Genomic DNA, 144179 nt, shown 5'->3' on the forward strand with positions numbered 1-144179 from the left:
AAAAAAGTTTTCTTGTGTAAACAAAAACAGAAAATGTTTGCTTTCTATAGTGAAAATTAGAAAATGCAGACAGCAAAAGTTGTACTTGGAAGCTTTGGCTCTAACATGAAAAGTTAACAAAGATCAAACGTCTCTATTTTATTTTAAATGTTCGAGAATGTCCAACAAATTATGATTAAATGATATTAGAGCGGTGGCTAAAATTATAGACAGTCCATAATTATCAACACCTTTTCAGATTTCCCATCTCATCTCATTATCTCTAGCCGCTTTATCCTGTTCTACAGGGTCGCAGGCAAGCTGGAGCCTATCCCAGCTGACTACAGGCGAAAGGCGGGGTACACCCTGGACAAGTCGCCAGGTCATCACAGGGCTGACACATAGACAACCATTCACACTCACGGTCAATTTCGAGTCACCAGTTAACCTAACCTACATGTCTTTGGACTGTGGGGGAAACCGGAGCACACCCACGCGGACACAGGGAGAACATGCAAACTCCGCACAGAAAGGCCCTCGCCAGCGACAGGGCTCGAACCCGGACCTTCTTGCTGTGAGGCGACAGCGCTAACCACTACACCACCGTGCCGCCCCTTTTCAGATTTACCAGTAAAAAACAATTTTACAAAGGTGAGTTTCAGTTACAGCAGTTATTATTCATTAATTAATCAACCGGAAGACCCCTCTCGCCCTTTGATCTTGTCGTCTGATGACACAGCTCTTTACCTGAGATGGAATTTTTTAGCACGATCAGCAATTTGAGGAAAACCCGGACATTCTCATCACAGGTAAACATGATGGAAAGATAATAGACATGTTTTTACTTCTCAAATTCACCAATATTTCATGATATCCTTGTCAAAACCTACTTTGTTTCTTACTCTTTCATTTGACAATCACCATTTTATATCTAAACGCGCGTTTGAGAGGTCACATGAGGTGTCGATAATAGTGATCACTTTCAACCGGTGTCCACCATTATCGATACCCTGTGGAATTAAGTGACATTTACAACTGTTACGTATCGATCTTTGTGTAACATTGTTGAAGTAGATGAAGTACTTTAAAAGCATAAAAGTGCTGTGATTTATATATATTTTTTTCTGATTCATAACAGAATGGAATGCTTATACAGTATTTGGAATCCTATTGCAATAAATAGAATTAGAGCAGAATTAAATTGCTAGCATATAAAAAATTACATGCTTGAAATATTCAGATTTTTCTATTCCATTCAGAATTTTTTTTTCAGCTTGTTGTAAATAAACTTGTATACTTGGTGTACACAACTCACAAAAGAGCTTACAAGGCCTCCCCCACCTGGGTCTCTCTGATCACATCACCATCATGCTGAGACCACCTGCATATAGACCCAGAGTGAGAGCCATCAGACCAACACAAAATGTGCGGCTAGAGGGGGCCTCTTATGCTTTGAAAGACTGTTTTAGCACTACACACTGGGACATTTTCTTTTTAAAGATTTTTTTGGGCTTTTTTCACCTTTATTGGATAGGACAGTGGGACAGGAGAGACAGGGAGGGATCGGTAAATGACCTCAGGTCGGAATCGAACCCGGGTCCCCGGATTTATGGTATGGTGCCTTATCCAACTGAGCCACAACACCCCCATACACTGGGACATTTACAATGTCCACATAGACTTAGAGGAACACACCAAGGCCGTCACAGCATACATCGCTAAATGCACTGATGATGTCACTCACTGCAAAACAACCACTGTTTGTGCTAAACAGAAGCCTTGGCTGACAGGAGAGGTTCACAGACTCCTGCAGGCTCAAGATGCAGCCTTTAGAGCTGGTGACACCGCAGGTCTAACAACAGCCAGAGCCAACCTGTCCCGTGGCATCAGGGAGGCAAAACATCAGTACGGCAATAAAATATCTGGACACTTCAGCAACACCGGAGATGCACAGTCTCTCTGGCATGACATTCAAACCCGCACAAACTACAAACCCCCACCACAGACCTGAGAGTGACATCACATTGCTAAACTGCCTAAATGACTTCTTTGGACACTTTGAAACACAAAACAACACACCAGCACAGAAGGCCACTCCTCCCCCGGATGAGCAGGCCGTATGTCTGGCTCCAGCCAGCGTGGAGAGGACCCTGTCCAGGATCAACCCATGTAAGGCAGCTGGACCAGAAAACATACCTGGTCGTGTTTTGAAGGACTATGCCATGGAGCTCAAGGATGTCCTCGCTGACATCTTTAACATCTCCCTGAACCAAGCTGTTGTCCCCACGTGTTTCAAAGCTACAACCATAATACTAGTGCCAAAGAAGCCCCTCCCATCCAGCTATAACAATTATCGGCCCATAGCACTGACTTCCATCATCATGAAGTGCTTTGAGCGATTGGTCATGCAGAACATCAAGTCCATTCTCCCTCCCTCTCATGACCTGTTCCAGTTTGCATATAGGTCAAACAGGTCCATAGAGGACACTATCTCTGCTGCTTTCCACCCAGCCCTCACTCACCTGGACTCAAAAAACACCTATGTGCAAATGCTGTTCTTGGATTACAGTTCGGCATTCAACACAATCATTCCCCAGCAGCTAATACAAAAACTCAGAAATTTGGGACTCAACACCTCTCTTTGTAACTGGGTGCTGGATTTTCTTATAGGGAGGCCACAGAACGTTCGGGTTGGCAGTAACACCTCCAGGACCATCATGCTGAGCACAGGGGCCCCACAAGGGTGTGTGCTCAGCCCGCTGCTCTTCACCCTGCTGACCCATGACTGTGTACCAATCTACAGCACCAACCACATCATCAAGTTTGTGGATGACACGACTGTGGTGGGCCTCATCACTAACAATGATGAAGCCAACTACAGGAATGAGGTGAGCCAACTGGTCCAGTGGAGTAAAGACAACAATTTCTTCCTGAACATGGAGAAGACCAAAGAGATTGTAGTTGACTTCAGAAGAGGTCACTCACAGCATCTCCCTCTGATCATCGATGGTGCTGCAGTGGAGAGGGTGAGCAGCACCAAATTCCTAGGGTTGCACATTGCTGAGGACCTCTCCTGGTCCAACAACACCACATTGCTAGCCAAGAAGGCTTAAACTCACCTCTACTTCCTCCGCAAACTGAGGAGTGCACAAGTCCCACCCCCATCATGTGCTCATTCTACAGGGGCACCATTGAGAGTGTCCTCACTGGCTGCATCACTGCATGGTATGGAGGCTGCAGTGCCTTCTGCCGGAAGATTCTGCAACGTATAGTGAACATGGCCAGCAAGATCATTGGTACCCCTCAGCCCTCCCTTACAGACATGTATCACTCCCGTCTCACCCGCAGAGCCATCAGCATCGCTGGTGACACCTCCCACCCTTCACACTCACTCTTCAACCTCCTGCCCTCAGGGAAAAGGTACCGGAGCCTCTGGGCCCACTCCACAAGACTGCTGAACAGCTTCATCCACCAGGCTGTCAGGATGCTGAACTCTGTCCACTACCTACCCCTGGTCTGTAACACATTCATTCACACAAGAAACTCTATCTCATCCGTTTGCACATCACACTACAACCATTTGCATTATTGCTGTATCTGCTGCTATTGCTCATTTGCACTACTGTTCATATACACCTCATAAGCTACTCTTCTAGCACCTTCTCTGTTACAGATATATCTCCCATATATTACAATGTCAGTCGACATTTTATATTTTCTGGATCAAGGAATGACATGAGACTTTTGACCTGTATTTGCACTACTGCTATTTTGTACATTGTTTGATTTGAGTGTATTTTTTATCTATATTATCTATATTTATTAATATTTATATAAAGATTGTTTGTTCTTAATATAATTTTTTTGTAATCTTTTTATCTTTTTTTACAAGTAAGGTGAGAGAGAAACGGCATTTCGATTCTCCTGTATGTCCTGGATATATAGTGAATTGACAATAAAAAAAATCTTTGAATCTTTGAATATCTGCCATATATTACAATATCAGTCAACATTTTATATTTTGGGTTGAGGAATGACATGAGACTTTTGACCTGGATTTTCATGTGGTTACAATGTCAATTGCCTGTTAACATTTATTGGTAAACTACAAAACTAGAAATTAATACAAACAACAAAGAATGATTAACAAAATGTGATCGATGAAAATATTTAGAAAGTGGGTAGAAAGTGGAACAAAAAGATTTTCTGATACAGGTTAAACATTTTCAGTTCATCTGTTTTTAAACATTAGAATTACTTCCTCATTTACATAAGCACTGACATCTATATATTTATATAAAAATATTTTGTACTAAATATAAGTCTATGTAGGGCAGCACGGTGGTGTAGTGGTTAGCGCTGTCGCCTCACAGCAAGAAGGTCCTGGGTTCGAGCCCCGGGGCCGGCGAGGGCCTTTCTGTGTGGAGTTTGCATGTTCTCCCCGTGTCCGCGTGGGTTTCCTCCGGGTGCTCCGGTTTCCCCCACAGTCCAAAGACATGCAGGTTAGGTTGACTGGTGACTCTAAAGTGAGTGTGAATGGTTGTCTGTGTCTATGTGTCAGCCCTGTGATGACCTCGTGACTTGTCCAGGGTGTACCCCGCCTTTCGCCCGTAGTCAGCTGGGATAGGATCCAGCTTGCCTGTGACCCTGTAGAAGGATAAAGCGGCTAGAGATAATGAGATGAGATAAGTCTATGTAAAACACCTTTAAATAAAAACTGTTTTTGTTAACTGATTACACATACTGATTATTATTTTTTTTAAATAAATAATCATCTGGATGTCGATAATTGTGGAATGGTGTCGATAACTGTAGACAAAGGTATCAATAATTGTGGAATGGTGTCATGTGATCTGATACGCTAAGTAAACAGGAATCAACAATTTTTTTTCCAGTGGAAGTTTGAGTAATTATTCATGCACAATTTATGTATTGAAAGTCTTTTCTACTTTTGCAATGGCCCAAAGATGGTTAAGGTGTCGATAATTGTAGCTCTAGTATAAATATGCAGGTGATTATAGAAAATCATGCACGCTGTTTGGTTGAGAAATTCAAACTATTTCTTGTTAATCACCTCGAGTGACTCGGCAAAATGGTGGCCAATCGCTTTGTCACCATAAGTGAGGAAGACGTACAAATTATGAAAGAAAATGCTGTTCTTAAAAGCACTAAAGATGCTACAAAGTTTGGTCTAAAACTATTCAAAGATAAGGTGGAATTGTGATTTATTTTATCTATTTCAAAACAAAGTATTTTATGTGACTTGCATAGATAAGTGACACAAGTCTGCACATATTACATTTGCATGTTGCTTTTGAACTTTGAAATAAATGATTTTTAATATGATTTGGTTTTTAAACAAGTGTTGCCAGGCAAAACAAACCATGCCTGGCAGCACTTATTTTATACCTATATGCTGATAATGGTAATATTTCTCAATCATCAGCTGTCAGGTTATAGTCCTATGAAAATCCATGACCTTGAGTTTGACATTTCAAAGTCATTCAAGGTCAGAGGTCATGGTGCCAAATGAAAGCCCATATGGCACTTCCTATAAGTTGATAAGGGTAAATATCGGTCTACCAGCAACCGTTTTAAAGTTACAGCCCTCTGAAAATCTGTGACCTTGAGTTTGACCTTTCAGGGTCACTCAAGGTCACAGATCATGGTGCCAAATGAAAGGCCATATGGGAGTTCCTATATGCTCATAATAGTAAACATTTGTCTATCGGCAACCATTTTTGAGTTATAATGGAAAATATGTTATTTTGACTGAAAGGTTTACCTTTCCAGTGACCTTGACCTTCACCTTGACTCGATTACCCCCAAAATTTAATCAGGTAATCTATGGACCATTGCCCACCTACCCTGAAAATTTGAAGTCAATCGGTGCAACTGTCTAGACGCTAGATTGTTAACAGACAGACACACACAAACAAACAAACTGCACTGATTACAATATCTCACCCCACTTACTCCATCGTGGGTGAGGTAATAATCACCTGTGTATTTATACTAAAACAATTATCTGCCTCAGACTCAATAAATATCGGTGAATAATAATATTGACTTCATCTCATTATTATTCACCGATATTCACTTTGCCCTCGGCAAATAATTGTTTAATAATAATAATAATAATAATAATAAGCTTCTTTTGCAGCAGATCATCCTTCCCAATTTATGATCCACATATTTGATTTGGCACAGGGGAAGGTAAACCCTGATTTCAAACCTCCACTGCCTTGCAGCTATACCCTATCTCAGGAAAGGCTTCGGGAGTAAACCTCAAGGAGAAATCTGGAGCCCAAAAGGCAGTCTGTTGTTGCTTTCAACATCATTCTGGCAACTCCTGCAATGGCACTGGTGCCAAGCTACATGGACTCTTTGCTCTTCCCTTGGACTACATCAGTGATGTGGAGAAGGGAGACCTGCTGCATGGGCAACAGCTTTTCTCCCATATCACCTTGCCCAGGCCTGCACCCTGGAGAAGACACTCCAGCACCACTACGAAGTGGCGACATAGCACGAGAAGTGACAGTTACCAGTTATAAGTCTCAACACTCCATTGGCAAAGAGTGATGTGCCAGGGGTAATTTCTGACAGTGGGAGGCCATTGTGCCTCATTGGATAGCTACCACCCGCTTTAAACTGGGCAGCCCCTAGTCAGTAAGGTGTTATCCCGCCACAGTTCGCCAGCCTTACTGGGTGCATGGGGCTTAGGGCTGTAAAAAGCCTGATAAGTGGACTGTCAAACCCAAGCACCAGGGACAGAAGGGAGGGACAGAGAGGATTCTCACCCTACGTCTCTATACAACAGACAGGCCTGTCAACCTCATCAGCATCTATGCCCCCACTCTCACCTCCACCCAGGAGACAAAAGATGAATTCTATGACTAGCTACAGGCAGTTGTCTGGAAAATCCCAACCACTGAAAGCCTGCTTCTATTCAATGATTTCAATGCACAAGTCGGTGCTGATCATGTCTCCTGTCCGCATTACCTGGCACGTTTTGGAATCGGTAGCATGAATGAGAATGGGCAACGGATACACGAGCTGTGCATTACCAACAACTTCTCTATGAGCTATGCATCACCAACACCTTCTTTGAAACAAAACCGCAGCACAAAGTATCGTGGCAACATCCCCGTTCCAAATGCTTGCATCAGCTGGACCTGATTCTCACGCAGCACTGCCAGCTGAGAAATATCCTCATAACTCATTCCTACCTCAGTACTGATTGTGACACAGACCACTCACTGGTCTGCTGCAAGATCAGGATTCAGCCCAAGAAGCTTCATCATGCCAAACCACTAGGGAAGTCATGTATCAACATCAGTAAGGCAAAAAACCAAGTGAAGGTGAAAACACTTACTAGGAGCCTGGAAGATGCCCTGCAAGCGAAGCCCCCTGAGAGAGATGCAAAGCAGAGTTGGGATCATCTCAGGGACATGATCCATGACACAGCATTCTCTGTTTTTGTCAGGAAGCAGGGGTAGACACAGGACTGGTTCGAGGCAAATGCCACTGAACTCAACCCTGTGATCGAGGAAAAGCATGCCACACTGCTGGAATACAAGCAACAGCCAACACAGTCAACACTGCAAGCTCTCAGAGCAGCTAGGAGTAAAGTGCAGTGCATAGCCAAAAGATGTGCCGACAACTATTGATTACAACTCTGTGAAAGTATTGAGTTGGCAGATTACACAGGAAACATCAGGGATGTGATGGACTCAAGAAAGCTGTTGGACCAATACACACCAAGATAGCTCCACTCAAATTGGCTACCAGCAAAGCCATCACAGACAAGAGTAAACAAATGGAGAGGTGGGTGGAGCATTACTCAGAACTGTACGGCAATGAGAGCACCATCAGATGCCACACTGGAAACTGTGGAGTGCTTGCCTGTGATGGAGGAGCTCAACAAGACGCCTAGCCTGGTGGAGCTCAGCAAAGCCATTGAAGCCTGCCTACAGGAAAAGCACCAGGGCTGGATGGAATCCCAGCAGAAATCACCAAAAGCACAAAAGGACCACTCCTCAAACACCTCAATGAACTTCTCTGTAAGTGCTGGGAGGAGAGGGAAGTTCCTCAGGACATGAGAGACTGTAACATTGTCACCCTGTATAAGAATAAAGGTGATCACAGTCATTGTAATAACTGCCAGGGGATCTTCAGGAGAAATGTAGAGTACAGAGAAGAAGCAACCATTCTATATAGCTTTCATAGACCTGACAAAGGCCTTTGACCTTGTGAGCCATGACGGCCTCTTCAATGTCTTTGCAAAGACTGGATGTCCATCAAAGTTTCTGAGCATGATCCAGTCATTCCACACAGGTATGAAGGGAGTCGTCCAGTTCAACAGGTCATCATTAAAGGTCCCATGGCATGAACTTTTCACTTTCTGAGGTTTTTTAACGTTAAAATGAGTTCCTCTGACCTTCTTAAGTCACCCCAGTGGCTAGAAATTTCATAATGTGTAAACCAAACTATGCCCAACATTTGAGAATGGCGCGTCAAAACGGCGCGTTGATAAGCTCTTCCCTTTACTACGTCAGCAAGGGAGATGATCCCCACGCCCCCCCCCCCCGGATTCCCACCCACTGTATGGATTGCCCCGCCCAGTTGTAGTGAGGAGACCATAGAGGACACAACAACATGGCATCACCTAAGCGAGCGAAACATGGAAATTGCGCTGTACATGGATGTGACAACACAGAAAAGAGTCTGTTTTTACTGCCGACGGGAGAGCCCCTGAAGACGCAGTGGCTTAATTTTATTTACTTCAATAATACGCCGTCGAGTCTACCTAAGACGGTGTATGTTTGTTGGAAGCATTTTCCTGAGGAATGTTTCCACAACTTGGGACAGTACAGGGCAGGTTTTGCACATCAACTGTCACTGAAGCCTGGGTCTGTACCAAGCATCCCTGCCGCATCAGCAACAAACACCGAACAAGTAAGTGTATAACTGGTCATTTTGCCGTGTTTTAAAATCAGTGCGTTAGCCTAGCAATGGCTACATTAGCTGTGCAGCTAACCGCTTCCTGCAGTTAGCCAGGTAATCTGCGCTACAAAACTAGAGCATGCAGCATGCTCTGTTAAACTGAGTTTAGTCTGGAAATTGACTGTAACTTATGAGCTTATGTTTGACTATTGCTCCGCAATGCATGTCTTCTGTTGGATAAGCGATATGTTGCTGTAGTTGCTGCTTCTATCCTCTTTGGTTATGGAGTGCGTGTTCAAGCCTAGGGTATTATACGTTCGTAAACTACCACTCCGAACACTCTCACTCTCTGTTCTCTGTGTCACATTGAGTTTACGAAAGGAGTCCGAGTGAGAACGGGGTTTTGTCTTAGCAGCATGGATATAGGCGCTGATAGCAGCGAGTATGTGTGTGCGCAGCTTGGTCAAGCCCCTCCCCCTCCCCCCATGGCCCGCCCCCACCCTCTACCCTTCCCCGCCTCCTGCTTCTCATTAGCAAAACAACGCACTGGGAAAAGCGCTGAAATGGGGCTTTCTCCCAGGAGGCTATATTTACGTGCCGAGGGTTCATTTCGAGAAAGGCTGCGGATATAACATCCAGAAGCCTCCACGAGCCCGTTTAAAGCATCAACAAACCACCATGCCATGGGACTTTTAACTCCACTTGACGTGAAGAATGGAGTCAAGTAGCACTGTAAAAAAATATTTGTTGGTATAACTTAAAAGTGTGTAACCTTGTTGCTTTGAAATTTTGAGTGAGTTGAAAATAATATAATAAGCTGGCACAATGAACTCATTGTACCAGCTTATTATATTATTTTCAACTAACTCAAAATTTCAAAGCAGCCAGGTTACACACTTTTTTAAGTTATACAAACAAATAATTTTTTACAGTGAGGGGTGTGTGCTTGCCCCCACCTTCTTTTGGCATTTACTTTGCAGTCATGCTTAAGCAGGCATTTAGAACATCAACTGATGAAATCTATCTCCATACCAGGTCAGATGGAAAACTTTACAGCTTATCTAGACTGAGGGCAAAGACAAAGATCCAGAAGGTTCTTATCAGAGACATGCTATTCGCAGATGATGCAGCCTTGACAGTTCACAAGGAGGAACATCTTCAGAATCTTCTGGACTGTTTCTCCCAAGCCTGTGAAGACTTCAGACTGACAATTAGCCTTAAGAAAATAAATATCTTGGGCCAGAACACCGAAAGCTTGCTGAAAAACTATCAGCTGGATGTGGTGAAGGAGTTTACATATCTCGGTTCAACAGTAATTGACGACCTCTCCATGGACTCCAAAGTCATGAAACGGCCAAGCTTCATCAACACTTGCCAGGCAATCAAAGTGAGTCTGGGACAATGCCAAATTGACCCTAAAGACCAAGATGGCTGACTACAGAGCCTGTATCCTCAGTACCCTCTTATATGGCAGCAAGTCATGGACTCTGTACTGGAGGCAAGAAAGAAGGCTCAATATCTTCCACATGCGCAACCCGAGGCGGATTCTGGGTATCAAATGGTCGGACAAGATAACAAACAATGAGGTCCTTGAGTGTGCTGCCACACCCAGCATCTTCACTCTGCTATGTCAATGTCGCCTCCAATGGTTAGGACACATCTGCAGGATGCAGGAAGGCAGGATTCCCAAGGACCTGTTGTATGGTGAGCTTGCAACAGGCAAGAGAGCTCAGGGCCACCCCCAACTCCAGTTTAAAGATGTCTGCAAAAGAGACAGAAGGTCCTCAACATGGACATTGATGGATGGGAGGACCTTGCCCAAGATCGCTCCTACTGGAGACAGGAACTGAATCGCAATCTACACATGGGGAAAAGAAGTTACAGTTTGCGGCAGATGAATGAAAAACGTGACGCAAGAACAGCAAACAAGCTCTACCCACAGACACCACCTTCAAGTGCTGTGGCAGGGACTGCCATTCCCGCATCGGCCTGCACAACCAGAACAGGCGCTGCTCCAGTGTCAACTGATCATGACTCTCAAGGTGCAGAACCATGGCCGCTCATGACTGACAGATGCCAAAGAATGATGCCTTCCCAGATGTACAAGCTACCTATGTCATGTGCACTAACGCACCCTCATACCATCATATGCTGGCTTTTGAACTGTGCACTGATAACAAGCTGGATGGTCCCTCTCCTCTTTAGCCTGGAGGATGTGGTGTCCATGATTTCTAAAAAGAATTTTTACTTTTGATTTCTCAGACCTCGGGACAATTTTCCTCTTTGCCTCAGTTTAAAACAGCTTGGGTCCAGAGAAGGTGGTGTTTATGGATATTGTTTATATATGGTTTTAAATTGCATTTATGGATGCAGTAATGAACTGTTTTCACATATGATTGTTTTCTGAAGTGTTCCTGAGTCCATACTCCACTACAGACACGTCTGCTTTTAATGCAGTGTCACCTGAGGGCCTGAAGATCACAGGCACCCAATGTCAGTTTTCAGCCTTGTCTCTTGCATACTGAAAACTCCAGATTCTCTGAATCTTTTAATGATATTATGTACCATAGATGATGTGATTCCCAAATTCTTTGCAATTTTTCCATTGAGGAACATTATTCTTAAATTGTAGCACTGTTTGCCCATGCAGTCTTTCACAGACCGGTGAACCCTTCCCCAGCTCTACTTTTGAGAGACTCAGCCTCTCTGAGATGCTCTTTTTATACCCAGTCATATTACTGACCTGTTGCCAATTAACCAAATTAAGTTTTTTAGCATTACACAACTTTTTCAGTCTTTTGTTGCCCCGTCCCAACTTTTCTGAAATGTACTACTGACATCAAATTCAAAATGAGCATATATTTTTCAAAAAACAATAAAGTTTATCAGTTTCAACATTTGATATGTTGTCTTTTTATTATTTTCAATGAAATATAGGGTTTCCATGATTTGCAAATCTTCATATTCTGTTTTTATTTATGTTTTAATTGGGATTGTAGATAGTTATACTTTGTTTTGTAATCTATAAATGCACCATGGGGAGCCTGAGGGAAACAATATTTCTGCATGGTATTAATGCACTGTATACTTGTATATGGACATATTGACACTAAAGCTCTCCTGAATCTTGACTCTAATATTTATTTATTACTATATTATTCCAACCCCAATTCCACAGAAGTTGGGACAATGTGTAAATAAAAACAGAATGCAATCATTTACAAAACTTTTTGACTTATATTCAACTGAATACAATACAAAGACAAGATATTTAATGTTCAAACTAATAAACTTTACTGTTTTTTTTTTGTAAATACGCACCCATTCTGAATTTGATGTCTGCAACACATTCCAAAAAAGTTGGGACAGGGGCATGTTAACAATGTGTTACATCACCTTTTCTTTTAACACTCAGTAAGCATTTGGGACTGAGGACACTAATTGTTGAAGTTTTGAAAGTTAAATTCTTTCCTATTCTTGCTTGATATACAACTTAATTTGTTCAAAATTCTGGGGTCTCTGTTGTCGTATTTCGTGTTTCATAATACACCACACATTTTCAATGGGAGCAGGCAGGCCAGTTTAGCACCCACACTCTTTTACTACGAAGCTATGTTATTGTAACACAAGTAGAATGTGACTAGGCATTGTCTTGCTGGAGCAAGCAAGGACATCCCTGAAAAAGACATCATCTGGATGGCAGCATTTTTGCTCCAAAACCTGTATGTACCTTTCAGCATTAATGGTGCCTTCACAGATGTGCAAGTTACCCATGCCATGGGCACACCCACATACCATCACAGATACTGGCTTTTGAACTTTATGCTGGTACCAATCTGGATGGTCCTTTCCCTCTTCAGCTTGGAGGACACAACATCCATGATTTCCAAAAACAGTGGAAATGTGGACTTGACAGACCACAGCACACTTTTCCACTTTGTGTCAGTCCATCCAAGTTGAGTTCAGGCCCAGAGAATCCCATGGCATTTCTAGATGCTGTTGATCTGGTTTTTGCTTTGTTTGGTAGACGCAGCAATGAATAATGTTTACTGACAACAGTTTTCTGAAGTGATCCCAAGCCCATGTAGTAATATCCTTTGTACAATCATGGTGTTTAATTTAATGTTGCCTGAGGAATCAAAGGTCACAGGTTTTCAATGTTGGTTTTCCCTTCCGTGCAGAGATTCCTCTGCATTCTCTGAATCTTCTGATGATACTATGGATTGTCAGTGGTAAAATCTCTAAATTCCTTGCAATTGAATGTTAAGAAATGTTGTTCTAAAACTGTTGGACTATTTGCCCATGCAGTTTTTCACAAAGTGCTGAACCTTGCCCTATCCTTGATTCAGGCAATTCAGAACGAGTGTATGTTTACAAAAAATAATAAAGTTTATCAATATGAACAATACATTATCTTGGCTTTGTATAGTATTCAATTGAATATACTGTAGGTCAAAAAGGATTTACAAGTCATTACATTCTATTTTTATTTACATTTTACAGAGTGTCCCAACTTTTTTGGAATTGGGGTTATATTATTATAAAATTTATTCAGATTGGTATCCTTTTCAGGAGGAATGATTTGCATAAAGAGGTTCTAGAATGTTCAACAACAATGCTTCTTTTCCTTTGTGTGATTGTGCAACTGACTAACTGGCAGAATCTGTTTCTCTGCATGCCTTGCTACTGCCTTTCTATAAGTTATGTTCTATCCTAAACACCAATTTAAAAAATGAATAAAATGAAATTAATAAAATCACTATTTGAAGACAGTAACTCATTGATTTTTTTTTTAATATCAGGATTAACTCTCAAAACCGAACCATCAGGATTGGAAGTACTGATATTTTAGTATCCATCTACCCATCCTTATTACTGATGCTGGTTGCTTTGCATTGTTTCCATACAGACAGTCTATAACCATTTCTTTCCACAGTAACAAACGGACTGAATATAGTAAACATACAGTGGTGCTTGAAAGTTTGTGAACCCTTTAGAATTTTCTATATTTCTGCATAAATATGACCTAAAACATCATCAGATTTTCACCCAAGTCCTAAAAGTAGATAAAGAGAACCCAGTTAAACAAATGAGACAAAAATATTATACTTGGTCATTTATTTATTGAGGAAAATGATCCAATATTACATATCTGTGAGTGGCAAAAGTATGTAAACCTTTGCTTTCAGTATCTGGTGTGACCCCCTTGTGCAGCAATAACTGCAGCTAAACGTTTGCGGTAACTGTTGATCAGTCCTGCACACTGGCTTGGAGGAATTTTAGCCCGTTCCTCCGTACAGAACAGCTTCAACTATGGGATGTTGGTGGGTTTCCTCACATGAACTGCTCGCTTCAGGTCCTTTCACAACATTTCGATTGGAATTAAGGTCAGGACTTTGACTTGGCCATTCCAAAACATTAACTTTATTCTTCTTTAACCATTCTTTGGTAGAATGACTTGTGTGCTTAGGGTCGTTGTCTTGCTGCATGACCCACCTTCTCTTGAGAGTCAGTTCATGGACAGATGTCCTGACATTTTCCTTTAGAATTCGCTGGTATAATTCAGAATTCATTGTTCTATCAATGATGGCAAGCCATCCTGGCCCAGATGCAGCAAAACAGGACCAAACCATGATACTACCACCACCATGTTTCACGGATGGGATAAGGTTCTTATGCTGGAATGCAGAGTTTTCCTTTCTCCAAACATAATGCTTCTCATTTAAACCAAAAAGTTCTATTTTGGTCTCATCTGTCCACAAAACATTTTTCCAATAGCCTTCTGGCTTGTCCACGTGATCTTTAGCAAACTTCAGACAAGCAGCAATGTTCTTTTTGGAGAGCAGTGGCTTTCTCCTTGCAACCCTGCCATGCACACCATTGCTGTTCAGTGTTCTCCTGATGGTGGACTCATGAACATTAGCCAATGTGAGAGAGGCCTTCAGTTGCTTAGAAGTTACCCTGGGGTCCTTTATGACCTTGCCGACTATTACACACCTTGCTCTTGGAGTGATCTTTGTTGGTCGACCACTCCTGGGTAGGGTAACGATGGTCTTGAATTTCTTCCATTTGTACACAATCTGTCTGACTGTGGATTGGTGGAGTCCAAACTCTTTAGAGATGGTTTTCTAACCTTTTCCAGCCTGATAAGCATCAACAGCGCTTTTTCTGAGGTCCTCAGAAATCTCCTTTGTTCGTGCCATGATACACTTCCACAAACATGTGTTGTGAAGATCAGACTTTGATAGATCCCTGTTCTTTCAATAAAACAGGGTGCCCACTCACACCTGATTGTCACCCCATTGATTGAAAACACCTGACTCTAATTTCACCTTCAAATTAACTGCTAATCCTAGAGGTTCACATACTTTTGCCACTCACAGATATGTAATACTGGATCATTTTCCTCAATAAATAAATGACCAAGTATAATATTTTTGTCTCATTTGTTTAACTGGGTTCTCTTTATCTACTTTTAGGACTTGTGTGAAAATCTGATGATGTTTTAGGTCATATTTATGCAGAAATATAGAAAATTCTAAAGGGTTCACAAACTTTCAAGCACCACTGTAAATAAGTTTAAGGTTACAAAAAAGGTTCCTCACTGTTTATTTTGAAATGATAAAGATTATAGGTTTTATTATGTGAATGCAAAATCCTACCAGAGACAAGGTGATGAACCTTTTAGGGTCATAGAGTTGTCTTTTTTTTTTTTTTTAATAAGAATGCATCATGTATTTAACAGTAACAACATTCACAACATACTCTAATCATGTTTCAACAAACAAGACATCTTCCATATATTAAAATATACAAAACTCATAGCAAACTCAGTGGCCAAGTGCTTGAGACTATGGGTTATGTAACTAAGAAAAACAATGAGGAAAATGAAAACCTGACAGACCTGGTAAAGCTCCTTCCCTATTCATTGTTTAACAATAATTCCCATATGGGTTTGGTTGCGAGCTCCAGACAAGTGACAAATTGTAGAAAACAAACAAACAAACAAACAAACAAACAAACAAACAAACAAACAAACAAACTTGAATAAATCAGTGGAGAAACAAAGATGCATCCAGACTGGTGTCCTGCATGATACAATCAAGCAATTATCAATACTATGCACTGTGACATGTATCAAAATAGTGACCAGACCAAGCAGAGCTTCAGAACAAGATGACGAGAAGAAAACCTCTGAGAATATATGGATGTGATCAGACTGTCAAGAAAAACAGTCAACAACCTTATATTAATTTTTCTTCTAATTTGTCTGTTGTAATTTAACATCCTTTTGGTTACGTGAAAAGACACTTTTATTTGCAGGGGCTTGCTTTACCAACATGACAATGCCAAACCACATACTGCATCAATTACAGCATCATGGCTGTGTAGAAGAAGGGTCCGGGTACGGAACTGGCCAGCCTGCAGTCCAGATCTTTCACCCATAGAAAACATTTGGCGCATCATAAAACGGAAGATACAACAAAAAAGACCTAAGACAGTTGAGCAACTAGAATCCTACATTAGACAAGAATGGGTTAACATTCCTATCCCTAAACTTGAGCAACTTGTCTCCTCAGTCCCCAGACGTTTACAGACTGTTATAAGAGAAAAGGGGATGTCTCACAATGGTAAACATGGCCTTGTCCCAACTTTTTTGAGATGTGTTGTTGTCATGAAATTTAAAATCACCTAATCTTTCTCTTTAAATGATAGTTTCTCAGTTTAAACATTTGATATGTCATCTATGTTCTATTCTGAATAAAATATGGAATTTTGAAACTTCCACATCATTGCATTCCGTTTTTATTTACAATTTGTACTTTGTCCCAACTTTTTTGGAATCAGGGTTGTAGGTGGCTCAATTAAAATTCTCTGTCAAATGAGAACATATGCATTTAGCTCCCAAGAAACCATAGCCAAGACGGTCAAACTGGTAGACCTTTTGTGCCACCTAGTAATTGCTACTAATGCTACATTGTGGACAAGTTTTTTTTTTTTTTTAAAAAGAAAATAACACAACAGCAAGGCAGGGAAATCTCAAACATTCATTTATCAATTTAGACAAGCAATAAGAAAAGTGAAAAATACAACATTGTAACTTAATAGCTTACAAGATGGATCAGCTTGTCTGTGTTTTGGTAGCTGGTAAGACCAAACTTGATTTTTCAGCTGGGTAACTAAAGTATGACTGACTGTTCTTTCCAAAATCTGGAATTGTTTTTTTTTTTGTCCATGATCTGTTGCAATTTCTCCTAGTAGACTAGGAGAAAGTAGGTGTAGTAATCTTACACTCGCCAAACTTACACTCATTTGAATTGTAAGGATGTGTGACATGCTATATTATGTTCATAAAACAAGGCTAGCGGCAGAACACAGTCATAGCCCTCTGATCTCTTTGATGACCTAGGCTGTGTTGTGTTCTCAGAGATAAGACAAGGTCCTTGAGATGTATATGACTTCAGAGTAAATAAAAAGACCATCAAAATAATATAAAACCTACATTTTTTTTTTACAAAAATAACAACCATCTTATTAAGGATAGAAGGAAAGGATCTATTCAGGATGTTCAGTCTGTGATGTTCCTACTTATGTCTGAGAACTAGGCAATGATGGTCACTTCACAGACTGAAAAAAAAAGTGTAAAATGAATTGAAAGAACGAACTGTAATGTGACGTATGAGGACAAATCCGTTTCCTTTCTCTCTCTCTCTCTCTCTTTATTTTTAACTTTATAGGCCCAATCCTGGCTATCCTAGTTTGTCAGCCCCTATTGTTTACTCCTCTGTCAAGGGTATGAATAAACTCAAATTACAAAGGTGTTTCTCATGGGACAAATCGTTATTTTTCAGGACAAAAAACTCTTAAAGTGAAATAAAATAATTCACAAATTCCCTCTGAAAGAGTTTGTCCTCAACCTGAGTGAGAATCAAATTTTAAAATACTCTGAAGGGACACGACTAACATAATACACCATACAGCATTGCACAGTGATGAAAAAGATGAGAGTTCTCAGACAAGCAGCCAGAATGCGTTATGTGAGATGTTCTCCACATAACCCCTCTATCTGCAGCTGGCATTTTCGGTGAGGATAGGTAGACAACCACATAGCAGCATGAGGGCCCTTGCTGACTGAGCAACTCATCATTTTTGCAGTGTTATCTGAGCAGTATGTCTTCATGCGGTACATGTTGGCTTTGCTCTCACAGCAGCCCATAGAGCTTAACAGAATGCAGGTGTCTTTCCTGAAGGCCTTGGTGAATATGGCATAGAGGAAAGGGTTGGCACAGGAGTTAATAGGATAGAAGAGCACCAGCAGGATCTTGGAGTTGGTGACTGTGATGAGAGGCATCTTAAAGGCAGCTGAGATGGCAAAGAAAGAGATTGGTGCCATGCAAAGAAAGTCGGTGAAGATAAGTACAGCCATGCGCTTGGCGATTTTGGCATCAGCAGCCCGGCCAGGCACTTCAGGGTGGCGCACAACCACGTAGATCCGCACATAACAACCACAAATCACCAGAAAAGCCCCCACATTGAAAAGCAGCAGAAGAATGACATAAGCCTGGGCCAGAGGTGTTTCAATGTCCATGGGCAGGCACATGCTGACTTTGCTGTAACTACTTATGCCCACTAGTGGAAGTAATGCCATGCCCAGGCAGAGCAGCCAGCCAGCAGCCATTATTGCAACAGCTTGGGGCAGAGCAAGTCGATGCTCCAGCTGCATGGCATGGGTGATGGTGTACCAACGTTCTATGGTGATTGTGGACAGCGTGTAGATAGACAGTTCTCCACCAAAGACGGACAGAAAGCCTGCAATGTTGCAGCCCACTCCTGTCTGCCATTCAATAGCATGCTGGCTATAGTAGCCCTGTGTCCTCAGGTCCACAATGGCAATCATGAGGAGGTAGACACCAATGCAGAAGTCAGCGAAGGCCAGGTGACACATGAGGAAGCGTGGCACAGTAAGTTTGCAACGGCTGGCAAATAATACAAGAAGCACGGTCAGGTTGCCAGCAATAGCCAGGATGTTGATGAACCAGATGGCCACACGGAGGAACCCAAACCCAGCAATATCCTCACAGGGGTTGAAGGCATCTGCCTCTGGGCTGCATTGGAGGGCTGGTCTGAGTTGACAGAAGTCTGGGTACTCAAAGTCCACAGTCCTAAAGCTGGCTTCTGATAGTGGATCCAGCATGTCAGAATAGAAAACCTCTTTTTCGGAGCCTCTAAATGTATAAAGAGAAATAATGGTCAGAGTTGCATAATTTATGCTCAGTTTGGAATAATGCCTATACAAACAAGTACAGTATTACTATCTATTTTTATCTTTGACACAGTAACACTGAGTATAGTATAAATAAGGTCAGGTTGCTAAAGGAACATGGCTAATGACATGTATCAAATACACAATTATGCATGCTGTTAATTATACAAGTTGTCCAAAAAATCAGAAAGGAATATGTTCAGCAAATATGTCAGTCTGAATATGTTCAGCAAAATCCACAGAACATTATACAGCAACTAAGAAAATGTGTAATGGTGAGCATGTAGCGCATATGTTGTAAATCATAAATACAAAATTAAGCATATTTAGTTTTACTCTCATTGGTTCCTGAATTTTTTTTTTTGCCACCCTGCAGAATATAGCATAGAATATCTTTATTTTCATCATACAAGTATAATGATATTTGGCTTGTACTTCCTATCGTGAAAATTCTTAAAGTACACAAAACTAGTGATAAACACAGTATCGGCATATATAGATGAAAATGAGAGATTTCTAGAGACAACTATCAATTTATCCCTGTCTACATGTAAAATTAAATTTCAGTAGTTGTAAATGTTTTTAATTTTTTTGTTTGTCTGACAGAAATGTAATGCTACAACTATATAGTCTTATAAACCTTACTTATTTAATGGACTCTGGTGTTCACAATATGAAGATCCATTTCTCTGTGCTGAAGATGGAGACTCCCTGTTGAAGAAGACACATAATAAGAATGTCTGCTAAAGAAAGATTTTCTACCAAGATGCATCAAGCAAGATGCTTTAGTAATATTTTGTTAAGTAATCTATAATCAAGATACATTTTTCACCCATTTCACTATAAGTAAATGTTTAACTTTAACTATCATGTAGAGAGGGTTTCTTGCACTTCTGACATGAATGAGCGAGGGCTTGAAAATAAGCTTACAACACTGTGTGATTAATTTATTATAGAGTAAAACAGTTTAAAATAACAAGACCATGATTCATTAATAGATAACTGTGTACTCATTGACAAGGATAGCTAAGAAAATGTGTAAATGTTTTAACTATTTCCTAAAGTAAAAAAAAAAAATGTTATGCATGTTGGTCAGGAGACCCAAGGATGAGTACAAGAAACAGCAGGGACCTGTGAGTGTCCCAGCTGAGTAGAGCGCAGCAGTGGCTTGGGTAGGTGAGATGAGCCTCTCTTAAGCTCTCTAAACTGTTTAGAGGAGGCAATCTCTTTAGCAAAAATGCTGAGCGCGCCACCAGTATCAGCACAGACTGTAGGCCATGAGATGGCAACGTCTCCAGAGCAGTGGAGGACACGTCTCTAAAATAAAATAGCAAATCAACCTTAGAATAAATACAGCATACAAAAGAAAGGGCAGAGCATAATTAAACATTATATCTTACATTCAGTAGAATTTTTTTGAGTTGGTGTCAGAATGTGATCCGTTTTTTTGCTTTTTAATTCCTACCTAGTAAACATAAATACTAATGCAGGGGAAACTAGTATTTACTATATCTGGGTAACTTAGGACATTTAAAGGCATCTCTCGATCAAGTCCCTAAAGTTCTGCAGGATACAACTTACAATACAGCTGGGCCAAAAGCTCCTGTAAAAGCGTCTCTGTGGATTAGTTTCAGCTTTCGGTTGTTCTTTAAGGTTCTGTGAAACAAACAATAAAAGATTTTAAGTGTCCATGCAAATTTGCTAGGTTCACAGGCATAGCGAATGTAAGTGTTAACAATGGCCCAGTACTTACAATTTATCTATTTTTGTCCCATTGAAAGCATGTTTGTGTATTTCCCTGAAGCCATTGTTATACAGGTTCCTATGAAAGTGAAACAATTGAAATATTATCAGAGGAATATGATTAGGGAATATACTTTATATATTTTTATCAAACCTGATTTGAATTTCTATGATGTTTAAATGTAGCCAGCATATAATATAGTTTGTGTGTGTGTGTGTGTGTGTGTGTGTGTGTGTGTGTGTGTGTGTGTGTGTGTGTGTGAGTGATATACACGCCATCCCAATGCGGCGTGGTGATGTAGCTTAGAGCAGGTTATGGTTGCTGAACTGCTGGTTGTCCAGGTGGTGTTCTGAAAACAGTGTGGGCTTTATAGATAATTGGGCTAATTTTGAGGGCACTGCTGGCCTGTTCAGGCGGGACGGTATCCATCCCACTTGGGAAGGTGCTGCTCTCATTTCCTGCAGCATAGGTCATGGTCTCAGGACAGGCCTAGTTAATTCCTGACAATCCAGAGCCAAGGCCAGGGAGCAGACGAACAGGCTAAACCAACTGTCTGCTAGCTGCACAGAGTCGTCACTCAGGGTCCACTACATCGAGACTGTGTCTGTTCCCCGAGCTAAACAAAAAGGTAGAAATTTTCAGAGAGTTTGCTCCAGTAACCTAATCAATATAAAATTAGATCATACTGACTGTACAGCTGCTGCTAGCACCTTTGATCTAAAGGTGGGGCTATTAAATATTAGATCTCTTACATCTAAAGTGCTAATGGTTAATGAACTCATTACTGATCAGGAGTTTAATGTACTTTAACTGAAACATGGATTAAGCCAAATGAATATATAGCATTAAATGAAGCGAGTCCTCCTGGATACAGTTATATACACCAGCCTCGTCAAACTGGCAGAGGAGGAGGCGTTACGGTTATTTATAATGATTATCTAGGTGTAACACAAAAACCTGGTCATAAATTTAATACATCTGAAGTTCTTCATACTCATATAATGTATGTAGCCTCGAAAAATAAGTCTACCCAGTTAATTCCATTGCTTATTATTTACAGGCCCCCGGGGCCATATTCTGAGTTTCTTTCTGAACTTGCAGATTTTATCTCAGATCTGGTTATTTCCTTAGACAAAGCTTTAGTTGTCGGAGATTTTAATATTCACTTCAATAACCCAGAAGACCCTTTAAAAACAGCGTTTGTGTCCATTTTAGATTCAGTAGGGATTAATTAGAATGTCATAGGACCGACCCATAATGGTGGTCACACCCTCCATCTTATACTAACATTCAGGTTAAATGTAGACAATATAGTCATACTTCCACAGTCTGAAGTTACCTCAGATCATTATCTCATCTCATTCAAACTATGTCTGAGTAATAATATATGCACCTCACTACGCTACTGTATTAAATGTACTTTCACGTCAACTACTGCACAGAGCTTTATAAATGATCTCCCAGAGTTATCAACTTTGATTGGGTCACTGTCAGCCCTTGCAGAACTTGACCAGGCAACTGAATGCTTAGAGTCAACATTCCGCCATACCTTAGATAATGTAGCTCCTCTAAAAAGGAAAATGGTCAGAGACAAAAAAATTAGCACCCTGGTATAATTATGACACACATTAAAACAGACCACTCGAAAATTGGAACGTAAATGGCGTCAAACAAAGTTGGTAGTGTTCAAATTAGCATGGAAGGAGAGCTTCCTGAAGTATAGAAAAGCTCTTAGTGCTGCTAGATCAACATATCTCTCCTCCCTAATAGAAGATAACAAAAATAATCCTAGATTCCTATTTAATACTGTAGCAAAATTAACCAGGAATAAGTGCACTATAGACACATGCACACCTGCAGTATATAATAGTAACGATTTCATGAATTTTTTTAATGACAAAATTGAGAATATCCGACAAAAAATTCAAGCTACTAATTTAAGGTCAGACAATGAAAGTGACCTTGTAGTTAACAATATAACTGTATCAGATCATCAATTAGAATGTTTTACTCCCCTTAGAGAAACTGAATTACTTTCATTAATCTCGGCATCAAAAGCCTCAACTTGCATACTAGATCCCTTACCTACACGTCTATTCAAACAGATAATACCTGAAGTAATTGAACCGCTTCTAAAAATAATAAATTCTTCTCTTACGATTGGCTATGTACCCAAATCCTTTAAACTAGCAGTTATCAAACCCCTGATTAAAAAACCTGACCTTGATCCCTGTCAGCTGTCCAATTATAGGCCAATATCAAACCTCCCCTTTATCTCCAAGATCCTTGAAAAAGCTGTGGCACAGCAGTTATGCTCCTATTTACATAGGAATAACATCCATGAAATGTATCAGTCAGGATTTAGACCTCATCATAGCACAGAGACAGCACTGGTTAAAGTAGTAAACGACCTACTGTTGGCGTCTGATCTGGGCTGTGTCTCGCTGCTTGTGTTGCTTGACCAGAGTGCAGCATTTAATACCATTGATCATTCCATTCTTCTGGATAGACTAGAAAATGTTGTGGGAATTAAGGGATCAGCCCTCTCCTGGCTCAGCTCTTATTTAACTGATCGTTATCAGTATGTCAGTATAAATGGTGATTATTTCTAGACATACTGAGGTAAAGTTTGGTGTTCCACAAGGTTCTGTCTTGGGTCCACTGCTTTTTTCTCTATATATGTTACCTCTGGGTGATATTATTCGTAAACATTGTATTAGTTTCCACTGTTATGCTGATGACACACAGTTGTATGTTTCTGCAAAACCTGATGAGAGACACCAGCTTTATAGAATTGAGGAATGTGTAAAGGACATTAGACACTGGATGCTTATTAATTTCCTTCTGCTTAACTCTGACAAGACTGAAGTACTTGTACTAGGACCACATACGGCTAGAAGTAAGTTTTCTGATTACACAGTGACTCTGGATGGCCTTTCTGTTTCTTCACGTGCAGCAGTAAAAGACCTCGGAGTGATTATTGACCCCAGTCTTTCATTCAAAACTCACATTGATAACATTACCTGGATAGCTTTCTTTCATCTCAGAAATATTGCTAAGATAAGAAATTTAATGTCACTACATGATGCAGAAAAACTAGTTCATGCTTTCGTTACCTCCAGGTTGGATTATTGTAATGCCTTACTGTCTGGATGTTCCAATAAGTGCATAAACAAGCTCCAGTTAATTCAAAATGCCGCAGCAAGAGTCCTTACTAGAACTAGAAAATATGACCACATCACGCCTGTCTTATCCACACTGCATTGGCTCCCAATCAAATTTCGTATTGATTATAAAATACTACTATTGACCTTTAAAGCACTAAATGGTCTCGCACCACAGTACCTGAGTGAACTTCTGGTCCTCTATGACCCGCCACGCCTACTTGGATCAAAAGGTGCAGTCTATCTGCTGGTACCTCGTATAGTGAAGGTTACATCGGGGGCAGAGCCTTTTCTTACAAAGCTCCACAGTTATGGAACAGCCTTCCAAGTAGTGTTCAGGAATCAGACACAGTCTCAGTGTTTAAGTCTAGGCTGAAAACATATCTGTTTAGTCAAGCCTTTTGTTAATGGTGTTTATGAGGTAAAGGTGTAGATCTGGGTCTCCAGACATAGTGTTTTGGTAAACTGGGATGTATGGATGCTGTCAGTCCCCACTCGCTTGCTCATTTGAGTTTGTTGACGGTGTAGTGGCTGGCTGCTTTATGTCCCGGGGCTCCCTCATGCCTGTGTTACCTTCTGGCTCTCTCCTTTTAGTTATGCTGTCATAGTTAGTTGCCGGAGTCCCTGCTTGTACTCGGTGCAATATGTATACTGTTCCGACTTATTCAGGTGACATTGGGCATACCTAACAACCTGTGTTTTCTTTCCCTCCCCCCAAATCTGTCCCTCTGAGTTACATGGAGTCAACAGGAAATCTTTTGGTGGAGAGGGTGGAGATCTCGACTGGCTATCGTAGCCTGCAGGGAATCGGCCATCAGACATTCTGTCGCATGTCCCAGACCCGGTGAAATGTAACTGAATTGTCTTGGCCAGCCCTAAGGGTCCCATCTGCATTCCATCATTGCTGAGGAGTGTGCTCCCATCACCCAATCAAGCATCCAGCCAGAGCAGGTCATGATATTTTTAACCATATTAACATGCCATTGTTGTGTATTATGCCTGATGTCAAGACTCTCGTCTCTGCGAGCCGACCACACAGACTTAATACTTGTGTCATTTTTAGGGCATACCTAACAACCTGTGTTTCCCCCCCGAATCTGTCCCTCTGAGTTACATGTCGGTCCTGGGATCGAGATGCTGACCTCTTCTGCCCCTCGGACCTGCTTGATCCATCCTGGTGCCCTGTGTCTGGTTGGAGTTTTATCGCATCGCTCCTGTGGAGGATGGCCCCATGAGGACAGTTGAAAGTTACACCTGGAGGATGCTCTGGACTCTTACAGTAATGCTTTTATGGCTGAGGACTACAGTTGACTTGCTAACTTTAGGACTGCAGTTGTCATGAACAGTTTTGCACTCAAATTTCCATCAATGAAGAGTTACAACATCAACGAAACTGTCTTCATGTTAAAACTGTTAATGTTATAGTCATGCCGTCTGTTGTTGCCCAAATGAGGATGGGTTCCCTTTTGAGTCTGGTTCCTCTCGAGGTTTCTTTCTCATGTCGTCTGAGGGAGTTTTTCCTTGCCACCGTTGCCGCAGGTTTGCTCATTGGGGATAGATTAGGGATAAAATTAGCTCATGTTTTAAGTTGTTCAAATACTGTAAAGCTGCTTTGCAACAATGTTTATTGTTAAAAGCGCTATACAAATAAACTTGACTCATATATAAATAAAAAACAGTCAATGTTTTGGACACACCTACTCGCATTTTAGTTATTTTCTAAATTTCTAGACCATTTTCTCTACATTTTTCTCTTGGTATACTGTACACATCAAGACAGTTACAGTGGTGCTTGAAAGTTTGTGAACCCTTTAGAATTTTCTATATTTCTGCATAAATATGACCTAAAACATCATCAGATTTTCACACAAGTCCTAAAAGTAGATAAAGAGAACCCAGTTAAACAAATGAGACAAAAATATTATACTTGGTCATTTATTTATTGAGGAAAATGATCCAATATTACAGATCTGTGAGTGGCAAAAGTATGTGAACCTTTGCTTTCAGTATCTGGTGTGACCCCCTTGTGCAGCAATAACTGCAACTAAACATTTGCGGTAACTGCTGATCAGTCCTGCACACCGGCTTGGAGGAATTTTAGCCCATTCCTCCATACAGAACAGCTTCAACTCTGGGGTGTTGTTGGGTTTCCTCACATTAACTGCTCGCTTCAGGTCCTTCCACAACATTTCGATTGGAATTAAGGTCAGGACTTTGACTTGGCCATTCCAAAACATTAACTTTATTCTTCTTTAACCATTCTTTGGTAGAACGACTTGTGTGCTTAGGGTCGTTGTCTTGCTGCATGACCCACCTTCTCTTGAGATTCAGTTCATGGACAGCTGTCCTGACATTTTCCTTTAGAATTTGTTGGTATAATTCAGAATTCATTATTCCATCAATGATGGCAAGCTGTCCTGGCCCAGATGCAGCAAAACAGGCCCAAACCATGATACTACCACCACCATGTTTCACAGATGGGATAAGGTTCTTACACTGGAATGCAGTGTTTTCCTTTCTCTAAACATAACGTTTCTCATTTAAACCAAAGAGTTCTATTTTGGTCTCATCCATCCACAAAACATTTTTCCAATAGCCTTCTGGCTTGTCCACGTGATCTTTAGCAAACTGCAGACGAGCAGCAATGTTCTTTTTGGAGAGCAGTGGCTTTCTCCTTGCAACCCTGCCATGCACACCATTGTTGTTCAGTGTTCTCCTGATGGTGGACTCATGAACATTAACATTAGCCAATGTGAGAGAGGCCTTCAGTTGCTTAGAAGTTACCCTGGGGTCCTTTATGACCTTGCCGACTATTACACACCTTGCTCTTGGAGTGATCTTTGTTGGTCGACCACTCCTGGGTAGGGTAACGATGGTCTTGAATTTCTTCCATTTGTACACAATCTGTCTGACTGTGGATTGGTGGAGTCCAAACTCTTTAGAGATGGTTTTGTAACCTTTTCCAGCCTGATGAGCATCAACAATGCTTTTTCTGAGGTCCTCAGAAATCCATGATGCACTTCCACACACGTGTTGTGAAGATCAGACTTTGATAGATCCCTGCTCTTTAAATAAAACAGGGTGCCCACTCACACCTGATTGTCATCCCATTGATTGAAAACACCTGACTCTAATTTCACCTTCCAATTAACTGCTAATTCTAGAGGTTCACATACTTTTGCCACTCACAGATATGTAATATTGGATAATTTTCCTCAATAAATAAATGACCAAGTATAATATTTTTGTCTCATTTGTTTAACTGTGTTCTCTTTATCTACTTTTAGGACTTGTGTGAAAATCTGATGTTGTTTTAGGTCATATTTCTGCAGAAATATAGAAAATTCTAAAGGGTTCACAAACTTTCAAGCACCACTATATATACATGGATTATTTTGTTGAGTGACTGACAGAAAGCATAAGATCTTACATTGTTGTGTCTTCAGTTGTCATTCCAGTGAAGGCATTTGGTGGGATTGACTGCAAGTGGAGGTTGTCACAGATATCACTAAAAAGAAAACAGTAGAGACAGTAATCTCATTTAAAACTGTAATCTAACTGTCCTGAGTGTTTGTATTTGTGTTTTTGATCATCCATAACATTGTGAAACAGCAAACTATACAATATTGTACTGAATAATCTTCTCTCTCTCTCTCTCTCTCTCTCTCTCCATGAGCCTCTCTTGTTTAGCCCATACATTCTTTTGACACCTGTCGAACTTACAGTATGAAATCAACTTCAAGAGATGCAATGGAGGTTAAGTCAGGAAACACAACTATCCCAGTGTTGGAGATGCTCCTGTGGAAATGAAAAGCAATCAGCATTGTGTCGCCAAAAACAATTGCTATCAAACCCCAGATAACAGGCTTAACCTCAACACACTTCTCTTTGGCCTTCATAATAACAGCTTGCTCAATTCAGACCTTTTTGAATTTTAAAGGAACTGTAAACAGTGTTGTTGATCTTGCTCACTTGCACCAGACCTAGCTATTCAAAGAATTTGCTTTGTACAATACCCACACCCAACATTCCTGTCAGTACAGTATGGCATATTTATAAATTATATTGTCAGCTTTTTTTTTTTACTGCAACTACCTCAGCTCAATGTTGCACAGCATTGTATTGCACATACAGTACCAGTCAAAAGTTTGGACATAATTACTCATTACTATGGGAAGCTATGGCCTACTGGTTAGAGAAGCAGCTTTGGGACTAAAAGGTTGCCGGTTTGATTCCCTGGACCAGCAGGAATGGCTGAATTGCCCTTGAGCAAGGCACCTAACCTCCAACTGCTCCCCAGGCTGCTCTGGGGACACCGTATGTTGCTCTGGATAAGAGCGTCTGCTAAATGCCTGTAATGCACGGGCGATTGCTCTAAGACAACGAGGGAGGCTCAGCCTCCTCTAAAAATGCCCTTATAACTTTAATGTGTGAGTTTCTCCCCCTCGTGACAGCACGATGCAGCGCAGCCTCAGTGGGCTTCAATGGCATTGGGAGCTCTGCGCTTTCAATCTCAAAATGCAAGACGATTATTGGACAAATACTGCGAAAATGCCCGCCTACGGACTCCCACGGACTCCCAGCCTCAGTGGACTTCAGTGGCATTTGGGAGCTATGCGCTTTTCAATCTCAAAATGCAAGACGGTTATTGGACAAATACTGCGAAAATGCCCGCCCACGGACTCCGAGCCTCACATGGGAGGGACATGGCAGTTTCCGCGAGGAGACTGGTGATTGGTGAAAGCGGCCGGATATTTTCTTTGATTGACAGCTTGTTTCAACTATAGACAGGCAGCGGTACAGTGTTGCCAGACTGGGGGTTTCCCGCTCAATTGAGCGGTTTTAAGTGCATATTGGCGGGTTTTGAACATATTTTGGGCTGGATAACGTCAGCAGTATCTGGCAACATCAGTTCAGTCCCATGCGGATTCGCAAGTGCTGTATTGTAAGAGATCAGCTTACATTTCGATTTCATTCATTACATACGGTTTCTACCAGCTTTTTTAGTTTGTATATATTTTCATTGTAAATAAAGTGTAAATATAGTGTTGTCAAGTTTGCTATCTTAGTTCCAGAAATTTCATTTATTTGAGTGACTGAACTTGAACTTGAGGGGGCTAGTCAGCTAGCAAGAAAGCTGCGCACGGATGCCAAGCATTGCTGATTTAATTTTGGCGAAGCCATTTTCCAGTCTTCCTTTCGAGGAAAAAATTAAAATTAAAGAGCAGGATAGACCAACACCTCAAACTGACTTGGTGAAAAAGGTAGGGAATAATACTCGTTCCTTTCAGCTCTCCTGGTATGAGAAAGTGAATTGGCTAACAGCAAGTGACCCACATCAACAACAGTAAATAGGCTACTTTAGTAATATGTCATGGATGGACCAAAAATATAGAATCTATTTAAAATGTTTATGCTGAGTATATTATATTGGAATATATATTTTTCTGGATATGAATTAAACACAGCTACAATTTGGAAAACATTTTTAAACAAAAACACAGCCGAGAACATTTCACACTACAGACCTGGATTAAAAGTGAAGGGTTATCAAAATTGTCAATAAAACATTTCTCAGTCAAAATAAGTAAAATATAGGGAAAGTGTCATTGAATGAAATGTGTGGCACCCAGCTCTACTGCTGAGGTTCCTGACAAAGAGCTGCTTTCAATAATGATCAATTTTTAAACAACATGCCACAATTTTAAAATATAAAATGTGAAAATATACCCCCCTCCCCCCAACGCCACCATCATGTATATTGGACAGTAGGCTAATGGGCCAAAAGAACCTGTTATTTCACAGTTTGTGACGCTGCCAACAATCAGCCAGATCAGAGGCAAGAGTCTGGGCAAAATTGATGTGTTTTTTCTTTTAAAATCTGGAAATATCGTAACTGACCAGCCTCCCCTGTTTGAAAGACTACCAGCCGCCACTGCTGTAATGTAATGTCGTCGTTAGCTGTCCATTGCTAGTGATGATGACTGCTTCATTAGGATGTGCAGAAACACAGATTGGCCGCGAGGCCCACACCAGAGTGACAGGGTCATCCGCAGTGGTGGCATGAATGGCGTGGCTGAGCTGTCATAGAGCATCTGGCTTTGTGAGCCCTCGTATACTCCCTTTGATGCTTGTCTTCAATTGCGGACACTGAGCTTTTCACTATGCTTCACCATGTTACTCTATCTGAGGCATCCCTTTTCCACGTCTGATCGATAATTCCGGCATTCTTCATGTTCCTCTTCAAGACATTTTTGTACCTCAGTTTCTGTCATCCTTGTCTCCTCTTTCCTCGGCTCAGTTCTCCACAGAAAACGGCTAATGGAATGTAATGCAACTATGAATGAGTGTGTCCAAATTTTTGACTGGTACTGTATGTACACCTGCACATATCCGCACTATATACACCACATACAATTCATACATTTGTTTTGTCTAGCTTTTGTTTTAAATATATCTTTTATATTTATATATTTATATTTTTAACCATGTAAATTCCTTTTTCTGTCACTGGACAGTTGTAAAAAGCATTTCACTGCACATCATACTGTGTGTGTGTGTGTGTGTGTGTGTGTGTTTTCAATAAATTTGAGTCCACACCCTCCACTCAGTCCCAGGCCCTCCATTCAAACCTCTATCCAAAGTTTGAGTACAGGTGTTTGCTCCACATAAGCAGATGCACACTTGGGTCCCGACCATAAAGCCGTTTGAGTGTTATTTTTTGTCAAGCAAGCTACATTGTGCTTGTTATGGAGTTTCTTACAGTGTGGGTGGATAAAGTTTTAAAAGACCCTATCAAACAAAATAATGACCTCTCAAGAAGCAAAGCATGGTGGCATTCGTTATTTGGTCAAATGTCAGCCTTGTTTGTCATTTGATCTCAGGCTTATGACCTAGCCTACTCCATCAAGCTACCTCTTTGCTTCCTGTTTATTTAAATCCTACACTTGTATGGCCTACCTATTCACATGCAAAATAACTGACAGGCTAGGAGGAGCAATTCTCTCCTCATTATCTCTGGCCGCTTTATCCTGTTCTACAGGGTCGCAGGCAAGCTGGAGCCTATCCCAGCTGACTACAGGCGAAAGGCGGGGTACACCCTGGATAAGTCGCCAGGTCATCACAGGGCTGACACATAGACACAGACAACCATTCACACTCACACCTACGGTCAATTTAGAGTCACCAGTTAACCTAACCTGCATGTCTTTGGACTGTGGAGGAAACCCGGAGGAAACCCACGCAGACACGGGGAGAACATGCAAACTCCGCACAGAAAGGCCCTCGCTGGCCGCTGGGCTCAAACCCAGACCTTCTTGCTGTGAGGCGACAGTGCTAACCACTACATCACCGTGCCGCCTGGAGCAATTCTTTAATATCAAATAAAGTGATTAAAGAACATAGGACAATCACATATTTTAAAAAAAATCATACCATCTATTTCAGCAATGCTAGCAGAAACTACAATTTACCCAAGTTTTAATGGGGACAGTCTTCAAGTTAACTATAATGAAATCAGAGAGAGAGAGAGAGAGAGAGAGAGAGAGAGAAAGAAAGAAAGACTTTATTGCCACGTATAGATGCTTTTTTTAAATGTAATTTTAATTTAATTTTGTTTTTACATATATCTTAGTTTGTTAGGGACTTAGGGTCAGAGTGCAGGGTCAGGCATTGTACAGTTCCCCTGAAGCAGAGTGACTTATGGATCTCGTTCAGGGGCCCTGCAGTGGCAGCTTGACAGTGCTAGGGCTTGAACTCACTAATAGACACGAAATAGACTAGATTTTTAGTGATAGATACTAAAAATGTAACTGCAGTATGCCAATAGTGTCATCAGAAATATAAACTGAAGTGTGCCTATAGAGATGTACAGTGTGCCACAAGTGAAGCTTGTCTATTTTCAGTGAATCAGATTACAGTAATTGGCTCAGCTCATCAATAAGAGTCAACTATTTTGCCTCTTAAATGGCTTCTTGGCAGTTCTATCCCCAAAAACAGCTGGAAGTTGTTGACCTTTGTCTAGGTATCAGCATTATTATTAAAAAAGTATACTTTCTGATTAAAACAATTTGCATCGTGTGCTTTTTAATCTAGTTTAAAAGTCCTCAGGACAGGCAGCATGGTGATATAGCAGGTAGCATTCCCACTTCACAGCATCTGGGCTAGTTCATTCTGAGCTTGGGCTACTGTCTTTGTGGATTTCCTCCGGTTTCCTCCCACCTCCCAAAAACATGCAGTTGTGACTGTAAATGTCGACTGGACTCTAGGTGTAAATGAGTGTGTGAGGTGCCCTGTGATGGACTAGAATCCCAGCAGGGAGTATTCCTGCCTCGCTCCCAGTCTTCCATGGCTAGACTCTTGCTCCAGTGCAATCCTAACCAGGACAAAGCAGTTACTGAAGATGAATGAATTAATGAAACCAGGAAGGCACTGCTACATTGACAAATACAACAAGTCAACAAGCACTGGCATTAATATAATTGTATGCTGTGTGGAGACCACACTGGGTTCTACTCCTGTCAGCCAAGGGCATGAATCTGAGGCTATCATGGGCACAGGCTCACAACTAGACAGCTGGATATTAGAAAAAAAACATGGTGCTCACAGGTATCTCAGCTTGGGTAGATTATTGAAGGCACGCTTGTTGATATGGACCAGGCTTCGTGTGTTCTGGATTGATCTGTGAATCAATATTAGATTGATCCAGCAATAAATTTCATGAAGAAAGATGAAAAACAGAGTTGTACCTGTCAAACAATGACACTATTGGTATAATCAAAATACAATAATCTTTAAAGACTACTGTTTTAAAAAAACAAAGTAAAAAAAAACATATGCACACAGCAATAGTGTACCTTTATACACATGGAATGGAACTGAATGGAATGGAAACTAAACAGCATCAACAAAATATTATTTTATATTTGATACATGTGATATTGCTAACAATTACCAAAAGTGTAAGCATTTTAGCAATATACAAATCATGATACTGTTTCCCCTTGTTATCCATGTATTATAGTATTACAGGATTTTTTTCTGATAATGTGAAGATGTATCATCACTGGTCCTTAACAATACTTACATCTCTGAGAGGTTGAAGAGGTTGTTGAAGGCCTGGGTCTCAATGGTTTCCAGTGTCACACTTTGAGCAATTTCTCTGAAATCACATAACAGACGCTAAACATAAAAATGGTGCATATTACATAATTTGACTGATGCTTCAGCTCCCATGTCCTCTGTTGACCCTGTTCCAGATTCTGATCATCTTATGGCCCCACAGTGTTTAAAGCCTGCCACTAAATTTGATGCATTGCAATGTTCTTACCTTAATGAATCTCAGTCTTAATTCCCAGGTTTGGATTTTAGAACTATTTTTGAAAGTTCTGCCTGTTGTGGCTTCTTGGTAAAGCCAATTGTTAAATTAAGTTGACATATAATTTAAATATAAATTCAATAAAATGATATTACTCAGGTCTCAATTTTCTAATAACAGATTGATCCTGTGCAGAATTATATTTTGTCCTCCTGTCAAGATCAGTAGTTCACAGCTTTCTGTTTGTGCAGCAGCAAAGAGTTAGCAACATACTATTTATTCAGGAATATATTGGCAATATAGTACATGATAACCCCATATCAGAAAATGCTTGGATGGAAAATGCAAATAAAAATAAGAAAGCAGTGATTCCTAAATTTACTTTGACTTGTTACCTCGCCCGGGATGGAGTCCACCAGGAGGCAAGGTATTGTTTTCAGTGGGGTTTCTTTGCTTGTTTGTTTGTTCGTTTTTGTTAATGATATTATGGGAAAATGGCTAGATCAATCTTCATGAAACTTTCAGGATAGATGAGCATTGGTCCCAAATAGAACCTACAAAATTTTGGGGGTCATCCAGTCAAGGTCAACAAAAAGGTCAAAATCGTTTTTTCACAATCTTCCTTCATATTCATTCAGATGTGTTCTGATTGGCTGAGAGCAGTACGGTGTGTCCAGATTGGCTGAGAGCAGTATGGTGTGTGAATGAGAATCAGAATCAGAACCATGTTTATTGGCCAAGTATGTTCACACACAAGGTCAAAATCAAGGTCAAGGTCACCAAAAAGGTCAAACTCATTTTGTTGCGATATATTCCTTCATATTCATGAAGAATATGAATATGAAGGAAGATATCGCAACAAAATGAGTTTGACCTTCTTGGTGACCTTGACTTTGACCATATTCATAATCCAGCCACTGGGGGTGCATAAGCGTACTCTTGGTGCCGGTCCCAAGCCCGGATAAATTGGAGAGGGTTGTGTCAGGAAGGGCATCCGACGTAAAACTGTGCCAAATCTAAAATGCGGAATGAAAAGAGAAATACCATACCGGATCGGTCGAGGCCCAGGTTAACAACGACCGCCTCCGGTACTGTTGGTCAACAGGGTGCTGGTGGAAAGTGTGCTACTGTTGTGCCAAAATGGAGAAGGAAAAAGAGAGGGGGAGGCGTGTTAGGAGAGAGTATGAAAGATGGAAGGGAAGGAGCTTAGAATTGAGGGTAGGAACACTGAATGTAGGAACACTGACTGGCAGAGCGAGAGAGTTAGCAGGTATGATGGAAAGAAGGAAGTTGGACATTTTGTGTGTACAGGAGATGAGGTGAAAAGGAAGCAAGGCCAAGAACATTGGAGATGGATGCAAGTTGTTTTATTATGGAGTCGATGGAAAGAGAAATGGTGTTGGTATTGTTTTGAGGGGAGAGTTGGTCAACAGTGTGATTGATGTGAAGAGAGTGTCAGACAGAGTGATAGGCATGAAGGTGGAGATTCAAGGAGTGGTAATCAATGTTGTGTGTGCGTATGCCCCACAGGTTGGATGTGAGAATGAAGAAACGATGGATGAAGTGGTAGAAAGTACAACCCCGATTCCAAAAAAGTTGGGACAAAGTACAAATTGTAAATAAAAACGGAATGCAATGATGTGGAAGTTTCAAAATTCCATATTTTATTCAGAATAGAACATAGATGACATATCAAATGTTTAAAGGAACAGTCCACCGTACTTCCATAATGAAATATGCTCTTATCTGAACTGAGACGAGCTGCTCTGTACCTCTGTACCTCTGAGCACCGTATCAATGCGCTGCCGAAGCGCGCAGAAGGTGTTAGTACGCCTGTCATTATAGTGCGGACTTTCCATAGCATAGAAAATCGCTACGTTTCAATTTGTGTAACTGAACTTGTTTCATATCACTGGTCATATAAACCTATGTAAACAGGAAAAACGCGGAAGAGTTTGGTCGCATCTAACTACAGCCCCAAAAAATACCATTGGCCATACTGAGCCTAGCTACATTGCTAACAGGAGTGACAGCGCGTCTGACTGCGTCTGACTGACTGGGAGGTCGCGCAAAGCTCGGAGAGGTACGGAGCAGCTCGTCTCAATTCAGATAAGAGCATATTTCATTATGGAAGTACGGTGGACTGTTCCTTTAAACTGAGAAAATGTATCATCTCATCTCATTATTTCTAGCCGCTTTATCCTGTTCTACAGGGTCACAGGCAAGCTGGAGCCTATCCCAGCTGACTACGGGCGAGAGGCGGGGTACACCCTGGACAAGTCGCCAGGTCATCACAGGGCTGACACATAGACACAGACAACCATTCACACTCACATTCACACCTACGGTCAATTTAGAGTCACCAGTTAACCTAACCTGCATGTCTTTGGACGTGGGGGAAACTGGAGCACCCAGAGGAAACCCACACAGACACGGGGAGAACATGCAAACTCCGCACAGAAAGGCCCTCGCCGGCCACGGGGCTCGAACCCGGACCTTCTTGCTGTGAGGCGACAGTGCTAACCACTACACCACCGTGCCGCCAAAATGTATCATTCAAAGAGAAAAATTAGGTGATTTTAAATTTCATGACAACAACACATCTCAAAAAAGTTGGGTCAAGGCCATGTTTACCACTGTGAGACATCCCCTTTTCTCTTTACAACAGTCTGTAAACGTCTGGGGACTGAGGAGACAAGTTGCTCAAGTTTAGGGATAGGAATGTTAACCCATTCTTGTCTAATGTAGGATTCTAGTTGCTCAACTGTCTCAGGTCTTTTTTGTCATATCTTCCGTTTTATGATGCGCCAAATGTTTTCTATGGGTGAAAGATCTGGACTGCAGGCTGGCCAGTTCAGTACCCGGACCCTTTTTCTGTGCAGCCATGATGCTGTAATTGATGCAGTATGTGGTTTGGCATTGTCATGTTGGAAAATGCAAGGTCTTCCCTGAAAGAGACGTTGTCTGGATGGGAGCATATGTTGCTCTAGAACCTGGATATACCTTTCAGCACTGATGATGTCTTTCCAGATGTGTAAGCTGCCCATGCCACACGCACTAATGCAACCCCATACCATCAGAGATGCAGGCTTCTGAACTGAGCGCTGATAACAACTTGGGTCATCCTTCTCCTCTTTAGTCCGAATGACACGGCGTCCCTGATTTCCATAAAGAACTTCAAATTTTGATTCGTCTGACCACAGAACAGTTTTCTTCTTTGCCACAGTCCATTTTAAATGAGCCTTGGCCCAGAGAAGACGTCTGCGCTTCTGGATCATGTTTAGATATGGCTTCTTCTTTGAACTATAGAGTTTTAGCTGGCAACGGCAGATGGCACGGTGAATTGTGTTCACAGATAATGTTCTCTGGAAATATTCCTGAGCCCATTTTGTAATTTCTAATACAGAAGCATGCCTGTATGTGATGCAGTGCCGTCTAAGGGCCCGAAGATCACGGGCACCCAGTATGGTTTTCCGGCCTTGACCCTTGCACACAGAGATTCTTCCAGATTCTCTGAATCTTTTGATGATATTATGCACTGTAGATGATGATATGTTCAAACTCTTTGCAATTTTACACTGTTGAACTCCTTTCTGATATTGCTGCACTATTTGTCAGCACAGAATTAGGGGGATTGGTGATCCTCTTCCCATCTTTACTTCTGAGAGCCGCTGCCACTCCAAGATGCTCTTTTTATACCCAGTCATGTTAATGACCTATTGACAATTGACCTAGTGAGTTGCAATTTGGTCCTCCAGCTGTTCCTTTTTTGTACCTTTAACTTTTCCAGCCTCTTATTGCCCCTGTCCCAACTTTTTTGAGAGGTGTTGCTGTCATGAAATTTCAAATGAGCCAATATTTGGCATGAAATTTCAAAGTGTCTCACTTTCAACATTTGATATGTTGTCTATGTTCTATTGTGAATACAATATCAGTTTTTGAGATTTGTAAATTATTGCATTCCGTTTTTATTTACAATTTGTACTTTGTCCCAACTTTTTTGGAATCGGGGTTGTATACCAAGGGAGGAGCGCATGCTGATAGGAGCGGATTTCAGTGGACATGTTGGCGAGGGAAACAGAGGAGATGAGGACATGATGGGCAGATATGGTGTAAGAGAGAGAAATGTGGATGGGCAAATGGTAGTTGATTTTTCAAAGAGGATGAATTTGGCAATAGTCAATACATACTTCAAGAAGAAAGAAAAGCACAGGGTGACGTTTAAGAGTGGAGGAAGATCTATACAGGTGGACTACATACTCTGCAGAAGGGGTAACCTGAAGGAGACTGGAGACTGTAAAGTGATGGCAGGGGAGAGTGTAGCTCGACAACATCAAGTGGTCGTGTGTAGGATGAGCTTGAAAGTGAAAAAGAGGAAGCGTGAAATAGTGGAGCCGAAGTGGTGAAAACTAAAAGAGGTTGAACATCAGAAGGAGTTTAGGGAAGAAATGAGACAAGCATTGAGTGGTCATGGAAGTCTGCCAGAAGATTGGAATACTACTGCTGTACTAGTAAGAGAGGCAGCAAGGAAGGTGCTAGGGTGGTCATCAGGAAGGAGGAAGGAAGACAAGGAGACGTGGTGGAACAAAGAAGTGCAGGAAATTATAAAAAAGAAGAGGCTAGCAAAGAAGAATTGGGATGATCAGAGAGACAAGGAAAGCAGGCAGTTATACACAGAGACGAGACAGAAGGGAAAAAGAGTGGTAGCGAAGGCGAAAGCAGATGCATACCAGGAGTTGTACGAAAGACTGGAGACCAAAGAAGGAGAGAAAGACCTGTACAGACTAGCTAGGCAGAGAAACAGGGAAGCGAGGGATGTACAGCAGGTAAGAGTGATGAAAAGATGGAAATGGAAATGTGCTGACAAAGAGAGTGTATTAAGAAGGTGGAAAGAGTACTTCGAGGATTTATTCAATGAGGAGAATCCAAGAGAGAAAAGGTCAGATTCATTGGAGACAGCAAATCAGGAAGCAGAGTTGGTTAGTAAGGATGAGGTGAGGGCAGCCATGAAAAGAATGAAGACTGGGAAAGCAGCCGGATCAGATGGTATCCCCATTGAGGCTTGGAGATGTTTGGGTGAGATGGCTGTGGAGTTTCTAACAAGATTGTTTAATAAGATCCTAGAGAATGAGAAAATGCCAAATGAATGGAGAAAGAGTATGCCAGTCCCAATATACAAGAATAAGGGAGATGTACAGAGCTGCAGTAATTACAGAGGAATAAAATTGATGAACCACACCATGAAGCTATGGGAAAGGGTATTGGAGGCGAGATTGAGAAGAGAGGTAGCAATCTGTGAACAGCAGTATGGGTTTATGCCAAGGAAGAGCACATTGGATGCAATTTTTGCTTTAAGAATGTTAATGGAGAAGTACAGAGAAGGCCAGAGAAAGCTACATTGTGTGTTTGTAGACCTGGAGAAGGCATACGATAGAGTGCCGAGAGATGAGTTATGGTATTGTATAAGAAAAAGTGGAGTGAATGAGAAGTATATCAGAGTGGTGCAAGACATGTACAAGAACAGTGAAACAGCAGTGAGGTGTGCAGTTGGAACAACTGAATGGTTCAACGTGAAAGTGAGACTCCATCAAGGATCTGCTTTGAGTCCTTTCTTGTTTGCCATAGTGATGGATAGCTTGACGGACTAAGTGAGGCAAGAGTCACCATGGAACATGATGTTTGCGGATGATACTGTGATATGTGGTGAAAGTAGAAAGGAGGTTGAGTTGGGTTTGGAGAGATGGAGGTATGCATTGGAATGAAGAGGAATGAAGGTGAGCAGTAGCAAAACAGAATACATGTGCATCAATGAGAATGGGGATGAGAGTGTAGTGAAGATGCAAGGAGTAGACATAAAGAAAGTTGGTGAATTCAAGTACCTGGGGTCAACTGTGCAGGAAAATGGGGGCTGCAATAGTGAGGTGAGAAAGAGAGTGCAGGCAGGATGGAGCAGTTGGAGAAGGATATCGGGAGGCATTTGTGATAGGAAAGTCCCAGCAAAAGTGAAAGGTAAGATGGATAAGACAGTAGTGAGACCAGCTGTGATGTATGGATTGGAGACCGTACCCTTAACGAAGAGACAGGAGGCAAAGTTGGAGGTGGCGGAGGTGAGGATGTTAAGGTTTGCGATGGGAGTGACAAGGTTGGACAGGATAAGGAACGAGCACATCAGAGGGACAGCACATGTGGAGAGCTTGGGAATTAAACTAAGAGAGATGAGACTGAGATGGTATGGACACATCCTGAGAAGAGATGCAGAGCATGTGGGAAGGAGAATGTTGAGGATGGAGCTGCCAGGCAAATGAAAACGAGGAAGGCCAAAGAGGAGATACATGGATGTAGTGAGAGAGGACATGAAAGTGGCAGGTGTGGTAGAGAAGGATGCGGAAGACAGGGAGCAATGGAGACGAAAGATCCGCTGTGGCGACCCCTAATCAGGAGCAGCCAAAAGAAGAAGATCTTCCTTCATATTCATCATGAGTGCTACCGGGCGAGTTTTGTTTTGCCTGGTAACATTTGTATTTCATTGCAGACAGTATAGACCAAAGATACTGTATTTCATGTTTTCTCAAGTCAACTTCCTTTCATTTGTTAATATACATCCCTTCCTACATTTCAGGCCTACAACACATTCCAAAAAAAGTTGGGATAAGGGCAATTTAGGGCGAGCAATGAGGTAACAAAATAATAATGATGTGATTTGAAACAGGTGACGTCAACAGGTAATTGTAATCATGATTTTGTACAAAATCAGTGTCCAGGAACAGCCTAGGCTTTGAGTAGCAAAGATGGGCCGAGGATCTCCAGGTTGTCAACAAATGCACGAGAAAGTTATCGAAATGTTTAAAAACAATGTTACTCAAAGAAATACGGGAAGAATTTGGCTATTTCACCCTCGATGGTTTATAATACTGCATCAATAAACAATTCAAGGAAGGAGCTTTGTATTTAGCTTTGTAAAGCCTAAGCTGAACAGCCATGATCTCCGATCCCTCAGATGACACTGCATCAAGAACCATCATTCATCTATAGCTGATATAACCACATGGGCTCGGGATTACTTTGGCAAATCTTTGCCAAGCACTACAATACAGAGTTACATTCACAAATGCCAGTTAAAACTTTACTGTGTCTAGAAGCGCCATCGACTTCTCTGGGCTCAGAGACATCTGGGATGGACCATCACACACTGGAACCGTGTATTGTGGACAGACGAATCAGTATTCTAGGGCTTTTTTGGAAGAAATGGATCCCGTGTGTTCTGGACCAAGGACGAAAAGGATAATCCAGACTGTTACCAGCAAAAAGTCCAAAAGCCAGGGTCTGTCATGGTATGGGGTTGTGCCAATGCTTTTGCCAAGTAGCTTACACTTCTGTGATGGCAACATTAATGCTGAAAAGCACACTGAGATTTTGGAGCAACATATGCTGCATTCAAGATGACATTTTTTCCAGGGATATTTCAACAAGATAATGTAAAACCACATTCTACACACATTACAAAGGCGTGGCTGTGGAAGAAGAGGGTGCCTACAGTCTGTCTCCAATAGAGAACATGTGGAGAATTTTGAAATGAACAAAGTATGGCAATGACAACCCTGTACTGTCCTGCTTGCAGGAAGAATGGGACAAAATAAAACATGAACTGCTTCATCACTTTGTGTTTTCAGTCCCAAAACATCTTTTAAGTGTTGTGAGAAGGAATGACAACATTGCAAAGTGGTAACCTACCTGTACCTGAATAATTCTCTGTCAATGATCCTTGTCATCACAGAGACGAGATAGCACACTTCTGTACTAGCTCGGCAAACTCATTCCTTGATTGTATAAGTCTTTTAGCTTGTTCAATTGATATTCTAAGCAGTTTTGATATTTTGATCCATGGATCTCGATAATGGCTCCCAGTCGGTTTGGCAAACATCATTTACTTTGTAAGAGATGTATTCTCAGCTCTACTGTGCATACATGAGCAGTATATTTAAGGTATTGGTGCATCAGTGAAGCTGCTCACAGTTTGAGTACCAACAATCTTCCTGATTTGCTCATTGTTGTATGCGTAGCTACAATCTGCATCAGTACCTTCGTTTTTCTAAAGTATATTATTTCGCTTCCAACTGCCTTTCACCATGCTTCTTAAAACACTGGGTCCAACATACTTAGGACTTTGGTCTAAAGGCAGTGGTCTAGACACTAGTACTGAAACACCATATCCTGGACACATCTACTCAAACATCTGGCAACCTCAGCAGAATGAGCTACACAAAGTTAATTTGCATACTTTGTTATATTGGCACCAAGAAAATCTACTTAATCAGGTATGTAACCCTGATGTAATGAAGATAAATAAATAAGTAAAGGTCGACAGAACTTTTAAGTAGCTGACATTCTGAGAACAACAGAACAGCTATATTTAGAGACTGAGGCTGTCAGATTCAATACCAAATGCAAACTTCCAAAAAAATGTGGAAATAGAAATGTTTAGTAGACATTCACTCTGGTTTGAGTGGACGATCAAATGGTAAAGGATACTCACATTCTTTTGACACCTTGCAGTCCATCGAAGCTGAAACTGGGAATCGTCTTTAAGTGGATATAGTTTAGAACACTGAAAGAAAATGATATTCATTGTTAATAATTGTTTACTTAGAAGAGATGCCACATAAAAATGAGGCAAAAGGCAATGAAGCATTACAGGCCTGATAGAGCTACACTAGTAAAGATATCCAGTGACTGGACTGAGGCAGTAGTCAACTAAAAAGGGTTTGCAGTCAAATAGAAAACATTTTATTTAAGGTTTAGTTCATTTTTTCTGTTACTTATGCAGATGTGAGACTCTATAGTTCTGTATTGATCTTAGAGCATCAGTTGCATAACCAAGTGGCTAATAGTTCATTTAAGCTTTACTAAAACAACATACCCATCATACTGACATTACTAATTTCTTTTTCACATCCTTTCCTTGCCTACAGTAAGCCTTCTGTCTGTGTACTCAATGATTTTATGATGGTACTTCAACAACTTCAACAAAACCTTGTACATGATGCATAATATGAGCTGTTTAACAATTAAAGCCTTGCATGACTAATTATTTGGAACCTAACCTGCCAGTTGTGTCTATTCTGTGCTTCAACAACTCAGATGCCACCAACCATTAATTTTTTTCTCCATCACCTTTATGTGATTGCTTGTACAGCACTGTAAAAGCAACTAAACAGGGGTGGGATTCCTGAAAGCATCTTAAGGCAAGAGCATCTTTTACTATCTCATAAGATCCATCTTTAAGCTAATGTGATTTTCCCAAACAACATCATAGCCAAAGTAGTAGTTAGTTCACGCTTAACTTAGGCCCTGTCCACACGGCAACGGATTCAGGTGAATCCGATAAAATTATCGTTTCGGCCTGGCGTCCACATGGCACCGGCGTTTTGGGTGCCCCAAAACTAAATCTTTTGAGAACGGGTTCCAGAGTGGAAAGATCTGGCAACGGCGCCGTTGCGAAGTCGTCTGGATGAGTAGAATGGATTTGTTTACGATGACGTCACAACCACATGTGCTTCACGCCGGGTAGAAGTGTAACGAACTCGATGCGAGTTGTCAACAAATCCTATAACTTGGTTCATGAAATGCGCTTACAAAATATTTTCACTGTGAATATTTATTGTGTAATGGTGCAAAGTGAGAGAGAGAGAGTCAATCCCACCAGCAAAAATAGGGGAAAAAAGGAGCGATCTCACCTCTTCAGATGTTGGTTTAAGTCCTACAATACATTGCTCAAAAAGGGCGTAGAAGAACAAATTAATCCATCAACGTGTAGCATTCAATTTATTCTGGACCATTAAAGACGCCGCCTTCCGCGTAGAATCATACGTCATCCTCGCCGCCATATTGGATGGGGCAAAGCGGAGAATAAAGATGCCTCATTCATGTGCTGCATTTAACTGTACCAACAGGTTTGCCGTCCAAACGAGATCACATGGGATTACCTTTCACAGGTGAGACTGGAAAAATACTTTTCATTGTATTTGGTCATTATAATGTAATTTTATGAACAGATTTTTCTGACTTTGTGGCTAATATGAAGTCTCGCGCATAATAGTTTATGCGCATGCGTCCTTACTTCTTCTATTGTTCTGGTGTCTCCGAAGGGACCGTCTTACAGCGCCCCTAGAGGTGTGGCATGTGTATTGCATCGTTTTCAGCAAGCGTTGCGTTGCGTACCTGATATTTTACTGATCCGTTGCCCATGTGGACGCGATATTTTTTTTAATAACATCTCGTTGCTGTTGTCGTGTGGATGTAGCCTTACAATGGACCTAGTCACTCTTTCACAGCAAAGAGCGTCTCATTTGCAGTTGAATACACAGAATGCGCATGCACCTCCGAGGGACTCTCACAATCAATGGGTGGAAACTGGTGTTGAATATGCTGCCGGAGTTCAATTATTTTTCTTGTATATTACAAGTACATTGAGGTAATTAATAAATAAATATAAGCAAAAGATTATGAATATATTTCAATATGTTATGGATATCGTAATGTCACATTGATATCGCCACATTTTAATCAAATTTAACTCCATTGGGCAAGTGATTATCTAATTTAGGGTCATAAATGAGACAAATTTCTACACCTCTAACATTGTGTGTGTGTTTAAAAAAAACTTCCTCCCATGCAAAGACCACAAGAGGAGGCCATCTACATCGGATCTGCCTTAATATCAACAGATCTTCGATTAAGGTGCGTCAATCCATTCATCATGGCACACCTTCAGCTCCTTCAGTGTGCTGAGTGCAGGATGTTTAGTCATTCTTCCTCTGTCATGAGTGATAGCTTTATTTGTGATGAGTGCAGATTAGCTAGTTCTCTGATGGAGAAGATTGCAGCTTTAGAGGTGCGCATCCAGACTCTGGAAAGGGATGGTGAGAATGAAACCAATCACCCAACTCCGGCATTAGAGCCCTCACAGAGGTGCAAATGGGGGTGACTTGGTGGCATAATCATAAAGCCAAAGCTACCACTGAGGCTTGCCCATGGGAGCACCACTCTTCTCAGCTTCACGTGTCAAACAGGTTCGATCTCCTTAGTGATGCACCTGCTGAGAAACCTGAAAGAGCTCTAGTTATAGGAGTCTCTATTATATGGCATGTGAGATTAGCTAGGCCTTTAGGGGCACCCGCAGGCTTTAGTCAGATGTATATCGGGAGCCAGGGTGCCAGACATAGCAGGTAATCTTAGGGGCCTACACACACACACACACACGTTAGATACTCGCCCATGTGACCCAGGCAGGGGGTAATCAGTCCCTGTTCTCTCTCTCTCTCTCTCTCAGTTTCTTTGTGAGTGTGTGTATATGAGAGAGATCTCAATTCTATACAGAATATATGCATCTTATAATATTCTATGCTTTCTATTCTATCATAATGCATTCCATTCTACTTTATTCTGTCAAATTCCCTTATTTTCCGACATGTTCCCTTCTTTTTTCTCTTGTGACGTATTCGATTGTATTGTCATAGCTGCCTATTCTGTGGATAATATGTGGAGTGTTTTGTCGTGTTCTGTGTCTTCGTGATGCTTCTATTCTGTCATATTCCCTTCTTCTTTCTTTTAACTTATTCTGTTGTCGTCAGTAAACCTGCTGAGAAAGAATGAACTACAAACATGGACACTCTGGACTACAGCTCCCAAAACACACAGCGCCCCCTGTCTCCAGCCTACTGAATCTCAGCTGGCTCTCATTCCCTTAATCACCTGTTCCTCTATTTAAGCTCTCCAAACAAGCACACCATTGCAAAGTATTGTCCTGCTAGATCAGTTCATACCAAGTCTTGTATCTTTTCTGACTGCCTCTTATATTTCTGACCCTTTGCTATTTCGCTCTTTGTCTTCCCTACGTTATGCTGTTCGCCGATCGCCTGACCCTCACTAGCTTACCAACACCGATTCCAGTCCCTCGGCTTGGCTTTGTTGACATTCTGCACTCTGTTCTCCTCCGCGCATACATCTGTACTAAAAAAAGAATGTGTAGCATTTTGTCATATTATTTTCTATGTTTTCAAAATGCTTTCTATCATATTCCCTTCTGTTCTCTTATAATATACTCTATTACATTGTCTTAATGTCTATCCTATTCTATATTATATTATTTTTCTCTCTCTCATGTTCTTTTCTGTTCTGTGCACATGCATTCTATTCTCTATGTTCTATCTTAATATATACAAATTTATTATATTCTATTTTCTCCTAAGTTATCCTACTCTATCCTATTCTATTCTCCATTTCTATCCATAATGCATTATACTGTCATTCTTAGTCCGGGGTATGACTTTAAACTGCAACTGGTGGTGATTTTCAGGTCCAGGAGGACTTGAGTATTGGGGAAAGTGGTCAAGTCAAAGTTCCTCTCACACCAGGATCCGGTCTGCCCAGGCAGTCTCCTGTCCCAGTACTAGAAGAAAAAAATACAGGAGTTGCTTTTGCCATTTTGAATAAGATAGCTAGCAAACTGCCATCACTACCAGTGGGAATATCTAAGTGAATCATAAGTTTACATGTATCCACAGGGAATGATCATTACTTAAACCTGATCAATGTGTATGCACCTACCATGACCTATCCCGATGAAGAAAAAGAAGCCTTCTATCACGAATTAGCTGATGTGGTAGACAGGGTACCTCAAGTAGAGAAGCTTCTGCTACTGGGAGATTTCAATGCAAGAGTAGGGAATGATCACGTAACATACAAAAGTACTACTGGGAAATTTGGCAAGGGAAATAGGAATGCAAACTCAACTTTTACACTCAACGTGAACTATGCATCACAAATACCTACTTTGACGAACCAGACAAAAATTACTTCACCTGGTGCCACCCAAGATCTAAACACTTACATCTCCTTGATTATGTCATGACTAGCAGATCCAACATGAAAGATTCTGTCAACAAAGGTAATGCAAGGAGCTGAATGCTCAACAGACCACTATATGGTCCAATCAAAGCTGAGACTCAGACTTGTATTTCCTAGACGCAAGAGAGCAGCCTCCACAACAAATAAGAAACTAGACATAGACAAATTGAAGAATGATGAGACACAGTGCAAACTCAAAATAGCTATTACAGCTGCTCTACAGGAAAACGCCCCGATCAAGAAGACACAGCAAATGTTGAGGACATGTGGCAGCGGCTGAAAGATATTGTCTACACAACTGCAAGTGATAGACAGCAGAAGAAAAGTACACTAGACTGGTTTCAAGAACAGGCCAATTCTATCCAAGCTTTGTTAGAAGAAAAACGCAAAATTTAAAACATGCATTTAAAAGAGAACTGAGATAAAAGCATGAAAGCTTCAAAGATATTAAAGTGAAAGTGCAATGAGAAATCAGAGCCATGGAAGACAGATGGTGGTGCAGGAAAGCTGAGAAACTACAGGAACTGGCAGACAGGAAGGACTACCATGGATTATTTGACAGACAGAAGACTCTGTATGGACCAAGAAGCAATGTAGTGGCACCAGTGAAAAGTATACTGCACACAAATCTGGAAGATATAAAAAGAAGGTGGAAGGAGCATTTCTCCAATCTCGTAAACCAGCAAGGGTCAGCCGATCCTGAGGCATGTCACTGACTTGAGAGGAGACCAACAAGAGATGATCTGTGTATACCCATCACATCAGATGAGCTTCAGAAAGCACTCAAGGATACTAGATGTGGCAAAGCACCCAGCCAAGAAGGCTGACGTGCTGAAGCGAGGCGGCCCTAGCCTAACAGCTGCACTCTTAAAACTGTACAACGCATGTTGGGAGAACATATGTCTTCCCCAAGACTTCAAAAGATAAACTAATTGTGACATCTATAAAAAGAAAGGAGAAAGGAGTGAATGTGGAAACCACTGTGGCATATCTCTGCTTTCCATTGCAGGCAAGATTCTAGCCAAGATAGTTCTAAACTGAATTAAAAATATCTGAGAAGATGTATTTCCAGAAAGTCAGTGCGGTTTCAGGGCTGGCAGATCTACCTCAGATATGATCTTTACTCTGAGACAACTCCAAGAGAAAGCCATCAAGCAACGTCAACCTCTGTATGTGTGTGGCAGCGGGGGCGTGGTCAAGCGTCGGTCTGTGACCGGAGGACGGAGTCAGGGAAGGTAAGTCGCAGAATCACTACACCTGATGTCAGTTAACGTGTGTTTGTGTGTCTTCCCCAGTGACCGCGCCCTATATAAGGAAAGAGAGAGCAGAGGAAGGGAGCTGTCTCCCCAACCAGACAGCCTGTGTGTGTGCGTGCGTGCGTGTGTGGCTGGGAGAGTGTAAAAATTGCTGAAAAGTGACAATGAGGTTTTTTTTGAACTCAGTTCTGGCCTGCCGTCCTTCTGTGCTCCACCCACCCGTCTGAATTTCTACAGTGGTGCCGAAACCCGGGAGTCGGAGCACGGAGAAGAACAGCCCCATGGAGTCCTCCCCCTTCGCGGACCTGGTCCACGCCCTCGCCATGGCCCAGCAGAGCCAGCACCAGGAGCTAGTCGCCCTCCGGAAGGAGCAGGAGCAAAGGTTTGAGGCCCTGGTGCTGGTGCAGCAGGAAGATCGTCAGGCGTTCCGGCACCTCCTCGCATCGGCGGGGTCCACCACCTCCACCACCGCAGGCTCTCCCCACCTCACCCTAATGAAGATGGGCCCGCACGACGACCCCGAGGCCTTCCTCGTGCTCTTTGAACAAGCAGCAGAGGCCTCGGGCTGGCCAGTGGAACAGCACGTGGTGCGCCTCCTCCCCCTGCTAACGGGTGAGGAGCAGCTGGCCACGCTACAGCTCCCCGCTGACAGCCGGCTGGTCTACGCAGACCTCCGTCGGGCCATACTCCAGCGTGTGGGGCGCACCCCAGAACAACATCGACAGTGCTTCCGCGCTCTGCGCCTGGAGGTGGTCAGCCGGCCGTTCGCGTTTGGCCAGCAACTCCGGGATGCCTGCCGGCGGTGGCTGAGGGCTGACAACCGCGATGCCAAGGGAATCGCCGATCTGGTGGTACTGGAACAGTTCATTGCCCGACTACCCGAAGGGACTGCGGAGTGGGTCCAGTGTCATCACCCGGCGTCGTTGGATCAGGCCATCGAGCTGGCAGAGGATCATTTGGTGGCTGTTCCGACGGCAGGACAGCAGATCTCCTCTTCTACCCTCTCTCTCTCTCCCCCTCCCCTTCTGTGTCTCGTCCTCGCCCCATTCCCCCACCATGGAGGCAGGGGCCGGCTCCACCCCAGCCGGCCCCTCCCATGTCCCACTTCTATGTCTGTCTCTTCCCCCCTCATGTGAGTGAGCCCCAGAGTGCCGGTGCAGAGAGAAAGCCCGGGCCAGTTTGCTGGCACTGCGGGGAGCCAGGCCACCTTCAGCAGCAGTGCTCGGCAATGGAGGTGGGTGCGGTGGTCCGTATCCCTGATGCGCCAGGAACCGCCCTCGATCGGGCTGGAGCATATCGCATACCGGTGAGTGTCCAAGGGGATACGTATCAGGCTCTGGTGGACTCTGGCTGTAATCAGACCTCAATCCACCAAAGCCTGGTGCTAGACGAGGCATTGGGGGGAGCACAATTGGTGAAGGTGTTGTGTGTGCATGGGGATATTCACAACTACCCTTTAGTGTCGGTCCACATTCTTTTTCGAGGGGAAAAATTTAGTGTAAAAGCGGTGGCTAATCCTTGCCTTACCCACTCGCTAATTTTGGGGACTGATTGTCCGGGATTTCAGGAATTAATGACTCATTTAGTGAAGAGTGGGTCCAGCCGTAGTTCAGCAGGGGGAGGTCCCAGTGTGGCATTGGCGGGAGCAGCTGTCACAGAGCCGTCTACGTCATCACCGCATCAGAGCAAGGAGCCGCAGGCTCCTCCTCCCTCTCTTGGGGAATCCCTCACGGATTTCCCATTAGAGCAGTCGCGGGACGAGACTCTGCGGCATGCGTTTGACCAAGTGAGAGTAATCGATGGTCAAACGCTCCAGCCAAACGCCACCCCGTCCTTCCCCTATTTCTCCATTACGAGGGATAGGTTATACCGAGTGACGCAGGACACTCAGACTAAGGAGCCGATTACACAACTTTTGATTCCAAAGAGCCGCCAGGAATTGGTATTCCAGGCGGCTCACTTTAATCCCATGGCTGGACACTTGGGGCAGGATAAGACACTAGCCCGATTAATGGCCCAGTTCTATTGGCCAGGGATTCACGGCGATGTCCGCAGGTGGTGTACAGCATGCCGCGAATGCCAGTTAGTAAATCCAAAGGTCATTCCAAAAGCGCCTTTGTGCCCTCTACCATTAATCGAGACCCTGTTCGAAAGAATTGGGATGGATCTCATCAGGCCATTAGATCGGTCAACACGAGGGCATCGCTTTATTTTAGTTCTGGTGGACTATGCAACGCGATATCCGGAAGCAGTGCCTCTTCGCAATATCTCAGCACGCAGTATTGCGGAAGCGCTCTTCCGCGTCATCTCCTGAGTCAGAATCCCCAAAGAGATTCTGACTGATCAAGGCACCTCGTTTATGTCACGCACACTGAGCGAACTATATGGGTTATTGGGAATTAAGCTGATCCACACCAGCGTTTATCACCCACAAACGGACGGTTTAGTCGAACGATTCAATCGCACACTCAAGAATATAATTAAAAAGTTTGTTCACGAGGACGCACGCAATTGGGATAAATGGCTCGAACCCCTGTTATTTGCAGTGTGAGAGGTCCCACATGTCTCCACGGGGTTCTCCCCGTTCGAATTATTATATGGGCGTAAGCCGCGCAGCATCCTAGATGTACTGAGGGAAAATTGGGAGGAGGGACCTTCACCGAGTAAAAATGAAATCCAATAGGTTATTGACCTGCGTGCAAAACTCCACACACTCACACACCTAACCCAGGAGAATTTGTGGCAGGCTCAAGAACGGCAAACCCGCCTGTACGACAGGGGTATGCGCCTTCGGGAGTTTGCACTGGGAGATAAAGTACTCGTACTGTTGCCCACATCGAGCTCCAAATTGGTCGCCAAGTGGCAAGGACCCTTTGAAGTCACACAGCGAGTCGGGGACGTTGACTATGAGGTGAGGCGAACGGACAGGGGTGGGGCGCTACAGATTTACCACCTCAATCTGCTCAAACTCTGGAACGAGGAGGTCCCTGTGGCGTTTGTGTCGGTGGTTCCGGAGAAGGCGGAGCTGGGGCCAGAGGTTCAAAAAGGGACACTGACATCGCTTACCTCTCCGGTCCCCTGTGGAGACCACCTCTCCCTGACCCAACTCATGGAGGTTGACCAGTTGCAGACCGAATTTTCGGACGTGTTCTCGCCCCTGCCTGGCTGCACCCGCCTCATAGAACACCACATTGAGATGCCCCCGGGGGTGGTAGTGCACAGCTGCCCTTACAGGCTACCCGAACACAAGAAAAAAGTGGTTCGGGAAGAACTCGAGGCCATGCTCGAAATGGGCATTGTCGAGGAGTCCCACAGTGACTGGAGCAGCCTGGTGGTCTTGGTTCCCAAGGCCAACTTGTCGGTCCGGTTCTGTGTGGACTATAGAAAAGTCAACGCGGTGTCTAAATTCGATGCACACCCAATGCCTCATATTGACGAGTTGCTGGATCGACTAGGCATGGCTCGCTTTTATTCGACACTGGATTTAACAAAGGGATATTGGCAGATCCCCTTGACTCCACTATCCTGGGAAAAAACGGCCTTCTCCACACTGTTTGGCTTACACCAATTTGTCACACTTCCTTTTGGGCTGTTTGGGGCGCCCACTACATTCCAGCGGCTTATGGACAGGGTCCTCTGCCCCCACACCACTTATGCACCCGCATACTTAGACGATATTATAATCTATAGTAACGACTGGCCGCGGCATCTACAACACCTGAGGGCCATCCTTGGGTTGCTGAGGCGAGTGGGTCTCACAGCCAACCCGAAGAAGTGTGCGATTGGGCGGGTGGAAGTACGGTATCTGGGCTTCCACTTGGGCAATGGGCAGGTGCGTCCCCAAATTAACAAGACAGCAGCGATTGCGGCCTGCCTGAGGCCCAAGACCAAAAAGGGGGTGAGACAGTTCCTGGGGCTGGCTGGCTACTATCGTAGGTTCCTACCTAATTATTCAGACATCACCAGCCTGCTGACTGATCTCACTAAAAAGGGGGCACCAGATCCGGTCCAGTGGACGGAGTAATGCCAGTGGGCTTTCTCTGAGGTGAAGGCTGCACTGTGTGGGGGGCCACTGTTACACTCCCCTGACTTTTCTCTCCCCTTTACGTTGCAGACGGACGCGTCGGACAGAGGGCTGGAGGCCATTCTGTCCCAGGAGGTGGAGGGGGAGGACCGCCCTGTGCTGTACATCAGCAGAAAACTGTCGGTGCATGAGGGGTGCTACAGCACAATCGAGAAAGAGTGCTTGGCCATCAAGTGGGCGGTCCTCGCCCTCCACTACTACCTCCTGGGATGCCCTTTCACCCTCTGTTCAGACCACGTGCCCCTCCAGTGGCTCCACCGCATGAAGGATGCCAACGCGCGGATCACCCGTTGGTATCTGGCACTCCAGCCCTTTAACTTCAAGGTGATCCACAGGCCGGGGGCGCAGATGGTCGTGGCGGTCTTCCTCTCCCGTCAAGGGGGGGGGGGGGGGGGAGTCAGCTGCAGGCCGGACTGCTGCCCGGCCTGAGTTGGGCGGTGGGGGTATGTGGCAGCGGGGCCGTGGTCAAGCGTCGGTCTGTGACCGGAGGGCGGAGTCAGGGAAAGTAAGTGGCAGAATCACTACACCTGATGTCAGTTAACGTGTGTTTGTATGTCTTCCCCAGTGGCCGCGGCCTATATAAGGAGAGAGAGAGCAGAGGAAGGGAGCTCTCTCCCCAACCAGACGACTTGTGTGTGTGTGCGTGCGTGTGTGGCTGGGAGAGTATAAAAATCTCTGAAAAGTGACAATAAAGAAGCTTTTTTGAACTCAGTTCTGGCCTGCCGTCCTTCTGTGCTCCACCCACCCATCCAAATTTCTACAATGTGGTTTTTGTAGACTTCTCAAAGGCCTTTGACACCGTTGACCAAGAGATGCTTTGGAAGATACTAGAAGTGTATGGATGCCTGGAAAGACTGATATGACTCATTAAAGTGCATATCCTGGACCAATTTCGTTTTTTTAATATGAAAGTATGTCCCTTTACACACTCATCCAGAAGGGTAATTTTGCACAAGGCCATCTGTCTACAGCAGAAAAAAATAAAATAACAAAAAACATATCTGGAAAAATCCCAAGGGAGTCTGGAGCCAGATTCGTGACTTCACCTGCGGATCCATCAGCAGGCCGCGAGAGCTTGCACAGTTTCAGTGCACAGCCTGTGTAGACCAAGTTTAGCAGCTAGCGATTTTGCATTGAAATATGGAATTGTCACTTGAGCGCAATGTTACTTCACCTTTGGATGAAGAATATAATGAGATGTCAGAATTGGGGCTTCATCTGTTTGTATTTGATGATGATTCAAGTAGTGAAGATGATGGAGACAACACCGGGGATGTTTACTTTTGTGTGTGTCAATAAATAACATTATCCATGTACCACACAAACACAGGAACACCTAATTTAGAGTATAGTCTCTCTTATTTCTTACCCTGGCAACAGTCAACTTGTGAATTGCCGATTTTCTTGGTCTTTTTCCTGGCTCTGCTTGGTCCTCAGCTTCGAGGGCCTCAGTGGATGCAGCACTTTGCCTTCTGTCAGGGGAGACGAACACGGCTGGCTCCTTTGGTGACGCTGACGCAGATGGAGACGGGGTTGCTTTGGGCATTCTGACAGATGGAACTGCGTCTTTTTTCAGATCAAGTTGCCTCGTGAAGCCCATTTCCCACTGCAAATAGTTCTCAAAATCGCCGGGCCTTGTGAAGTGAGCACCGCAAATAATGCTGTAGTCTGTAGCATGTAGCCAATTTTTCCGGGTGCCTTGCACGAAGCGCTCCCATTTCTCTCATATTGTCCGGTCTTTTGGAAAATGATGAGTACTAATCCCATCAAGACTGGTATTGCTACACCCTCCTATGATACATCTATTAACCATTTTAATAATTACATGATAAAGTTGAAGAAAATTGCAGAAAACCACCAGGTCGTTTTCTCATAAACAAACCAGCGCTTACATGGGATTCAGAAGGAGGCGTCCCGCACATGGCGTCATGAAAATCAATGTTTGCTGGGAAATCCAAATGCCAAGTTTTTTCAGAGGCAGACGAATTCGCCTCAAATGGCTTGATTTCAACTGAATTTTTCTGGTACTGTGCAAGGTAAACAAATTACACAAAATGCAAAATGTGACAGATATTTGACCAAAGTTTAATATAAAATAGGAGGATTACATTCATCTTGCTCCTGAATTTACCCGTGATATGCACTTTAAGCTCTTCCATGAGAACATGTCTGGGAAGGTTTCGATTGGAGAAGACATTAGTGAAGCTTTTCCAGTCAATCATAGTGTCAAACATTGCTAATGCGTTCTTGCCCTGACATTGTTTATACTCTACCTTACTATGGGTAACCTTGATAAAGGAGTCTACATCAGAACTCGATCGAAAGGCAAACTCTTCAATCTTGCCAGACTCAAGTCCTCAACCAAAACTCAGCAAATTTGCATGCAAGAACTACTGTATGCAGATGACTCTGCATTTGTAGCAACAGATTTGGATGACATGCAGGAAATCATTGATCGCTTTGCCACAGCTACTCTCTTTGGATTGAAAATCAATACCATGAAAACAGAACTCCTGTACCAACCCTCACCTGAGCCACAGGCAAGGCAATGTTGTTTTGGTCAATGGAACACCTCTTAGGAGTTCTGAGAGTTTCATCTACTTAGGCACTGCAGTTACCAACACAAACTCATCAGACTTGGAGGTAGACTGCTGGATTCAAGCTGTCACCAAAGCCTTCGGCGCATTACAAAAGCAACTATGGTCTCACCATGACATCAAGAGAACCACCAAGTTGAAAGTATACACCACAGTCTTACCATCTCTGCTTTACACCACCAAATGCATGACCCTCTACTGTAAACATTTAAAGAAACTGACCAGGCTACAACTCTGACACCTGCATCAAATCCTCAAAATAAGATAGCAGGACAAGGTCCCTGATGTAGAACTCCTCAGGTGAGCCAATACAGTGAGCGTGGAAGCCCTGATCACAGCCTCCCAACTTTGTTGGGCTGGACACATCTGGCGCACGTGACTACCCAAAGCCGTTTTCTATGGAGAACTGAGCCTTGAAAAGAGATGAGGAGGACAGAAACTGAGGTACAAAGACATCTTGAAGAAGAACATGAAGAATGCCAGAATTATCGATCAGACGTGGGAAAGGGATGCCTTGGATAGAGCAACATGGCAAAGCATAGTTAAAAGCTCAGTGTGTGCAATTGAAGACAAGTGTCAAAGGGAGTATATGAGGACTCACAAAGCCAGATATTCCATGGCAGCTCAGCAGTGCCGTTCATGCCACCACTGCGGACGGCTTTGTCACTGTGGTGCTGGCCTCACAGCCCATCTGCGTTTCTGTGGATCCTAATGAAGCAGTCATCATCGCTAGCAATGGACAGCCAACAACAACATTACAGTGGTGCTTGAAAGTTTGTGAACCCTTTAGAATTTTCTATATTTCTGCATAAATATGACCTAAAACATCATCAGATTTTCACACAAGTCCTAAAAGTAGATAAAGAGAACCCAGTTAAACAAATGAGACAAAAATATTATACTTGGTCATTTATTTATTGAGGAAAATGATCCAATATTACTTATCTGTGAGTGGCAAAAGTATGTAAACCTTTGCTTTCAGTATCTGGTGTGACCCCCTTGTGCAGCAATAACCGCAACTAAACATTTCCGGTAACTGTTGATCAGTTCTGCACACCGGCTTGGAGGAATTTTAGTCCACTCCTCTGTACAGAACAACTTCAACTCTGGGATGTTGGTGGGTTTCCTCACATGAACTGCTCACTTCAGGTCCTTCCACAACATTTCGATTGGATTAAGGTCAGGACTTTGACTTGGCCATTCCAAAACATTAACTTTATTCTTCTTTAACCATTCTTTGGTAGAATGACTTGTGTGCTTAGGGTTGTTATCTTGCTGCATGACCCACCTTCTCTTGAGATTCAGTTCATGGACAGATGTCCTGACATTTTCCTTTAGAATCCGCCGGTATAATTCAGAATTCATTGTTCCATCAATGATGGCAAGCTGTCCTGGCCCAGATGCAGCAAAACAGGCCCGAACCATGATACTACCACCACGTTTCACAGATGGGATAAGGTTCTTATGCTGGAATGCAGTGTTTTCCTTTCTCCAAACATAACTGTGGCAGCGGGGGCATGGTCAAGCGTCAGTCTGGGAGGTGGAGTCAGGGAAGGTAAGTGGCAGAATCACTGCACCTGATGTTGGTTAATCTGTGTTTGTGTGTCTTACCCAATGTGACCACGCCCTATATAAGGAGAGTGTTAGGGTTTTGCTGGGGATCAAACCTGGGTCGCTGGTGTAGTGATCCAGCAAACCCCCACTAGGCCACCAGGGGAATGACTCAAGTGCAGAGGAGTGAGGCGAAAGTAGAGTAGAAAAAACAGTTTATTTACAATATACAAAATCCCAGGCAAAAACAAAAGTATAATCCAAACGCTCAGAAGATATACGAGAAAAATAAAAATCTAAAAGTTCAAAGTCAAAACAAAAGGCCAAAGATAAGAAAAGAAAAGGCAAAAATCCAAACGCTCAGAAGATCCCAAAATGGTAAACACAAAGTCCAAAATGTCCACAAGAAAATAAAGTACAAAAGATCACAAAGGCAAGGAACTTGGAACAGAGATCTTAGGTGATAACAGCACAAAGACTCCATGACTAGGGACCAAACTGAGGAAGTATTTATACACAAACTAAAATAGAACACAGGTGGCAATAATGAGGACTAGGCGGGGCACAAGGCACATGGAAAAACAAAACACAACACACAGAAACAATAGCGCCCTCTAGCAGTCAAAACAAACATGACAATAACAGAAATAATAGTGGCCTCTAGAGGCCAAGATAGTCCAAGTCCTAACAGAGAGAGAGAGCAGAGGAAGGAGGCTCTCTCCCTGACCTGAGGGCTCATGTGTGTGTCTGAGAGAGTGACTTTACTGAAAAGTACTCAATAAAAAGAGTTTTCTTGGGGAACTTAGTTCTGGCCTGCCATCTTTTCTGTGCTCCACCCCTACGAACTGCTACAGTGGTGCCGAAACCCGGGAATCGAGCACGGGAAAAAGAACAGCCCCATGGAGTCCTCCCCCTTCGCGGACCTGGTCCACGCCCTCGCCATGGCCCAGCAGAGCCAGCACCAGGCGCTAGTCACCCTCCGAAAGGAGCAGGAGCACCGGTTCGAGGCCCTGGTGCTGGCGCAGCAAGAAGATCGACAGGCGTTCCGGCACCTCCTCACGTCGGCGGGGTCCACCACCTCCACCGCCGCGGGCCCTTCTCCCCTCACCCTCACTAAGATGGGCCTGCATGATGACCCCGAGGCCTTCATCACGCTCTTCGAGCAGGCAGCAGAGGCCTCGGGCTGGCCGGTGGAACAGCGCGCGGCGCGCCTCCTCCTCCTGCTTACGGGTGAGGAGCAGCTGGCCGCGCTACAGCTCCCCGCTGACCACCAGCTGGTCTACGCGGACCTTCGCCGGGCCGTCCTCCAGTGGGTGGGGCGCACCCCTGAACAACAGCATCAGCGCTTCCGCGCTCTGCGTCTGGAGGAGGTCGGCCGGCCGTTCGCGTTTGGCCAGCAGCTCCGGGACGCCTGCTGGCAGTGGTTGAGGGCTGACAACCGTGACGCTGAGGGGATCATCGATCAGGTGGTACTGGAGCAGTTCATCGCCCGCCTACCAGAGGGAACCGCGGAGTGGGTCCAGTGACACCGCCCGGAGTCGCTGGATCAGGCCATCGAGTTGGCAGAGGACCATCTGGCGGCTGTTCCAACGGCAGGACAGCGGACATCCTCTTCTTCCCTCTTCTCTCCCTCTCTCTCCCCCTCTCCTCCTGTGTCTCGTCCTCGCCCCGTTCCCCCACTGCGTAGGCGGGGGCCGGCCCTACCCCAGCCGGCCCGTCACACCCGCGGTGCCCTCCTGTTTTTCCCTTCTGTGTCTGTCTCTCCCCCCCTCAGGTGAGTGAGCCCCAGAGCACCAGTGCAGACAGGAAGCCTGGGCCGGTTTGCTGGCACTGTGGGGAGCGGGGCCACCTCCAACAGCAGTGTTTGGCGATGGAAGTGGGCGCAGTGGTTCGGATCCCCAACGCGCCAGGAGCCGCCCTCGATCGGGCCGGAGCGTATCGCATACCAGTGAGTATCCAAGGGGATACACATCAGGCTTTGGTGGACTCTGGCTGTAATCAGACCTCAATTCACCAAAGCCTGGTGCAAGACGAGGCATTGGGGGGAGCACAGGGGGTTAAGGTTAGACCCTGAAGCCGCCGCCAGGCGCTGCCATTTGCGCCATTTAGAGTTTCAGCCAAAGCCAGCCAACAATTTTTACGCCAAATTGAGCTGCCATATATTAAAATTTGGCTCAGCCAGCTAGAATAACATGCATCAAACAATAGTTTTATCTATCACATAGAGACATACATGAAAAAAGAAAGGTCAAACGTAATCAATTTTGCACACTGGAACAACAGACATCATTGCAACAGATTGACTGGTATTGCGAGACCCTAGTCGCTCGGTTGCTATGATACAGGGGAGACTTGGTTGGCCCCAAGGTGATGAGAAGGTGCTAAAGCGGCTGTGGTGCACTGCTGACCACTCGACATGACCTTGAACAAATGTTGAAGAAATGAAATGGCGGAGGGAAACATGTATGTAATAAAAGGTAATTTTGTTCTTTTGTCATACTTAGCTAATTCTAAGCTACTCATATTTTTGCATCATCTTCTAATGTTTGAAGTAAGAATGCTGGGCGTGCGTTTCTCAAACAACTTCGTAGGTTAGCAAATTTAGCATTGAAGTACTTTGTACACAGGTTAGCCTTTGCAGGCTTACTTGTTATTTTGCCTAAATAGCACTTTGGATTCGCACGGGATAAGTAAAACCTGTGATCTTTTAATTTGCAAATTACTACCTCAGCTCTGCGTTACTTGCAACCCATCCGCACGGGATAAACACCGTCCACAAATTACTTTATTTTACTGACATGATATTATGACTGGATAAGTCTGAGAAAGAGACAGAAAAGGCACGTGCAATGACAACAATAGATGCAGATATGCACGCGACTAGTATTATCACCGGGCGTCTGTGTTTGGCGAAATGCAGTAGGTAATTTGTGATGGAGTTTTTACTTTACAAATTACAGATATCAAATCAAATCAAATCAAGTTTATTTGTACAGCGCTTTTAACAATAAACATTATGACGCATTCGCATGGGATTACGACCCCAGACAATCCCCTCTTTCGAGAAACACATGCCCCTGTTTTGTCAGAACTAGAATGCCGTCGTTGTGTCAGAATCAAATCAATGACTGTATATTAATGGGTCAGAAGTATGGTGTTATATCTATCTTTTTGTATTCTTTTTTAGAACGGGGACCGAACAAATACATCAGCACACCACGCACACATCTACTGAGGGATTCTGGAGTTACATGGAGAGCGCACTGTATTCAGTCTTCTCGCAGCATTCGTTCCCAATTTTGGACGTATATGGGCAACCTGTACATGAACGACAAACGCATTGATGACAAACTTTACTGCAAACTCTGCTTTGATGCAGAGATGGCCAAAGAACAAGGACTGCTGTCAAAAGTGTACAGCTTGGGAGAAAAAACGTCCAGTGGAAACTTCCTTGCTCACACAAAAGCTGTACACAATGAGAGTGCAATATTCCTCAAAGAGCAGTCAAATAAACTGACTAACTGGATACAAACTGTGCCTAAAGGAAGCCCAGCTACATCCCAGTTTGATGTGAATCGCGACATTGTTCTGTGGCTGTGCCAAGACCTGCTTCCTTTTGAATTGATAGAGAAGGAAGGTTTACAAGCGTTCAACAACAAAAATATCCATCTTAATTTGCCAACCAGCAGAACCCTTGCAACAACAGCCCTCACTGATGTCTACGTTGGATTGAAGTCCAAAGTGAAAGAGCTACTGGCCGACATTGTCAGTGGTACCATAATGTTAGATGGCTGGACTGATGCTCACCATCGATACCCATATGTTGGTGTGAGGCTCTGCACTGTGGATGCAAACTGGAATTTCCTTCTGTTAACACTTTGTGTTAAACCTGTGGAAAGTCACACATCAGAACACCTTGCAGTGTTTGTGAGGGAACTACTTGAAGAATTCCTCCCCAGAGACAAAAATGCCCTGCTCTTTAACACAACAGATGGGGCAGCGAATATGATCAAGTTGTCTCGTTTACTGGGCCATGAGAGAGTAACATGTGTAGCACACAGCTTACACAACTTACTCATAAAAGACACTCTTACCAAAATCCCTGAGGCACAAGCATTGATTTCCCAATGCAAAGACATTGTCGGCGCACTGCACTTCAAGGTACATCTAATAGATGAATTTGTGTTGGAGCAGAAAGAGGCAGACATTTTCGCCAAGATTCGAAACCTGCAGGATGAAATTGATGCAGATTCCAATGATCCAGTTGATGACATGGATGAAACGGAGGATGTGGTGCTGGGAACTGAGAAATCAAAACAGGGCGCACAGACACACAAAACACTGAAGACCACAGTGCCAACATGTTGGAACAGTGTCCTCAACATGATCAGAAGCCTAGTCAGTTTGCACAAAGAAGTCAATGAAGTACTGAAGAGGACAGGAAAACCCTTGTTATGCCTCATGCCGGATGATATCAACCTACTTGGTAACTTGGCTAGCTTTTTGGAAGACTTTGAGAAAGTCACACTGATTGTAAGTGAAGTCAGTCCCAATCTGAGTGCAATACCACTAATCAGGGCTCGAATCAAGAAAATCTGTGCATTGACTCCCAAAGAGCCACCTCTAATGAAGAAAATCAAAGAACGAATAGTGAAGAACATTGACAAACGAATGCCCATTACAGACCTGGTTAGAGCCTCCGCAGTGTTTGATCCAGCTGTCAGAGACATCACTATGACGAAGGATGAAAACCAAGAACTGCTGCAGGATCTCCATGAGAAACTGAGCTATTCCAGGTGACATTGACATTTCAATATAAATGCTAACCACTTACTTTCTCTCCTTATGTTTTTGCTTTTAACAGTCATTTGCCTTATTCATATGTTTTACTCCTCAGATTCAGTTCAACAGTGTTTGGGGTTGGAGACAGGAGGACAACTACTGATGGTGGTTCTGGTGACCCTCGGCAGTCTCAAGATGATGGAGATGTGGGAGGAGGTGCAAAACGCCTCCGACTACAATTGCTAGAAGAGGCACAAGAGGATGCAGCAGCTCATTCTTCAAACTGTATCCTTGACCAAGAGATAGGTGCCTTTCTTGCAATGAGAACAAGAGACCAAGGAGCATTAGACTTTTGGCGAACCCATAGCAGTACTTTCCCAACGCTGTCCACTATGGCCTGATGCTACCTCTGTATTTCATCTGGGAGTGTGCCAGTGGAATGCTTGTTTAGCTCCACTGGCATTCTGCTCAATGGCAAATGATCATCTTTGGCTCCTTCAAGATGTAATATGATCACCTTTATTCATGACAATGTGAAATTTTTGTAATTTTGAGCCATCCGATTTTCACATAGGTGAATGAATACCTTAATTGTATCGTATGTATTGTATCGTGTAATCATATTTGTTAACAATTGGCATGTTTATTTTGAAAATGGTGCCTTTTGCCCTCTGTTCTATGGCAAACAATCCTCTTGGAAGTTCTTGTAAATTTGAATCATTAAAAAAAAAATAAACAACTATTTGTTTCAGTAAAATCTGATGGTTAGTTTTATTAACCTACATTTTATCACATTTTGTAAGTAAGTAATTTTAGTTCAAAAAGCACATTTAAAATAAGTGAAAATTAACCAAAGTGATATAGTGATACAGTCTTAATAATGGACCCACTTTAATCGTGTCAAGCTAAGAATACTAAAATGAGCAATAAAACATGATACAAGTGTTGCATGGTCAAGCAGTAGGAAAGTTGAATACTAAACATACTGTACATTCCAATAGACAAAGACAGCCTGCATAGTGGCAAATGCAGACAACCCGTAGCCTATATATTTGTAAGCAATACACTGCATATTGAGATCTTGTAAATCAGTGGAACATAGAGTCTATAGTCATAGACTATAGGCATGAAATACACATACTATACGTATGTGTGTGCATGAAATGACAGCGTCAGCCATTTGTAGCCATAAACATTTTGGTGGCTGCAGCAGCCATTATGGTTTTGGCTGAGCCAGCTAGCCAGCCAATAACCTCATCAGTCAGCCATTATTCTCGAAACAAATGGCTTTGGGGTCTAGTGAAGGTGTTGTGTGTGCACGGGGATGTTCACAGCTACCATTTAGTGTCAGACCACTTTCTTTTTCGAGGGGAAAAATTTAGAGTAAAGGCGGTGGTTAATCCTCGCCTCACCCACTCTATAATTTTGGGGACTGATTGGCCGGGATTCGGGGAATTAATGAGCCATCTAGTGAAGAGTGGGTCCTGCCGTAATTCAGCAGGGGGAGGTCCCGGTGTCGCTTTGGCAGGAGCAGCTGTCACAGAGCCAGCTATGTCATTTCCGCATCAGAGTGAGGAGCAGCAGGCTCCTCCTCCTTCTTTCGGGGAATCCCTTGGGGATTTCCCGTTAGAGCAATTGCGAGACGAGTCTCTGCGGCATGCGTTTGACCAAGTGAGAGTAATCGATGGTCAAACGCTCCAGCCAAACACCACCCCGGCCTTCCCCTATTTTTCTATTATGAAGGATAGGTTATACCGAGTGACGCAGGACACTCAGACTAAAGAGCAAGTCACGCAGCTTTTGATTCCAAAGAGCCGCCGGGAATTGGTATTCCAGGCAGCTCACTTTAATCCCATGGCTGGACACTTAGGGCAGGATAAAACACTAGCCCGACTAATGGCCCGGTTCTATTGGCCAGGGATTCGCGGCGATGTCCATAGGTGGTGTACGGCGTGCCGCGAATGCCAGTTAGTAAATCCAGCAGCCATTCCAAAAGCACCTTTGCGCCCTCTCCCATTAATCGAGACCCCATTCGAAAGAATTGGGATGGATCTCATCGGGCCATTAGATCGGTCAACACGAGGGTACCGCTTTATTTTAGTTCTGGTGGACTATGCAACGCGATACCCAGAAGCAGTGCCTCTTCGCAATATCTCAGCACACAGTATTGCGGAAGCGCTTTTCCACATCATCTCCTGAGTCGTAATCCCGAAAGAGATTCTGATTGACCAAGGCACCTCGTTTATGTCACGTACACTGCACGAACTGTATGGGTTATTAGGTATTAAGCTGATCCGCACCAGCGGTTATCACCCACAAACGGACGGTTTAGTTGAACGGTTTAATCGCACCCTCAAAAATATAATTAAAAAATTCGTAAGTGAGGACGCACGTAATTGGGATAAATGGCTCGAACCCTTGTTATTTGCAGTGCGAGAGGTCCCCCAAGCCTCCACGGGGTTCTCCCCGTTCGAATTGTTATATGGGCGTAAGCCGCATGGCATTCTAGATGTGCTGCGAGAAAACTGGCAGGAGGGACCTTCGCCCAGTAAAAATGAAATTCAATACGTTATTGACCTGCGCACAAAACTCCACACACTCACACACCTAACCCAGGAGAATTTGCGGCAGGCCCAAGAATGGCAAACCCGCCTGTACGACAGGGGTACGCGCCTTAGGGAGTTCGTACCGGGAGGTAAAGTTCTCGTACTCTTGCCCACATCAAGCTCCAAATTAATCCCCAAGTGGCAAGGACCCTTTGAGGTCACACTGCGACTCGGGAACGTCAACTACGAGGTGAGGCAAACGGACAGGGGTGGGGCGCTACAGGTTTACCACCTCAATCTGCTCACACTCTGGAACGAGGAGGTCCCTGTGGCGTTGGTGTCGGTGGTTCCGGAGAAGGCTGAGCTGGGACCGGAGGTTCAAAAGGGAACATTGGTATCACGTACCTCTCCAGTCCCCTGTGGAGATCACCTCTCCCCAACCCAACTCACGGAGGTCACCCAGTTGCAGACTGAGTTTTTGGACATGTTCTCGCCCCTGCCTGGCCACACCGACCTCATAGAGCACCACATTGAGATGCCCCCGGGGGAGGTAGTGCACAGCCGCCCTTACAGGCTGCCCGAACACAAGAAAAAGGTGGTTCGGGAAGAACTCAAGGCCATGCTCGAAATGGGCATCGTCGAAGAGTCCCACAGTGACTGGAGCAGCCCGGTGGTCTTGGTTCCCAAGGCCGACAGGTCGGTCCAGTTCTGTATGGACTATAGAAAAGTCAATGCGGTGTCTAAATTCGACGCGTACCCAATGCCTCGTATTGATGAGTTGCTTGATCGACTAGGCATGGCTCGCTTTTACTCGACGCTGGATTTGACAAAGGGTTATTGGCAGATCCCCTTGACTCCATTATCCCGAGAAAAAATGGCCTTTTCCACACCGTTCGGCTTACACCAGTTTGTCACCCTTCCTTTTGGGTTGTTTGGGGCGCCCGCTATGTTTCAGCGGCTGATGGATAGGGTCCTCTGCCCCCATGCCACCTATGTGGCCACGTACCTCGATGACATAATTATTTATAGCAATGACTGGCCTGGGGTCCTACAACACCTGAGGGCCGTCCTAAGGTCGCTGAGGCGGGCGGGTCTCACAGCCAACCCGAAGAAGTGTGCGATTGGGCGGGTGGAAGTACGGTATCTGGGCTTCCACTTGGGCAATGGGCAGGTGCGTCCCCAAATTAACAAGACAGCAGCGATTGCGGCCTGCCCGAGACCCAAGACCAAAAAGGGGGTGAGACAGTTCCTGGGGCTGGCTGGCTATTATCGTAGGTTTATACCTAATTATTCAGACGTCACCAGCCTGCTGACTGATCTCACTAAAAAGGGGGCACCAGATCCGGTCCAGTGGATGGAGTAATGCCAGCGGGCTTTCTCTGAGGTGAAGGCTGCACTGTGTGGGGGGCCACTGTTACACTCCCCTGACTTTTCTCTCCCCTTTACGTTGCAGACGGACGCATCGGACAGAGGGCCACCATTCTGTCCCAAGAGGTGGAGGGGGAGGACCGCCCCGTCCTGTACATAAGCAGGAAGCTGTCGGTGCGTGAGGGGCGCTACAGCACCATCGAAAAGGAGTGCCTGGCGATCAAGTGGGCGGTCCTTGCCCTCCGCTACTACCTCCTGGGGCGCTCTTTCACCCTCTGTTCAGACCACGTGCCCCTCCAGTGGCTCCACCGCAAGAAGGATGCCAACGCGCGGATCACCCGTTGGTATCTGGCACTCCAGCCCTTTAATTTCAAGGTGGTCCACAGGCCGGGGGCGCAGATGGTCATGGCGGACTTCCTATCCAGTCGGGGGGGGAGTCAGCTGCAGGCCGGACGGCTGCCCGGCCTGAGTCAGGCAGTGGGGGTGTGTGGCAGCGGGGGTGTGGTCAAGTGTCGGTCTGTGACCGTAGGGCGGAGTCAGGGAAGGTAAGTGGCAGAATCACTGCACCTGATGTTGGTTAATCTGTGTTTGTGTGTCTTCCCCAGTGACCACGCCCTATATAAGGAGAGAGAGAGCAGAGGAAGGAGGCTCTCTCCCTGACCTGAGGACTCATGTGTGTGTCTGAGAAAGTGACTTTACTGAAAAGTACTCAATAAAAAGAGTTTTCTTGGGGAACTTAGTTCTGGCCTGCTGTCTTTTCTGTGCTCCACCCCTACGAACTGCTACAATAATGCTCCTCATTTAACCCAAAAAGTTCTATTTTGGTCTCATCCGTCCACAAAACATTTTTCCAATAGCCTTCTGGCTTGTCCACGTGATCTTTAGCAAACTGCAGATGAGCAGCAATGTTCTTTTTGGAGAGCAGTGGCTTTCTCCTTGCAACCCTGCCATGCACACCATTGTTGTTCAGTGCTCTCCTGATGGTGGACTCATGAACATTAACATTAGCCAATGTGATAGAGGCCTTCAGTTGTTTAGAAGTTACCCTGGGGTCCTTTGTGACCTTGCCGACTATTACATGCCTTGCTCTTGGAGTGATCTTTGTTGGTCGACCACTCCTGGGGAGGGTAACAATGGTCTTGAATTTCCTCCATTTGTACACAATCTGTCTGACTGTGGATTGGTGGAGTTCAAACTCTTTAGAGATGGTTTTATAACCTTTTCCAGCCTGATGAGCATCAACAACACTTTTTCTGAGGTCCTCAGAAATCTCCTTTGTTTGTGCCATGATACACTTCCACAAACATGTATTGTGAAGATCAGACTTTGATACATCCCTGTTCTTTAAATAAAACAGGGTGCCCACTCACACCTGATTGTCATCCCATTGATTGAAAACACCTGACTCTAATTTCACCTTCCAATTAACTGCTAATCCTAGAGGTTCACATACTTTTACCATTCACAGATATGTAATATTGGGTCATTTTCCTCAATAAATACATGAGCAAGTATAATATCTTTGTTTCATTGGTTTAACTGGGTTCTCTTTATCTACTTTTAGGACTTGTGTGAAAATCTGATGATGTTTTAGGTCATATTTCTGCAGAAATATAGAAAATTCTAAAGGGTTCACAAACTTTCAAGCACCACTGTACATTACAGGCATTTAGCAGACGCTCTTATCCAGAGTGACATACAGTGTCCCCAGAGCAGCCTGGGGAGCAGTTGGACGTTAGGTGCCTTGCTCAAGGACAATTCAACCATTCCTGCTGGTCCAGGGAATCAAACCAGGTGATATCATTTGTGTGATAACAGATAGCATGATTATAAATAACTTGCTTCTATAACTGTGTCCTATATAGTCACAAAGTACAACTGTGTAACCAGCAAATTAATTATAGTTTTAGCATGAAGTCTATTACGTTGAAATTATCAACTGGTTATTGATGGAGACTTGAGTGCAGAACTGTTCATGACAACTGCTCTCCTAAAGTTATCATGTCAATTGTAGTCCTCAGCCATCACAGCAAAACTGTAAATGTCCAGAGCCATCTTCCAATTGCAACTTTCGACTGTCCATATGGGGCCATCCTCCACAGGAGCAATCTGATGAGACTCCAGCCAGATGTAGGGCATCACGATGGATCAGACAGGTCTGGAGAGCAGAAGAGGTCAGCGCCACTGGTGTCTCAGGATCGATTATGTAATTCCACAGAGGGAGACATACAGAGGGAAGAGATGGGGGGATGACAGGTTGTTAGGTATGTCCGGTGTCACCTAATGAGTAAGAAGAGTACACATTTTGTGCTGAGTACAAGCAGGAACTCCGGCAAAAGTAACTATCACAGCATAACTAAAATAGAGAGCCAGAAGGTAACATAGACATGAGGGCACCCTGGGATATAAAGTGGCCAGCCACTCCAATGTCAACAAACCCGAGTGAATGTGTGTGTGTGTGTGTGGGGGGGGGGGCACAACAGCATCCATACCAAAACACTCTATGCCAGAGGACCCTCCAGATCTACTCTTTTATCTCATCTCATTATCTCTAGCCACTTTATCTTGTTCTACAGGGTCGCAGGCAAGCTGGAGCCTATCCCAGCTGACTACGGGTGAAAGGCGGGGTACACCCTGGACAAGTCGCCAGGTCATCACAGGGCTGACACATAGACACAGACAACCATTCACACTCACACCTACGGTCAATTTAGAGTCACCAGTTAACCTAACCTGCATGTCTTTGGACTGTGGGGGAAACCGGAGCACCCAGAGGAAACCCACGCGGAGAACATGCAAACTCCGCACAGAAAGGCCCTCGCTGGCCACGGGGCTCGAACCCAGACCTTCTTGCTATGAGGTGACAGCACTAACCACTACACCACCATGCTGCCCCTACTCTTTTATCTAATGAAAAAACTATTAACAAAAAGCTTGACTAAACAGATATGTTTTCAGCCTTGACTTAAACACTGAGACTGTTTCTGAGTCCCAACCACTACTTGGAAGACTATTCCATAACTGTGGGGCTTTGTAAGAAAAGGCTCAGGCCCCTGATGTAACCTTCATTATATGAGGTACCAACAGATAGCCTGCACCTTTTGATCTAAGTAGGCATAGTGGGACATAAAGGACCAGAATTTCACTGTGGTGCAAGACCATTGAGTGCTTTAAAGGTCAATAGTACTATTTTATAATGAAAGCAAAGTTTGGTTGGAAGCCAATGCAGTGTAGATAAGATAGGTGCGATACAGTCATATCTTCTAGTTCTAGTAAGGGCTCTTGCTGCTGCATTTTTAACTAACTGGAGCTTGTTTATGCACTTATTGGAACAACCAGACATTAAGTCATTACAATAATCCAAACTAAAGGTAACAAAAGCATTAACTACTTTTTCTGCATCATGTAGTGACATTATATTTCTTATCTGAGCAATATTTTTGAGATGAACACAAGCTATCCTCATAATGTTATTGATATGAATTTTAAACAAAAGACTGAAGTCAATGACCACCCAAGGTCTTTTACTGCTGCCTGTGAAGAAACAGAAAGGCCATCCAGAGTTACTGTGTAATCAGAAAACCTACTTCTAGCTGCATGTGGTCCTAGTACAAGTACTTCTATCTTGTCAGAGTTAAGCAGAAGGAAGTTAATAAGCATCCAGCGTCTAATGTCCTTTACACATTCCTCAATTTTATTAAACTGGTGTCTCTCATCTGGCTTTGCTGAAACATACAACTGTGTGTCATCAGCAGAACAGTGGAAGCTAATAACATGCTTAAAATTAATATTACCCAGAGGTAACATATATAAAGAAAAAAGCAGTGGGCCTAAGATAGAACATTGTGGAACACCAAACTTTACCTCAGTATGTGTAGAAAAATCACCATTTACATCAACAAACTGATAGTGATCTATTAAATAAGGCCTGAGCCAGGAGAGGGCTGTTCCCTAAACTCCCACAACATTTTCTAGTCTATCCAGGAGAATGGAATGATCAGTGGTGTCAAAGGCTGCACTAAGGTCAAGCAATACAAGCAGAGAGACAGCCCTGATCAGATGCCAACAGTAGGTCATTTTCTACTTTACACAGTTTACTACTATATACATAAGTAGTACTATATACTACTTTACCAATTTACTATTATATACAGGTTTGGAAAAAAAAATGAAGAGACCACTGCAAAATTATGTTTCTCTGGTTTTACTATTGATAGGTATGTGTTTGAGGAACATTAACATTTTTGTTTTATTCCATAAACTACTGACATTTAACCCAAATTCCACATAAAAAATATTGTCAGAGCATTTAATTGCAGAAAATGACAACTGGTCAAAATAACATAAAAGAGGTAGTGTTTTCAGACCTTGAATAATGCATAGAAATCAAGATCATATTCAATTTTAAACAACACAATACTAATGTTTGAACTTAGGATGAGTTCAGAAATCAGTATTTGATGGAATAACCCTGACATTTAGTCACAGCTTTCATGTATCTTGGCATGCTCTCCACCAGTCTTTCACCCTACTCTTGGGTCACTTTATGCCACTCCTGGCACAAAAATTCAGTCAGCTCAGCTTTGTTTGATGGCTTGTGACCATCCATCTTCCTCTTGATCACATTCCAGAGGTTTTCAGTGGGGTTCAGGTCTTGAGATTGGGCTGGCTATGACAGGGTCTTGATCCTGTGGTCCTCCATCCACACCTTGATTGACTTGGCTGTGTGGCATGGAGCATTGTCCTGCTGGAAAACCCAATCCTCAGAGTTTAGGAACACTGTCAGAGCAGAAGGAACAAGTTTTCTTCCAGGATAACCTTGGACATGGCTTGATTCATGTGTCCTTCACAAACAAAAATCTGCCCCATTCCAGCCTTGCTGAAGCATCCCAGATCATCACCGATCCACCACCAAATTTCACAGCCAGACACTGTGGCTTGTAGGCCTCTCCAGGTCTCTGTCTAACCATTAGACAACCAGATGATAGGAAAATCTGAAAAATGGACTCATCAGAAAAGATGACCTTAATCCAGTCCTCGACGGTCCAATCCTTACGGTCTTTAGCAAACCTCATCCTGGATTTTCTTTGCTTCTCATTGATGAAGGGCTATTTTCCAGCTTTAGTTTACTTCAGCCTTGCCCAGAGGAGCTTATTTCGAACTGTCCTTGCTGTGCACTTAACCCCAGCTGCCATTTGCCATTCTTTTTGTAGGTCACTTGATGTCATCCTACAGTTGTTGAGTGACATTGCATGGTGGTCCACTATATACAGTGGGGCAAAAAAGTATTTAGTCAGTCACCAATTGTGCAAGTTCTCCCACTTAAAAAGATGAGAGAGGCCTGTAATTTTCATCATAGGTATACCTCAACTATGAGAGACAAAATGAGAAAAAAAATCCAGAAAATCACATTGTCTGATTTTTAAAGAATTTATTTGCAAATTATGGTGGAAAATAAGCGTTTGGTCAATAACAAAAGTTCATCTCAATACTTTGTTATATACCCTTTGTTGGCAATGACAGAGGTCAAACGTTTTCTGTAAGTCTTCACAAGGTTTTCACACACTGTTGCTGGTATTTTGGCCCATTCCTCTATGCAGATCTCCTCTAGAGCAGTGATGTTTTGGGGCTGTCGCTGGGCAACACGGACTTTCAACTTCCTCCAAAGATTTTCTATGGGGTTGAGATCTGGAGACTGGCTAGGCCATTCCAGGACCTTGAAATGCTTCTTACGAAGCCACTCCTTCGTTGCCCGGGTGGTGTGTTTGGGATCATTGTCATGCTGAAAGACCCAGCCAAGTTTCATCTTCAATGCCCTTGCTGACGGAAGGTTTTCACTCAGAATCTCATGATACATGGCCCCATTCATTCTTTCCTTTACACGGATCAGTCATCCTGGTTCCTTTGCAGAAAAACAGCCCCAAAGCATGATGTTTCCACCCTCATGCTTCACAGTAGATATGGTGTTCTTTGGATGCAACTCAGCATTCTTTCTCCTCCAAACACGACAAGTTGAGTTTTTACCAAAAAGTTCTATTTTGGTTTCATCTAACCATATGACATTCTCCCAATCCTCTTCTGGATCATCCAAATGCTCTCTAGCAAACTTCAGATGGGCTTGGACATGTACTGGCTTAAGCAGGGGGACACGTCTGGCACTGCAGGATTTGAGTCCCTGGTGGCGTAGTGTGTTACTGATGGTAGCCTTTATTACTTTGGTCCCAGCTCTCTGCAGGTCATTCACTAGGTCCCCCTGTGTGGTTCTGGGATTTTTGCTCACCGTTCTTGTGATCATTTTGACCCCACGGGGTGAGATCTTGCATGGAGCCCCAGATCGAGGGAGATTATCAGTAGTCTTGTATGTCTTCCATTTTCTAATAATTGCTCCCACAGTTGATTTCTTCACACCAAGCTGCTGACCTATTGCAGATTCAGTCTTCCCAGCCTGGTGCAGGTCTACAATTTTGTTTCTGGTGTCCTTTGACAGCTCTTTGGTCTTGGCCATAGTGGAGTTTGGAGTGTGACTGTTTGAGGTTGTGGACAGGTGTCTTTTATACTGATAATGAGTTCAAACAGGTGCCATTAATACAGATAACAAGTGGAGGACAGAGGAGCCTCTTAAAGAAGTTGTTACAGGTCTGTGAGAGCCAGAAATCGTGCTTGTTTGTAGGTGACCAAATGCTTATTTTACTGAGGAATTTACCAATTAATTCATTAAAAATCCTACAATGTGATTTCCTGGATTCTTTCCCCCCATTCTGTCTCTCATAATTGAAGTGTATCTATGATGAAAATTACAGGCCTCTCTCATCTTTTTACGTGGGAGAACTTGCACAATTGGTGGCTGACTAAATACTTTTTTGCCCCACTGTATATAATATATGATATTACATGGTGGCGCGAAGATATGAAGTTTATCTTTGAGTGGTAAATGTATATTTCACAAGTGAGCAGAGCGAATGAGTGAAATATTTTTGAACATGAGAAGATAAACTTCATATCTTCATGTCACTGTGTAATGTTCTTTATACTATATGGACATGTCCACAAAAAAACAGCAAGTTAATCAAAAGAATTTTAATTTTGAACTGGTTCACCACTTTGACAATGCACGTCAAGTCAGTGGGAAAACACTGGTAGTGACATCATTGAAGTGAAATATCAGGAAATATTATACATACAGGACACTTTTTCGATGGAATAAAAACATGTATTCTATTCCTTTCTAGTGGGTTTCATTCATTTGGCTCGATAGCATGCAATATTGTTATCATATCGCTTATTTTACATGTACAGGTATGCGTCGACTTATGACTGCGTTTGGTTACGACTGACCAGTCGTAAACTGATCTGGTCGTAAGTCAGCCTAATAATATTGTAATCATCTTAAAGTCTTATTTTATCAACATTTTCTTATTTCATTACCTTGGCTCATTATTTGATTTAAGTCAAACACTACATACTACAGTACAATTCATTTAATATGTGCAAAACAAAAAATATGAAATACAGGTGTGAACTAGAAAGAACTCGACGCCAACGGCGTCGATGGGGATGCCTCTGCCTGGTAGACTACACGTCTTATTAAGTTGTGATTTGGGGATGGACATTTTACCTCACAGTAATCTTGACCTGTCCATCGCATGGTCCACCCCTTGTCGTGGTATGATGGCTTGAGTACCTCAATGATCCGGAGAGCTATGCCAGCGGGAGTGTATGCTCCTGGTAGGGCCACCCATGCTGGACAGGTCAAAGGATAGAGGTCAGACAAATGTGGACCACCTCACCCAGAGGCTAATTGGGTTTGCGTAGGGTTAACACCTCTACCTGTAAAAAGAACAAGTTACAGAAGCATCGACGACAACAAACCTAATCACTCACCTGGGAGAGGAAGGGTCTCCATCTGGGAGACACATGACGCAATGCAGTGAAAGCCGAAAGGAAGCTGTGAGGCCGACTCCCCTTCTGACATCCAGGACACCAACAAGAATAGCTACATGGAACATCAGGACAATGTATGAAGCGGGAAGAACCATCCAAGTAGCGAGAGAGATGAAGAACTATAGGATCGGAGTTCTCGGATTGAGCGAGACAAGGTGGCTACAGACAGGACAGCTAAGACTGTCATCAGGACAGCAGCTGTTGTACTCAGGACACACAGAGGATGGAGCCCCCCACACTGAGGGCATGGCCCTGATGTTGGCAACAGAGGCACAGCGAGCACTCATTGGCTGGGAACCTGTCAACTCCCGCATCATCACAGCCAAGTTTACCACCAAGAAGAAGGACATCAGGCTGAATATCATCCAGTGCTATGCTCCCACCAACGATGCGGAAGAAGAAAGGAAGAAGGAATTCTACCAGCAACTGCAGGCAGTGATAGACAGAGGAGGAGCCAAGGACATGACCATACTGATGGGAGACTTCAACGCCAAGATCGGGTCAGATAACACTGGCTACGAGGACATCATGGGGAAACAGGGACTGGGACAGATGAACGAAAATGGTGAGCGCTTTGCGGACCTGTGCGCACTGAACCAACTGGTGATTGGAGGACGTATCTTTCCACACAAGCGCATCCACAAAGCCACATGGAGATCTCCAGACCAAAGAACTGAGAACCAGATCGATCATATTTGCATCAGCTGGAAGTACAGGAGGTCATGGCGGGATGTGAGGGTGCTGAGAGGAGCTGACGTGTCATCAGATCACCACCTGGTTGTGATAGCAGTGAGACTCCGGCTCAAGAAATACACCAATGCCAACAATAACACATGGACAAGATACAACGTGGGTCTGCTCAGGAACAAAGACACACAAACAGCATTCCAGATCAGCCTTTCCAACAGGTTCCAGCTACTACAGGGGCTGATAGATGACAGTGAGACAGACCTTGAGACACAGTGGGAGGAGAGCAAGAAACTCTGGTGGGATACGTGTGAAGAAGTCTTGGGTAAGAAGAAGGCCCAGCACAAGGAGTGGATCTCCACTGATACCATCCAGAGGTTGGAGACAAGGAAAGAGGAAAACTGCACTGAACACAAGCCGGACAAGAGCAGCTAAATCAAAAGCACAGGCAGAATACACAGCAGCAGACAGAGAAGTAAAGAAGAGCATCAGGAAAGACAAAAGGGACTTCATCGATAACCTGGCAAGCCAAGCGGAGGAAGCAGCCAGACAGGGTAACCTTAAAGACTTGTACCTGACCACCAAGAAGCTGGCAGGCAAGTTCCAGCAGACGGACAAGCCAGTGAAGGACAAAGACAGAAAACCACTGACGACTGTAGATGAACAGATGAAGCGATGGGCAGAACACTTCAGAGAGCTGCTGAACCGCCCTGCCCCTGAATTATTACCCGACATCCCACCTCCGGAGAGAGAATTACCAATCAGCTGCGATCAGCCCACAAAAGCAGAGATCAAGAAAGCCATCATGACACTGAGGAACGGGAAAGTGGCCGGGCCGGACGGGATACCAGCAGAGGCCATAAAGGCAGACATTGAAACCACGACCAGTGTGCTGCACAGCCTCTTCAGCAAGATCTGGGAGGAAGAGGAAGTGCCAGCTCAGTGGAAAGAAGGGATCGTGATCAAGCTGCCCAAAAAAGGAGACCTCAGGGACTGCAACAACTATCGAGGGATCATGCTCCTGTCAGTGCCAGGCAAAGTGCTCAACAGAATCCTATTGGAGAGGATGAGGGAGGCAGTTGACCACAAGCTCCGAGATCAGCAGGCAGGCTTCCGCAGAAACAGGTCATGCGTGGATCAGATTGCCAGCCTACGCATCATAGTGGAGCAGTCGCTTGAGTGGAACTCCACCCTTTACATCAATTTCATAGACTACGAGAAGGCTTTTGACAGCGTAGACAAGGAGACACTGTGGAAGCTGCTATGGCACTACGGAGTCCCTGACAAGATCATCTCCCTCATCTGGTGCTCGTACGAAGACATGAGCTGCAGAATCGCCCATGCCGGCCAGCTGTCCGAAAGCTTCGAGGTGAAGACCGGAGTCTGGCAGGGGTGTCTGCTGTCACCATTCCTCTTCCTCCTGGTTATTGATTGGATCATGAAGACCACCACAATAGGCAGGAACAACGGAATACAGTGGACACCCTGGACGCAGCTAGATGACCTCGACTTCGCCGACGACCTGGCGCTCCTGGCACACAACCACAGCCAGATGCAGGACAAGACCACCCAACTGGAGACCGTATCAGCTGGGACAGGGCTCAAGATCAGCAGAAAGAAAACGGAGCTGATGAAGATCAACTCCACTGCCTGCACACCAATTACAGTCGGAGGAGAGTCCATCAGGGAGGTGGATTTCTTCTTCTACCTTGGAAGTGCCATTGACCGACAGGGGGGCACGGACAGAGATGTCACAGCCAGGATCGGCAAGGCAAGGGCAGTCTTTGTCATGCTCAAAAACATCTGGGCCTCCAAAAAGATCAGCACACGAACCAAACTGCATATATTCAATTCCAACGTGAAGTCAGTCCTGCTGTATGGATGCGAAACATGGAGGAAGACAAAGACAATGCTGCGGAAGATCCAGACATTTATCAACACGTCTGAGGCGCATCTACAACATCAGATGGCCGGAGGTGATCCCAAATGAAGAGCTGTGGGAACGAGCAGGACAAGAACCTGTGGCCAAGCAAATTCTGAAGAGGAAGTGGCGCTGGATAGGACACACCCTCCGTAAGCCGGCATCCAGCATCACACGCCAAGTCCTGACCTGGAACCCGCAGGGGAAGAGGAAGAGAGGCCGGCCTCGCAACAGCTGGAGGAGAGACACTGAGGCTGAGCTGAAGCAACAAGGCACCACCTGGACAGGAGCAGCAAGGACAGCCCAGAATAGAGTGCGCTGGCAAAGAGTCGTAGATGGCCTATGCTCCACCGGGAGCGAAGGGCCTAAGTAAGTAAGTAAGTAATCCTGACCTGTGACCTTTTAACCTCAAAATCTAATCAGTTCATGTTTGTCCCAAAGCGCACAAATGGTGAAAGTTTGGTGAAATTCCTTTCACTTGCCTTGGAGATATTGTGTTCACAAGGTTTTCGGACAGATATTTGACCTCACAGTGACCTTGACCTTAGACCTTTTGATCTCAAAATCTAATCATCCTTACAGAAAAAACACATGAATTTCCCATGCATCTGATACCATGTATTTCACGTGTGTAATACCCACATGTGTGTGTAACCCACATGTGATCACATGTGGAATACATGGTATCAGATTTTGTAACGTGTTACCATGTAGAGCACATGTGGAAAACATGTTACCACATGTGGAAAACATTCCCACATGTGATTCACATAAAATTGGGCCAAAACTACGTTTCCCATGTGCAAATAACATGTTTCCCATGTGCAAAACACATTTTCCACATATTTCACATGTGAGAAATCACATGTGAAGTTCATGTGGTTTTTCTGTAAGGGCAGTTTATCTTTGTCCCCAAATGCACAAATGGTGAAAGTTTGGTGAAATTCCTTTCATCTGCCTTGGCGATATTGTGTTCACAAGGTTTTCGGACAGACATTTGACCTCACAGTGACCTTGACCTTAGACCTTTTGATCTCAAAATCTAATCATTTCATCTTTGTCCCAAAGTGCACAAATGGTGAAAGTTTGGTGAAATTCCTTTCATTAGTCTTTGAGATATGGTGTTCACAAAGTTTGGGGATGGACATTTGACCTCACAGTAATCTTGACCTGTGACCTTTTAACCTCAAAATCTAATCAGTTCATGTTTGTCCCCAAATGCATAAATGGTGAAAGTTTGGTGAAATTCCTTCCATTTGCCTTGGAGATATTGTGTTCACAAAGTTTTCGGACAGACATCTGACCTCACAGTGACCTTGACCTTAGACCTTTTAATCTCAAAATCTAATCAGTTCATGTTTGTCCCAAAGCACACAATTGGTGAAAGTTTGGTGAAATTCCTTTCATCAGCCTTTGAGATATTGTGTTCACAAGGTTTTGGGACGGACGCACGCACAGACGGATGCACGGACAGATGGACAACCCGAAAACATAATGCCTCCTACACCTTAAGGTGGCAGAGGCATAATAAAAATAGAAAACATTTTAGTTTGAAACATACCAAAATACAAATGTAAAACATAGCAAAATACAAAACTTAGTGACCGCTGGCATCACTGGTGCTTGGCTGTGGGTCGTCTACATCATCATCAGCTGTTGCAGCGCTCGGGGTGGTGGGAGGATTTGCTCGTTTCATAAACATGGTAAGCCTCGTCTGAATTGTTTGTTTCTTTTTCTCCTCATAAATTTCATGATATGTACGAAGTGCGTCATGTACTATCCGTTCAACCCTTGCAAATCGTTCTATGTTTGGGTCCATTGCTTCAAAATGTGCAAGGAGTTTATTCAGTTGAGATAAACCTTCTGATAATCCCTTAGTGGTGAACATCCTTCGTGGCTCCTCTTCTTCTTCTTCTTTCTCCGCTTCTCTTCTTTCTTCTTCTGCCACTCCTTCTTCTTCCAATTTGATCAGCTCTTCATTTGTAAGTTCTCCAGATTCTTGGTCTAGCAACTCCTCGACATCTTCCATTTCACACTCCAAGGAAAGGTTTTTTGCCAGATTCACTATTTTATCCCGAATCACATCAAGTTCTTTTTATGCCTCCGCCACCTTAAGGTGCAGGAGGCATTATGTTTTCGGGTTGTCCGTCTGTCCATGCATCCGTCCGTCCATCCGTCCGTCCGTCCGTCCGTCCGTGCATGCGTCCGTCCCGAAACCTTGTGAACACGATATCTCAAAGGCTAATGAAAGGAATTTCACCAAACTTTCACCATTTGTGTGCTTTGGGACAAACATGAACTGATTAGATTTTGAGGTTAAAAGGTCACAGGTCAAGATTACTGTGAGGTCAAATGTCCATCCCCAACTTAATAAGGCGTGTAGTCTACCAGGTGGAGGCATCCCCATCGACGCCATTGGCGTCGAGTTCTATCTACTTCACTATCAAATCCAGCAAAATTATTCACATAACGCTTAACACAATTTTTCCATATGCCATTCATACACTTCTCAGTCACAACAACCTAGGTGGTAGCAATATTCTTGATACACTGAAGAATATTATATTGTTTCCAAAAGTCACGAAGTGATACTTCTGGGTCGGCATCTATAGCAGCCATGGCTTGGCTGAAGGTGGTTCGGAGATAGTTTGCCTTGAAGGTAGGAATTGAACCTTGATCCATAGGTTGAATCAATGGAGTTGTATTCGGGGGCAAAAAAAACACTTTCACATTGGGATGGAGATCGGCTAAGTGAGGTGGATGTCCAGGTGTGTTATCCAGGAGAAGTAAAATCTTGAAATGAATTCGCATCTCCAAACAATATTCATGCACTTGAGGAATAAAACAATTCATAAACCAGTCTTCGAACAGTGCCTGTGTCATCCATGCTTTATGGTTAGAATGAAAGTAGACTGGCAAAGTGTGCTTGTTTACATTCCGGAACGCTCTCGGGTTTTGTGAGTGATAAATTAAGAAAGGCTTCAGCTTGAACCCCACGATATTCCCACCAAGCAGTAGAGTTAGCCTGTCCTTAAAGGCTTTAAATCCCGGCATGCTTTTGGCTTCCTTGTGGATGTAAGTGCGAGCTGGCATCCGTTTCCAAAACAATCCGGTTTCATCCACATTGAAAATCTGCTCACCAAAATAACCCTCATCCGTAATTATTTCATCCAGACTTTTGGTAAACTTACGAGCACCTTCTTCATCTGCACTCGATGCTTCTCCAGTCACTCGAACATTATGCAGTTCAAATCTTTTCTTGAACCTCTTGAACCAACCAGTACTTGCCATGAATTCTTGACTGTAGTCTTCTCCGGTGCGTTCCTTTAAAGTCTGAAATAGACTTCTAGCCTTTGTCTGTATGGTAAAAAGGCTTAACGGTGTCCATTTTGCAATTTGATCTTCCATCCAAATGTGCAACAATTTCTCCATTTCATGGATGGGCCCGGTACATTGCTTCGTAATCACTGTTAATCGCATGAGTGCAGAAACTTTCACAGCCTCACAAATTATTTTTTTGTCCTTCAAAATTGTTGATACAGTAGAGTGGGATAACTTCATATCACGTGCGATCACATTAACTTTCTTCCCTCCTTCATGCTGTTTAATCACCATCATTTTTGTGTCCAGATCAATGGCCTTTCTTGCCTTCTTGGCAGGCTGAGGAGTAGACAAAGACATTTTACTCTTGGTAGACATCTTGGGGTAGTATTTCAAAAGATAATCACCAACACAAACGGGCATGGGAGAAGTTTACTGTACCGGGATACTGCTCACACTGAGCAGTGTGCGTGGCAAGAGGCTGGATGCTGGGCGATGCCAAGAGCTGGGGCCGAAACTGTCTTATGCAGCGAGAGGCTGGATGCTGGGCACTGCCAGGAGCTGGGGCGGAAACTGTCGTATGCGGCGAGAGGCTGGATGCTGGGCGCTGCCAGGAGCTGGGGCAGAAACTGTCGTACGCAGCGAGAGGCTGGATGCTGGGCACTGCCAGGAGCTGGGGCGGAAACTGTCATATGCTCAGCTAGGAAACACTCGCCAGTCGTAACCAGACGGTCGTAAAGTCGATCAGTCGTAAGTTGCATAGGTTGTAAGTCAACGACTACCTGTATTACACCACTCTCCTCAATGGAGAATGGGTGTGCAATATTGTTACAATATTGCTGTAGTATGCTGAGCGGGTGGGTGGAGCACAGAAGTACGGCAGGCCAGAACTGAGTTTCACAAAACTCTTTATTTGCAGCTTTTCAGCTTTTTTAACAAACTCCCAGTCACACAGACACGCGCACACACATCAGTCATCTGGTTGGGGAGAGAGCTTCCTTCCTCTGCTCTCTCTCTCCTTATATAGGGCACGGTCACTGGGGAAGACACACAAACAGATTAACCAACATCAGGTGCAGTGATTCTGCCACTTACCTTCCCTGACTCCGCCCTATGGCCATAGACCGACGCTTGACCACGCCCCCACTGCCACATACCCCCAATTAAATTAAAGGTTAAATTTAAAATTTAAATTAAAAGGTCTGGAGTGCCAGATACCAACGGGTGATCCACGCATTGGCATCCTTCATGCAGTGGAGCCACTGGAGGGGCGCGTGGTCCGAACAGAGGGTGAAAGGGCACCCCAGGAGGTAGTAGCGGAGGGGGAGGACTGCCCACTTGATCGCCAGGCACTCCTTCTCGATGGTACTGTAGCGCCCCTCACGCACCGACAGCTTCCTGCTTATGTACAGCACGGGGCGGTCCTCCCCCTCCACCTCCTGGGACAGAACGGCCCCCAGCCATCTGTCCGACTGCAACGTAAAGGGGAGAGAAAAGTCAGGGGAGTGTAACAGTGGCCCCCCACACAGTACAGCCTTCACCTCAGAGAAAGCCCACTGGCATTGCTCCGTCCACTGGACCGGATCTGGTGCCCCCTTTTTAATGAGATAAGTCAGCGGGCAGGTGACGTCCGAATAATTAGGTATAAACCTACGATAATAGCCAGCCAGCCCCAGGAACTGTCTCACCCCCTTTTTGGTCTTGGGCCTCGGGCAGGCCGCAATCGCTGCTGCCTTATTAATTTGGAGATGCACCTGCCCATTGCCCAAGTGGAAGCCCAGATACCGTACTTCCACCCGCCCAATCGCACACTTCTTTGGGTTGGCTGTGAGACCCACTCACCTCAGCAACCCAAGGATGGCCCTCAGGTGTTGCAGGTGCCGCGGCCAGTCATTACTATAAATTATGATATCGTCCAAGTACGTGGCTGCATAGGTGGCGTGGGGGCGGAGGACCCTGTCCATAAGCCGCTGGAATGTAGCGGGTGCCCCAAACAACCCAAAAGGAAGTGTGACAAATTGGTGTAAGCCAAACGGTGTGGAAAAGGCTGTTTTTTCTTGGGATAGTGGAGTCAAGGGGATCTGCCAATAACTCTTTGTCAAATCCAGTGTCAAAGAAAAGCGAGCTGTGCCTAGTCGATCAAGCAACTCGTCAATACGAGGCATTGGGTACACATCAAATTTAGACACCGCGCTGACTTTTCTATAGTCCACACAGAACCGGACCGACCCGTCGGCCTTGGGAACCAAGACCACCGGGCTGCTCCAGTCACTGTGGGACTCTTTGACGATGCCCATTTCGAGCATGGCCTTGAGTTCTTCCCGAACCACCTTTTTCTTGTGTTCGGGTAGCCTGTAAGGGCGGCTGCGCACTACCACTCCCGGGGGCATCTCAATGTGGTGTTCTATGAGGCGGGTGCGGCCGGGCAGGGGCGAGAACACGTCAGAAAATTTGGTCTGCAACTGGGCGACCTCCGTGAGTTGGGTCAGGGAGAGGTGGTCTCCACAGGGGACTGGAGAGGTACACGATGCCAATGTTCCCTTTGGGACCTCCGGCCCCAGCTCCACCTTCTCCGGAACCACTAACACCAATACCATGGGGACCTCCTCGTTCCAGAGTTTGAGCAGGTTGAGGTGGTAAATCTGTAGTGCCCCGCCCCTGTCCATCTGCCTCACCTCATAGTCAATGTCCCCAACTCGCCGTGTGACCTCAAAGGGTCCTTGCCACCTGGCGATCAATTTGGAACTCGACGTGGGCAACAGTATTTTATCTCCCGGTGCGAACTCCCTAAGGCGCGTACCCCTGTCGTACAGGTGGATTTGTCGTTCTTGGGCCTGCCGCAAATTCTCCTGGGTTAGGTGAGTAAGTGTGTGGAGTTTTGCGCGCAGGTCGATAACGTATTGAATTTCATTTTTACGTGGTGAAGGTCCCTCCTCCCAATTTTCCTGCAGTACATCTAGGATGCCGCGCGGCTTACACCCATTTAATAATTCAAACGGGAAGAACCCTGTGGAGGCTTGTGGGACCTCTCGCACTGCAGATAACAGGGGTTCAAGCCATTTATCCCAATTGCGTTCATCCTCGCTTACGAATTTTTAAATTATATTCTTGAGGGTGCAGTTGAACCGTTCGACTAAACCGTCCATTTGTGGGTGATAAACGCTGGTGTGGATCGGCTTAATTCCCAGTAACCCATACAGTTCGCGCAGTGTGCGTGACATAAACAAATTGTCTTGATCAGTCAGAATCTCTTTGGGGATTCCGACTCGGGAGATGACGTGGAAGAGCGCTTCCGCAATACTACGTGCTGAGATATTGCGAAGAGGCACTGCTTCCGGGTCTCACATTGCATAGTCCACCAGAACTAAAATAAAGCGATATCCTCGTGTTGACCGGTCTAATGGCCCGACGAGATCCATCCCAATTCTTTCAAATGGGGTCTCGATTAATGGCAGAGGGCGCAAAGGCACTTTTGGAATGGCCACTGGATTTACTAACTGGCATTTGCGGCATGCCATACACCACCTACGGACATCGCCGCGAATCCCTGGCCAATAGACTCGGGCCATTATTTGGGCTAGTGTCTTATCCTGCCCCAAGTGTCCAGCCATGGGATTAAAGTGAGCTGCCTGGAATACCAATTCCCGGCGGCTCTTTGGGATCAAAAGCTGCGTGATCGGCTCCTTAGTCTGAGTGTCCTGTGTCACTTGGTATAACCTATCTTTTATAATGGAGAAATAGGGGAAGGATGGGGTAGTGTTTGGCTGGAGCGTTTGACCATTGATTACTCTCACTTGGTCAAACGCATGCCGCAGAGTCTCGTCTCGTGACTGCTCTAACGGAAAATCCGTGAGGGATTCCCCGAGAGAGGGAGGAGGAGCCGGCGGCTCCTCACTCTGACGCGGAGATGACGTAGACAGCTCTGACACAGCTGCTCCCGCCAATGCCACACTGGGACCTCCCCCTGCTAAACTACGGCAGGACCCACTCTTCACTAAATGTGCCATTAACTCCCGAAATCCCGGCCAATCAGTCCCCAAAATTATCGAGTGGGTAAGGCGAGGATTAATCGCCGCCTTTACACTAAATTTCTCCCCTCGAAACAGAATGTGGACCGACACTAAATGGTAGTTGTGAACATCCCCATGCACACACAACACCTTCACCAATTGTGCTCTCCCCAATGCCTCGTCTTGCACCAGGCTTTGGTGGATGGAAGTCTGATTACAGCCGGAGTCCACCAAAGCCTGATACGTATCCCCTTGGACATTCACCAGTATGCGATATGCTCCGGTCCAATCGAGGGTGGTTCCTGGCGCGTTGGGGATCTGGACCACCGTGCCCACCTCCATTGCCGAGCACTGATGCTGGAGGTGCCCCGGTTCCCCGCAGTGCCAGCAAACCAGCCCGGGCTCTCTCTCTGCACCGGCACTCTGGGGCTCACTCACCTGAGGGGGGGAGAGACAGACACGGAAGCGGGAAAAGGGAGGGCACCGCGGGTGCAGCAGGCTGGCTGGGGTGGAGCCGGCCCCCGCCTCCGCAGTGGGGGAACGGAGCAAGGAAGAGACACAGGAGGGGGGGTAGAGAGAGAGAGAGAAGGAGAGAGAGAGAGATAGAAGAAGAGATCTGCAATCCTGCCGTGGGAACAGCCACCAAATGATCCTCCGCCAACTCGATGGCCTGATCCAGTGACGCCGGGCGATGGCACTGGACCCACTCCATGGTTCCATCGGGGAGTCATGCGATGAACTGTTCCAGTACCACCCGATTGACGATTCCCTCGACGTCGCGGTTGTCAGCCCTCAGCCACCGCCGTCCTGGAGTTGCTGGCCAAACGTGAACGGCCGGCCGACCTCCTCTAAGCGTAGAGCGCGGAAGCACTGGCGTTGTTGTTCAGAGGTGCACCCTACACGCTGGAGTACAGCCCGGCGCAGGTCTGCGTAGACCAGCCGGCTGTCAGCGGGGAGCTGTAGTGCGGCCAGCTGTGCCTCGCCCATTAGCAGGGGGAGGAGGCGCGCCATGCGCTGTTCCACCGGCCAGCCCCAGGCCTCTGCTGCTTGCTTGAAGAGCACTAGGAAGGCCTCGGAGTCGTCGTGCGGGCCCATCTTTGTTAGGGTGAGAGGGGGAGGGCCCGCGGAGGTGCCGGAACGCCTGACAATCTTCCTGTTGCGCCATCACCAGGGCCTTGAACTGTTGCGCTTGCTCCTTTCGGAGGGCGACCAGCGCCTGGTGCTGGCTCTGTTAGGCCGTGGCGAGGGTGTGGATCAGGTCCGCGAAGAGGGAGGATTCCATGGGGCTGTTCTCCTCTGTACTCCGGTCCCGAGTTTCAGCACCACTGTAGTATGTTGAGCGGGTGGGTGGAGCACAGAAGTACGGCAGGCCAGAACTGAGTTTCACAAAACTCTTTATTTGCAGCTTTTTTAACAAACTCCCAGTCTCACAGACACGTGTACACACACATCAGTCGTCTGGTTGGGGAGAGAGCTTCCTTCCTCTGCTCTCTCTTTCCTTATATAGGGCGCAGTCACTGGGGAAGACACACAAACAGATTAACCAACATCAGGTGCAGTGATTCTGCCACTTACCTTCCCTGACTCCGCCCTCCGGTCATAGACCGACGCTTGACCATGCCCCCGCTGCCACAATTGCACATTGTCAAGACAACACGTCTCACGTCGGCGACATAAAACTTCCGCGCTAGAGAGCGTCTGTGACAATTTGTAAAAAAAACCCAAAAACATGGCCACCAGGTTTGCTTTGTTAAAAATGAAAGATTTTGAGAGAATTTTGGCTGCTGTTGTGTGTTGTTGTTGATTTTAAAAGTAACTAAGTAAATTACATAAGGAAATGAATACTTAAGGATGAGTGAAAAATACTGTGGCGAGAATGTGGGGAAGACAGAAATCTTAGTCTCTCAGTCAGTTGCCTGTGTTATGAGCTCTTGATAGCACTGATTTAACTGCACTAGCGTTGGCCTTCACTAACACGACTGCTGAATGCTACACTGGCTGGAAGGTAACTGGACTGCAGCGCTAGAAGCACCGAGTTGCGGGTAAGCTAGCACTGGCCTTCGATAATGCTGATAAGAAGAGAGTCTGTATGTATGATAATACTGGCTGGCTTTTTTTGTGGTCTATCAGATATATTCCATTCAGCTAGCATGATACTGAACTCGTCTTCGACTCATTCAATATCATGCTAGCTGAATGGAATCTGATATACCACTCAAAGCCAGCCAATATTACTTAAATGTGTCACTCAGATCCACGATGTATTTTGTTTGAAGACTACGAATATTTCAACACAAGATAAACTTCATATCTTCAAGCCAATGTGTAATGTTCTTTTTATTATATAGACACATTCACAAACAAAAAGTACCAAAATTTATCAAAACAATTCATAGATTTCCTCACGAGTGAGGATATTGGAAAATAGGTCATGGTTGTAGTTCATATGAAAAATATAAGTGCCATATTTTTGCCATAAAACACTCGTTTGATTGCCATAAAACACTCGTTTCTATGTAAACATTCGTTCCCAGGAAAACACTCATTTCACCAAATTACTAATGCGAGCATGTGCGCTGCAAAGAACCTCTTAGCAAAGTTGCTCTTAAGAGTCTTTCTTACGAATGAGTTTGGGAAAACCACTTACAGAGACAACGTTCGTTGTTTCAAGCTATACGGCCTTTAGATTTCATAAAATCGGTGAAATTTAGTTCCCTCTGAAATTTGGTCATTGTGATATACTGTATGTTTATTTCTGCAATATCTCAACAAAACAAAACAGGCCATTCTGTGGCTGGGGATTTATTTAATTTATTTATCCCCTCAAATTAAATATTTAAACTTATTTAATTTAAATATTTAATTTGAGGGGATTCCCTAGCAAATCATATACATGAAATTGCTCACTTCACGCAGTCAAGCAGACAGAAGAAATCTAGTGTGTGCATACGCAGGTTTACCTGCTTCTTCTTCTTTTCCTTCATCTTTTGGGTATTACAGCAGCTGGCATACTGTATTGCATTACTGCCATCTACAGGTTTACCTTGACCTTGCATTGACAGTTACATCATTCTGTCACTAAATGAACAGCTGATCACACCGAGGTGCTTGCTGACCGCTGATATTTATTAGTTTGGTCCTGCGTTTCCTTTCTTTTGCAACATAATGTCTTTTCTTCTCACTTTCCATTACTGTAGTCAGTCTTTCACATTTTATTCATGTCCTCCATTTTCCTCTCCTGTTTCAAATTTGTATCCCGCAAAGCCTTGCACGAACGGGGAAAGCCCATCACTTGATGCATGATGTAGTATCTTGATCGTGGTGAAGCAGGAAAAAATACCAGAGATTGTTCTATTTAAAAAAAAAATAAAATTGGAAGTCTGTGATTCGAATTCAGTAGCTTTCGGTCCACTAAACAAAAATAATTGGGTGTCAGGGAAAATTATTTTTATGACCTAAGCTTGAAAAATCTGAAAGGCAGTTTACCTTTAAGAGCATCTTTAAACTTGCTCTTTAGCCCTAAAGTGCAACGTTATGGGAAAACCGTTTTACACAGTGTTTTATAAACGAGCCTCAAGGAAGTATGAGTCAGCAAAGGATCAGCCAAGTTGATAAGAGCTACTTGGACAAGGTCTTCAGTCTCACTAACACTGATAATATATTGGATCTTTATATAATATTTCATGGCTGTGGCAGAGATTTGTGTATTGGCAAATCTTAGACACACATAGCCCAAACAATATCACCAATGTTTCAGACAAACAAACAAAAAAAAAAGGCCAGAAAATGCCATGAAACAAAATGCATTAACAGTAAACATCAGGAAACAGAAGAAACACTCTGTGTCTATTCTTATCAAAATCACTTTTGTTTCAGGACAATAATAACTCACTAAAAGAGTTATAAGAGCACTGAAACTACTTTAAAGAATCTCCCCAGCTCTCATGTACTGAGTGGTTCTGTCTCACAAGAGCTCACTTGCTCATTGTATTAGAACAGAGCAGAGAATGTGATTGAACCACACGCATAACATACTATAGTAGCAATACCATCACTTCATTGAGTACTGATATTTTATTTAATACTTCAGTACTGATATCAAGTGTCACATTGCCCAATACCAAAATGATCCTATGACAAAATTAAAATCACTCTTTTCTATCACATGAAAACAAATACAAAATAGATTATGTTGATTTGCATAATCTCTCCATTTTCACACGAATTTCTTCTGGCTTCTCTGGCTACACTAATTGCCCCTAAATGTGAGTGTGTGATGCGAGCGTGCCTGGTACCTTGCAATGGACTGGTATCCTGTTCAGGGTTTATTCCCATCTGGCACGCAGTGTTCCAGGGATAGGCTCTGGATCCACCTTGACCCTGACCAGGATACAGCGATTACTGAAGATGAATGAATGAATGAGAGCACCATTTGGTTCCCAAGCTTTATGAGGGATGCTTATCTATGAATTCCATAAGAGTACAATTTGTCAAGATGCATAACGCATTGGCAGCATAGCTGATTTAAATACAGACCTGAAATGTCCATTACTGAATGATTTGTGACCTTGTAGTACTAAAAAGAATGGGATGATTCAATACTTCATACAACACTGCAGTGTATAAGCATATTAACCTACAATCACATTACAGTCACAGGAATCAAATATCATGCAGTTTAAAATGTGAAATAGATTTGATCTTTTGAATATACATATTATTTGTCCTTAGTTTATATAATGCTAACAGATAATACTAAAAGTATACAGTCCTGTGCAAAAGTCTTAGGCACATGTCAAGAAATGCTGTAGATCAAAAATGGCTTAAAAATAATTAAATGAAATGTTTGAACATTAAAAATAAAAATACTATATACTGTAAACAGCAATAAGCCATAATAAATGAAACAAAGTCAATATTTGGTGTGAGGTGACCCTTTGCTTAAAAAAAAAATAGTAGTCTCAGGTACAGTGAGTGCAGTTTGATAAGGAAATGAGCTGTAGGTTTTACTGAGCATCTTGCAGAACCAGCCACAGTTCTTCTGGACACTTTGATTGTCACACTTGCTTCTTAATGTTGCACCAAAACCCAGTAGCCTTCATTATGTTTTTTTTTTAATCTGAAAAGTGCTCTCTTATGTAATATGCTGCTCAGATACAAACTTTTTTTCTGTAACATTTAATGGAAAACAAATATTTGGAACTCTAAAATGTTTTTGTACTGACTCCATAATGTAGAATTCATAAAATAGAAATCTATAACAAAGTTTGTATGAAAAACAAAACAAAACAGGGTGCCTAAGACTTGCACAGTACTGTATAAATAATATATTCACAACAGTATAAAATAGTATAAAACTGAAAATGAGAAAACAAATTTTCACAATGACATATGCTGATGGCATTTTAGGTTGCACTTGATTTGGATAGTCCACTGTATATACTCTACAAACACTCAACTAATCTATGGACTATCGACAACCTCTGAGATAACTGCCAACAACATGTTGACTGCTTGTGGATGCTGATGTTTTGCAGATAATCTACACTGTGTGCACAATTATTAGGCAAGTGAGTACTCTGACCCTACCATTATTTCTATGCATGTTTTCCAACCGCAAGCTAGATACACTTGAATGCTAATTGGATTTAAGCATTCTCAGGTGGTATTTATTTGTGTAATGAGGGAGGGTGTGACCTAAAGTCATTAATACCCTATATTAAGGTGTGCATAATTATTAGGCAGCTTCTTTATCTCAGGCAAAATGGGCCAAAAAAGAGATTTAACAGACACTGAAAAGACAAAAATTGTAAAATGCCTATCAGAGGGATGCAGCACTCTTGAAATAGCTAAGCTATAGAAATGTGAGCACAGAACAATCAAACGTTTTGTTGCAAATAGTCAACAGGGTCGCAAAAAATGTGTGGAGAAGAAAAGACACAAATTAACCGCAAAAGACTTGAGAAGGATTAAACATGAAGCTACCAGGAACCCATTATCCTCCAGTGCCACAATATTCTAGAACTGCAACCGACCTGGAGTGTCCAGAAGGACAAGGTGTTCGGTGCTCAGAGACATGGCCAAGGTAAGGAAGGCTGAAACACGACCACCACTAAACAAGACTCACAAGTTGAAATGTCAAGATTGGGCCAAGAAATATCTGAAGACAGATTTTCCAAAGGTTTTATGGACGGATGAAATGAGAGTGACTCTGGATAGACCAGATGGATGGGCCCATAGCTGGATAACTAATGGACACAGGGCACTTTGACTCAGACACCAGCAAGGTGGTGGAGGGGTAATGGCATGGGCTGCTATTATTAAGGATGAGCTAGTTTGACCATTTCAGGTTGAAGATGGACTTAACATCAACTTCCAAACCTACTGCCAGTTTCTAAAAGATACATTCTTCAAGCAGTGGTATGGGAAGAAGTCTGCATCATTCAAGAAGGCCATGATTGTTATGCAGAACAATGCACTTTGTGTATATAAATAAGGCCTTTGTGGGCTCGCCAAGCAGTGGAGTACTTGGGTGCATGTGATGACATGCACCCAAGTACTCCACTGCTTGGCGAGCCCACAAAGGCCTTAAAGATGACAAAGTAATGACATGGCCCCCTTCCTCACCTGACTTAAACCCTATTGAGTACTTGTGGCCCCTTCTTAAGCATGAGATTTACAGCGAGGGAAGACAATACACCACTCTGAATAGCATTTGGGAGGCCATGGTTGCTCCTGCACAAAAAGTTGATCGTCAACAAATCAAAAAACTAACAGACTGGATGGAAGGCTCATGGCAGTTATTGAAAAGAAGGGTGGCTATATTGGTCACTGAATATTTTTGAAATGCTAGAAGTGTTTATTTGTTAATTCTGAGTTGTTTATTTGTTACACTGAAAATTAAAATAAACAAGTGAGATGGGAAACTTTAAGCTTTTCATTTAGTTGCCTAATAATTCTGCACACTTATATATTCCCCTGAGAAGGCCTAAACTCCCCTTTCCTTTGTTAATCATTCTGGTTTTAGGTTTATTAACAATTTGGATTGACTGAGAGCACTGTATTTGTTCAACGATAAAATTAATCATCAGGAATACAACTTGCCTAATAATTGTGCACACAGTGTATTTGGCATGCTGAGAATCAGATGATTGGCTGCTTCATTACAGTCTGTAGATGATTTGTTTTAGTAGGTGGTGTAGTGGTTAAAGACTCTAGGCTACTAATTAAGGGTTGTGAGTTCAATCCCCAGTGGTGCCACTGTTGGGCCCCTGAGCAAGGCCCTTCAGCCTCTCATCAGTGCTGTATTATGACCTTTGTACTGATGTATTCTGAGAATGCAGAATTTTCAGATTAAATCAAGGTTTCAGATGCATTTAAAAAAATCTGTGTGGCTATGTAGGATGCAACCATGTGACTAGAAATAATATATTTAAGCCAACAACATGTGCAGGAAGTGAGTTAAATAATATGACATGACATGTTAGATAGTGCTCTCTATCACCAAAAATGTTGTTCCATTCCTTTGTTTTGGTTTTTCTTTTAATCTGTCCCCTTGTCTGTGTATGTATAATACCAGTCAAAAGTTTGGACACACTTACTCATTCTTAGTAATGAGCAAGTGTGTCCAAACATTTGACTGGTACTGTATATAGGAGTTATCACTTATCAGGATGAGCCCTAAAATTGGCACCTTGTGCCATGAAGTGGACAGATGGATGTAAATGCAGGTTTTCATTCCATTTTTACCTTTAAACATCTTTTTTATTTAACAATGTAAAAATAAAAGTTAAATTTCTGTTTGCTAGTAGTAGAACAAATACAGAGCAGAGGAGGCAGGAGGTGAAATGAAATAGGATGGAGAATCCAAAAAGAAAAAGACCCCAACCAAGCACCAAGTGAGAGTTATTCATTCAGTCATTCTTGCTGGTCAGAGTCACACTAGGTTTACAGTCTTTCCATCGGAGCTAGTTCATCGCAGGGCACCATATTCGCTCACACCTATGGGCAGAGGAAACCTACACAGACATGGGGAGATTATACAAAACTAATAACCTGAAATCATGATTGAGCCAGGGACCCTGGAGCGCTTGAGGCGGCAACACTACCTGCTGTACCACTGTGCCCCAGGACAGAAGTCAACAAAAAATAGACAAAACATTAACAAGGAGCCTGCAAGTAGCCTGAGCTTGCAAGTACCCCTTTAACCCACTTTTTTATTGCATATGGAGAGTGTTCTTTATCACATTGAGAGAATCTACCCTTGTCATGTATTTGGTTTGGGTTACAGTAAGTAATTAATTGGTGTTATCCTCATTTTAACTTACCACACCATGCATATTTGATGATGGAAAGAGATTTGATGGATTTTATGAATACACACATATAACACAATGTCTACACTCAAAAGTGACCATGCTTCTTAGCGTTCAGCCGCAGAAGTTTTTCTATGTCTATTATAAATTTTGCGTGTTGTACTCATTTCTGCGTTGAGGCGGCACGGTGGTCCAGTGGTTAGCACTGTTGCCTCACAGCAAGAAGGTTCTGGGTTTGAACCCAGTGGCTGGCGGCGGCCTTTCTGTGTGGAGTTTGCATGTTCTCCCTGTGTCTGTGTGGGTTTCCTCCAAAGACATGCAGTTAGGTTAACTGGCTACTCTAAATTGTCCATAGGTCTGAAGGTGAGTGGTTGCTTCCCAAGCCTGGAAATGGGAGGGTTGTGGCAAGAAGGGCATCTGGCATAAAACTGTGTTTCAAGAAGGTTCTGGGTTTGAGCCCAGTGGCTGGTGGAGGCCTTTCTGTGTGGAGTTTGCATGTTCTCCCTGTGTCTGACGTGGATCAATAGGGTCCACATGGCAGCAACCCCACATACATAACTGGGACAAGCTGGAAGAAGTGAGTGTACTCATTTATGTGTGTCATTGATTTGTCTGATGCCCTTGACTGACTCTTATCAAGGCTCAAGGTTTTGGGTCTAACAGAGAGAGGAGATGATTTAAAACCTCAAGGACATGAAGCACATACATTCCTCACTCTCACCAGTCACTACCTTTTTTTACTTCACTAACAAGCTAGATCCTGATGCCAACCAGAAATATATTCAGTTTTGGCAAAACAACTTGACCTCTCTCCTCCAGATACTTTTTTCCCCCCTCACATGACCACAACTCCCTTACTGGCCCTCCACAAAAGGAAAAGTAGCAAGTAATATTAACACACATATGAGGCTTTTTTCTAAAAGGAGAGAGTGGGTAGAAATATAATTTCAAAGCTAGCAAGAACCAAAAGTGAGCGGTTCCTGCAACACATGGCACCTTAAAAAGGTGCTCCAGGATGGTAACGGATTACAGAAGTTGCCAGATTGACAACAAGAAATGTTGGCTACTGTCATTAATATAATTCTGTTGAAATAAAAGCCATAACAGCAAAAAAGAACCTCCCACATGAAAAGCAACAAACCCAAACTTCAGACATGCTAACAAACAGGGCTAAACCAATTTCAAACCACTGTACAAAAATAAATGCAGGCATCATTGTGTAATTCTGTTTGGTACATGCTATAGATTTATACTGAGATGAACAAACTGCATGAAGAACTATTTTAAGCTGATATTGCCGACCATAATGATTAGAGTTTCACAACATTATTACATTTTTTGAGGTATTGTGTGTTGAAATGATGAAGCCAGATTTCCAGCCAGTAATATGAGGTTAATATTGTGTGATACTACATTGTGCTGATATTCTGGCCATTGCAGTAGGCTTACTGTTCAGGACGTGTGATAAAGAAATCCTGTCAAAAGAGCTGGCACTCAAACTGAGATATATGCAGGTAACACACAGCTCCTTTAATTCTTATTGGGATGATTGTGTTCTCACAGCACTAGCATGAAAGACTAGTACTAACATGAAGGACTGTTCAGTGCCCATGAGGTTTCACTGTGTTCCTCCTATCTTTCTATTACACACACACACACACACACACACACACACACACACACACACACACACACACACGTGTATTTCTATGTAGCTATTTCTATGTAGACCTTCTTTGAGGAACAAAGATGGGCTGAGGATCTCCAGTTTGTCAACAAATGACTCAGCTGAATACCCATGATCTGCCTCAGATGGTACTTCATCAAGAACCATCATTCATCTATAGCTGATATAACCACATGGGCTCAGGATTACTTTGGTAAACCTTTGTCAAGCACTACAATACAGAGTTATATCCACAAATGCCAGTTAAAACTTTACTGAAAAAAAAGGAATACTTATATTAACTGTGTACAGAAGTGTCGTTGACTTCTCCAGGCTCGGAGGCATCTGGGATGGACCCTCACACAGTGGAAATGTGTATTGTTAGATGAATCAGTATTCCAGGTCTTTTTGTAAGAAATGAACACTATGTGCTCAGGACCAAAGATGAAAACGACCATCCAGACTGTTACCAGCAACAAGTCCAAAAGCCAGGGTCTGTCATGGTATGGGGTTGTGTCAGTGTCCTTGGCCAAGATAACTTACACTTCTGTGATGGAGCATTAATGCAGAAAAGTACACTGAGATTTTAGCAGCATATGCTGCCTTCAAGACAACATCTTTCCCAGGGATATTTCAACAAGTCAAATGCAAAACCACATTCTGAACACATTACAAAGGCATGGCTGTGGAAGAAGAGGGTGTCTGTCCCCTCTGTCCCCAATAGAGAATGTGTGGCAAATTTTGAAATTAAAAATGACAACGGCCCTGTACCGTCACACACCTAAAGACAAAAGTCTTAAGGTCTAAATGAGACAAAATAACCCCTGAAACACTTCATTACTTGGTGTTTTCAGTCCCTAAACATCTTTTAAGTGTCATGAGAAGGAATGATCACATTATAAAGTGGCAAATGCTTTACTGTCCCAACTTATTTGAAATGTGTTGCAAGAATCAAAATTGAACTGTTTTTTGAGAAAAAAAGAACCAGTAAAATTCATGAGGTAAAACATCAAATAATGTGCTGTTGTATTGTTCTGAGTGCAATACAGGTCAAAGATAATTTAAAAATAATTGTTTTCAGTTTTAATTTCAATTTCCATATACCATCCTAAACTTTTCTGATTTGGGGTTGTATCACAAAATATTTAAAAATGTCTACCATTTCTTTCACCATTTAACATAAACATGTCTTTGTAATGTCTTTGGTATTTGTATGTATAAGAAAATAATAGGAGAGGATGAGCTACAGCAAAGGTAAGATGTAAATATTGGAATGGGACAAGACATCAAGTATTTTAGGCAATCTTGGGTAACATAAATTAGGTAGTAGTATTTTCATATAAGACAATGGCAATTGTATTCATGATTCTATGGTGGAAACAAACATATGGATCATGTACCAAGTTACTTATGTCCAAGAATGCAAAATTTCCCTTGGGGAGCAATTACAAGTAGGAATGTATGAAACCAAGTGATACTGCATATCAAGGATACTGTTCTGACACACTGCATCAATATCAAGTCAGATCTGACTTTTTTTTTTATCTGAATTAGGCTACTGATCATTTTATGATATGAAAATGTGTGATATTGACACACTACAAAAAATGACTTCTTAGCAATTGAAAAAATTATGATTATAGTCAAATTTATTGAGCATTTCATATTATATGTAAAAAACCCACAAATATAAGATTATTAAACCTATTTCTATACATTTAAGCTTGAAATTGTCCTGTTCTATTGGCAGACAATTTTGCTTTACTTAGAAAAAGAAGTAGAAACAGAATAAGAAAAGTCAAACCTTGAAATTAGTAAACACACACACACACACACACACACACACACACACACACACACACACACACACACACAAGTCTAGAAATAGATTTAATAATCTTATATGTATTTTGCTTTGCTGTAATCTGATGATAGAAACTACCTGATCAGTTTGACTATATTCAAGACATTCCCATTTGCTTTTTTTTTTTGGGGGGGGGGGGGGGGGTTGCTTGTGTTTTTCGTTTTGTTTTGTTTTTTGCCATGTAGAGCATCATGTCACTATTATCAATAAAATTTTACAGAGAGTTAACTTTTATTAGTGTGAGAATATCGTGATTGGATACTCAGATTTTTTTTAAATACCTGTATCATATGTATAATAAAAATAACTGTTGCTTAGACAATTGTAATTGTCTGATGTTTGAGAAGAAGCAATAGTTGTTTTGTAAAAGAAAAGGTCAAAATAATGGAGTGGGTCAGACTGAGTCCCTGACATATTTATGGCATATAGGCTACAATACACTAAATTATTATACATACAGGACACTTTTTCAATGGAATAAAAACATGTATTCTATTCCTTTCCTACAGGTTTCATTCATTTGGTTTGATAGCACGCAATATTTTTAGCATATTGCTTATCCTATGTGTATTACGTCACTCGACCCAATGAAGAATGAGCATTGAATGTTTACAATATTGCATGGTTGTCAAGACAACATGACATCACATGTCGGAGACGTAAAACTTCCACACTAGCGAGCGACTGTGACAATTTGTAAACAAACATAGCTGCCAGGTTTGCTTTGTTAAATATGGAAGATTTTGAAAGAATTTTGAAAGAGAAAGATGCGCTGAACACCCTAAAGGAATTTGTACGTAGAATAATAATAATGTTGGCTGGCTTTTTTTCCAAGGTATATCAAATATATTCCATTCATCTACTCATCTTCAACTCGTTCAATATCATGCTAGCTGAATGGAATATATCAGATATACCACTCAACACCAGCCAATATTATTTAAATATGTTATGGATAATTACAAGACTGCATTTTTGTATAATGAAATGTTTGGTTTGGTTTTTTCCCCCCAATGTTTTTGCTTGTTTACAAGTCACAATTAAAGACATATGGTTTATTAATTCAGTGTTGCATGCAACAAAGTTTTGTTCTAAAGTATTTTATCTCACTTGAATAAGGTGACATAACTTTAAGGTCAACACAGTATAGAACATTCAAGGTAACTTCATCTCCAACATCTAGGTTTATGTGAAGACTTTCTTCATTTTTTAAACTTTCACAATGTTTTAATAATGATTATTTACCTGATCCATTGCTCATGTGTCTGAGATGAGAGCTCTAGCTCACTGAAGAGACATCATGCATATACATACTGTATGTCCTCATAATATTCACATCATGTTTTTTACTTACAGTCTGCTGAATGTGCCACGCTGTTTCTGTGCCATGGCTTCAGTTCCACTGTTGCAGCTGATGGTCTTGATGGAGCAGCGGCACATCTCTGGACACACAAAGCGCAAACAATCACACTGCCACATCATTAAGATGAAGATGAAAAGTGATGTTCTCATTGTGTAAGTTTTTCTTCCGTTTGTGTCGATCAATTCCCTTTCTTATCTGTGTAATGCACAAAGGGACTGGTGCGCACTCAACAGTTAAATGAGTTCTTTTCCAGATGTCCTCTCCAAACAAGGCGTCAGGAGAGGTGTACTGTTACAACACTATCTTAAAAGTGGTGTGTGTGTGTGAGAGAGAGAGAGAGAGAGAGAGAGAGAGAGAGAGAGAGAGAGAGAGAGATGATGTGAATAGAGTAGGAGGGACAGGAAATACTCTGCGCTCCCCCTGGTGAGATGAGTCAACCAGCATCAAACAAATGAATTCAAACAAGAGAGATAATGAAAGAAACATTAACTGTCAGTCACTAAAGCTCTTCAGTCCTTTCTTTTTTCTTTCTTTCTTCACTTTTCCTAGGCACAATTAATTTGTGACTCAATCAAGGTACACTTTATACTTCTGCACTTTATAATATTTTAGCTGCTGCATATTTTAATATTCTTTTATATGTAATTTCGTGCTAAGCCAAATTGCAGCGAAATTTTGTTCTGTGTACACTTGTTGCATACTGAATGACAATAAAGGTTGTCTATGTCTATAAGAAATCCAATGCCATGTGAAGGTGTGAAGGACTGAAGTCATCCAAGGGGTTGAGTAATGTTTTATTTTTATTTTTTTAACTCAGACCTCCAAATTACTAGTTACAAATCTCAAACGTTGGAAGTTGCTGTGCTCAAGACCACAGGGCTCTTCAGCGAGTGGTTAGAACTACTCAAGCCATCTCAGGAGCAGCCTTCCCAGCACTGGAGGACATTTATGCCACCATGGTAACCAGGAGAACCCACTATATCATCATGGACAGACCCCACCACCAACACAGCCTGTTTACATTCTGACCATTTTACCACTGAAACCACACCACACACGATGCCATTTCAACTGCCCTCCACCTGATTCTCTGACACCTGGATAAAAAGGGCAGTTATGTCAGAATGCTGTTTATTGACTTAAGTTCAGCATTCAACACAATCATCGCACAGAAACTGGGCTCAGATCTCCACAATCCCTAAAATCCTCCACACACAATCATACTGCATTTACTGAACCTTGCAATATTGCACATTTTTGGATAATTCACTTTTTGATCTTGGCTTCTTGTATATAAACATATCTTTTTAGTCAAGCATTTTGTTAATAGTTTTTATTAGGTAAAGGAGTAGATCTGTAGGGTCCTCAGGCATAGAGTGTTTTGGTAAACTGGGATGTATGGATGCTGTCTCCTTCCCGCTCTTACACAATCACTTGGGTTTGTTGATGGTGGAGTGGCTGGCTGCTTTATGTCCCAGAGCTCCCTCATGTCTGTGTTGTCTTCTGGCTGTCCCTTTTAGTTATGCTGTCATATGTGCAAAATGTATACTGTTCTTACCCATTAGGTGACACCAGGCATAAACAACCTGTGGTCCTCCCTGTCTCTCCCTCTGTCTGTCTGTCTGTCTGTCTGTCTGTCTGTCTGTCTCTGTCGAGTTACATGTTGATCCTGAAACACCAGTGATGCTGACCTCTTCTACTCCTCAGACCTGCCTGATCCATCCTGATACCCTACTTCTGAAGGGAGTCTCATCACATCACTCCTGTGGACAGTGGCGGTTCTAGACCAAAATTACTAGGGGGGCCGAGGTGGGGCCAGTGTTTTTTCAGGGGGGCACATATGGGCAAAACATGGCAATATTTAAGCGTTCAAAATGTTTTGTTTAGTTTATTTAAAACCAAAACAAAATACATTGAGCATAAATACAATGAGATAAACATTCTGTCTCAATAGCCTAAACATAAAATAAATTGTGCTCAGTAAATCTTAAAACCATGTTTCTCTTTTTTGTAAAATAAGATTTCTATTTTTGCATACAATGAACCTTTTCTTCAGACGTGGCTGCACTGGAGTGTTGTCTGCACTTGCTGATATCTGGAGAAAGGTGAATACAGTAAATATGAGAGTGCGACTGAGAACAACATTTATTTATCATTATTCATTTATTATTATATCTATTATTTGTATTTTATATTTATTAATTGGCGGCACGGTGGTGTAGTGGTTAGCGCTGTCGCCTCACAGCAAGAAGGTCCTGGGTTCGAGCCCCGGGGCCGGCGAGGGCCTTTCTGTGTGGAGTTTGCATGTTCTCCCCGTGTCCGCGTGGGTTTCCTCCGGGTGCTCCGGTTTCCCCCACAGTCCAAAGACATGCAGGTTAGGTTAACTGGTGACTCTAAATTGACCGTAGGTGTGAATGTGAGTGTGAATGGTTGTCTGTGTCTATGTGTCAGCCCTGTGATGGCCTGGCGACTTGTCCAGGGTGTACCCCGCCTTTCGCCCGTAGTCAGCTGGGATAGGCTCCAGCTTGCCTGCGACCCTGTAGAAGGATAAAGCGGCTAGAGATGATGAGATTTATTAATTATTATTCAGACTTCACACTTTCAGGGTAGGCTTTATGAATTGTAGGTCGACACTGCTCACACACATACATTTATTCAACATCACAAACCTGATGGTGCTGTACTTGATATGCATGGTGAATCTGGTTGTCCCAATGACTTGTTGGGTTGTCCCTCATTCTGTCCCTTAATCTGATCCTGAATGTCTTCATCCTCACTCTCAGATTGCCTTTCAGATGCCTCACTTTCCACCTCTCCAACCACCACCTCTGGCTCTCTCTCCACCTCTGGCTCTCTCTCCTCTTTCATAATCTTCATCTTCCTTACTCTCTCTATGTTGCTTTTTGCCAACAGGGACAAAAAAGGACATAATCTCCTTCTTGCTTCTTTCCATGATGATAGCCTACAGTAGGTCTGTACTAAAAAGTAAACGGAGAGGAATGTTGCCTCTACATATCAAAAGGCCATTCAAGTTTTACAAGAAGGTTAAACACTGTCGGTTATTTTACCCATTTCCCAAAAATATTAAGTTAGGCTACTTATTGCTGTGCAACGCACTTTTAAGAAAGCGCAATAAAACGGATTTATTATTGTAGTGAACAACAACAGTAAAACATGGATATGTGCAAACACTGACGTTACGAAATTGAATAATTTTCCTTACCTTCGCCTCTTTGCAGTAGCCTAGTCCTTGCAGGGCTGCAATCTCTCACGTCCGAAGTTTACACACTGTAAAAAAAAATTTGTTGTTTTAACTTAAAGTTAGTGCAAGGGTTGCCTTAAGGGCTGCCTTAAAATTTTGAGTTCACTGAAAATTAATATAGTAAGTTCACAACAATTTAACTTACTATGTGAATTCCAGTGAACTCAAAATTTTAAGGCAGCCCTTGCACTAACTTTTTTAAGTTAAAACAACAAATATTTTTTTTACAGTGCAATTCGCGCTGCTGCGGGTCTTTCTGCTGCAGGTAACAGTGTGCGTGTAGCGCTTTAAGGAGTCTGTGTAGAACACTCCGTCATGTCAGTTCCAATCTTCAAGCCAGCGCACGTCAAAATTAATAAATCTTGGTCATTTCTCCGCATTTTGAGCAGGATCAAGTGTAGTATCTATTTTAATCAATTAAACATCAAAAAAAAAAAATAATAATAATAATAAATCTTGTTACCTGTTCAGCACAGGGGCCACAACAGGGGCCAGGAGCAATTTTACAGGGGCACTGGCCCCCCCTGGCCCCCGTTTAAAACCGCCTATGCCTGTGGAGGATGGACTCATATGGACAGTCAAAAGATGCACTTAAAAAATGGCTCTGGACACTTAAGGCCAATTTATGCTGACAACGCAGTCCTCGCAGATAGTGTCGCAGATAGCGTCTGCGTAGCCCCCCCACCTTCGCAGACGCTCTGCGCACACCTCCCAAAAATTGTGACCACCGCAGAAGCCTCGCAGACAGTGTCGCAGACAAGAGGGCTCTGACTGGTCCACTCTACATCCGCTGTACACGCACTTCCGCTTCCCTACTTTCCCGGTTTGGTTTGTTTTCATTACCGCCATTTTTAAAAACACGAGCGAAGATGGAGCAGCACGAAGAGCGGTTGACCGAGGAAGTGAGGAAGTACGTACATCTATACGACTCCAGTTCTAGTCATTATAAGTAACCGGAGGATAAACACTCCACTAACCACACCCACCAACTACTCCTAGCGATTTCGCGCCCCCTTGCATTGTGGTGGTGAATAACATCGCGCACGCCTATTACTCCCCGCTCAACGATAAATTACAACTGTCTGCGAAAAGCTATCTGCGAAAGCCTTGTCGCAAGAGCATGCAGAGGCCTTTACAGTTTTGCTATGATGGCTAAGGACTACAATTGACATGATAACCTGAGGACTATAGTTGTCATGAATAGTTTTGCACTCAAGTTTCCATCAATGAACAGTTGATAACTTCAACAAAAGAGGCTTCCTGTTAAAACTATAAGTATTTTCCTGGTTACACAGTTGTCCTTTGTGGCTATATAGGACACTGTTATAGAAGCAAGTTATTTATAATCATGCAATCTGTTATCACCCAGATGAGGATGGGTTCCCTTTTGAGTCTGGTTCCTCTCAAGGTTTCTTCCTCATGTCGTCTGAGAGAGTTTTTCCTTGCCACTGTCGCCATAGGCTTGTTCATCAGGGATAAATTAGGGATAAAATTAGCTCATTTTAAAAGTCTTTAAAGGTCCCATGGCATGGTGGTTTGCTGATGCTTTAAACGGGCTCGTGGAGGCTTCCGGATGTTATATCCACAGCCTTTCTCGAAATGAACCCTCGGCATGTTAATATAGCCTCCTGGGAGAAAGCCCCATTTCAGCGCTTTTCCCAGTGCGTCGTTTTGCTAATGAGAAGCAGGAGGCGGGGAAGGGTAGAGGGTGGGGGCGGGCCATGGGGGGAGGGGGAGGGGCTTGACCAAGCTGCGCGCACACATACTCGCTGCTAAGACAAAACCCCGTTCTCCCTCGGACTCCTTTCGTAAACTCAACGTGACACAGAGAACAGAGAGTGAGAGTGTTCAGAGTGGTAGTTTATGAACGTATAATACCCTAGGCACTCCATAACCAAAGAGGATAGAAGCAGCAACTACAGCAACATATCGCTTATCCAACAGAAGACATGCATTGCGGAGCAATAGTCAAACATAAGCTCATAAGTTACAGTCAATTTCCAGACTAAACTCAGTTTAAAGGGGAACAGAGGGCAATATATAAATATAACAATAAGACACCCATTAACGAACCTTATTCAAGACTTACAAAAGTTTTTTGTTCTAAGGTTGGAAAGTTATAGTGTTTTGAAAGTAGTTCGAGCAAACTATTTCCGCAGTTTGAACAGCCCGCCATGATATTAATTTTATCCAATCAGAATGCACGTTCATTTTCTCTGCGTAACACTCATGACATATGTATGTGCCCAGTTGTGTTGGCTCATTGAGGTTGGGAATAGCATGTGTGAATCGGAAAGTAGGATGAATTGTAAGTGATCGGCTACACAATGCCATAGTGTGTTGCTTTCGGGTGTAATAACAGGACCGATGGAAAGCATAACGATCCTCCAGATGTGTCTTTTCACTCGTTTCCGCTGGAAAACACCAAGCGAGTTCGAGCTTTCTTCTCTTCTTTCGTCATCACCGGAGTCGAGAGTACCTCTCCTAGGTTCAAACTGGTACCCTTCTAAGCCATAGCCTGCTTGCAGTGTGTCTTGCGGGATCTCTTTGTATGATTCGACAGAGCTGTCACTTTCACTTGATGCGCCTGACACCATGATTACACGCTTCTCTCCTAGTGCAGTGGGTAGGGCTGACGTCACGGTCTTTTAAAAATGGCGACTCTTGTGCCGTTTAGTGTACCGACTATTATATTTACAATTACCAAGATATTTTGTTGTTTTCTAGTATATAAATTTGATAGAATACTTAAGAATACGTTACTTTGTCACATCAGCAACTGTATATAAAGGGGTACTGTATTTGGTACCCCTTTAACAGAGCATGCTGCATGCTCTTTAGTTTTGTAGCGCAGATTACCTGGCTAACTGCAGGAAGCGGTTAGCTGCACAGCTAATGTAGCCATTGCTAGGCTAACACACCGATTTTAAAACACGGCAAAACGACCAGTTATACACTTACTTGTTCGGTGTTTGTTGCTGATGCGGCAGGGATGCTTGGTACGGACCCAGGCTTCAGTGACAGTTGATGTGCAAAACCTGCTCTGTACTGTCCCAAGTTGTGGAAACATTCCTCAGGAAAATGCTTCCGACAAACATACACCGTCTTAGGTAGACTCGACGGCGTATTATTGAAGTAAATAAAATTAAGCCACTGCGTCTTCAGGGGCTCTCCCGTCGGCAGTAAAAACAGACTCTTTTCTGTGTTGTCACATCCATGTACAGCGCAATTTCCATGTTTCGCTCGCTTAGGTGATGCAATGTTGTTGTGTCCTCTATGGTCTCCTCACTACAACTGGGCGGGGCAATCCATACAGTGGGTGGGAATCCAGAGGGGGGAGCGTGGGGATCATCTCCCTTGCTGACGTAGTAAAGGGAAGAGCTTATCAACGCGCCGTTTTGACGCGCCATTCTCAAATGTTGGGCATAGTTTGGTTTACACATTATGAAATTTATAGCCACTGGGGTGACTTAAGAAGGTCAGAGGAACTCATTTTAACGTTAAAAAACCTCAGAAAGTGAACATTTCATGCCATGGGACCTTTAATTTTCTGTAAAACTGTTTTGTGACAATGTCTGTTGTTAAAAGCACTATACAAATAAACCTGACTTGACATCTCATCTCATCATCTCTAGCCGCTTTATCCTTCTACAGGGTCGCAGGCAAGCTGGAGCCTATCCCAGCTGACTATGGGCAAAAGGCGGGGTACACCCTGGACAAGTCGCCAGGTCATCACAGGGCTGACACATAGACACAGACAACCATTCACACTCACATTCACACCTACGGTCAATTTAGAGTCACCAGTTAACCTAACCTGCATGTCTTTGGACTGTGGGGGAAACCGGAGCACCCGGAGGAAACCCACGCGGACACGGGGAGAACATGCAAACTCCACACAGAAAGGCCCTCGCCGGCCCCGGGGCTCGAACCCAGGACCTTCTTGCTGTGAGGCGACAGCGCTAACCACTACACCACCGTGCCGCCCCTGACTTGACATAAGGCCAAAATATCTTGCATCACTACTTTATGACTGCATTATTTTTATATTTATACAATCTGACACCAAATGTCTCTTTTATTATACAATTTTACAGCCAGTGTGTTACTATTTCACGACAATCTACCTACCACACATTCATACTTGTAGCGTATTTCAATTCATACTTGTAATACATCATATTTCACCTGTACACCTCACCCCACAATCTAATTTCCAACCATTTTATAACACAATCACATCTGATGGTTAATCGGAAGTAATGCAGAGTAAGAATTTTATTGTACAGTGTAACAGCCTGTTTTACTGTTTCATGTCAATATGATAATATACTTTACTTTATAATTGATTTATAATTGATTATATTATATATATATATATATATATATATATATATATATATATATATATTGCTGTCGCCTCACAGCAAGAAGGTCCAGGGGTCCGGGTTCGAGCCCCGTGGCCGGCGAGGGCCTTTCTGTGCGGAGTTTGCATGTTCTCTCCATGTCTGCGTGGGTTTCCTCCGGGTGCTCCGGTTTCCCCCACAGTCCAAAGACATGCAGGTTAGGTTAATTGGTGACTCTAAATTGACCACAGGTGTGAATGAGAGTGTGAATGGTTGTCTGTGTCTATGTGTCAGCCCTGTGATGGCCTGGCGATTTGTCCAGGGTGTACCCCGCCTTTCGCCCGTAGTCAGCTGGGATAGGCTCCAGCTTGCCTGCGACCCTGTAGAACAGGATAAAGCAACTAGAGATAATGAGATGAGATGAGACTCTGTGTGGGCTGAATGTAAGAATGTAGGAGAAAAGACATCTTTGAAGTTTGTGCCAAGTGGCTGTCCATATCTACTTCAGCCATGTTGACCTAGACGAAGACACCATTTGTTTTTACTCCAGCGCCTGGTTTGTGACAGATAAGCAAAGAGATGGAATATAACCATTTTTAGCTGACAATGTAGCTGATGTACAACCAAAACATATGGGGTGACTTGTAAATATTACACAGAGAATTTCACATGCAACTATTAATAGATTTCTGACTGGTTTCAAATAGTTGTGTGCGCACACACACACACACACACACACACACACACACACACACAGAGAGAGAGAGAGAGAAAACAAATTTTCCAGAATAACAGAATGTTGAAAGCATCTCTCTCTCTCTCTCTCTCTCTCTCTCTCTATATATATATATATATATATATATATATATATATATATATATATACACATATACACACACAGGGTGTTTCAAAAAAAAATATTTTATTTGAGATGTCAATATCCCAATATCCCAGAAGCTACATAGTCTAGGCAAATGAAACTGAATGGGCTTAATGTTGAGCAATATAAGATTTATTCCTAAAAATTTGAATGAGAAATTCAAAAGGTATGTGGATTCCATGAACGATTTCACAAATTTTCAATATGTGCACCGTCTGAGACATAGACACACACAGACAGCCTTCCTCTTTGAACTTTTTGTGCCATGTCCAAATCTGCATTGCAGTTGGTGCATTTTTATTGAATTCTCTCATAAATGCACGCTGCACAGTCTTGTTTGGCTGTGTTCAAGCGTACTCTAACACACAAAACACCTTTTCTTTTCCAGTGAATGGCATTTCTATACCTAAAAAGATAAAAACAAAAAACATTAAACATAAAATTTTGACCTGTTTCCACATATGCAGTTAAAATTTGAGGTCAACTGAACAAGAATTGGCAAAGTTATTAGATTATGAAATGATATGAAATATTTTGAAACACCCGGTATATATATATACAGTGGGGCGAAAAAGTATTTAGTCAGCCACCAATTGTGCAAGTTCTCCCACTTAAAAAGATGAGAGAGGCCTGTAATTTTCATCATAGGTACACTTCAACTATGAGAGACAGAATGGGGGGAAAGAATCCACGAAATCACATTGTAGGATTTTTAATGAATTAATTGGTAAATTCCTCAGTAAAATAAGTATTTGGTCACCTACAAACAAGCAAGATTTCTGGCTCTCACAGACCTGTAACTTCTTCTTTAAGAGGCTCCTCTGTCCTCCATGCGTTACCTGTATTAATGGCACCTGTTTGAACTCGTTATCAGTATAAAAGACACCTGTCCACAACCTCAAACAGTCACACTCCAAACTCCACTATGGCCAAGACCAAAGAGCTGTCAAAGGACACCAGAAACAAAATTGTAGATCTGCACCAGGCTGGGAAGACTGAATCTGCAATAGGTAAGCAGCTTGGTATAAAGAAATCAACTGTGGGAGCAATTATTAGAAAATGGAAAACATACAAGACCACTGATAATCTCCCTCGATCTGGGGCTCCACGCAAGATCTCACCCCGTGGGGTCAAAATGATCACAAGAATGGTGAGCAAAAATCCTAGAACCACATGGGGGGACCTAGTGAATGACCTGCAGACAGCTGGGACCAAAGTAACAAAGGCTAGTGTGGGTGCAATCAGTTAATTATTGAAATTAAGTGATCAATCTCATTAAATCAGTCTCATTAAATTTGAAGGTTAATAATTAAAATGAATCAATCCCATTGAATCGTTTACTTTGACTCATTTGAATTGAATCATACCATAGAATCAGTCTCATTTGAAGTGAATCATTCAGTGAATCATTTAGTGAATCGTTCAATGAATCATTTAGTGAATTATTTAGTGAATCGTTCAATGAATCATTTAGTGAATCATACCATTAATCCTGGATAAATTACCAAACAGCTAGATTATGGTATATTTCCAAATTATTACGATCACTTACCATATTACATAACTTATATGCACCTTTTTGAATTCTTTGAGAGACTGGGGACTTCAGATATTGTTCACACCAACAAGATGAATACACACAGCTTTGATAATAAATGGATTTATTATAACAAAGATAAAAATGGATAATCAATATATACAAATATGATATGGTGTGTGTGTGTGTGTGTGTGTGTGTGTGTGTGTGTATGGCCTAGCTTGTTGCTAGCTAAAACAAAGGAATGTTATGTAAATAGAACAAAGGATTAGCTCTGTTGCTAATGTGTGCTTGTGTGTGTGTGTGTGTGTGTGTGTGTGGAAGGACTTGACCATGTGTTTAGCCTCGTGTAGCTAACTACACGTGGTGGAGGCCTAGATTAGCCTTGTGTTGCTAGTGTGTTTGTGAAAGGCCCTATGGCCTAGCTAAAATGTGTTTGTTAGGCCTGGTGAGGCCTACTGAGCACGTGTTGCTAAAGACAAAGGAGGGTGTGTTTGTGAGTGGCCACATGGCCTGAACAAAAAGCTAGCTTGTGGATTTCTAGCTGAGGTGTGGTTTATCAGGCCTGATGGCCTGCTGAGCACATGGTAGGCCTTGATTAGCTTTGTGTTGCTAAGCAGACAAAGGGAAGCTGTAGCTAACCCACTAGCTCATAACCATACTGAATCCACTGAAATCTTGATGAGATCAAGATGTATAATAATGAAATTAAAATGTTAGTAAGAATAAGAGAGAGAGAAGCATGCACAGCCTGTCTATTAAAACAATTGAGATTAAAACAAAAACAGAACAATTCAACACGCTGCGTGTTTAACAGTGTAACAGATAAACCTGGGTTTAAATTCACACTATTTCAATAAAGCTAAATTCCTAAGACTATCTTAATTATGCCCAAATGTCAAAATCTTACTTAATCCTGCCTTTAGCAAGATATGCAGAAATATTCGCCGTTGTAGTTTCGGGCCTCGCCGTTGGAGCACGTGAGCCGCTCGTGATGGAGGCGTAGAGAACTTTCTGGTCCAGCGGAGCACTTGGGTGGTTCCCGTGGAAAGCAGAGGATTCTTGGTCCGAACTTCAGCGTTCGTGAGGAAAAGTCTCTGATCAGAATAAGATGCACAGCGCTTTTGAGTTAAAAAGGATTCAATCGCTTCTTAACTTTTAACTGCCTGGGTTGCAGTCGTGACGTCACTTCTAATACGAATAAACCGGTTGTAACTCAGGTTGAGTTTAAAGATCGCGCGACTCTGGAGTTTACCTTGGCCAAGGGTAAGAAAGAAAATCGCGCTGAGTGACGGATCTTGCAAGAAAGAAAGAAAAAGACGTCTTTTTGGTGGAGAGCATCTCTTTTGTGCATCTAGATTCCTTGAAATCCAGACACGAGAGACAAAGAGCAGAGCTTCCGCCTGGACTTATGTGCGCATGGCGGACTGACGTAGATGATCCCGCCCACGCGTGACGTAGGTCACGCGGAAGAGGACTAGGAGTTGTAGTTCTTAGAGACAAAATGGCGGCATGATACCTACAGCTAGTTAGTTAGAAACTTTATTGTCCCCATGGGGAAATTTTGGTCAGCAAGTGAGGTACAGTGGTGCTTGAAAGTTTGTGAACCCTTTAGAATTTTCTATATTTCTGCATAAATATGACCTAAAACAACATCAGATTTTCGCACAAGTCCTAAAAGTAGATAAAGAGAACCCAGTTAAACAAATGAGACAAAAATATTATACTTGGTCATTTATTTATTGAGGAAAATGATCTAATATTACATATCTGTGACTGGCAAAAGTATGTGAAGCTCTAGGATTAGCAGTTAATTTAAAGGTGAAATTAGAGTCAGGTGTTTTCAATCAATGGGATGACAATCAGGTGTGAGTGGGCACCCTGTTTTATTTAAAGAACAGGGATCTATCAAAGTCTGATCTTCACAACACATGTTTGTGGAAGTGTATCATGGCACGAACAAAGGAGATTTCTGAGGACCTCAGAAAAAGTGTTGTTGATGCTCATCAGGCTGGAAAAGGTTACAAAACCATCTCTAAAGAGTTTGGACTCCACCAATCCACAGTCAGACAGACTGTGTACAAATGGAGGAAATTCAAGACCATTGTTACCCTACCCAGGAGTGGTTGACCAACAAAGATCACGCCAAGAGCAAAGCATGTAATAGTCGGCGCGGTCACAAAGGACCCCAGGGTAACTTCTAAGCAACTTAAGGCCTCTCTCACATTGGCTAATGTTAATGTTCATGGGTCCACCATCAGGAGAACACTGAACAACAATGGTGTACATGGCAGGGTTGCAAGGAGAAAGCCACTGGTCTCCAAAAAGAACATTCAGTGCGTTTACATGCACATAGAGAAAATCGAATTTCTGCCGTAGCTCGTCTGAAATCGAAGCTCTAAATGCCATGTAAACACCTTAGCTAGGCTGAAATTGAATCGAACTTGATTTCTCGCAATCCAGCTACACGACCTAGATTATGCGATTTTTGCCGAGCTACTTAGTGCATGTATACCCTATCGAGCCACGCAGTCCAGCTACTTACTTCAGCACTGCCCCTTCCGGAAGTGACGAGTGACGAAACACAACAGCCTCGGTCGGCATGACACTTCACCTTAGCCGCCCACTTTATTAGGAACACTTCTGTTCGTACATACAAACTACAAACACTCTTCTTAGAGTTTAGAGTTTATTTTATTTTATTTTTAAAAGGGACAGTGTACAAATTAAACATTATCCTTGTGGTAAGGACAGATGTCTGTACCAGGTTATAGCAGTACATGCTAATTTCCGCCTGTAGTCACTTTGTTTATACTCTTGAATAGCTCTTCTTCATGACGACAACCGGAAGTGTACCAACACGATGGGGCGTGTAGCGCCACCTGTGGCTCGAACAATAGCTCGATTTAAACACTGTGCATGTAGGATTGGATTTCTCTGGCACCCCTGCTGGGACCCTTTGCTCGATTACTGACAGTAGCTCGATTTGGATGTGCATGTAAACGTAGTGATTGCTGCTCGTCTGCAGTTTGCTAAAGATCACATGGACAAACCAGAAGGCTATTGGAAAAATGTTTTGTGGATGGATGAGACCAAAATAGAACTTTTTGGTTTAAATGAGAAGCATTATGTTTGGAGAAAGGAAAACACTGCATTCCAGCATAAGAACCTTATCCCATCTGTGAAACATGGTGATGGTAGTGTCATGGTTTGGGCCTGTTTTGCTGCATCTGGGCCAGGGCAGCTTGCCATCATTGATGGAACAATGAATTCTGAATTATACCAGCGAATTCTAAAGGAAAATATCAGGACATCTGTCCATGAACTGAATCTCAAGAGAAGGTGGGTCATGCAGCAAGACAACGGCCCTAAGCACACAAGTTGTTCTACCAAAGAATGGTTAAAGAAGAATAAAGTTAATGTTTTGGAATGGCCAAGTCAAAGTCCTGACCTTAATCCAATGGAAATGTTGTGGAAGGACCTGAAGCGAGGAGATCCTTTAGGATCCTAATCAGGATCTTGTACAGGATCCTATAGGATCCTGGTAAGATCCTACAGGATTTTGTGAAGGATCCTACAATATCCTACAGAATCTTGTACAGGATCCTACAGGATCTTGGACAAGATCCTTTAGGATTATATTTCAGATCCTGTACAAGATCCTGGTTAGGATCCTGGTAAGATTCTGCTAGGATCCTGGTAGGATCCCGGCCAGGATTTCCACCAGGGTATGCATACTTTTAGATGAATCACATTATTATGAAGGTTATTTTTCAACCAAACATGCTGTTGATTGTACTAGGTTTCATAGTTGAATAAATATGGAACACTGCTCTTTGAAACTTTATTCAAGCAAACTAATGAAAACTGTAACTCTGAAATATTATCATGGAATAGTTAAAATTGTCTTCCATATTCACATTATTATGGTTTGTTGAAATAAAGGTCATCATATTTAGCTATATTTAAACCCTAAATCACATATAGTATGTGTGAGCCCTCTTCTGCTCTTGTACAGAAGGATATTTATTTAAGTTTAAAAAAACCTCGCAAAAAAACTTTAAATGCACTATCTATTCAAGAATTTAGGGCTAGCAAGCCTTGTTTCCATGCTACCCTGAATTTGCTGAATCAGAGTATTGGGAATTCGTTCGGCAAGAACCTACTCAGGATCCTGTTGGTATCCAGTTAGGATCTTATTCAGGATCCTACTTAGGATCTTGTTAAGATCCTACAAGAACATACCCAGGATCCTGTTGGTATCCAGTTAGGATCCTGTTCAAGATCTTGTTTAAGATCCTACAAGATCCTACACAGGATCCTGCTGCAATTGAGTTAGGATCTTATTCAGGATTCTGTTCAAGATCTTGTTTAAGATCCTACAAGATCCTACTCAGGATCCTGAAGCATTCGAGTTAGGATCTCATTCGGGATCCTACTCAAGATCTTGTTTAAGATCCTACAAGATCATACTCAGGATCCTGAAGCATTTGAGTTAGGATCTTATTCAGGATCCCACTCAAGATCTTGTTTAAGATCCTACAAGATCCTACTTAGGATCCTGAAGCATATGAGCTAGGATCTTATTCAGGATCCTACTTAGGATCTTTTACAGGATCCTGATACTTTTTCAAGATCTTATACAGGATCCTGTTCAAGATCCTATCACTTCCAAGATTTTGGCTCCTTCTAGGATCCTATTTAGGATCCTGCACAGGATCTTATATAGGATCCTATTTCTACTTAGGATCTTAAATAGGAATGTAATCCTGTGCAGGATCCTATTTCTACATAGGATCCTATTCAGGATCTTAAATAGGATCCTGTTCCTATGTAGGATCCTATTCAGGATCCCATTTCTAAATAAGATCCTACCAGGATCCTACAGGATCTTACAGGATCCTGTGTAGGATTTGCACCAGGGACAAGGGGGTCACACCAAATACTGAAAGCAAAGGTTCACATACTTTTGCCACTCACAGATATGTAATATTGGATCATTTTCCTCAATAAATAAATGACCAAGTATAATATTTTTGTCTCATTTGTTTAACTGGGTTCTCTTTATCTCCTTTTAGGACTTGTGTGAAAATCTGAAGATGTTTTAGATCATATTTATGCAGAAATATAGAAAATTCTAAAGGCTTCACAAACTTTCAAGCACCACTGTACACCAGGCATGTTGTACCGTATTGGCCCGAATATAAGACGACCCTGAATGTAAGACGACCCCCCCCCCCCCCCCCCCTTTCCAAGTTCATCTTTGGGGAAAAAGTTTTTTGAAGACCAAATGTTCATTCATATAAAGCGTATTTACTTCAAAATTCTGTTTAAAATTAGAGGCTTTTGTTTTTCATATTTAAGTAGAGGTCATTTCAGTCTCATTTCCGTGAACACTTTTCATAGAAGTAAAAAAGAGGCTAAACTGCAGGCTACTAGACAAGCCAAATTAAAACATTTAAATTGCATTAATTCAACAAATTTGTCAGGTTTAGATTGAAAGTTCATAAACTTCAGAATGTCGATGCATAACTTCCCATAGCCTACAGGTATATGGAATAAATTTGCAGAACAGTGCAAATGCTTTAAACAATGCATTAAACAATACATTAAGGTTTACAATAATAAACAACTGAAACAATGGAAAGGGTAGTTTGCTAAATTACAGCTACTCAGCACAGAGATCCTCAGTCTCACTTTGCTCACTCTCACTGTCCTCACTTTCATGTTCCACCAGTCCCTCCCACACAATGTCATCCTCACTTCCATCCAGTGCGTTTGATATACAGCATTTTTTAAACCCATGACTGATGCTCTCTGGTGAAATTGAATCCCATGCTTGGAGGATCCATTCACATAGCAGATGCACCGCAGGCTTTTGAATTTTCCCAGTCGGTGTTAGTGCGTGGTTACCTGACAGGAGCCACTCTGTGTACCTCTTGCGAAGATTGTCCTTGAATGGCTTGTTGACGACAACATCCAAAACCTGCAGCTGGCTCGTCATCCCCCCCGGAATGATCACGAGATCGCCATTCATTTTGCCCACTTCAGTTTTTACTGGCTCCGTCAGATGGCCACAGAAGGCATCCAGAACGAGCATGTTCCTCTTTTTCAAAAGCGCACCAGGTCGTCTGCCCTGTGAGGGACGGTAGCTGATTCAGTAATTTAAGTGTAAACACTCGTTGTAAAATAGGGCCTATGGTTTTTGGCGGCATTTTGTCTAGTCTGCGAATTTAAAGGAACAGTCCACCGTACTTCCATAATGAAATATGCTCTTATCTGAATTGAGACGAGCTGCTCCGTACCTCTCCGAGCTTTGCGCGACCTCCCAGTCAGTCAGACGCAGTCAGACGCGCTGTCACTCCTGTTAGCAATGTAGCTAGGCTCAGCATGGCCAATGGTATTTTTTGGGGCTGTAGTTAGATGCGACCAAACTCTTCCACGTTTTTCTTGTTTACATAGGTTTATATGACCAGTGATATGAAAAAAGTTCAGTTACACAAATTGAAACGTGGCGATTTTCTATGCTATGGAAAGTCCGCACTATAATGACAGGCATACTAACACCTTCTGCGCGCTTCGGCAGCGCATTACGTTTCAATTTGTGTAACTGAACTTGTTTCATGTCACTGGTCATATAAACCTATGTAAACAGGAGAAATGTGGAAGAGTTTGGTCGCATCTAACTACAGCCCCAAAAAATACCATTGGCCATGCTGAGCCTAGCTACATTGCTAACAGGAGTGACAGCGCGTCTGACTGCGTCTGACTGACTGGGAGGTCGCGCAAAGCTCGGAGAGGTATGGAGCAGCTCGTCTCAATTCAGATAAGAGCATATTTCATTATGGAAGTACGGTGGACTGTTCCTTTAAGACGACCCCCCTTTTTAAGAGCTATTTTTTTTTTACAACAAAAACACCGTCTTATATTCGAGCCAATGCGGTATTTGCCTATGACATGAAGGAACAAAGTCTAACACATTTACATTTTACATTTACCCAGTGTGGCAGCGGGGGCGTGGTCAAGCACCGGTCTGTGACAGGAGGGCGGAGTCAGGGAAGGTAAGTGGCAGATTCACTTCACCTGAGAGCAATTAACCTGTGTTTGTGTGTCTTCCCAGGGACCGCGCCCTATTTAGGGAGGGAGAGCGAGAGCAGAGGAGATCTCTCCCGAACCAGACACCTGATGTGCGTGTGTGCGAGTGTCTGCCTTAAACCTATTGTGTCCCCTGAAAAGTGGAACAATAAAACTGTTTGTTGAACCTGATCTCTGTCCTGCCGTCCTCTGTGCTCCACCCACACCTAGGGAAAGCTACAGTGGTGCCGAAACCCGGGAAATGGAGCACCAACCCAGCAGCCCCATGGAATCCTCCCCGTTCACCGACCTGGTCCACGCCCTCGCCACGGCTCAGCAAAGCCAGCACCAGGCGCTCGTCACACTCCGAAAGGAACAAGAGCGGCGCTTCGATGCCCTGGTGCTGGCCCAGCAAGAAGATCGCAAGGCGTTCCGGCGTCTCCTCGCGTCGGCGGGGCCCACCAGCGCTCCGGCCGCGGGCCCGTCTCCCCTCACCTTAACTAAGATGGGCCCGCAGGATGACCCCGAGGCTTTCTTCACGTTATTCGAGCAGGTCGCTGAAGCCTCGGGGTGGCCGATGGAGCAGCGCGCGGCGCGCCTCCTCCCCCTCCTGACGGGAGAGGCGCAGCTGGCTGCACTACAGCTCCCCGCCGATCGCCGGCTGGCCTACGACGACCTTCGCCGGGCTGTCCTTCAGCGCGTGGGGCGCACGCCGGAGCAGCAGCGCCAGCGCTTCCGCGCGCTGCGGATGGAGGAAGTCGGCAGCCCGTTCGCGTTCGGCCAGCAGCTCCGGGACGCCTGCTGGCGGTGGCTGAGGGCCGAAGATCGCGACGCCGAGGGAATCGTCGATCAGGTGGTACTGGAACAGTTCATCGCCCGCTTACCAGCAGGAGCCGCGGAGTGGGTCCAGTGCCACCGCCCGGCGTCGCTGGATCAGGCAGTCGAGCTGGCGGAGGATCATCTGGCGGCGGTCTCGGCGGCAGGACAGCAGATGTCGACATCTCTTCTCTCCTCTTCTCTTTCTCTCTCTCTCTCCCCTCCTTCTGTGTCCCGTCCTCGCCCCATTCCCCCACCGCGGAGGCGGGGGCCGGCACCACCCCTGCCGGCCCGCCGCACCCGCGGTGCCCTCCCGTTTCTCCCTTCTGTGTCTGTCTCTCCCCCACCTCAGGTGAGTGAGCCCCAGAGCACCGGTGCAGAGGGGAAGCCCGGGCCGGTTTGCTGGCGCTGCGGGGAACCGGACCACCTTCAACAGCAGTGCACAGCAATGGAAGTGGGCGCGGTGGTTCGGATCCCCGACGCGCCAGAGGCCGCCCTCGATCGGGCCGGAGCGTATCGCATACCGGTGAGTATCCAAGGGGCTACATATCAGGCATTGGTGGATTCTGGTTGTAATCAGACCTCAATTCGCCAAAGCCTGGTTCAAAACGAGGCATTGGGGGGAGCACAAGGGGTGAAGGTTTTGTGTGTGCACGGGGATGTTCACAGCTACCCTTTGGTGTCGGTCCATATTATTTTCAGAGGGGAAAAATTTATAGTGAAGGCGGCGGTTAATCCTCGCCTTACCCACTCGTTAATTTTGGGGACTGATTGGCCAGGATTTCGGGGTTTAATGACGCGCCTAGTAGAGAGTGGGTCCTGCCAGTTGACAGGGGGAGGTCCCGGTGTCGTCTTGGCGGGAGCAGCTGTCGCGGGGCCGTCTACGTCATCTCCGCGTCAGGGTGAGGAGCCACCGGCTCCTCCTCTCTCTATTGGGGAATCCCTCGCGGATTTCCCATTAGAGCAGTCGCGAGACGAGACTCTGCGGCATGCGTTTGACCAAGTGAGAGTAATCGATGGTCAAACGCTCCCGCCGAACGCCACCCCATCCTTCCCCTACTTCGCGATTATGAAGGATAGGTTATACCGAGTGACGCAGGACACTCAAACTAAAGAGCGAGTCACGCAGCTTTTGATTCCAAAGAGCCGCCGGGAATTGGTATTCCAGGCGGCTCACTTTAATCCCATGGCTGGACACTTAGGGCAGGATAAAACACTAGCCCGAATAATGGCCGGGGATTCGCCAATTCGCCGGGGATTGCCCCGGCCAATAATTCTATTGGCCGGGGATTCGCGGCGATGTCCGTAGGTGGTGTACGGCATGCCGCGAATGCCAGTTAGTAAATCCAGCGGCCATTCAAAAAGCGCCATTGCGCCCTCTACCGTTAATCGAGACCCCGTTTGAAAGAATTGGGATGGATCTCGTCGGGCCATTAGATCGGTCAGCACGAGGGTACCGCTTTATATTAGTTCTAGTGGACTATGCAACGCGATACCCGGAAGCAGTGCCTCTGCGCAATATCTCAGCACGCAGTATTGCAGAGGCACTCTTCCGCGTCATCTCCCGAGTTGGAATCCCGAAAGAGATTCTGACTGATCAAGGCACTACGTTTATGTCACGAACACTACGCGAACTGTATGGGTTATTGGGGATTAAGCCGATCCGCACCAGTGTATATCACCCACAAACGGACGGTTTAGTAGAATGGTTCAACCGCACCCTCAAAAATATCATTAAAAAATTCGTAAGTGAGGACGCACGTAATTGGGATAAGTGGCTCGAACCCTTGCTGTTCTCAGTGCGAGAGGTCCCTCAAGCCTCCACGGGGTTCTCCCCGTTTGAATTATTATATGGGCGTAAGCCGCGCGGCATCCTGGACGTGCTGCGGGAAAATTGGGAGGAGGGACCTTCACAAAGTAAGAATGAAATTCAGTACGTTATGGACCTGCGCGCAAAACTCCACACGCTCACCCACCTAACTCAGGAGAATTTGCGGCAGGCCCAGGAACGGCAAGCCCGCCTGTACAACAAGGGTACGCGCCTTAGAGAGTTCACACCGGGAGATAAGGTACTCGTACTATTTCCCACCTCGAGCTCCAAATTAATCGCCAAGTGGCAAGGACCCTTTGAGGTCACACGGCGAGTCGGGGACGTCGACTATGAGGTGAGGCGAACAGACAGGGGTGGGGCGCTACAGATTTACCACCTCAATCTGCTCAAACTCTGGAACGAGGAGGTCCCCGTGGCGTTGGTGTCGGTAGTTCCGGAGAAGGCGGAGCTGGGGCCGGAGGTTCAAAAAGGGAATTTGGCATCACGTACCTCTCCGGTCCCCTGTGGAGACCACCTCTCCCCGACCCAACTCACGGAGGTCGCCCAGTTGCAGGCCGAGTTTTCGGATGTGTTCTCGCCCCTGCCCGGTCGCACTAACCTCATAGAACACCACATAGAGACACCCCCGGGGGTGGTAGTGCGTAGCCGCCCTTATAGACTACCCGAACACAAAAAAAAGGTGGTTCGGGAAGAACTTCAGGCCATGCTCGAAATGGGCATCGTCGAGGAGTCCCACAGCGACTGGAGCAGCCCGGTGGTCTTGGTTCCCAAGGCCGACGGCTCGGTCCGGTTCTGTGTGGACTATAGAAAAGTCAACGCGGTGTCTAAATTCGACGCGTACCCAATGCCTCGTATTGATGAGCTGCTCGATCGACTAGGCACGGCTCGCTTTTACTCGACACTGGATTTAACGAAGGGATATTGGCAGATCCCCTTGACTCCATTATCCCGGGAGAAAACGGCCTTTTCCACACCGTTCGGCTTACACCAGTTCGTCACACTTCCGTTTGGGCTGTTTGGGGCGCCCGCTACGTTTCAGCGGCTGATGGACCGGGTCCTCCGGCCCCACGCCACCTATGCGGCCGCCTACCTGGACGACATTATCGTTTATAGTAACGACTGGCAGCGGCACCTGCAACACCTGAGGGCCGTCCTTAGGTCGCTGAGACGGGCGGGACTCACGGCCAACCCAAGGAAGTGTGCGATTGGGCGGGTGGAAGTACGGTATCTGGGCTTCCACTTGGGCAACGGGCAGGTGCGTCCCCAAATTAATAAGACCGCAGCGATTGCGGCCTGCCCGAGGCCCAAGACCAAAAAGGGGGTGAGACAGTTCCTGGGGCTGGCTGGCTACTATCGTAGGTTTATACCTAATTATTCGGACGTCACCAGCCCGCTGACTGACCTCACTAAAAAGGGGGCGCCAGATCCGGTCCAGTGGACGGAGCAGTGCCAGCGGGCTTTCTCTGAGGTAAAGGCTGCACTGTGTGGGGGGCCACTTTTACACTCCCCTGACTTCTCTCTCCCTTTTATGTTACAGACGGATGCGTCGGACAGAGGGCTGGGGGCCGTTTTGTCCCAGCAGGTGGAGGGGGAGGATCGCCCGGTCCTATACATCAGCCGGAAGCTGTCAGTGCGTGAGGGGCGCTACAGCACGATTGAGAAGGAGTGCCTGGCGATCAAATGGGTGGTCCTCGCCCTCCGGTACTACCTGCTGGGGCGCTCTTTCACCCTCTGTTCGGACCACGCGCCCCTCCAGTGGCTCCACCGCATGAAAGATGCCAACGCGCGGATCACCCGTTGGTATCTGGCGCTCCAACCCTTTAATTTCAAGGTGGTCCACAGGCCGGGGGCGCAGATGGTCGTGGCGGACTTCCTCTCCCGTCAAGGGGGGGGGGGGGGGGGAGTCGGCTGCGGGCCGGACGGCTGCCCGGCCTGAGTCGGGCGGTGGGGGTATGTGGCAGCGGGGGCGTGGTCAAGCACCGGTCTGTGACAGGAGGGCGGAGTCAGGGAAGGTAAGTGGCAGATTCACTTCACCTGAGAGCAATTAACCTGTGTTTGTGTGTCTTCCCAGGGACCGCGCCCTATTTAGGGAGGGAGAGCGAGAGCAGAGGAGATCTCTCCCGAACCAGACACCTGATGTGCGTGTGTCTGCCTTAAACCTATTGTGTCCCCTGAAAAGTGGAACAATAAAACTGTTTGTTGAACCTGATCTCTGTCCTGCCGTCCTCTGTGCTCCACCCACACCTAGGGAAAGCTACACCCAGATATTAACAAAAAAGACATTGGACATTAGACAGGACAGGACAAACTATTCAACAGTCCCACTCACAGTTTCTACTTCTCTGGCATAAGTGCATAATGGCCAAAATGCACTGGTTGTGCGAAAACGCTGGCTGTGCAGACCAGTAGGGAGGGGAAATAGCACTAAAGTGTCCTATATATATATATACACACTGGAGAAATGTGCAAACAGCAAGGAGGAAATAAATACATCCTTAAAAACAAAAAACGTTAGAAGTTAAAAATGTACACTCAATAAGATAAAATGTGGCTTCCCTGCTTAGGCCCGCTGAACAGTTCCTGCACAATTAAAATTAAATTTTAAAATCAAAATTAAGATCTGGGATTTTGTTTATTAAAAAGGCTAATGGCTTGTGGAATGAATGACTGCTTGGTCCTATTCTTGGAGAGAGCAGGGTAACGGAATCTATTGCCTGATGGCAATAATTCAAATGTATAAAATAGAGGGTGTTTCTTATCTGCTAAAATCGTGTCTATTTTACCCAGTGAACGTTCCCTATTGAGGTATTTCACCTGACGTCACAGGGTCACGTGACGCCCCGGTGTCCGCCATTTTGAAGGTCAAGCAAGCTAATGTCAACAGCATAGTAGCTAGTATGTTACTGTAGCAATGTTTACGTTCAGTCATTTGGATGACTGTTAAAACCTTTCAGTCTCAAGTTTTTCCTTTACTGTATTTACTAGTTTACTGTAATTATGATCCGGCAGCTATTTACACCGGATCCAGTGTAAATAGCTGCCGGAGCGCGCTCCGGCTTGCTCCCCCTCAAATTAAGCAGCGCGCTCCGGCTTGCTCCCGGAGTGCTCCGGCCGAGGTTCCGGAGCGCGCTCCGGCTTGCTCCCTCAAATTAAGCAGCGCTCCGGCTTGCTCCCGGAGTGCTCCGGCCAAGGTTCCGGAGCGCTCTCCAGCTTGCTCCCCCTCAAATTAAGCAGCGCGCTCCGGCTTGCTCCCGAAGTGCTCCGGGAGCAAGCCGGAGCACGCTGCTTAATTTGAGGGGGAGCAAGCCGGAGCGCGCTCCGGCAGCTATTTACACTGGATCCGGTGTAAATAACTGCCGGATCATAATTACAGTAAACTAGTAAATACAGTAAAGGAAAAACTTGAGACTGAAAGGTTTTAACAGTCATCCAAATGACTGAACGTAAACATTGCTACAGTAACATACTAGCTACTATGTTGTTGACATTAGCTAGTGCTAACAACTAGCTGCTAGTACACTGCTACAACACAGACACCGACCCTAATAATACAGTTCTTGGTCATTGCCTGGTAACAGCAAATTTATAACGGGCCATGTCTCAACAGACTAAGAAGTTATTTCAATGACATTTAATAACATTTTGTTTATCCTGAGGACCGAAAGTAAATGAAAATGTGAACAAACCTTAGCTGTAATAAGATGGCGACCACCGGCTCCAGGGACGACCCACTGATGTAGGCATGTTACCCAGCCTGACACAAAATATTTGTAGGCATCCAAACTCTTATACGCTTTCAGATCAATACCTGTGTATGGCGATGGGTTTTTAACGACATAGGTATACAGATCACGTGGGCCGAAGTCAGGTAAAGACGAGGGCTTCGTGTACTTCCGTACGTCAGTGAACAATCTTGGTGGAAGCAGGTAAATGTCGTTCTCTAAGCCTGCTAACCTCAATTTTTGCAAATACCTCTCCCTCTGCTCGCCCTGTAAATGCCCTATGTCGCTGGATAGTGAAGGTGTTTTCTGCATCTCGCTCCTTTTTCTTTTATGTTTTTTGTTTGTCGCCTTCCTCGCATTCAAACTGATTCGAGCCGTGACGTCCAAAATGGCAGCCTAACGATGCATCACATGACTTGGTCACGTGGGTGAAAAACCTCAATAGATCATCTCCAAGCTTTTGAGATTTGTGCCAATCAGCTTGCCAGCAGTTATTATTTTCTTTAGCCTTCCTTTTTGTGCAACTGTAGCATTTCCAAACCAACAGATGATGGCAAACGTCAAGACACTTTCCACAAAAGCACTGTAAAACATTCTGGTTATGCTGGGATTTACATCAAAGGAGACCAGCTTTTTTAAAAAGTGCAGCCTTTGCTGCCCCTTTTTTTGGATGGCTTCAGTGTGCTGCTCCCACCTTATCTTATCTAAGACTACCCCCAAATATTTATACTCTGTGACAGACTGTATGGTCTGCCCCCCGATGACAGTGGGGTTGATTGGTTTGTCTTTTCTAAAGTCAGTAGACATCTCTTTTGTCTTAGACGTGTTGAGCAGGAGGTTGGACTTCTCGCACCAGACGAGAAACTCTTCCAGGACTGGTCCATGGTCCTGCTCGTCCTCTCTGAGCAGGTTTACCAATGCGGTGTCATCTGCAAACTTAATTAAATGTCTGCCAGGATAAGAGCTGCAGCAATTATTGGTGTACAGTATGTACAGTAGCAGAGATAAAACACATCCTTGGGGGGAGCCTGTGTTAGTGATGGTTTTGTCGGAGAGAGAAGAGCCCACCTTCACCTGCTGGACTCTCTGACTCAGGAAATCTGAGAGCCACAGGATCAAGCCTCCAGCTAATCCAAAGTCCTCATGTAGCCTCTGAGCCAAGATGTTCGGCTTGATAGTGTTGAAAGCAGATGAAAAGTAAAAAAAAATTATTTTTACATGGGTTTTAGCAGCTTCCAGGTGTGTGTACACAAGATGTAGTAACATTGCAATGGAGTCATCAACCCCCCTACTGGGACGGTATGCAAACTGTAATGGGTCCAATAGCTGATGAGTGTATATTAAAATGTGTTTCTTCACTATTCGTTCCAAGCATTTCATAACAAGGGAAGTCAGCGCTATAGGACGGTAGTGGTTTTGCTCAGAAGGTGAAGGGATCTTTGGGATGGGGATGATGACTGAGGTCTTCCAGAGTGTAGGGACAGTCCGCTAATCCAGGGAAGACTGGAAAATGTCAATAAAAACAGGGGACAGTTGTTCGGCGCAGTGTTTTAATACGCTACCACAGATGTTATCTGGGCCAGGGCACTTGCGTGTGTTAATTCCCTTAAATAGCCTACTGACCTCCCGCTGTGTGACAGTGATAAACTGGGTGGCTGACAGGTCAAGCTGCCCTGTATCAGTGTTCATATCAGATTTAATATCAAATCGGGAAAAGAAAGCATTTAAACCATTTGCCATCTCACAGCCATCCTTGCTACCATCAGTAACACACTACGCCGCCAGGGACTCAAATCCTGCAGTGCCAGACGTGTCCCCCTGCTTAAGCCAGTACATGTCCAGGCCCGTCTGAAGTTTGCTAGAGAGCATTTGGATGATCCAGAAGAGGACTGGGAGAAGGTCATATGGCCAGATGAAACCAAAATAGAACTTTTTGGTAAAAACTCAACTTGTCATGTTTGGAGGAGAAAGAATGCTGAGTTGCATCCAAAGAACACCATACCTACTGTGAAGCATGGGGGTGGAAACATCATGCTTTGGGGCTGTTTTTCTGCAAAGGAACCAGGACGACTGATCTGTGTAAAGGAAAGAATGAATGGGGCCATGTATCGTGAGATTCTGAGTGAAAACCTCCTTCCATCAGCAAGGGCATTGAAGATGAAACTTGGCTGGGTCTTTCAGCATGACAATGATCCCAAACACACTGCTCGGGCAACGAAGGAGTGGCTTCCTAAGAAGCATTTCAAGGTCCTGGAGTGGCCTAGCCAGTCTCCAGATCTCAACCCCATAGAAAATCTTTGGAGGAAGTTGAAAGTCTGTGTTGCCCAGCGACAGCCCCAAAACATCACTGCTCTAGAGGAGATCTGCATGGAGGAATGGGCCAAAATACCAGCAACAGTGTGTGAAAACCTTGTGAAGACTTACAGAAAATGTTTGACCTCTGTCACTGCCAACAAAGGGTATATAACAAAGTATTGAGATGAACTTTTGTTATTGACCAAATACTTATTTTCCACCATAATTTGCAAATAAATTCTTTAAAAATCAGACAATGTGATGTTCTGGATTTTTTTTTTCTCATTTTGTCTCTCATAGTTGAGGTATACCTATGATGAAAATTACAGGCCTCTCTCATCTTTTTAAGTGGGAGAACTTGCACAATTGGTGACTAAATACTTTTTTGCCCCACTATATATATATATATATATATATATATATATATATATATATATATATATATAAAACGTTGTGATCCTACAACACTTTCTTTGTGAGGCTTACACAATAATGTGACCCACTTCAAATACGACAAATACTAAATTGAAATTAAATGTTTAATTTTATTACCTCTACCAGCTTTGTTGGAGGAGGTTATGTTTTCACATCCATTTGTTTGTTTGTTCCCAACGTAACTCAAAAAGTAGTGAATAGATTTTAATGAAATTTTGAGGAACAGTGGGCCATGGGCCAAGTAACAATTGATTAGATTTTGATCCAAATCCAGGTATGTATGTGGATCCAGAATTCTTTTTGTCTGTTCCCAACATAACTCAAAAAGTAGTGAACAGATTTTGATGAAATTTTGAGAAATGGTGGGTCATGGGCCAAGAAACAATTGAGTAGATTTTGATGCAAATCCGAATATGTGGCTTGGTGGAGGTATGCACTCTACCAAGTGCCCTTCTAGTTAAGTTAAATATTTTCATTTACAGTTTGGCCATTACAAGTAGTTTGCACTTTATAAATTGACAGTTGCCTTCATATATTATCAAATAAACTCAAACATTTACAGTGACTTGCATTACATTACAGGCATTAAGCAGATGCTATCCAGAGCAATGTGCAACATACCCAGAGCAGCCTGGGGAGTAGTTGGGGGTAGGTGCCTTGCTCAAGGGCACTTCAGCCATTGCTGCTGGTCCAGGGAATCAAACTGGTGACCTTTGGGTCCCAAAGCTGCTTCTCTAACCATTAGGCCATGGCTTGCAAAACTATTCAAACCCTAATGGAACTGATCAGATGTGTCTGATTAACAAATGATAAATACATTTATTCTTCCTGTCATAATTTGTAGTCTGTAAAATGTTGGTTGAACAATAATGCCAACTTTCATGTGCAATCATCATGGTGTACCTGTTAATTGTCTTCTGACTTGGTGAGTATAATCTAGGCTACAAATAAAATTACTACAGTAAAGCTGAGTTTAGGTGTATTTTGCTGATAGGCTATACAACTACTGAAAGTATATGAGCCTGATCCTGATCTATGGTTTGTCTTAAAACATTTTGTTCTCAGCAGTTATTCAACCTACAACTAAAAGGAGTTCTTACTTGTTACCTGGTTGAGAAATAAGTGCTTCACTTGATTTTCTTGGTAACTAGTTCAGGTAACTAAATTTATATTTGTGCAGTTTTTGACACTGCATGTTTGCTCATTATTTCACTTAGCAAGTTGCACAAACTGCTTAGCAACAAATCCAGCTCCTACTCAGAACCATCTTTTTTTATGGAGATCAGTTTAAAAAAAAAAGTTTTGACTAGTTTATGTACGCACAGAGGCAATCCATCAACATGCAGTCACAAAAATGTGTTTGACCCCTTATAAATTTAGCATTATGCTGGAGTCAATCCCAGGGATCAGATCTATAAATTGAAGGTGTATGGCTTGCTGTGCCACAGTAACCCAAAGCAAGTTCTTGGGTAGCAGCCACAGAGGACCACCAATAACATCAGGAGTAGGCGGAACAATAACCTGTTTGATCTTAGTGGGGCTGTCAACAACACTGGTTGCATAGACCATCAGATGCACTGCAGTGTGTAACATAACAGTGACAACAATTGAAAAGCATCCTTTTAGCATTCTGGATGAAAGCATCTGTCTTTGTTCTGTCTGGGAACCATGTTGCACAATTATTTGTCTGTTTGTTTGTTTGTCTGTCTGATGCATCCAGTTAAATCAAACTCTGGTTTGTTGGCGCAATTAGTTTAGGCAGGTGTGAACATAGTAATCACACCAGAATGTGGACCAAAACAACCACACAGAAACCATTGAGAGGAGGTGGTCTTGTTCTGGTCCCAAATGAACATTGGAGCAGTTCATATGTGGTGGGAATGTGACCCAACCTCGATCTAACTCAACTACCAGATGTAGGGGAGAACAGTGGAGACTTGGGACAGTTTGTATTCCCATCAACTAATTTCAACCAATCAGGTTTTAGATTACATCAGAAGTTAGATGCTGCCCCTGAGAGTAACTTACTTCCTTTGGAGTCATGAAGCTGGACATAGCAGTAAGGTTTGTGCAGTTCAATATTTCAGTAAACCAAAACTTGTATTTTCTACTTTGCCCCCACCTCCATTTTATGGTGTCATGTCTGCTGGTGAATTGGGGATTTATTAGGAATTAAAGTATGTAGCTGAGAGTTACCATATATAGTATTATATATTAAATTTAAATTCTTGGGGAAAAACACTAAAGGATTTTTTTTTAAAATATGGCCAGATGGGGGCGGCACGGTGGTGTAGTGGTTAGCGCTGTCGCCTCACAGCAAGAAGGTCCGGGTTCGAGCCCCATGGCCGACGAGGGCGTTTCTGTGCGGAGTTTGCAAGCTCTCCCCGTGTCCGCGTGGGTTTCCTCCGGGTGCTCCGGTTTCCCCCACAGTCCAAAGACATGCAGGTTAGGTTAACTGGTGACTCTAAATTGACTGTAGGTGTGAATGTGAGTGTGGATGGTTGTCTGTGTCTGTGTCAGCCCTGTTATGACCTGGCGACTTGTCCAGGGTGTACCCCGCCTTTCGCCCGTAGTCAGCTGGGATAGGGTCCAGCTTGCCTGCGACCCTGTAGAACAGGATAAAGCGGCTAGAGATAATGAGATGAGATGAGATGGCCAGATGGGGAGAGTTGGGACAGTTCATGTTACAGTTTTTTCTTGTATATAAATGTAAAATTGTTTAAAAATGTTTGTTAAAAATGTGTTTCCTCCGGGTGCTCCAGTTTCCCCCACAGTCCAAAGGCATGCAGGTTAGGTTAATTGGTGGCTCTAAATTGACTGTAGGTGTGAATGTGAGTGTGAATGGTTGTCTGTGTCTGTGTCAGCCCTGCGATGACCTGGCGACTTGTCCAGGGTGTACCCCGCCTCTCGCCCATAGTCAGCTGGGATAGGCTCCAGCTTGCCTGCGACCCTGTAGAACAGGATAAGCGGCTACAGATAATGGATGGATGGATGGATGTTAAAAATGTGGGCATGTACCCGCATGAGGATTAATCTTATTTCATTCCTTCTTGAGAATGGAATTGTTTTGTCTCGTCAGGTTTTGGGCAAACTGACATTTCTCTATTGCTATAGCAGCATTGTGTGTTCATACAGTTCATAAGCTACCAGTTTTGATAAATAAAAATTAAAGATGTAGGACTAGGTATTTTATTTTTGTCTCATGTCTCCCTGCAAAAAATAATGACAGAAAAAGTGAAGCCTGAAGGCCAGTATACATGACAAGCTGAGAAACTAATGTTGTGTATAGTAAATACTCTGTAATGCAACATCAATGTGATGGTACCTGCAAAGAATTTCACACAATCTACAAAAGCTGAAAACTTGTCCCAAGTCTCCCTGCTCTCCCCTATTGAGGTATTTCACTCACGTGACCAAGTCATGTGACACTGCCATTTTGGACGGCACGGCTCGAATCAGTTTGAATGCGAGGAAGGCGACAAACGAAAAACATAAAAGAAAAAGGAGCGAGATGCAGAAAACACCTTCACTATCCAGCGACGTAGGGCATTTACAGGGTGAGCAGAGGGAGAGGTATTTGCAAAAATTGAGGTTAGCAGGCTTAGAGAACGACGTTTACCTGCTTCCACCAGGATTGTTCACTGACAGCTAAGATTTGTTCACATTTTCATTTACTTTCGGTCCTCAGGATAAACAAAATGTTATTAAATGTCATTGAAATAACTTCTTAGTCTGTTGAGACATGGCCCGTTATAAGTTTTTCCTTTACTGTATTTACTAGTTTACTGAGCGCGCTCCGGGGCGGGCTGGCTGGCTGGCTAGCTAGCGCTCCGGGGCTAGCTAGCGCTCCGGGGCCGGCTGGCTAGCGCTCCGGAGCCGGCTGGCTGGCGCTCCGGAGCCGGCTGGCTGGCTAGCTAGCGCTCCGGGGCCGGCTGGCTAGCTAGCGCTCCGGGGCCGGCAGGCTAGCTAGCGCTCCGGGGCCGGCTCGCTAGCTAGCGCTCCGGGGCCGGCTTGCTAGCTAGCGCTCCGGGGCCGGCTAGCTAGCTAGCGCTCCGGGGCCGGCTAGCTAGCTAGCGCTCCGGGGCCGGCAGGCTAGCGCTCCGGGGCCGGCTGGCTAGCGCTCCGGAGCCGGCTGGCTGGCTAGCGCTCCGGGGCCGGCTGGCTAGCTAGCGCTCCGGGGCCGGCAGGCTAGCGCTCCGGGGCCGGCCGGCAGGCTAGCGCTCCGGGGCCGGCCGGCAGGCTAGCGCTCCGGGGCCGGCCGGCAGGCTAGCGCTCCGGAGCCGGCTGGCTAGCGCTCCGGGGCCGGCTAGCTAGCTAGCGCTCCGGGGCCGGCAGGCTAGCGCTCCGGGGCCAGCAGGCTAGCGCTCCGGGGCCGGCTGGCTAGCGCTCCGGAGCCGGCTGGCTAGCGCTCCGGAGCCGGCTAGCTAGCTAGCGCTCCGGGGCCGGCTGGCTGGCTAGCTAGCTAGCGCTCCGGGGCCGGCTGGCTCAGTAAACTAATAAATCCAGTAAAGAAAAAACTTGAGACTGAAAGGTTTTAACAGTCATCCAAATGACTGAACGTAAACATTGCTACAGTAACATACCAGCTACTGTTGTCGACATTAGCTAGCTTGCCGTCCAAAATGGTGGACACCGGGGCGTCACGTGACCCTGTGACGTCAAGTGAAATACCTCAATTCCACAAGTTTGAGCTAAATGGCTCTTGTAGCCAGGTGTGCTTTGCAGTTTGCAGTAGAGCATGCAAACTGTAGCAGTTTGCCTAGTAGTTCTTTGCAAAGTGTGAAGTAGCATTTTTAGCACGTTTCCTTGAAGTGCATTCGGCATTCTGCTGGTATAGTTTTACCTGGTATATTACCCAGATAATTACCATGGTTAAAAGCAAATGACAACTCTGCTGTTGTTCTGTGTTAAATGGCATAGCAATGTTTTTCTCAAAGAAATATGCACTAGTTCAGAATACAGGACATTCTTCTGGTATTGACTTTCTTGTTTCCACCCCAGACACATCTGTAAGTGGACTGACTGTGCTCATGTCATTTGTAGTGATGCATTTTGATTTGCTTGGATTTTCCTCTGTGTGAGAAAGAAACTGAACCAAGGGGGAAATGCTCCAAGTTTACAAACTCAAATGATTTGGATCAGAGCAAATGAACTATAGGTGTGAAAACAACTTTACCCTCGATAAGTATTCCAAATTAGCTGAACCACCGTGTTGTAAATTTGCCAGTCCCAAGGCACAGGCCCGATTCCAAAAAAGTTGGGACAAAGTACAAATTGTAAATAAAAACGGAATGCAATGATGTGGAAGTTTCAAAATTCCATATTTTATTCAGAATAGAACATAGATGACATATCAAATGTTTAAACTGAGAAAATGTATCATTTAAAGAGAAAAATTAGGTGATTTTAAATTTCATGACAACAACACATCTCAAAAAAGTTGGGACAAGGCCATGTTTACCACTGTGAGACATCCCCTTTTCTCTTTACAACAGTCTGTAAACGTCTGGGGACTGAGGAGACAAGTTGCTCAAGTTTAGGGATAGGAATGTTAACCCATTCTTGTCTAATGTAGGATTCTAGTTGCTCAACTGTCTTAGGTCTTTTTGTCGTATCTTCCGTTTTATGATGCGCCAAATGTTTTCTATGGGCGAAAGATCTGGACTGCAGGCTGGCCAGTTCAGTACCCAGACCCTTCTTCTACGCAGCCATGATGCCGTAATTGATGCAGTATGTGGTTTGGCATTGTCATGTTGGAAAATGCAAGGTCTTCCCTGAAAGAGACGTCGTCTGGATGGGAGCATATGTTGCTCTAGAACCTGGATATACCTTTCAGTATTGATGGTGTCTTTCCAGATGTGTAAGCTGCCCATGCCACACGCACTAATGCAACCCCATACCATCAGAGATGCAGGCTTCTGAACTGAGCGCTGATAACAACTTGGGTCGTCCTTCTCCTCTTTAGTCCGAATGACACGACGTCCCTGATTTGCATAAAGAACTTCAAATTTTGATTCGTCTGACCACAGAACAGTTTTCCACTTTGCCACAGTTCATTTTAAATGAGCCTTGGCCCAGAGAAGACGTCTGCGCTTCTGGATCATGTTTAGATACGGCTTCTTCTTTGAACTATAGAGTTTTAGCTGGCAACGGCAGATGGCACGGTGAATTGTGTTCACAGATAATGTTCTCTGGAAATATTCCTGAGCCCAGTTTGTGATTTCCAATCCAGAAGCATGCCTGTATGTGATGCAGTGTCGTCTAAGGGCCCGAAGATCACGGGCACCCAGTATGGTTTTCCGGCCTTGACCCTTACGCACAGAGATTCTTCCAGATTCTCTGAAACTTTTGATGATATTATGCACTGTAGATGATATGTTCAAACTCTTTGCAATTTTACACTGTCGAACTCCTTTCTGATATTGCTCCACTATTTGTCGGCGCAGAATTAGGGGAATTGGTGATCCTCTTCCCATCTTTACTTCTGAGAGCTGCTGCCACTCCAAGATGCTCTTTTTATACCCAGTCATGTTAATGACCTATTGCCAATTGACCTAATGAGTTGCAATTTGGTCCTCCAGCTGTTCCTTTTTTGTACCTTTAACTTTTCCAGCCTCTTATTGCCCTTGTCCCAACTTTTTTGAGATGTGTTGCTGTCATGAAATTTCAAATGAGCCAATATTTGGCATGAAATTTCAAAATGTCTCACTTTCAACATTTGATATGTTGTCTATGTTCTATTGTGAATACAATATCAGTTTTTGAGATTTGTAAATTATTGCATTCCATTTTTATTTGCAATTTGTACTTTGTCCCAACTTTTTTGGAATCGGGGTTGTACATACTGTAGCTCATCTGCTATCTAATTGCATTGGCCAGGAAAGTAGGCAGTTCTTTGGTGTGCATCTTCCCAGTACCATTGTAATCAGTGCCTGGATCTGATCAGTCACTCAGTGCCTGAGTGATCAGATCCAGGGCTGGCTCTAGCATTTTAGGGCTATTTTAATTTAGGCTCTTCTCACTAGAATGACTAACTTCATTACAGCACTCTCCTGTGGCACCCTTCTCAGGTGAAGTAATGGTGATAGAATGGAGAGAATACAACTGCATTTGTCTGTCATTTCTCCACAAGATAAACAACATAATATAGTTTTGCATAATCCTAAAATGATTCCCTCTTGATTAGAGGGATGTGCTTTTTCACATACATTGAACATGAATCCTTTCTGCAAATGAAATGTTTGCTTCAAATTGGTTCTTATACATTACTTAAAATTATACAACAGTAACTGATTAAACAACATAAATGTTTGCATACAATACAGTTAAGTGCAAATGTCTGTGCACTCCATGGCCTTATAACCTATTTTAGGATTTATTTCTCAAGTACAGAACGCCAAGAACATCGAGATATTAAAGGAGCTGGCTCACCCTTCCCAGAATCCAATTTGTTGTTTTTGTTTAAAAACGGACCACTGCATTTTGAAATCATGTGACTGCTACTGTTAGCTCTTTGTGCAGCAAAACCTCTGCACATCCACTGTCCGTGATCCCTTCAAAACCCATCTCAAACTTTTTCTTCATCTAAGGCTACATCCACACGACAACGGCAACGAGATTTTTTTTTTTAGCGAGTAAAAAAAATATCGCGTCCACATGGGCAACGGATCAGTAAAATATCAGGTCCATATGGCAACACAACGCTTGCTGAAAACGATGCAATACACATGCCACACCACTACGTGCGCTGTAAAACAGTCCCATCGGAGACACCAGAACAATAGAAGAAGAAGTAGGACGCATTCGCATGTAACAGGTTTATTTTTTTCCACTTGCCATTGTGTGTAGTGGTGGGGAAATTCTGCGCTGGCCCTTTAAGGGCGCAGGTAGTTATGGGAATGAGGCGCTGGCCTCTTTGAGTTCGTTTTGGAAATGTAAGCGCCAATGTCACTGGACGTTTGCAGCCCGTCCTCAGCAGTGTATTTGTGTCTCATTTCTTCAGAATAAAAAGACTGGTGAACAACACAACGTCTGTTACACGCATAAACCCCTTCTTCTAACCGTCGTGAAGCACTCACAGGAACAAACACACAACAAACACACAACAAGAAGAAGATGGCTGCGACTACGCGAGGAAATCGTGCCTTCTGTGTGTACAAATTAGTTTTATTAGTGTGCATAGTTTTATATAACTTAATTTTCTTATTGTGTGTGAACATTTTGAAAAGCATTTTTATATAATTTATATAACTTTTTATATTGTGTGTGAACATTTTGAAAAGCAGTCTTATCCAATAAAAAAAAGAAATTCAAGAAATGGTTCAGTTACTTGTTTATTTAAAAGAAAAGCTGTATACAAAAGTGAATGCAATGCAGTGGTTCATACAAAACAGTCTGTTGAAGGGTCTTCTGACCCTTTTCCCCTCTGCCTCCATTATAGTCAGGTAACTGTTGCTTTGTGTGGAAGGCTGTACTTTCTGTTCATCAAAGCAGGTGTAAATTGTCTGTCTGGCAGGTCAGTCAGGTTAATGTGTAAACAATTTCAATTTCTGTTACGAATGATGCGCGCGAGAGTGCTGCTTGTTCTAGTCATGTGGTTGTGATGTCATCGTAAACAAATCCATTCTACTCATCCAGATGACTTCGTAACGGCTCCGTTGCCAGATTTTTTCACTCTGGAACCCGTTTTCAAAAGATTTCGTTTTGGGGCACCCAAAACGCTGGTGCCGTGTGGACGCCAGGCCGAAACGATAAAAATTTTATCAGATTCACCTGAATCCGTTGCCGTGTGGACAGGGCCTAAGTGTCATACGTGGACGCTTTGAATAAAATTTCCTTTTCTTTTCTTTCCTCTGCAGCTGTCTGCAAGACAGCCGAGGCCAGTTCTGGTCCATTACAGTGGAATAACCATTGAAAAGGTTCTGAATCGTTTCACCCAGTGAAACTATGCAAACAGGAGTGAAAGGGAGAGGTGGGCAAGTACATGAAATGCAGGTCACTCTGACAACTCTAGAGGTCTTGTGTGGAGATGAGAAAATCTGCCAGAGGGGAAGCTCTGGTGCATCACAAAATCCATCAAGCCATAATGGTAGAGCGGTCAGACAAAAATTTAAATTTTAAATGTTTCAAATGAACAGATTACAGTATAGAGACATCTGTGAGGAAAACATGTAGAAAAGTGCTCAGGACCTTAAATTGGGTTCTCTTTAAAACATGCCAATGACACAAAGCATAGGTGTGCTTAGGAACTGGGAATGTTCTTCAGTGGCAGAAACTTGAGCTCTTATATTACAGTGATATTGCACCTAACTTAACCTAAGGTGTGCTAACCTTACTCAAAATGACATGACGCTCTGCTAAGGTGCATGAGCAAAATCAACAATACACCTGCGCATTCATATACTTATCCACATCAGCCAATCATTTGACACCAGCACAATGCATAAATTCATGCAGATACAGGTTGAATGGGGGGAAAAAAACAAAACAAAATGTGAGCTCCGTGACTTTGTGACATGCTTGCTGCTGCCAGATGTGCTGGTTTGAATATTTCAGAAAGATTAGATTAGATAAAACTTCATTGATCCCTTTGGGAGAGTTCCCTCAGGGAAATTAAGATTCCAGCAGCATCATTACAGATAAACAGAGAAAAGAAATAGAGAAAACTTCTAGATAAATTAAAATAAATTAAGTATTTACATATACAAATATAAAAAGAACAAGATATGGGGAAGAGGGGAAGGAGGGGGAAAAAGGTGGGGAGAAGGGGGGGCGGCAGGAGAGATATTGCACTTTATATTGCACGTTATATTGCACATTGTCCAGTATTGCTTATTGTTAGGGTAGGCTACTGCTCCTTCCCATCCTCTGTCCTCCTGTTACCCCCCCCCCCCCCCCCCCCAGAGAGGAGTTGTACAGTCTGATGGCGTGAGGGACAAAGGAGTTTTTGAGTCTGTTCGTCCTGCACTTGGGAAGGAGCATTCTGTCAGTGAACAGGCTCCTTTGGTTGCTGATGACGGTGTGCAGAGGGTGACTGGCATTGTCCATGATGTTCAATAGTTTGCCCAAAGACCTCTTCTCTGCCACCGTCACCAGAGAGTCCAGCTTCATGCCGACCACAAAGGCAGCCCGCCTGATCAGTTTGTCCAGCCTGGATGTGTCCTTCTTGGATGTGCTGCCCCCCCAGCACACCACGGTGTAAAACAGGACACTGGCAACCACAGACTGATAGAACATCCACAGGAGTTTCCTGCAGGTGTTAAAGGACTCCTAAGGAAGTATAGTTTGCTCTCTACCTTCCTGTATAAAAAGACTCGGTTCGCGCCGAGTCTTTTTTCCCGCGAGTGCCGGCGTTAATTACTAATCCTTTTTTAACTTTTTTTCTATAAATAAATGTCCAGTATCGTCTTCATTTTTATCATACTGTCGCTTTCATTTTTGTACTTTTCACTTTCGCTTTCCTTTTTCCGTTTTTTTTTTTTTCCGGTTTTTTCTCTTTCTTTTTTCGGAAGAACCCCGAGACCGGAAGCTTTCTTTTTTTCTCCTCCACAAGCGGAGGCCATCTGATCTGCTTTAATATCAACAGATCTTCATTTAAGGTACGTGAATCTTTTCATCATGGCACACCTTCAGCCTGTTCAGTGTGCTGAGTGCAGGATGTTTAGTCATTCTTCCTCCGTCACTAGCGATAGCTCTATTAGCTTTACTTGTGATAAGTGCAGATTAGTTAGCTCTCTGACGGAGAAGATTACAGTGCTAGAAGCGCGTGTCCAGGCTTTAGAGCAGGTTAGTGAGCGTCAGAACAGTGTAGTTTCTGTTAGGGAAAGTCTGGACGCCCTAGGTGGAGTTATCAATCCCCCAACTCCGGCATTAGAGCCCTTACAGCGGGGCGAATGGGTGACGGCTCGGCAGCATAAGCGTAGAGCCAAAGCTACCGCTGAGGCTCGCCCACGGGAGCACCACTCCTCTCCGCGTCACGTGCCGAACAGGTTTGCTCTCCTTAGTGATGCACCCACTGAGAAACCTGAAAGAGCTCTGGTTATAGGGGACTCTATCATACGGCACGTGAAATTAGCTCAGCCTTTAGGGGCACCAGCAGCTTTAGTCAGGTGTATACCGGGAGCCAGGGCGCCGGACATAGCAGGTAATCTTAGGGTCCTAGGCAAGCATAGGTTCTCAAAGATAGTTATCCATGCAGGAGCTAATGATATACGCCTTCGTCAGTCTGAGGTTACTAAGAGTAACTTTGTAGAGGTGTTTAAATTAGCGAAGGCGATGTCCGATGCTGTAGTATGCTCTGGCCCCATCCCAATGCGGCGTGGCGATGTAGCTTACAGCAGGTTATGGTCGCTGAACTGCTGGCTGTCCAGGTGGTGCTCTGAAAACAGTGTGGGCTTTATAGATAATTGGGCTAATTTTGAGGGCACTGCTGGCCTGTTAGGGCGGGACGGTATCCATCCCACTCGGGAAGGTGCTGCTCTCATTTCCTGCAGCATAGGTCATAGTCTCAGAACAGGCCTAGTTAATTTCTGACAATCCAGAGCCAAGGCCAGGGAGCAGACGAACAGGCTAAACCGACTGTCTGCTAGCTGCACAGAGTCGTCACTCAGGGCCCACTACATCGAGACTGTGTCTGTTCCCCGAGCTCAACAAAAAGGTAGAAATTTTCAGAGAGTTTGTTCCAGTAACCTAATCAATATAAAATTAGATCAGACTGACTGTACAGCTGCTGCCAGCACCTTTGATCTAAAGGTGGGGCTATTAAATATTAGATCTCTTACATCTAAAGCGCTAATGGTTAATGAACTCATTACTGATCAGGAGTTTAATGTACTGTGTTTAACAGAAACATGGATTAAGCCAAATGAATATATAGCATTAAATGAAGCGAGTCCTCCTGGATACAGTTATATACACCAGCCTCGTCTAACTGGCAGAGGAGGAGGCGTCGCGGTTATTTATAACGATTATCTAGGTGTAACACACAAACCTGGTTATAAATTTAATACATTTGAAGTTCTTCATACTCATATAATGTATGTAGCCTCAAAAAATAAGTCTACCCAGTTAATTCCATTGCTTATTATTTACAGGCCCCCGGGGCCATATTCTGAGTTTCTTTCTGAATTTGCAGATTTTATCTCAGATTTGGTTATTTCCTTAGACAAAGCTTTAGTTGTCGGAGATTTTAATATTCACTTTGATAACCCAGAAGACCCTTTAAAAACAGCGTTTGTGTCCATCTTAGATTCAGTCGGGATTAAGCAGAATGTCATAGGACCGACCCATAATGGTGGTCACACCCTTGATCTAATACTAACATTCAGATTAAACGTAGACAATATAGTCATACTTCCACAGTCTGAAGTTATCTCAGATCATTGTCTCATCTCATTCAAAATATGTCTGAGTAATAATATATGCACCTCACCACGCTACTGTATTAAACGTACTTTCACGTCAACTACTGCACAGAGCTTTATAAATGATCTCCCAGAGCTGTCAACTTTGATTGGGTCACTGTCAGCCCCTGCAGAACTCGATCAGGCAACTGAATGCTTAGAGTCAACATTCCGCCATACTTTAGATAATGTAGCTCCTCTAAAAAGGAAAATGGTCAGAGACAAAAAATTAGCACCCTGGTATAATGATGACACTCGCACATTAAAACAGACCACTTGAAAATTGGAACGTAAATGGCGTCAAACAAAATTGGTAGTGTTCAAATTGGCGTGGAAGGAGAGCTTCCTGAAGTATAAAAAAGCTCTTAGTGCTGCGAGATCAACATATCTCTCCTCCCTAATAGAAGATAACAAAAATAATCCTAGATTCCTATTTAATACTGTAGCAAAATTAACCAGGAATAAGTCCACTATCAACACATGCACACCTGCAGTATGTAGTAGCAACGACTTCATGAATTTTTTTAATGACAAAATTGAGAATATCCGACAAAAAATTCAAACTACTAATTTAAGGTTAGACAATGAAAGTGACCTTGTAGTTAACAATATAACTGTATCAGATCATCAGTTAGAATGTTTTACTCCCCTAAAAGAAACTGAATTACTCTCATTAATCTCTACATCAAAAGCCTCAACTTGCGTACTAGATCCCTTACCGACACATCTATTCAAACAGATAATGCCTGGAGTAATTGAACCGCTTCTAAAAATAATAAATTCTTCTCTTATGATTGGCTATGTACCCAAATCCTTTAAACTAGCAGTTATCAAACCCCTGATTAAAAAACCTGACCTTGATCCCTGTCAGCTGTCCAATTATCGGCCAATATCAAACCTCCCCTTTATCTCCAAGATCCTTGAAAAAGCTGTGGCACAGCAGTTATGCTCATATTTACATAGGAATAACATCCATGAAATGTATCAGTCAGGATTTAGACCTCATCATAGCACAGAGACAGCACTGGTTAAAGTAGTAAACGACCTACTGTTGGCGTCTGATCAGGGCTGTGTCTCGCTACTTGTGTTGCTTGACCTTAGTGCAGCATTTGATACCATTGATCATTCCATTCTTCTGGATAGACTAGAAAATGTTGTGGGAGTTAAGGGAATGGCCCTCTCCTGGCTCAGGTCTTATCTAACTGATCGCTATCAGTATGTTGATATAAATGGTGATATTTCTAGACGTACCGAGGTAAAGTTTGGTGTTCCACAAGGTTCTGTCTTGGGTCCACTGCTTTTTTCTCTATATATGTTACCTCTGGGCGATATTATTCGTAAACATTGTATTAGTTTCCACTGTTATGCTGATGACACACAGTTGTATGTCTCTGCAAAACCTGATGAGAGACACCAGCTTAATAGAATTGAGGAATGTGTTAAGGACATTAGACACTGGATGCTCGTTAATTTCCTTCTGCTTAACTCTGACAAGACTGAAGTACTTGTGCTAGGACCACATACAGCTAGAAGTAAGTTTTCTGATTACACAGTAACTCTGGATGGCCTTTCTGTTTCTTCACGTGCAGCAGTAAAAGACCTCGGAGTGATTATTGACCCCAGTCTTTCATTCGAAACTCACATTGATAACATCACCCGGATAGCTTTCTTTCATCTCAGAAATATTGCAAAGATAAGAAATTTAATGTCATTGCATGATGCAGAAAAACTAGTTCATGCTTTCGTTACCTCCAGGTTGGATTATTGTAATGCCTTACTGTCTGGATGTTCCAATAAGTGCATAAACAAGCTCCAGTTAGTTCAAAATGCCGCAGCAAGAGTCCTTACTAGAACTAGAAAATATGACCACATCACGCCTGTCTTATCCACACTGCATTGGCTCCCAATCAAATTTCGTATTGATTATAAAATACTACTATTGACCTTTAAAGCACTAAATGGTCTCGCACCACAGTACCTGAGTGAACTTCTGCTCCTCTATGACCCGCCACGCCTACTTAGATCAAAAGGTGCAGGCTATCTGCTGGTACCTCGTATATTGAAGGCTACATCAGGGGGCAGAGCCTTTTCTTACAAAGCCCCACTGTTATGGAACAGCCTTCCAAGTAATGTTCGGGAATCAGACACAGTCTCAGCATTTAAGTCTAGGCTGAAAACATATCTGTTTAGTCAAGCCTTTTGTTAATGGTGTTTATGAGGTAAAGGAGTAGATCTGGAGGGTCCTCAGACATAGAGTGTTTTGGTAAACTGGGATGTATGGATGCTGTCAGTCCCCACTCGCTTGCTCACTCGAGTTTGTTGACGGTGCAGTGGCTGGCTGCTTTATGTCCCGGGGCTCCCTCATGCCTGTGTTACCTTCTGGCTCTCTCCTTTTAGTTATGCTGTCATAGTTAGTTGCCGGAGTCCCTGCTTGTACTCGGTGCAATATGTATACTGTTCCTACTTATTCAGGTGACATTGGGCATACCTAACCACCTGTGTTTTCTTTCTCTCCCCCCCCCCAAATCTGTCCCTCTGAGTTACATGGAGTCAACAGGAAATCTTTTGGTGGAGACGGTGGGGACCTCGACTGGCTATCGTAGCCTGCAGGGAATCGGCCGTCAGACATTCTGTCGCATGTCCCAGACCCGGTGAAATGTAACTGAATTGTCTTGGCCAGGCCTAAGAGTCCCATCTGCATCTCATCATTGCTGAGGAGTGTGCTCCCATCACCCAATCAAGCATCCAGCCAGAGCAGGTCATGATATATTTTTTACCATATTAACATGCCATTGTGCGTCATGCCTGATGTAAAGACTCTCGTCTCTGCGAGCCTACCACACAGATTTAATACTTGTCATTTTTAGGGCATACCTAACAACGTGTTTTCTTTCTCTCTCTCCCCCCCCCCCCCCCCATCTGTCCCTCTGAGTTACATGTTGATCCTGGGATTGAGATGCTGGCCTCTTCTGCCCCTCGGACCTGCTTGATCCATCCTGGTGCCCTGTGTCTGGTCGGAGTTTTATCGCCCCACTCCTGTGAAGGACGGCCCCATGAGGACAGTTGAGGGTTATACCTGTTAAAACTGTTAATATTATAGTCAGGCTGTCTGTTGTTGCCCAAATGAGGATGGGTTCCCTTTTGAGTCTGGTTCCTCTCGAGGTTTCTTCCTCATGTCGTCTGAGGGAGTTTTTCCTTGCCACCGTCGCCACAGGCTTGCTCATTGGGGATAGATTAGGGATAAAATTAGCTCATGTTTTAAGTTGTTCAAATTCTGTAAAGCTGCTTTGCGACAATGTTTATTGTTAAAAGCGCTGTACAAATAAACTTGATTTGATTTGTATAAGTGTTTGGTGTTGCAAGTCCAGTCCAGCTTGGTGTCCAGCCACAGCCCAAGGTACTTGTAGGAATCCACAGCCTCCACCTCGACTCCCTCAATCAGAACTGGTCGTGACCTTGGTCTGGACCTCCCAAAGTCAATGACCAGCTCCTTGGTCTTCGAGGTGTTGAGCTGCAGATGGTTCCTCTTGCACCACACAGCAAAGACGCTCACCGGGTTCCTATACTCCTCCTCTCTGTCGTCACTGATACACCCAACGATGGCTGTGTCATCGGCAAACTTCTGAATGTGACACAGCTCCGAGTTGTAGCAGAAGTCTGCAGTGTACAGGGTGAAGAGAAGAGGGGCCAGCACTGTGCCCTGGGGTGCTCCGGTGCTACTAATCACAGTGTCAGACGTGATGTCCTTCAGCCTGACATACTGCGGCCTGTCAGGGAGGTAGCTGGAGATCCAGGTGACCAGGCAGGGGTCCACTCGCATCCTGTTCAGTTTGTCCTGAAGCAATAGGGGCTGGATGGTGTTGAAGGCACTTGAGAAGTCCAAGAAGAGGATCCTCACTGTGCCATTTCTCTTATCCAGATGCGAGTGGGCTCGGTGTAGCAGGTAGAGGATGGCGTCTTCCACATCGACACCTGCCTGGTACGCAAACTGCAGACAGTCCTGGGCATGTTGTACCTGGGGTCTGAGAAGGGTGAGGATGAGCTGCTCCAACGTCTTCATCAGATGTGAAGTGAGTGCCACAGGTTGGAAGTTGTTCAGCTCGCTGGGCCTGCTGATCCTTGAGATTTTCACTCAACATTATCAAGAACGTTTACACAGAATGGTGCAGAAATTCATTAATTCGTTCATTTGTTCATTCGTTCATTCATTCTGAGGTAGACAGCCTTGCTAAAGAGAGATGTCCAAGTAGACTTGTGCAGTGTTTCTCAACCACTGGGCCGCGAAGCGCCGTCTAGTGGGCCACAAATTTTTTTCCAAGTTTGAAGCCAAATACTAAAGGGGAACTGAAGTCATTTTTAAACTTGCTTTATTTCTTAATTAACATGTTATTTAATTATGTTTTCGGTTTTATTAACCTTTTATTGTGACTTGTATTGGCATATTATACAACCCCGATTCCAAAAAAGTTGGGACAAAGTACAAATTGTAAATAAAAATGGAATGCAATGATGTGGAAGTCTCAAAATTCCATGTTTTATTCAGAAAAGAAAATAGATGACATATCAAATGTTTAAACTGAGAAAATGTATCATTTAAAGAGAAAAAATTAGGTGATTTAAAATTCCATGACAACAACACATCTCAAAAAAGTTGGGACAAGGCCATGTTTACCACTGTGAGACATCCCCTTTTCTCTTTACAACAGTCTGTAAATGTCTGGGGACTGAGGAGACAAGTTGCTCAAGTTTAGGGATAAGAATGTTAACCCATTCTTGTCTAATGTAGGATTCTAGTTGCTCAACTGTCTTAGGTCTTTTTGTCGTATCTTCCGTTTTATGATGCGCCAAATGTTTTCTGTGGGTGAAAGATCTGGACTGCAGGCTGGCCAGTTCAGTACCCGGACCCTTCTTCTACGCAGCCATGATGCTGTAATTGATGCAGTATGTGGTTTGGCATTGTCATGTTGGAAAATGCAAGGTCTTCCCTGAAAGAGATGTCGTTGCAGTATGTGGTTTGGCATTGTCATGTTGGAAAATGCAAGGTCTTCCCTGAAAGAGACGTCATCTGGATGGAAGCATATGTTGCTCTAGAACCTGGATATACCTTTCAGCATTGATGGTGTCTTTCCAGATGTGTAAACTGCCCATGCCACACGCACTAATGCAACCCCATACCATCAGAGATGCAGGCTTCTGAACTGAGTGCTGATAACAACTTGGGTCGTCCTTCTCCTCTTTAGTCTGAATAACACGGTGTCCCTGATTTCCATAAAGAACTTCAAATTTTGATTCGTCTGACCACAGAACAGTTTTCCACTTTGCCACAGTCCATTTTAAATGAGCCAGGCCCAGAGAAGACGTCTGTGCTTCTGGATCATGTTTAGATACGGCTTCTTCTTTGAACTATAGAATTTTAGCTGGCAACGGCGGATGGCACGGTGAATTGTGTTCACAGATAATGTTGTCTGGAAATATTCCTGAGCCCAGTTTGTGATTTCCAATACAGAAGCATGCCTGTATGTGATGCAGTGCCGCCTAGGGGCCTGAAGATCACGGGCACCCAGTATGGTTTTCCGGCCTTGACCCATACGCACAGAGATTCTTCCAGATTCTCTGAATCTTTTGATGATATTGTGCACTGTAGATGATGATATGTTCAAACTTTTTGCAATTTTACACTGTCAAACTCCTTTCTGATATTGCTCCACTACTTGTCGGCGCAGAATTAGGGGGATTGGTGATCCTCTTCCCATCTTTACTTCTGAGAGCCGCTGCCACTCCAAAATGCTCTTTTTATACCCAGTCATGTTAATGACCTATTGCCAATTGACCTAATGAGTTGCAATTTGGTCCTCCAGCTGTTCCTTTTTTGTACCTTTAACTTTTCCAGCCTCTTATTGCCCCTGTCCCAACTTTTTTGAGATGTGTTGCTGTCATGAAATTTCTATGAACCAATATTTGGCATGAAATTTCAAAATGTCTCACTTTCAACATTTGATATGTTGTCTATGTTCTATTGTGAATACAATATCAGATTTGAGATTTGTAAATTATTGCATTCCATTTTTATTTACAATTCGTAGTTTGTCCCAACTTTTTTGGAATCGGGGTTATATTACACTCATCAGCCTTTTCGGTTTTTATCCATTGTAGAAGTCAGAGCGGGTGGGTGGAGCACAGAAGTACGGCAGGCCAGAACTGAGTTCCAAAAACTCTTTTTATTTGCACTTTTCAGTACCACGTACACTCTCCCAGCCACACGCATACATACACACACACACACACACACACACACAAGTCATCTGGTGCGGGAGAGAGCTCTCTTCCTCTGCTCTCTCTTCTCCTTATATAAGGCGTGGTTGCTGGGAAGACACACAAACACAGGTTAATTCACCTCAGGTGTAGTGATTCTGCTACTTACCTTCCCTGACTCCGCCCTCCGGTCACAGACCGCCGCTTGACCACGCCCCCACTGCCACATACCCCCACCACCTGACTCAGGCCGGGCAGCCGTCCAGCCCGCAGCCGACTCACCCCACCCCCTTGACGGGAGAGGAAGTCTGCCACGACCATCTGCGCCCCCGGCCTGTGGACCACCTTGAAGTTAAAGGGTTGGAGTGCCAGATACCAACGGGTGATCCGCGCTTTGGCATCCTTCATGTGGTGGAGCCACTGGAGGGGCACGTGGTCCGAACAGAGGGTGAAAGGGCGTCCCAGCAAGTAGTAACTGAGGGCGAGGACTGCCCACTTGATGGCCAGGCACTCCTTCTCTATGGTGCTGTAGCGCCCCTCACGCACTGACAGCTTTCGACTTATGTACAGCACTGGGCGATCCTCCACCTCCTGGGACAAAACAGCCCCCAGCCCTCTGTCCGACACGTCCGTCTGCAATATAAAAGGGAGAGAAAAGTCAGGGGAGTGTAACAGTGGCCCCCCACACAGTGAAGCCTTTACCTCAGAAAAAGCCCGCTGGCATTGCTCCGTCCACTGGACCGGATCTGGTGCCCCTTTTTAGTGAGATCAGTCAGCGGGCTGGTGACGTCCGAATAATTAGGTATAAACCTACGATAATAGCCAGCCAGCCCCAGGAACTGTCTCACTCCCTTTTTGGTCTTGGGCCTCGGGTAGGCCGCAATCACTGCTGTCTTTTTAATTTGGGGACGCACCTGCCCATTGCCCAAGTGGAAGCCCAGATACCGTACTTCCACCCGCCCAATCGCACACTTCTTCGGGTTGGCTGTGAGACCCGCCCACCTCAGCGACCTAAGGATGGCCCTCAGGTGTTGTAGGTGCCGCGGCCAGTCATTACTATAAATAATGATTTCGTCAAGGTATGCGGCCACATAGGTGGCGTGGGGGTGGAGGACCCTATCCATCAGCCGTTGAAACGTAGCGGGCGCCCCAAACAGCCCAAAAGGAAGTGTGACAAACTGGTGTAAGCCAAAAGGTGTGGAAAAGGCCGTTTTTTCTCTGGATAATGGAGTCAAGGGTATCTGCCAATAACCCTTTGTCAAATCCAGTGTCGAGTAAAAGCGAGCTGTGCCTAGTCGATCGAGCAACTCATCAATACGAGGCATTGAGTACGTGTCGAATTTAGACACCGCGTTGACTTTTTTATAGTCTACACAGAACCGGATCGACCTGTCGGCCTTGGGTACCAAGACCACCGGGCTGCTCCAGTCGCTGTGGGACTCCTCGATGATGCCCATTTCGAGCATGGCCTCGAGTTCTTCCCGAAACACTTTTTTCTTGTGTTCGGGTAACCTGTAAGGGCGGCTACACACTACCACCCCCGAGGGCGTCTCAATGTGGTGCTCTATGAGGTTGGTGCGGCCGGGCAGGGGCGTGAACTCGTCCGAAAATTCGGTCTGCAACTGGGCAACCTCTGCGAGTTGTGTCGGGGAGAGGTGGTCTCCACAGGGGACTGGAGAGGTACGTGATGCCAATGCTCCCTTTTGAACCTCCGGCCCCAGCTCCGCCTTCAACGGAACCACCGACACCAACGCCATGGGGACCTCCTCGTTCCAGAGTTTGAGCAGATTGAGGTGGTAAATCTGTAGTGCCCCACCCCTGTCCATTTGCCTCACCTCGTAGTCGACGTCCCCGACTCGCTGTGTGACCTCAAAGGGTCCTTGCCACTTGGTGACCAATTTGGAGCTCGATGTGGGCAACAGTATGAGTACTTTATTTCCCGGTGCGAACTCCCTAAGGCGCGTACCCTTGTCATACAGGCGGGTTTGCCATTCCTGGGCCTGCCGCAAATTCTCCTGGGTTAGGTGTGTGAGTGTGTGGAGTTTTGCGTGCAGGTCAATAACGTATTGAATTTCATTTTTACTTGGTGAAGGTCCCTTTTTCTCGCAGCACATCTAAAATGCTGCGCGGCTTACGCCCATATAACAATTCGAACGGGGAGAACCCCGTGGAGGCTTGTGGGACCTCTCGCACTGCAAACAACAAGGGTTCGAGCCATTTATCCCAATTACGTGCGTCCTCGCTTACGAATTTCTTAAAGGTCCCATGGCATGAACTTTTCACTTTCTGAGGTTTTTTAACGTTAAAATGAGTTCCTCTGACCTTCTTAAGTCACCCCAGTGGCTAGAAATTTCATAATGTGTAAACCAAACTATGCCCAACATTTGAGAATGGCGCGTCAAAACGGCGCGTTGATAAGCTCTTCCCTTTACTACGTCAGCAAGGGAGATGATCCCCACGCTCCCCCCTCTGGATTCCCACCCACTGTATGGATTGCCCGCCCAGTTGTAGTGAGGAGACCATAGAGGACACAACAACATGGCATCACCTAAGCGAGCGAAACATGGAAATTGCGCTGTACATGGATGTGACAACACAGAAAAGAGTCTGTTTTTACTGCCGACAGGAGAGCCCCTGAAGACGCAGTGGCTTAATTTTATTTACTTCAATAATACGCCGTCGAGTCTACCTAAGAGGGTGTATGTTTGTCGGAAGCATTTTCCTGAGGAATGTTTCCACAACTTGGGACAGTACAGGGCAGGTTTTGCACATCTACTGTCACTGAAGCCTGGGTCCGTACCAAGCATCCCTGCCGCATCAGCAACAAACACCGAACAAGTAAGTGTATAACTGGTCGTTTTGCCGTGTTTTAAAATCGGTGCGTTAGCCTAGTAATGGCTGCATTAGCTGTGCAGCTAACCACTTCCTGCAGTTAGCCAGGTAATCTGCGCTACAAAACTAAAGAGCATGCAGCATGCTCTGTTAAACTGAGTTTAGTCTGGAAATTGACTGTAACTTATGAGCTTATGTTTGACTATTGCTCCGCAATGCATGTCTTCTGTTGGATAAGTGATATGTTGCTGTAGTTGCTGCTTCTATCCTCTTTGGTTATGGAGTGCATGTTCAAGCCTAGGGTATTATACGTTTGTAAACTACCACTCCGAACACTCTCACTCTCTGTTCTCTGTGTCATGTTGAGTTTACGAAAGGAGTCCGAGGGAGAACGGGGTTTTGTCTTAGCAGCGTGGCTACAGGCGCTGATAGCAGCGAGTATGTGTGTGCGCAGCTTGGTCAAGCCCCTCCCCCTCCCCCCATGGCCCACCCCCACCTTCTACCCTTCCCCGCCTCCTGCTTCTCATTAGCAAAACGACGCACTGGGAAAAGCGCTGAAATGGGGCTTTCTCCCAGGAGGCTATATTTACGTGCCGAGGGTTCATTTCGAGAAAGGCTGCGGATATAACATCCAGAAGCCTCCACGAGCCCGTTTAAAGCATCAACAAACCACCATGCCATGGGACCTTTAATTATATTTTTGAGGGTGCGATTGAATCGTTCGACTAAACCGTCCGTTTGTGGGTGATAAACGCTGGTGCGGATTGGCTTAATACCTAATAACCCATAAAGTTCGTTCAGTGTTCGTGACATAAATTAGGTGCCTTGATCAGTCAGAATCTCTTTGGGGATTCCAACTCGGGAGATAACGCGGAAGAGCGCTTCCGCAATACTGCGTGCTGAGA

General features: G+C 44.0%; 1 protein-coding gene across 1 annotated transcript; it reads right to left on the bottom strand.

Annotated features, from left to right (window-relative positions):
* Positions 1-17028: 17028 nt before the first annotated feature.
* Positions 17029-95806, bottom strand: lhcgr (luteinizing hormone/choriogonadotropin receptor). The gene is made up of 11 exons (XM_060925369.1): positions 95583-95806; positions 41947-42018; positions 33183-33257; positions 32703-32777; positions 27821-27895; positions 27528-27605; positions 20943-21011; positions 20771-20845; positions 20321-20506; positions 19835-19900; positions 17029-19151 (listed from the first exon to the last, which is right to left on the bottom strand). Exons 1-11 carry the CDS (start codon positions 95738-95740, stop codon positions 17960-17962), a joined length of 2121 nt encoding a protein of 706 aa, XP_060781352.1. The 5' UTR covers positions 95741-95806; the 3' UTR covers positions 17029-17959.
* Between the last annotated feature and the right edge of the window lie 48373 nt (positions 95807-144179).

Source organism: Neoarius graeffei, chromosome 7 (assembly GCF_027579695.1).
Source record: "Neoarius graeffei isolate fNeoGra1 chromosome 7, fNeoGra1.pri, whole genome shotgun sequence".
Lineage (NCBI taxonomy): Eukaryota > Metazoa > Chordata > Actinopteri > Siluriformes > Ariidae > Neoarius > Neoarius graeffei.

Coding starts and splice junctions, on each gene's coding strand:
- lhcgr (XM_060925369.1), bottom strand. CDS start 95,740: ATGAGAACATCACTTTTCATCTTCATCTTAATGATGTGGCAGTGTGAT. Junction 27,606..27,820: donor CTTGAAGTTGATTTCATACT/GTAAGTTCGACA, acceptor TTTTCTTTTTAG/TGATATCTGTGACAACCTCC. Junction 20,846..20,942: donor GGGACAAAAATAGATAAATT/GTAAGTACTGGG, acceptor TTTGTTTCACAG/AACCTTAAAGAACAACCGAA.